The following is a 142,594-nucleotide window of genomic DNA, read 5'->3' as shown; positions in this document are numbered from 1 at the left end:
TATCCATGTTTGTTCCTCAAAGTTGGGTGACCCTCCTGCAGCAGGGTTTTCTCCGGACAGGATATCTGGACCGAGAAACACCGGACACAGTGGAGGGCAGTCGAAATATGCTGAAATTAGGAACAGTCAACGGATGCCAAGGCCCCCATCCCATCCCTCTCTCCACCCTTGCTGCCAGAATGCTGGAGGCAGGGAGACTCTTTTCTGTGCGAGCTGACCTGCCTGCCGAAAAACGACAAAGAAACTGGCACAGGAGGTTCCCCAAGTGAAAACAATCAGCCACCTGCCCTACAGGAAACAGCCCCCTCCCACACATTTACCCTCAGAGCTCCCTATCTGTTTTAACATGTGCGGGCAATCCAGGATCCCCTAACATGCAAGGAAAGCCAATCACATGGAAAAAATATTTTTTTTTGAGACAGAGTCTGGCTCTGTCACCCAGGCTGGAGTGAAGTGGTGTGATCACAACTCACTGCAGCTTCGACTCCTGAGCTCAAGTGATGCTCCCACCACAGCCTCCCAAGTAGCTGGGACCACAGGTATGCACCACATGCCTGGCTAAGTTTTTTTTTTGTTTTGCAGAAATGAAGCCTCCCTATGTTGCCCAGGCTGGTGTCAAACTCCTGGGCTCAAGCAATCGGCCTCCCAAAGTGCTAGAATTACAGGCGTGAGCCACCGTGCCCAGTTCAAAACAATTTTTTAAAGAAAACTTGGAGAAAATAAAGATTATGTATGAAAAAGGAAACTTAGAAGCTATCTCATCAATGAAACAAGAACACAGTGCCATTAGCGTGCATGTGCACGTGTGCACACACACTTTCAAAGAATCGAATACCCTTAGGAAGAAAGATAAAGCTATGAGAATATCCCAGAGGAGAAAAATTTTTAGAATAAAAAGAAAATTCAAGGACAAGTCCAAGAGGTATAATCAAAAAATGGCAGTTCCAATAAGAGAGAAGAAAGAGAACGGAGAAGAAAGAGAACGGAGAAGAAAAGTCATAAAATATCCCAATTTAAGTGTGAATACAAAAATATATAATTTTTATAAGTGAGAAAAAACAGGGTGCAAAAGGTGTATATGATGCCACTTCACATGTAGGGACAAGGGAAAATAAGACCATATATCCACAGTTGCTTGTATTTACATAAACAAATAGGATAACCACCCCCCCAAAAAAAAAACCCCTAACAAAAATTATTTGTGAGGGAAGGTGGAGATTCCACTAAATTTTTTACATACACAGTTGACCCTTGAATAGCAGGTTCTGAACTGCACAGATCCACCTATCCATGGATTTTCTCCTGCCTCTGCCACCCCTGAGATGACAAGACCAACCCCTCCTCTTCTTCCTCCTCCTTGGCCTGCTCAACGTGAAGAGAGTGACACTGAAGACTTTTGTGATGTTCCACCTCTACTTAATGACGAATAGGAAATATATTTTTTCCTCCTTCCTTGTGATTTTCTTAACAACCTTTTTTTTTCTTTTTTGAGATGGAGTCTCGTTCTGTCACCCAGGCTGGAGTGCAGTGGTGTGATCTTGGCTCACTGCAACCTCTTCCTCCCGAGTTCAAGTGATTCTATAGCCTCAGCCTCCTGAGTAGCTGGGATTACAGGAATGTGCCACCAGTGCATCTGGCTAATTTTTGTATTTTTAGTAGAGACAGGGTTTTGCCATGTAGGCCAGGTTGATCTCAAACTCCTGACTTCAAATGATCTGCCTGCCTTGGCCTTCCAAAGTGCCAGGATTACAGGCATGAGCCACTGCGCCTAGCCAACATTTTCTTTTCTTTAGCTTACTTCATGGTAAGAATACAGTATATAATACATATAACATACAAAATATGTGTTAATGCATTTTATGTTATCAATAAGGCTCCCACTCAACAATAGGCTATTAGGAGTTAAGTTCTGAGGAAGTCAAAAGTTATATGTGGATTTTCAACTGCATGGCTGGGGGTTGAAAAAACAGGGTGAAGATGGGTGTTCCTAACCTCTGTGTTGAACAACCAAACAAGAAATGATACCATGTACAACCCAAAGAAGGGAGAAAGGAGGAATAAAGAATGTATATAGTTTTTATTTTTGTGCCATGTGAATGGAATATTTATTCAAAGATAAGAAGTAAAAATAGGGCCGGGCGCGATGGCTCACACCTGTAATCTCAGCATGTTGGGAGGCCAAGGCGGGCAGATCACCTGAGATCAGGAGTTGGAGACCAGCCTGTCCAACATGGCAAAACCGCGTCTCCTAAAAATACAAAAAATTAGCCAGGCGTGATGGCGGGTGCATATACTCCCAGCCACTCAGGACCTGAGGCAGGAGAATCCCTTGAACCTGAGAGGCGGAGGTTGCAGTGAGCTGAGATCACGCCATTGCACTCCGGTCTGGACAACAGAGCAAGACTCTGTCTCAACAACAACAATAAAAGAAGTAAAAACAACAGAGAGGTTTTTTAAAGAAATAAAATTTACCAGAACTTAATGGCATGTCTTCAGTTTGAAAGGGCCCACTACGTATGTGGTACAGTTGTTGAGAACAGAACTATACCAAGGCACATTGTTGTAAAATGTGGAGTGTGGGGACCAAGACAATTTCTACAAAAGGAGCGAGGAAAGATCTGGATTCAAAGTGGTTCTAGACTTCTGCACTTCTGGAAGATAGGAGGCAACAGCACAGGCCTTTACAATTCTGAAAGAAAAGTATTTCCTGCCTAAAATTCTATACCTAACTAAACTGTCAAATTCAACTTGAGGATAAAACATCTATTTAGACATGCAAGTTCTCAAAAAGTTTACCTTCTCCACACCCTTTATTAGAAAGCTATCAGGGGATATGTTTACCCAAGAAAAAAGAAAGATCAAAAACTCAAGAGAAGCACACATAGTGGCGAAGGGAGTTCCCAGGGCAGTGGCGACAGGCCTCAGGACGACAGCTGTGTGGCAGGGTCGGGGCAGTGCTAGATCAGAGCAGGCCAGACGGCCTAACCTCCCGGCTTTCTTAGGAAGATGAATTATGAGAAAAACTCATCAAATTTCTTGAGAGTAGTTTCATGTATTTGGTTGAGAGTTTAGGGTTCAGTCACTGAGAGGAACACAGAAAACTAAGAATATGGAAAAACAAGATAATTATTAACTCCAGAGGTAAAAAGTTTTGAAAGAAAATAAAAGTAATCATAGCCAACCATGTTTCACCTGTGAATATATTAGTATCATTAGGCAAACAGCATACAAGGCTTTGACTGACCCAAATTATGATCTACCTGTATTGATGAGAAAAAAGGAAGGATGCAGGTGGAGGAAGGACAGCAAGAAAGAAAGAATGAAATATTCATTGTAGACAACAGCGCCTATGTCTAAAAAATCAAGAAACAGCAACCTAGGCTTAATTTAGAAACATGAAGGGAGATAAAGAGGTTTCCCTGGATAACAGGCTGGGGTGGGGGAAGGCTGCTTGTCAAAAATGGAGAGATCTGAGTTTTTACTCTACTTACAAGCTAACAAGTCAGCATGCCACACTTCACAGTTTCGTGGATGCTGGTAGAAGACACAGGATTCTTGAATCAACGGCAAACATGTTTATTATGCACAGAAGTAGTAGCAGAGCATGAACATTTTTGTTCCCTGAATTCCAGTTCTCCCAGGGAGACGCAGAGAGGGCGAGCTGGCACCTGCACAAATGGGTTGCTTTAGAGGAGAGGAAGCATGAGCTTAGGGCGCCTGAAGTTTTATAATGGGAAGTGCGCCTGCCTTTAGCTCCGGAGCAAGGTGCTATCTCTTCCAAGACAGTCTGCAATATAAACAACCTTTAAAAGACAGTAAGGGAAACAGCAGGGCAGTGAGTGCCTCACTCACAAGAGGAGCAGAAATGCCAGAGGCCCGTAGAGCACGGATTCCCAGTGCTGCCGCTTTACATAATGAACCTTCTTGATTTTTACAATTATCAGCATTCGTAACTTTCCTAAAAATAAAAATCTAAAAAATTAAATCGTTTCACTTACTAAAACAACTCTCTCAGACCTTACTCCTCCCGAATGGGCATGTCTTTGCCAACGGAGACCCAGAGTCCGAGGAAACCCGAAAAAGCAACCCCAGCTTTCCCAGCTTTTCCAGGGTGAGCTGGTCCGGAGGAAGGGCGGTCCCAATCCCAGCGCTTCGGGGCCAGAGCAAAGCGGGGAGGCTCCCCATGGCCATCAGCGGGCGGCCCACGCGGCGCATTGCAGGCAGGTGCGAGCCACATGCGCCAAGTGCCCGGAGCGGCCCTTTCGTAGTTAGTGTTAATTAAAATTGCCCGCACCGGAGTGGGGCTCCACTGACAATCTAGAAAGAAGCAACAGACCCTCTGATGTAGCCATCTGGGCCGCGCCTCTCCGCACGGCCCGGCACGCCTCGGTCCGCGGAGACCACCCTCGAGGGCAGGCGCTGCCGCTCGGCCGGGCCCGCAGGATCCCTCGGCCTGATACGGCCGGTGCTGGAGGGGCACGTGTGCGCCTCGGCCCCTCCGCCGCTCCCACCCTCGCCGGTGCGCTCTGGCGCTCGGGGCGCCGCGGGCCCAGGTGTCCAGCTGGCCCCTGCCCTGCCTGGCGCTCGGACCACCACGTCCACCTTTGCCGCCCCCTCGCCAGCCTCTGCAGCTTCCAGACAGGCCGGTCTGCGCGCCCACCCCTGCTTCCCGCACCGGCCACCTCCGGAGGCCGTGGAGGAGGGCCCGGCCGCGCAGATCCCGCTTATCGGGCCTATCTCCTGTTACATAAGGCCACTCCCCTATCTCCGCGGGCCATCGCCGCCGCAACCGCCGCGCCAGCGCCTTCTCCCACGCGCGGGGGCGCGCCTGCCCACCGCTCCCGGCTGGGCTTTTGGTAGCCGTGGGGGTTACGGGGGCGTTGACTCATCCGGGCGGGGCACCGGGAGTTGCACAGCCCAGGGTAGTTCCCCGCTGCTTCCCCCATCACGGAGACCCTATGGGAGATGCCATGGACTCTCTACTCCAGGTTAGGAAACAGGCCCGTAGAGGGGTCACACAGCCAAGTAGCGGCACTCCAGGCACTGGGGGCCCTCGAGGGGAAGGGGCAGACTTTTGGGAGTCAGGGCCAGTAGCTGGGCTGGGAAGCTTCGAGTGTGGACAGAGAGGGTGGGAATGATGTTCCCTGTGGGAAGAGAGGGTGAGCAAGCTTGGGATGCCTCTGGGCGGGAATCCAGCTCCCTTGTGGCACAGGTCACAAGCACACCCTTGTGAGGAGGTTGAGCCCCATTGAGGACAGGACGGAGGGAGCCTGAGCAGGCAGAGAGGGGGGCTGGGGAGGCGCTGGCTCGGGGAGGAAGTGGGTAAAGGAGAAATCTTGACATCAACACCCAACAGGCAAATGCCGTGGCCTCTGTTGTGGGGGTTTCTGGAGGACTTCTAGGAAAATGAGGGAAGAGCAGGAAAAGGCGACATGGCTGCAGGGGCCAGGCCCAGGAGCCGCCCCACCACAGCACTCATTCTGCAGAAGGGAAACTTGAGGCCCCCAGACGGCAGGGGTTGATCCTGCAGAGACTGGTGAGCAAACGGGATCACCCCAAGCTCCAGTGGCACTAGGAACACTTATAATCTCTGACCTGAACTAAGGCTGCCAGCCTGGCCCGGTTAAGAGTTTCCCAGCAGGATGGCCCGTGCACTTTAAATTAAAGGGGCCAGACACTGGTGCACACTATTCCCAGCCACTCTGGAAGCTGAGGTGGGGGGATCGCTTAAGTCCAGGAGTCGGAGGCCAACCTAGGCAGGCAACATAGTGAGATCCCATCTCCAAAAAAACAAAAAACACCAAAAAAGGTCCCAGGAAGACCTCTGAATCTGTCTGGATCACTCAGTGGAGACCTGGAAATCTGACCTTTGATAATCCCTCCCACAGTGGGGCCAAGGAGGAATTAGGCAAGCCAAAAGAAGTGAACTTTACTCTTCTATTGCCTGTTTGAATTTTGTATCCAAGCAAGTATTACTTAAGTAATTTAAGAGACTGGTTTATTAAAAAAATAAAACTCCCCGAATTCCCATAGCTGGTAGACTGTGGCCACAGCCACAGTGCACTATCTGCCCAGCACTTCCGGTGACCCAAAAGGGTCTGAGGACAGGAGCTCAGAGTTGGGTCAGCTGTCCAGGTACTCAGGGTTGTCACAGGTAGAACTGCTGGAACTCAGGGTAGCATTGCAGATGCCATGCTGCTCTCAGGGCCCCTTGCCTGCTGCTGGAATTAAACCCACCCAGATCTTGGAAACTCTGCCCTGGACCCTTCTCAATAAGTCCACGAGAAATCAGACTCTTTCCTTTATGCGACACTGGATTTTCCACAAAGTAAAATCAAGATGAGTAAAGATGTGGTTTCTAGATAGTGCCTGAAAAAGCAGAGACCATGGTGTCAGGCGTCACCACTTGGGCCTATAAAAGCTGCCACAAGACGCCAAGGCTACAAGCCACCCAGCCTATGCGTCCGCTCCTCAATCCTCTCCTGTTGGCACTGGGCCTCATGGCGCTCTTGTTGACCATGGTCATTGCTCTCACTTGCCTCAGCGGCTTTGCCTCCCCAAGCCCTGTGCCTCCCTCCACAGCCCTCAAGGAGCTCATTGAGGAGCTGGTCAACATCACCCAGAACCAGAAGGTGAGTGTCGGCTAGCCAGGGTCCTAGCTATGAGGGCTCCAGGGCGGGTGATTCCCAGGATGAGGTAATGAGCAGGCTGGGCTTGGATCCTAAGATGCCTATGGGTCAGGAAGAATCCCCATGGACCAAGGCCTGGCCCAGCCATGAGAGAGAGAGGAGCTGGGCTGGGGGGCTCAGCAGTGTGGATGGACCTATGAAGGGGTCTGGCAGAGTCCCCAGGGACTACCTGCTCTCCTGGCCTGGCCTTGTCCGCCACTGCCAGCTCCTACTCAGCCATTCCTGAACACAGAACAGCAGAGAAGGGCCAGCACCCTCCCAGAACCATGTGGCATTTGCCAGCTGGATTTTGACCATAATAATGCAGCCATTCTCCCCAGCACCATAATAGGCCTGCCCTTACAGGAGGATTTGTGAGTAGAGTCCACTCCTTGCCTCACTAGTAACAGCTCACATGTCTTGAGCGCTGCTTACACCAGGCCTGGTACACGTGCTTTATGTGTCATTTCATCACTGCCAGCCACCTCAAGAGGCAGGTACAATAAACCCATTCTGCTAAGGTTCAGTGAGGTTAAGTGACAGAGCCTGGATTCAAGCCAGGCCTGGCCAACACCAGAGTGCCCATGCTCCTAACTGCAATGTTCCCTCACAATCAGAAGGCAGGGCATTTAATACACCAGACCCCCACTGCCTCCCATCCGATTTGTCTTGGTCAACAGTGGCCCAGGCCACCACTACTTCACTCATCCCCACCCTGGCCCTTTCCACAGGCCCCTGTCCTCTTGCCCTGACTATGGCAAGCCTCGCATGCAGCTTGTCCCTTACTAGTGGTGTCACTCAATTTTTTTCTCTCAGTTCCAAGACCCTATACATGGGTCCTCACCCCCACGCTCGCTGTTCAAAGCAGAAAACGAAGCTCAGGAACGCTGAGGGGCTGCCAGGCCTGCCTCTGCGCCACACGAGGGATGCGTGTGGGGCCTGTGCTGGTGCAGACCTGGCCTGGGCTGGCAGGGCAGGCCCACAACCCCTGCCACCACTCTGCTCACTGTCACTTTGCTCCCGCAGGCCCCGCTCTGCAATGGCAGCATGGTGTGGAGCATCAACCTGACAGCTGGCGTGGTAAGGACCTTCAGGTGCGGGGAGGATGGGGCAGAGGCTCCAGGCCTTGGGCCTGTCTTCTCTGAGACTCCCTTCCATGGCTGGGGTTCCAAGCAAGCTTCAAGCGCTCTCCTCCCTCCCCCAATAATCTGGGCCCTTCCCACCACCCAGACTCATCTGCACCAGGCATCTCAGCCCCATCTTCCTGCAGACTCACAAAAGGCAGCCACCCCAGCAGGGCCTGACCCCTCAGTGTCCCCTCTCCACAGTACTGTGCAGCCCTGGAATCCCTGATCAATGTGTCAGGCTGCAGTGCCATCGAGAAGACCCAGAGGATGCTGAACGGATTCTGCCCGCACAAGGTCTCCGCTGGGGTAAGGTGCCCCCCAACCTCTCACCCCCACCCTGCACCCCCTCCTGCCAACCCTGGGCTCACTGAAGGGAAGCTGGCTGAATACCCAAGGTGTGTGTCCACCCAGGGATGGGGCCACTGTGGCAGCAGGGACATGGCCTTCGGGATTTACAGGACCTGGGCTCAAGGGCTCCTGACTCCTACCTGGGCCTCAATGTCCACATCTGTACAGTAGAGGTACTAACAGTACTCACCTCATGGGGACTTCCGTGAGGACTGAATGAGACAGTCCCTGGAAAGCCCCTGGTTTGTGCGGGCCGTTCTGCCCTCTGGCGTCCCACTCACGCGCTGCCCTCTTTGTCCTGCAGCAGTTTTCCAGCTTGCGTGTCCGAGACACCAAAATCGAGGTGGCCCAGTTCGTAAAGGACCTGCTCTTACATTTAAAGAAACTTTTTCGCGAGGGACAGTTCAACTGAAACATCGAAAGCATCATTATTTGCAGAGACAGGACCTGACTATTGAAGTTGCAGATTCATTTTTCTTTCTGTTGTCAAAAGCGTCTTGGGGAGGTGGGGAAGAGGGTTAGGGAGGGGGTAAAATTCCTTAGCTTAGACCTCAGCCTGTGCTGCCTGTCTTCAGCCTAGCCGACCCCAGCCTTCCCCTTGCCCAGGGCTCAGCCTGGTGGGCCTCCTCTGTCCAGGGCCCTGAGCTGGGTGGATCCGGGGATGACGTGTCCCTACACCCCTCCCCTGCCCTAGAGCACACTGTAGCATTACAGTGGGTGCCCCCCTTGCCAGACATGTGGTGGGAGAGGTACCCACTTTACACACAGGCAACTGAGGCAGAGAGCAGCTCAGGCACATTTCTTCTTGGCCTTATTTATTATTGTGTGTTATTTAAATGAGTGTGTTTGTCAGCGTTGGGGACTGGGGAAGACTGTGGCTGCTGGCACTTGGAGCCAAGGGTTCAGAGACTCAGGGCCCCAGCACTAAAGCAGTGGACACCAGGAGTCCCTGGTAATAAGTACTGTGTACAGAATTCTGCTACCTCACTGGGGTCCTGGGGCCTCGAAGCCTCATCCGAGGCAGGGTCAGGAGAGGAGCAGAACAGCTGCTCCTGTCTGCCAGCCAGCAGCCAGCTCTCAGCCAACGAGTAATTTATTGTTTTTCCTTGTATTTAAATATTAAATATGTTAGCAAAGAGTTAATAATATATAGAAGGGTACCTTGAACACTGGGGAGGGGACATTGAACAAGTTGTTTCATTGACTGTCAAAATGAAGCCAGAAATAAAGTTGGTGACAAATAGACCTGATTGTATTTGTCTTTCATTTTGGCCTTTGGGGACACTGGTGTGTGATCTGAAGACTCTGAGGAGCTCTTTGGGAGGCTGGCGGGTTGGAGGAGGGGACTGGGATGGATTACAGTAAGGATGGGGTACAGTGACCTGGCTAAAAGCAAGCTAGCTCCCGCGGGTGGGGACATGGCCTGAAGGAAGCCCCACCTTCTGTCTGCCATGCCAGCGAGGACGGAGAGACTTGGGCCAGGCTGTCAGGGTTCAAGGAGGGCATGAGGAGCAGACGGAGACCCAGGAAGTCTCACGATCACATCTGAGGACTGGCCAGCTGTGTCTGGCACCACCCACACATTCATGTCTCCCTCACAACCCAGGAGGCCAATGAGAACTGTGAGGCTCAGAGAGCGTGGGTGGTTTGCCTAAGGTCACATAGCTACTTCCTCACTGGGGTCCTGGGGCCTCAGAGCTCATCTGAGGTAAAGAAGCAAAGCTGGGATTGGGGCCCAAAACTCACTTTAACTCCAAAGCCCACACACTTAACCACCCTGCCTATTTCTGTCCAAATGTCACCTGTCCTGAATGGAGTTTTTCCCTCTGTAAGATTGTCATCAACCTGTTTGGGCCATCTCACTGACAGGGAGTTCCCTACTATTTTTGAGAGGCAGCCCATTGCCTTTCTGGACAGCTCTCACCATTAGGGTGCACACACGCACTGCCTCTGTGAACAGGGCTCTGGCTAGGCCACTCCTCAGCAGCTCTTGTTGCTTCTCCCTTGGCCCTGGCCAGCAGCTGGAGTGCAGAGACCAGCAGGCCTTACCAAGCCACAGCTCCAGGCCATGCCCGTCAGCAACGTTTTTCATTGTGACTCTCTGGGAGGTGCCCAGGGCAGAGGGTGACTCCAGGATGGGATGCCTTTGCAGTGGGTGATAGTCATCAAGGACTAGTCTCAAACTTGTAGTGGCAGGCAGGCGCCCTCCCTGGGGAGCCCAGAGCCCCACGGGGACACCACAGTGATGCTCAGAAGTCCCTGAAGGCAGCTGCCCTCTGCTGCTCACGGCCGTGTCATTCACGCAACAGCAGAGGACATGGCAGGGAGTTGACCAGGGGGCTGATGATGGCAGTCAGCTACTCCAGAACCACTCACTTTCCCCAGGGAGAGCCAAGGGAAGAAGGCAAACCCGACAGTGCAGGGGCAGGGGACACTTGGCCCAGAGGAGAGAAGACTGTGGGGGTGAAGAGGGTGGTGGTGCAAGAGCTGGGTCTCCAGCAGGCTGTCCCGGGCAGGGGACAGGACCAGCTCTCTGGTGCCAAGCCTATTAAGTCCTGTCACATTTGCTGAGGGAATACCTGCAGGGGACCACCACAGCAGACACCTGGGCTAGTGACAACCAAGACACCACATGCACTCCAGGTTGAGCCCCAGAAAGAACTCTGTAGAAACAACACAGGGTCTGCTGCGGGGAGCTGTATGTCCTCCCTCGGGAGGGCCTCCCCTCTGGAGGTGAGCAGCGGCTGCTTCCGCGGAGGGTGGGAGAGTCTCAGAAGCCAGAGGAGGTGGGTGGGAGTCAGGGTCTCGGCATTCTTCTCCACCCAGAGTCTAGGGTTTAAGGCTGGAAGGATATTTATGGAGGGCAATGACTTTGTAAACAGGACCTAGCAATCCATCTCCCATCTTTGACCCATGTCCTCTCTGCCAGCCAAAGTATTGCCCTGCGTATCCAGAAAGAAGATGGAAACCCTTCCAGTGAAATTCCACGTGACTCCTTCAAGAACAAAGACTGGAATCGAGACTGATGTGGGGCAGAGTTCCTCAGGATCCTCCAAGGCCCTGCTGCGAGCCACATATTCAGGACGGCCTGTGAGGCAGGTGCACAGTGCGGACGGCCAACGGCCGTCCCGGGCCCCACCACTAGGGGTCTGCAGCTTGCCACTTCCTCAGCCACTGTGGAGCTCCTGTCCCTCACACCTTCCAGGCTGCCCCCCAGGAAGGGGGCCTTTGGTCACTGGCAGTGCGCCCTGTGCTGGAGAGGGCATGGGGCTCTCCAGCGATGAGGGACGCCTTACGGAGCCACAGAACCGAGCTGCAGCTGGTGGCGACAGGGAGAGGGCCCTGTCAGGAATGAGAAAGGAAGAGAGAACAAGGTAGGTAAGTGTCAGTGGCTGCAACTGTGGCTGGGAACCTCCCTCCCTGGGGACTGATCCCTGGCAGTATTTGCTGGGAGTTTTCTCTAACCACGTGGCCTAAGTTCTTTCATAAACAAGGCAAGCCCTCAGCAGGGCTCAGAGAGAAGGGGGTTGAAAAGGGAGAAGAGTGCTTGGTGAGTGGGAGGAAGACGCTGACCATGGGGCCCAGGTCGGGGAGCCCCTTGGCACCTCGGGAACCCCAGCCCAGGAGGTTTCACTGGAAGAGGGGCTGGGCTTAAGTGAGAAGTGAGATACACGCGAGTTTCCGGTGAACCAAACACCTCAGTTTGCTGCTCAGATGAGGTGTCAGAAAACACTCCCAGTCACTTGGCGAGTTTCTCCGAGGCTGGCCCCCTGTCCTGCACAGGATGAGAAGGAGCAGGCCCCAGGGGGACTAGGCCCATATCTTATTTCCTTGTGACAGAGGCAGCAGCTTGAAGCCTGGACTTCATCTGGCCCAGCGGCTTATCACTTTTTCATTATGGTCAAAGAGAAACGGCTTCTGCTTATGACCCTCATCTAGCTGGCCCATGGTAACACACTGCAAACCTGTTCCCCGCTTCACCTGCCTCCCTTCTAAGGAGGCCCGGCTGGGGCCAGGCTGACTATGTTCCAGACAGGACTGCCTGGCCAGGGACACGCTGGTCAGCTCCTATCTGGCCTTTCTAGGGGACCAAGCTGGGGTCAGGACTGGTGCTGTCTCCTCAGCTGCCCTCCCCCACACTCATAAAGCCCCATTATCTTCATTCATTTCTCAGCTCCACCCAAAAGCAAGAGGGCAAGGGTTTGCAACAAACTTTCCCAGATCAACTGATTTCTCGGCAGCAAGGGCGGGCCCCATGACAAAGCCATTTGAAATCCCAGAAGCAATTTTCTACTTACGACCTCACTTTCTGTTGCTGTCTCTCCCTTCCCCTCCACTATACCTTTTCTTGTGGAAAGTGATTCTCTCACAGTGTCGTTCAGAAACACCCCCAGCCATGTGCTGCCTGCCCGGGTAGACGCTGCTGTGTGGTCAGAGGTGACGCAGGCACCAAAATTAAATATAGCAACTCTCGTCAGCTCTGCTCTCTGCATCACTATGGACAAGCGTGCGGGGGCCGGCACCACTTCCCCAAACCCTCAAGGGAGGAAGGCCTGAGCCACCCATGGCATCCCCTGTAGACCCACAGCCCGATGGCCACATGGTCCACGACTCCCTGCCCAGCCCAGGGCCCTGTGCCAGAGGAGCTGTGGTGATGCCACAATGGAAAAAGCAATTTTTATTTACTCTTCTTTCTTCTGATCTGTTCCCACATTTTCTATAATGAGCATGCATTCATTTTCCAATGGGAGACAAAGATAAATTTCATTTTAAAAAAGCAAAAAGAACATGAATGTGATGTCTGCATCATGGAGGGAATGTACCGAGACAGGCTGGTGAGGAGACCTGGCTGCAGCATCCCCCCGCTGGACCAGCACCAGCACCCCTCAGACCAGCCTAAGTCCTCCCTCAGGAGCCGGCCCCCTCAGGAGAGGAGGGGGGGTCTGCAGGGGCCTGCAAGGCAGCCCCTCAGCCAGGCAGGCCTGGCACTGCAACTCCCACGGGCTGGCACTCTTGGACCCATCAGATCTCGCATTGTCAAAGACAGAGGAAGGTGCTGCCTTCTTGGGGGTCTTTGCCAGGCCCTGGCCTGCCAGGGCACAGGAGCCAGTGGGAGTGGGAAGGGAAAGGGTGGGCCACCCATCTAGCTCTGAGGCTGAAGTGACATTAACACTATAGGGACAGATGGCGCATTCCTACAGCCTCCTCAGCAGCTCTGCCTCTCTTGGGAAAAGGACCTTCCACCTGCTTCTGAAAGGCAAGAGAAGCCAGTGGCCTGCAAAACTAATTCCCCACAGCTCTGCAAAGCAGTCTATGCCACTGCCTGCCTGCCTCAGCTCCCTCCTCCCCTCGGTCCCTGTGCCCTTGGATGGGGCCCTCCATGTGTCTGTGCTCTGGGTCCCATCCCCTCCCCTCTCAGGGACACAGGCAGAACATACAGCTCAGGGTGAAACCAGCCCTGGCTTCAAGCCCCAGCTGTATCCCTGACTTCTAGTGTTGTTACTTCAGCCACATCTCAGTGACTCCGCGGAAATGGAGCTCCACTCATTCATTCGACAAATATGGATTGAGGCCTGGCCTGGGTGTCACACCCTGTTCTAGGTGCTGGGGGTCCACTAAATAAAACAAGGTTGCTTCTAGCAGGGAGACAGACTAAGCCAACAAGAGAGCACTCAGTGTGTTGGGCGGTGGTAACCACTACCGAGGGAGACAGAACAGACCGGGGCTGCACGGCAGGGAGGGCGCCGTGTTACACGGGAAGGTTGGAGAAATCCTCCCCATGCGATAAAATGAGAACAGAGATTCGGATGAAACAAGGGGAGGGTACAGCCGTGCACAGATGGGAGCAAAGTCATAAAGGGAAAGCGAACTGCAGGTGCTAAGGTCTTGAGCAAGAGCAAGCTGGGGATGCCCTTCCCAGCACTCACGGGTGACCCTTGGGCTGGAGTAGAAGCTGTGGCGAGGGCAGCAGGAGCCCAGCAGGACCTCAGAGGCCAGGACTAGGCTTCACTTTAAGTGGAATGGAGTGATGTGGTCTGACACGCATTTGGTTTTTTTTTGTTTGTTTTTTTGTTTTGAGACGGAGTCTCGCTCTGTCACCCAGGCTGGAGTGCAGTGATGCAATCTTGGCTCACTGTAAGCTCCGCCTCCTGGGTTCACGCCATTCTCCTGCCTCAGTCTCCCGAGTAGCTGGGACTACAGGCGCCCGCCACCACACCCGGCTAATTTTTTGTATTTTTAGTAGAGGTGGGGTTTCACCGTGTTAGCCAGGATGGTCTCGATCTCCTGACCTCATGATCCGCCCGCCTTGGCCTCCCAAAGTGCTGGGATCACAGGCGTGAGCCACCGCGCCCGGCCAGTCTGACTCACATTTTAACAAAGTCACCGTGGCTGCAGTGTGGAGAACGCAATGTGGGGGCGTGGCCACTGTGTGGAGAACGCAGTGTGGGGCCGTGGCCGCTGTGTGGAGAACGCAGTGTGGGGCCGTGGCCGCTGTGTGGAGAACGCAGTGTGGGGCCGTGGCCGCTGTGTGGAGAACGCAGTGTGGGGCCGTGGCCGCTGTGTGGAGAACGCAGTGTGGGGCCGTGGCTGCAGTGTGGAGAACGCAGTGTGGGGCCGTGGCTGCAGTGTGGAGAACGCAGTGTGGGGCCGTGGCTGCTGTGTGGAGAACGCAGTGTGGGGCCGTGGCTGCAGTGTGGAGAACGCAGTGTGGGGCCGTGGCTGCAGTGTGGAGAACGCAGTGTGGGGCGAGTGCGAAACAGGGAGATGAGCACCAAGGCTCCCGCAGAGATGCTGGTGGGGAGCGATGGTGCGTGTGGTAGTGGAGGACTGGAGAGGGGCGTGTGTGTAAGATACATGTATACATTATACTGCTACTGTATATATTATTTAAATAGTATATTATATAATGCATAAAGTATAGATATATAATATATAAATGTGCATATATGTTAATATTATTTACATCTGCTATGCAATTACATTTTTAAAATCTTCTATTACAGAAAATTTCAAATATACACAAAAGTCACTCCCAAGCATCCATTGCCCAGCGTCAACAATGAGCAACTCATGGCCAATTTTGTCAGTTTTGTTCCATCTCTACCCCTGCCCCTTCCCCACCAACACCAATCTGAGATGTCACATCAGTGAAGGGAGAGGCTTTGGGATGACCTGGAGGTGAGTATGTGAGGTCTTCCTGTGTTGTGTGTGAATAACTGCAAGGACGGAGCTGCCGCTCACTGAGCTGGGGCAGCCTGTGCTGATTGTGTCCCATTCAGAACACAGCTGTCAACCACCGATGCAGCCTGCAGCCCAACACAGCTGCCCTCCCAGATGCCCATACCAAGTTCCACCTAATCTGGCCCCTTCCTGTGCCCCCACTGAACTCAGACATTTCATGAGGTCACTGATTATCAACTCATCACTCTGTGCAGCAACGTGTGTCTTTCCTTATCTAGCCTCACCTACGAGGAACATCGCTGCCACTGACCACTGCTCCTCCTCTCTGGGCCTCTCTCACGACAGGACTCTGCGCCCTGCATCATCACCTTCCAGCGTCATGGGAGTCCCCTGGCTCATTTCTTGTCCCCCGTCTTCTCTCACCCCCGGCCATATTGTTAGGTCAACAGGAACAGAGGAGAGCCAGGGTGACACCATTTTAAAATCGACTCCATCTTAAAACTAGCTAGGCATGTTCCTTGCCAGTCACCACCCATGGTCATGAGATGTTTATGCCAAGGAAGCAGTTCAGTCATGCCCGCAAGGACAAACTCCCACAACAGCAGAATGTCCGGGAGTCCTGATGCCTCATAACAGTATATGCTTTCAAGATAGCTACAGTAATGCTTTGATGTACTTACTCACTAAAAGGCCAAGGATAAAACGTTCTTTAAATCAACAAAGTACTACATTTTGTGACACTGTCAGCCCACCCACACACAGACATAACTTAGCTTGGCTTTTGTATAGACAAGACCCCTATATAAGAAAAACCTTTAGCAGATGAGGCACTCCTGCTCGTGCTTTCTGAGGATAACCTACTCTGAGTTGCTTTCAATAAACCATCCCTTCTTTACTGCACTCCACGCCTCGCCTTGAATTCCTTCCTGTGTGAGATCCAAGAACCCTCTCTTGGGGTCTGAACCAGGACCCCTTTTTCCAGCAACACTGTGTTCTTGCCCGCAGCTTAGTCAACCTCCATGTCTACTGCCTGCAGGCTGGACCCTCCCCGGTGCTCAGAGGATGGCCTGCAGCAGCCCCTTAGCTGGTGGCTCCCACCTGCCACCTGCCCTCCTCCCCTGCCTCCTCCCCAAGCCAGAGACCTGGGGCCACCTGCGACCTCCTGCTCTCCCTCACCCCCACATTCAGTCACTTCCAAGTGCTATTAATGATGATGGTCATGGTGATGGTGATAGATGGCATTTTCTGAGGGCTTGCAACATGTCAGTTACCACACCAAACACTTCATATTTGTCACCTTCTATAGTATTCCCTTGCCCCTGTAATCAGCCCAGTTTTACAGAGAAGCCTGGACAGGGGAACTTTTCCAAGGTAACCCAGAGCTGGGATTCAGAACCAGCCAGGTCCCGTGGGCACCAGGACACCAGGTCTTAACCTGGACACTGTGCTGGGACAAATGACTCAAGAGCCCACAGCTCTCCCTGCCACCGTCCCACCTGATTCATGCCAGCTGCCTCTGTCACGGGTGCCTGCAGTGCTCTGGCTGTTTCCCCTCAGCCCATGCTCCCCTCCTGGGAGCCCTCTCTTCAGTGCCCCCGGGGCCTTCCACTGGCTGTCCCCTGCCTGCACTCACCCCACGCTGCAGCCCCTGCTCCTGGTTAAAGCCGGCTCATCCCTAACTCTGCTTAAGTGCCCCTCCCTCAGAGAAGTCTCATGTTTTTCCATGACAAAGCCTGTGGGGGTTGGAAAGCACTCTCCTGGGCGCTGACCTGCAGGACTGACAGAAGAGGAGAGAGGTGAGATTCACCTGACTCAGGGACCACAGGAATGGCTGGGACAGCAAGCATCAATGGACGAGGCCCATGGAGACTGGGCTGCATTGCGCGACCTGCATTCCTTTCTCGGAGTTGAGTGCCGCGTTTCTGACTCCTTTGAGGCGAGCATTTGGCTTCTCCAATTAGATGAAGGCTGACAAGCTGTGGAGGGGAGGGCAGCAGACACCATGTACCTGGTCATTCAGACTGGGGGTGTCCTGGAGCAGACTCACGGTGTAGGGGGTCGGCAGAGGGAGCAACTTTGGGATCCCGGCACTACAGCCTCAGGGGTGGCTCACCGAGTGGGTCAGGTCTTTAAGGTTCCGGGCCCAGCCTGGAGCCTGCCCCTCCAGCCCTCCTGACATTCTTATAAGCACCTACTTTCCTGCATGAAATCCTTTCCTGACTAAAGCACCCACAGCCGTGTCTGTTCCCTGTAATGAATCCAGATACTAAAGTAGGTGGGCTGCAGTGTGAGGATGGCAACCCACCAGAAACAAGGACGGCAACTCAAAGACGGAGAAGGAGCACATCCAGGAGGAACCTGTGCGGAGGGCCCGTCTGGCCAGATCTCCACTGCCCTGTCCGGACTTGGGCTTGCCTAATAGATGAAGCATCATCAGTCATTTCAGCAACTCAAGATATGAGCTGTCACCATCATCATAGCACTCACTGTGTGCCAGGCACTATTCTAAATACTTGAAAACTTCAATGTATTCATTCCTCAGAGCAACTTCATGAGACAGGGACAGCTATGACCTCCATTTCACAGATGAGGCTGAGTAGCGTGCCCAATGTCACACAGCCAGGAGGCACAGCAGCCAGGCCTGACAGATCACCTGGGCCCAGCGTCCACTCTCTTAGCCACCGTGTGCTACAGCAGCCTCTGTTAACAGACCCCCTTTCTGGATGACCCATGCCAAGTACTTTCCATGGAACCGCTCACTTGCTCCTCACAAGGAAGAGTCACATTATTCCCATTTCACAGGTGAGAAAACCGAGACCCAGGGAGAGTTAATGATCTATCCATGGTCACAGAGTTGACAAGGGCTCGTTTGCTGGACTCCTAAGCCAGTGCTCATAACTGCTACGTTCCAGGGCCTGAAGGGAAAACTCTGCATCCATTGAGGAGCCAGCGCCAGTTCTCAGCTCTCACACAGAGGAGGGGAAGGGGCCTGTGAACCACACACCCAGAGACAGCACAGTCTTCAACCTCCCTCCTGAACTTTGGTGCCCGTCCCACCACACCCTACCAAGACACTGCCCATGGCCCTGCAGGCTCGGAGACTCCTTCGCAGTGGTTGTGGTGGAGGTCACTGCCCTCCTCTGTCATTGCCCTGACAATGCAGGCACCCACCTTCCCCATCTCTACGCACGTGCCGCACCTGCCATGGTGCTGTCCCTGCAGGTAAGGATGGCCCATCCCCCACTTCTGCCCTCTGGGGAGACTCCTGGTCACTCTCGAATGTTCTGGACAGTTTATCCTTTCACCTTTGGCCCCACTCCACCATTGACACAAACAAAACAAGCTGGATTCTGCTTCTGAGCTAAAGCTGCCCACCTAATATTCCCTTTTCACTCACCAGCTCTGCCCTCAGAGCCTCAAGCCCAGGTTCTGCCCATTAGTGGGTGCTTAGAAAAACACCAGCTGGACACATAAATGGCTGTTCCACTGCCCGCCAGACACTCCAGAATCCTGCCCTCCCCACCAGCTCCCCTTCTGCACCCCCGACTCTCCTTGAGAACCTATTTGGCAGAAGCCCTTCAGCAAGTCTGCAGCTTGATGAGCTCCCTCCTGTGTTAATTGGAACCGCTGCTCTACTTCATTCCACATAATAGTTCATCAGATTCAAAGTCCCCACCTGCCTTGGAAGCAACCACCTGCTCTTCTCATAACTCTCCCCCAGTGTATGCAGCGAAGAACCAACTTTACCCAAGAAGTCTGGCCTTTGTCCTAGCTCTTGGGAGGTCCCACCAGCTACAAACCCTTGGAGTAAAGAATGTGGCTAATCCTTGTCACCAGTTCCCAGGAGGCAGCCCCAAATTCCTAGGGATTTCCCAAGTGATAGGAGTATCTTATTATTCATGGTGGACCCTGAGAGTTTATGCCAGTGAAGTGACTCATGGTGGGCCCTAGGTAGTTTTTGCTGACAATATGACCATGGAGGGGCTGGCCACGCCACTGAGGTTTTGTGATATCAGCCTGGCCTACTGGAAGGAAATCTGGAAGATGAGTTCAACCCAGTGGCCAGTGATTCCATCAACCACACCTACATGATGAGACTCAAATAAAAACTCTGGACCCCAAAGCTCAAGTGAGCCTACATGCTTAAAAATACTCAGCATTTTGTCACACGTCAAAGTGCTGAGAAGGTGATGCCTCTGATGCCACAGGGGGAAGACAATGAGAGTTTTGTGTTTGGGCCCCTCCTCCATCTCACCCGTGTCTCCTCTTTTGGCTGGTTCTGATTTGAATGTTTTTGTTATGATAAAACTGTGGCCTTACGTACAGCACTCTCCTGAGTCCTGTCAGTTATCCTAGTGAATTCTGGAACCTGAGGGATAGTGGAAACTCCCAGATTTGCAGCCAGTCAGTCAGCAGTGAGGGTGAGCTGGGGACCCCTGAATGTGCAGCTGGCAACTGAAGTGAGGGCAGTGTTGTGGGGGACCATACCCCTCACCTGTGAGGTGTGGCTCATCGCAGTGCTTTGGCATCTGAAGCCACTGCATTTAGTTTGGTAACTTTGCTGCCCAGTCCCAATGGAAGGATCCTAAATATGGTCTAAGGACCTTCCTGATACAATTATCCAGATTCTCTCCTTCACAGAACTTGAGGCATTGCGATAAGATCCAAAACTATATATACAGTGGAATACTACACAGCCTTAAAAAAGAAGGAAACCCTGTCATTCACAACATGGATGAACCTGTAGGACATTATGCTAAGTGAAAAAAGTCAGGCACAGATAGACAAATACCACATGATCTCACACATATGTGAGATCCAAAAAAGTCACACTCAGGGAGGCAGAGAGTAGGATGATGGTCACCAGGGGCTGGGAGGGTGGTGACCAGGAAGATGTTGGTCAAAGGATATAAAATTTCAGTTGGGAGGAATAAGTTCATGAGAGCCACCGTACAACATGGTGATGACAGTTGATAACAATGTCTTGTATACTTAAAAATCATGAAGAGATGCCAGGCGCAGTGGCTCACCCCTATAATCCCAGCACTTTGGGAGGCCAAGGCGGGTAGATCACCTGAGGTCAGGAGTCCGAGACCAGCCTGGTCAACATGGTGAAACCCTGTCTCTATTAAAAATACAAAAATTAGCTGGGCGTGGTGGCAGGCACCTGTAATCCCAGCTACTCGGGAGGCTGAGGCAGAAGAACCGCTTGAACCCAGGAGGCGGAGGTTGCAGTGAGCCGAGATTGCACCATCACACTTCAGTCTGGGCACCAGAGTGAAACTCCATCTCAAAATAAGTAAATACATAAATCACAAAGACAGTAGATTTTAAAAGTTCTTACCAACAATAAATATGTGAAGTACTGTATAATTAGCTTGATGTAGCAATTCCATAACATATGCACATTTTAAAACATTATATCATACAGCTTAAATATATAGGCAATATTTATTTGTCAATTTAATAATAATAATGAGGGAAGAAAAGATCCCAAACAGAGGCAAAACCTTGGCCAGGCATAGTGGTTCATGCCTATAATCCCAGCACTTTGGGAGGCTGAGGTGGGTAGATCATTTTGAGGCCAGGAGTTTGACACCAGACTACCCAAGATGGTGAAACCCGGTCTCTACTTAAAAAAAAAAAAAAAATACAGATATTAGCCAGGCGTGGTGGCATATGCCTGTAATCCCAGCTACTCGGGAAGCTGAGGCTGGAGGATGCCTTGAGCCCAGGAGTTCGAGGCTGCAGTAAGCTATGATCACCGCTGCACTCCAGCCTGGGTGACAGAGTGTGGCGGCCGGGGGAGTGGGGGAGGGGGTCGGGGGGGTGGAAGAGAGGCAAAACCTTAGCAACACACATTTTTAGATGATCTTCCAGAAGAAATTCATAGGGAGGCCCAGGCACGGTGGCTCATGCCTGTAATCCCAACACTTTGGGAGACCGAGGCGGGCGGATCACGAGGTCAGGAGATCGAGACCACCCTGGCTAACACAGTGAAACCCCATCTCTACTAAAAATACAAAAAATTAGCCGGACGTGGTGGCGGGTGCCTGTAGTCCCAGCAACTCGGGAGGCTGAGGCGGGAGAACGGTGTGAACCCGGGAGGCAGAGCTTGGCGTGAGCTGAGATTGCGCCACTGCACTCCAGCCTGGGTGACAGAGCGAGACTGTCTCAAAAAAAAAAAAAAAAAAGGGAATTCATAGTGAAAAGAAGGTCAGAGACCAAGGGAAGGGAAGGTTCCAGGAGAAAAGCAGAGGGCAGGCAGGGCCCAATAATCCTGCTGCCCATGAGCCCTTACTGGGAGGCTGAGTGGGCTGTGCACAGGGCCCAGGCACCTGAGTGAATGGCGGGGTCCTTACGTTCACGGCTGGGGTGAGGCAATGAGCACCTTATTGTGTCCACATGAATTCAATAAAAAACAAGCAGGGCAGGTGGTGGGGCACTGACAAGGAGAGCTGATTTGTAAGTTGATAAGACTGTAGCTCTTTTTCCTAATTAGCTGAGGATGTGTTTAGGTTCCATTCAAAAAGTGGGCATTCCTGGCCAGGCATGGTGGCTCACACCTGTAATCTCAGAGCTTTGGGAGACTGAGGTAGGAGGATCACTTGAGCCCAGGAATTTGAGATGAGCCTAGGCAACATAGTGAGACTCTTATCTCTACCAAAAAATAAAAATAAAAATTAGCCAGGCATGGTGCGGTGGCACGCACCTGCTACTTGGGGGGAGCTGAAGTGGGAGGATCACTTGAGCCTGGGAGGTTGAGGCTGCAGTGAGCCCTGATCACAACACTGCATTCCAGCCTGGGTGACAGAGACCCTGTCTCAGAAAAAAAAAAAAAAAAAAAAGTTATTCCTGAAACCTCAGAATAGACTTACCTTGCCAAGGGCTTCCTTATGGGTAAGAACCTTATGGACCTGCTGGGACCCAAACTAGGCCCACCTGATGTGACCTGTCCTTCTCCAAACACCTAAACTTGGGAGAACATTGTCCCCCAGTGCTGGGGCAGGAGAGTCTGCCTGTTATTCTCCCTCTACGCAGAGAAAGAGCCCCAGATCAGCTTTTCCACGACAGGACAGTTTCCAAGATGCCACCTGTACTTGGAAGAAGCCAGGTTAAAATACTTTTCAAGTCAAACTTTCTTGATATTACTCTATCTTTCCCCAGGAGGACTGCATTACAACAAATTCGGACACCTGTGGCCTCTTCCTTCTATGCAAAGCAAAAAGCCAGCAGCAGCCCCAAGCTGATAAGATTAATCTAAAGAGCAAATTATGGTGTAATTTCCTATGCTGAAACTTTGTAGTTAATTTTTTTAAAAAGGTTTCATTTTCCTATTGGTCTGATTTCACAGGAACATTTTACCTGTTTGTGAGGCATTTTTTCTCCTGGAAGAGAGGTGCTGATTGGCCCCAAGTGACTGACAATCTGGTGTAACGAAAATTTCCAATGTAAACTCATTTTCCCTCGGTTTCAGCAATTTTAAATCTATATATAGAGATATCTTTGTCAGCATTGCATCGTTAGCTTCTCCTGATAAACTAATTGTCTCACATTGTCATTGCAAATTGACACCTATTAATGGGTCTCACCTCCCAACTGCTTCCCCCTCTGTTCTTCCTGCTAGCATGTGCCGGCAACTTTGTCCACGGACACAACTGCCATATCGCTTTACAGGAGATCATCGAAACTCTGAACAGCCTCACAGAGCAGAAGGTGAGTACCTATCTGGCACCATCTCTCCAGATGTTCTGGTGATGCTGTCAGTATTTCTAGGCCATGAAAACGTTAACAGTTGCTAGAGAAGTTGGAACTGGTGGTTGGTGGCAGCCCAGGGCACACAGCCAGGCTTCCCCTGTCACTCTTTTTTCTGAGGGTTTGTAGGAAGTTTCCTCAGTTGGAGGGAGTGAGAGATGCTCATCAAGGACTGCTCTGTCCAGTTAGAGGTTAACTCTGTCTCTTGCTCTCTCATTTCTGCCTGGACCAAGACTCTGTGCACCAAGTTGACCGTAACGGACATCCTTGCTGCCTCCAAGGTAAGAAGCCATCCCACGGTCTGTTTTAGCAAATGGGGAGATCCATCCCCAAGTGTCTGAATAAGAAACTTGTCTAATGGAAAACAAGCGGGCCCAAATTAACTCTAAGGTGTTACATGTTTTCAAAGAACGAGAAGTCTGATTTTTACTCTTAAGTGTGTTTTGGTCTTTCTGGTTTCACTTGATTTAGAAGATGTGTAATAGAAAGCTTACATGCTATAGTCCTGACTCAGATCCTGGTCAAAGAAAAGCCCTCTTGGGTTTTACTTAGCTTTGGCATAGTGCCTGCAACGTAGGAGGCACTCAATAAATGCCTGTTGAATGGGAGAATTTTTCTGGCCCATACATTTCTGAAAAACCAAATACTCTCACAGAAACAGATATTGAGATGACAGGTTGAGGGAGCTTTCATTTTGTCTAAGAGACTTCCTATGGCAACAGAAAAGGCATCACCAGAGCCCCTCCTCTTCCACAGCCTGGCCACCTAACAGCCCTCTGGGTCCCAGGGCTGGCGGTCCAGGACTCCTCAGCTTGCTCTGGCGGGCCAAATTCCCCTCCAGCTGGGTCTGGAACCATCCTGCTGGGCAGCGTCCAGCACATCCCTGCTTCCGGCTGCCTGGGCACCTCGCCGCTCTGCCTCCTGTGCTGCCTCACCCCCACCCCTCTATCTGTAGTGGGAGGAGATAGATTTGACAGCTGATAGTGCATTTTCTCTGACAAACACATGACTACAGCCGTATCAATAGTTTTGTGCATTTCAGTTCCTGTTTTCATGGAAACACACGGCTGAGAATGAAAGCCCCAAAGCCTCAATTTCACAGTGGTCTCCTAACTACTGCTTTCCATGCGACCTAGGGGGATGATCTGGTCAGGAGTGAAGCCCTGTGTGTCGGGCAGGGTCACGCCCTGGCACCCAGGCCATGGAACAGGGCCCATCCTGCTTCATGAGGGAAACTGCTCTTCGGGCCTTTATCTGGACTATCTCATTCATTAAACATTATCCCAGGAGTTCAATACAGGATGAGATTCCTGAAGGGCAAATCCACACTTTTTTTTTTTTCTTTTGAGATAGGGTCTTGCTCTGTCACCCAGGCTAGAGTGCAGTGGTGCGATTTCAGCTCACAGCAACCTCCACCTCCCAGGCTCAAGCTAACCTCCCACCTCAGCCTCCCAAGTAACTGGGATGACAGGTCTGCGCCACCACGCCTGGCTAATTTTTGTATTTTTGTTGTAGAGATGGGGTCTTGCCATTTCATTTTGCCCAGGCTTGTCTTGAACTTCTGAGCTCAAGTAATCCATCCACCTCGGCCTCCCAAAGTGCTGGGATTAGCCACTGCACCTGGACAACAGTTTGTGTGTGTGTGTATGTATACATATACACAAAATTTCTAAGTCCTTCCAACCGAGATGGCTCCTACTAGAAGCCAAGAGTCCACCGGGTTGAGCACTGGGTCTCTGGAGGCCTGTGGCACTGCTGAGAAGGCTCTAACAAAGCCAAGGGAAGGGCCACCTCACTAGATGCCAGGCCTGGAGGAAGGGTGAGGGTTGAGGGCCTGGAGGTGAGACTGCCTATGGTTTTAGACCCCGCTCTGCCACTGACAGCTGTGTGGCTGGCCTTCAGCACATCTTCACACCTCTCTGCACCTCAGTTTCCACGTGTGAAGATACGAAAGTGATTCTGAAGGTGATTGCAAGGCTGATTGGAATCCAGTTCTTGAGTTAGTGGAAAGTGTTATTGTGAGATGATATAACCCTGATTAAAAGCAAGGACACGTTGCAGAGAAGCGATGATTCTAAGAAGGAGGTGCCCAGGTTGGAAAGGATCAAACCCTCCAGGATGCCGAGCCTGGGGCTATCCATCTGGGCTGTTTCTGGAAGACCTCCAGGCGCAGGCGAGGACACCACTGCCCTCCCGTCCTTAACTCCCCTCTTCACTCAGTCCTCACTCACCTCCCTCTCACACACACAGACATCTCCTAGAACAATCCCCACTGCCTGCCTTTACTCTTACCTATCTCATTCGCCTTCCCCGAACTTCATCCTCCTGGAGTTCTCAATCTCACTCTTCTACTCTTTTCTTCCCCTCGAAGATTCAGCACTGCTTACTTACATGTTAAGATATTTCAGAACAGTGAAATGTTGCTATTTTCAAAAACCTACACAGGTGGTATGCAGAGGAAAAGGTACTTCTTTGTGTTCCCAAAGAAAACATCTTTCCAAAATCCAGCCTATTGATCTTATTTCTTCAGGGGGAACAAGAATTTTATTATCTCTAAGTTGGGTAGCATTCTACTCTTGGCAGTTGCTGGAAAGAAGGCACTGATCTAGGTCCTGGGCTTCACAGGTAACACCTGTTGGGGTGTCTATGAAGTCAAGGCTGTCTGAGGAACAGCAAAGTGGGAAGAAGCAAGCTGGCTGGTCGATGAAGGGTTTCTTGGGTGGACGAGTAGATGGAGCTATTTCCTACTTACCAAAGAGAGCTAAAGTTCATAATTCTACAGAGTTCCATAATGAACCTCAAATATCTCTGTTTTTTGAAGGAGTTTCTCATATAGAGCACCAGCTGACTACCCTGGGCAGGATGGGAGATAATGAATGCAGTGCCAGTCGGGCTGGATTTGTATGGTCCTCAGTGAGGCTGGTCAAGAACCAAGTTAGAACTCTCACAGAGTCACTGCCACAGAAGAAATCTCCCAAGTGGCTGTTTCCTGACATTCCTGGGAGGGACAGACCTCCTTCTCAGTCACTCCCTAAGCAGTTCTGAACGGTGAGGTCAGCCAGGCTGTCAAAGTGCACTTCCTGAGCCACTGGGAGACACACTCAGCAGCCGGAGCTAGACAGGCAGGTGGAAGGAGTCTAGGGTCACAGCAAGGATGGAGTGTCGCCCCCTCGCTGCGATACCAGAGCAACTAAAATGTAAAGGCCTTGCACTAAAGCTGCCCTTAGGATGTATTCTTTTAAAGTTTTTCCATTTAATGCAAACTCTTTTCAATTCTTATTTTATTCTTGTTTCCTTTAGAAAGTCCTTTGAAAAATATCTTTAGAGGATTTTTTCCTATACTATGTGGCCATATATGGGTCAAAATTAAGTTTAATTTCCAGGCTCCAAGCCAGCATTTCAGAAAAATCTCACCAAGGTTTGTGGGAAAAGAAGCAAAGGCTTTTTGGCCTTCTTGAATCTCACTGTTCCCTCTGCAGCAGCATGCATGTCTGCCCACCTCCAGACACTCAGGTAGCATCTGCTGCCCCCCACCAGCCCTTGTGTCCCCTCCACCTCGACTCGCCCACAAAGCCCAGAGAAGTCTGTCTCTTGGCTCCAAGAGCCCAAAAATACTGACACACTCTTATATTTCCAACTAGAATCAGGAACCAGGAGTGACTCTCAGTCAGTTCATTAAGTAAATGTCTTTCCAACCGCTCTGCCCATGGGACGTCACGCCCCACAGAGGAAAGGGGAAGCTTCCGTAGCCTGGGATTCTGGTGCCTCAATCTGGGTCTAGATCTTCCTGAAAAAAAAAACGTTAAAATATGAACTGCATTCCTAGAATGTAGCCTATATAAATAAGAGATGAACACAAAGATTTATATAGTTTACTCACTGCCACTTATTTACAGAAACAGAAAGCTGCTGTAAATAAGGCAAATTACAATTGTAAAGGGGCCTGACAAATGACAGCACCACTCTGCAATGCGTTTCTATGCAGCTCTCAAACCCATGTTCTCAAATACCACCGAAGGGCTTAGGAAATGCTTATAGTATATGCAAAGGGTAAAAAAGTTACAAAACAGTATCAACAGTTGATCCCTATTTTAAAAAGTGTTTTTTAAAGTGTGATGATATTTACCAAAATATTAACAGCAGTAGTTACCTCTGGCTGATGGGATGAGTGAATGTACTTTTGTTGAATATATAATTACCTTTATAGTAAATACACGTTACCTTGATCATCAGGAAAAAAAAATGTAACTGTAAGAACTTGAAAGTTGCTTGGACAGTGCTGCCGATAGAAATCCCTGAGGATCTTGTCACTTTTCTGATTCAGAGGGTCTGGGTGGGGCAGGGGTGGTCTGAGATTCTGTATTCTAAGAAGCTCCCAGTGATGTCCATGATTCTGGTCATGGACAACACTTTTGAGTAGCAAGGGACCAGAGCATGTCGGGGGAGACGCTGGGGATAGCTTTATCTCAACTGGATAAAGGAACTAGGCTCAAGCTAAGAACCCTCTCTAAGTTCTACATCTTTGTTCTTCAGTGAAAAATGAGAGGACAGACCAGTTCAGACCGAGAGAGAATCCCTCTCCTGGGTTCCCAATGACTTGTCTCCCTGTGTGTCTATTCCCTTCTCTAAGGTTAAGGGCCCCAGGAAGAGCCATGTGGCCAGACCCTCACAGTTGCCAGCGTTCCAGGGAGATTCTCACTCCGCACCACTTGGGGCCAAAAGGCCCCTTACAGAAACTCTGCCCAACGCTCAGCTCAATGGCACCTGCTCCCAGAGCCTCCCCTGATCTCCCAGGACACCTTTCCCCAATCTGTACACTTATCTCTTGCTGCCTGGGGTAATGTCTTAGCTCCTCACTTGGACCATGTGCTGCTCTCCTCTCCCATGGGGAGGACCAAACGGATAGTGCTGCCCAAAGCAGCAGAGTCCAGGCCAAAGGATGTGCCCTCATTTATTCAACAGGCATGCAGGATTTCCAGGGAAAGCTGGACTTTAAAACCTTTGGGAACGAGAGCAGAACCTGACTGAGAGCTCATGTGGGCACTGTCCATAGCAGAATAGCTCATGGGGTATAGAGATACGGACGCAGAACATGGGCTGTAGCGGTAGATGGTCCTGCATTCTAGTCCCCACTGTGCCCTTTCCTTGTGGGGTGGCTTTATTCAGGCACCCTTTCAGCAAAATCCTCCAAGAGAAAGGAAACGGGGGGGTTCTGGGGAGAAGGCTGCTGCGTTTACAATTGGGAGAGGTTGTTGACAGAGGTTTATGTCTGTGGCAAGCAGCCCTCCTTCAGTGGAATACTTGAAGACAGGTCTGTAGTTGAGCAAACTTACCTCCATTTGTCCCTCTGGAAAGAAGAAATCAAGAGGAAAAAATCTCTTTCCCATCCTCCAAATGGAGCTGGCACATGGCTATCTGTGGCATTTGTCTTTCCAGAACACAACTGAGAAGGAAACCTTCTGCAGGGCTGCGACCGTGCTCCGGCAGTTCTACAGCCACCATGAGAAGGACACTCGCTGCCTGGGTGCAACTGCACAGCAGTTCCACAGGCACAAGAAGCTGATCCGATTCCTGAAACGGCTCGACAGGAACCTCTGGGGCCTGGCGGGCTTGGTAAGCTGCACTGTATTCCTAGCAAGCTGGCAGCGTGGCTCCTAGTGGACAGCAGCCTCACTTCTAAACACTCCTCCTTAGGAGCTGCAGCACCCTTGGTCAACCCATTCATTCATTCACTCATTCACTAAGTATTTGCTGAAGTTCCATAAGTGCTGGGTGCAGTTCTAGGTGCTGAGGACGTGTCACTAAAGACACGCAGGCCAAGTCCCTGTTCTCGTGGAATGTTCTAGTGGGAGAGTTAGAAAAACAAACATGTAAAATGATGCCCAGTAGTGATACGTGCTACAAAGAAAAACACAGGAATAAAGAACATAAGGGTCATGGGGGAGGGGGCTGACTTAGGAGCTGGTGACATTATCTGAGCAGATATTTGAATTAAGTGAGGGAGCAGGCCACATGACTAACTGGGGAGAGACCATTCCAGGCAGAAGGAGGAGCTATGCAAAGGCCTTAGGATGGAAATGAACTTCCTGTATTCGAAGACCAGTAGGAAGGCCAGTGTGGCTGGATCACAGTGAGGGGGAGTTTCTAGGACAGCAGATCACACAAGGCCTTGAGATTCCACCACGAGTATGGCAGGGAACACCTGCAGAGCTTTGGGCAGGGGAAAGACTGTACGATCTGATTTACGTGATTTAAAAGGGTCAGTCTGGCTACTGTGTGGTAAATAGGCTGAAAGGGGGAAGCATAGAAGCAAGATGGCCTGTTGGGAGGCAGTAAACCAGGCTAGAGATGGTGGTGGCATGGACAGGATGGGAACAGTGAATAGATTTGGGATATGACTAAAAATAAAACCAGAAAGATTTGCTGACAGATCAGTTGTAAGGGGTAAGATACAGGGGAGGAAAAGATGACCTCTTCGTTCCTGCCTAAACCCCTCTGGCGATGGTTGGTACCGTTTATAGAGCGATGGAAGACTGGGGGCAACGCAGGGCTGGAGGTTAAGCAGAAGATCAAGAGTTCAATTTTGTACATTGTACATGTAAGGTGGCTGTTGGACAGCCAAGTGAAGGTGTTGAGAAGATGGTTAGAAAAGTCTGGAACTTAGGGGAGAGGTCAGAACTTGCAGTACAAAAAGGAGAGTCCTTAGACAGATGCTATTGAAAGTCTGAATGACAGAAAGGGAGAGATCAAAGGACTGAGCCTGAGATCAACACATGGAGGTCAGGAGAGGAAGATCCAGTAAAGGGGCCTGAGGAGTAGACCAGTGAGGCAGGAGAACACTGGAGAGTGGGCGGTATCCCAGGAGGCCGGTGAGGACACTCACGGAGGGAGGGTCGACTGTTTCAAATGTACTGAAAGGTCAGGTCAGGTGAGGACTGAGAAGGGCCCCTGGGTTTGACTGATGGAGGTCGTGGGTGAGGCTGATGTAAATGGAGAAGCAGGAAGGAAAGTCCAGCTGGAGTGGGCTCACCGAGGATGGGGCGGTGAGAGAAGCCAAAGAAGGAACAGTGAGGGCAGAACACTCTTTGAAGGTGTTTAGCTATAAGGCTGCAGAGAAACTGAACCATGGCTGCAGGGCAGTTATGGAGTGAGGGAAGCTCTTTTAAGGTGGGGTGTATACCCAGCATGCTAATGCACCTGGGGGAACGGTCTGGTGGAGTAGGGAGAACTGAAGAGAGGAGAAAGAGGAGGAATCATTAGAGGGCAGAAGTCCTTGTGGCCCAGAGTGGATGTTATCTAATATCGAGTGGAGGAATTAATTGGCTTTAGAAGAGAACAAGGACATGTATCCCTTCTTTGGGCCTATCACCTTGTAGACAATGGGATACGTCATGGGATAGGAACTTGGCACAACACATGTTCTCTTTTAATTCTCTCCATTATCTTATGAAGCAGGCAAGTAGGCAAACAATTGTCCTGACTTTACAAAATAAACTGAAGCTTTTATAAATTAAGTAGTACGTTCTCAGCAATACAATAAATAAATGGTAGAGCTGAGATTCAAACTGAAGCAGTGGCCTGGGGGTAGCATCTGGAATCCTTCCCACCTTTAGGGCTGCTGTGCTGCAGTGCTGCTGTTTAATGACAGGAGGGCCACATGACTGATCTCTCTCAGCAGTCCAGGCAGCCATGCAGAAGGCCCAGTAGAGCACGGGCAGGTCTGAGCCAGCACCTTCAAGTTCCACCCTCTGAGCAAGCACCTAGCTGTGACACACCTCTCCAGAGACTGCACTCCCCGCCGCCCTGCCCACCCCAAAAGCAGATAGGTAATGGTATACAGTAACCATTTCCAGAAGTGTAAGTAGTATGCACCCAAAACAGGCAACACCTGCTGGCCTAGTGATAGAGACGACTCCCAGTCAGGCTAGACTGGAGGCCTTGGTTTGGTAAGTGTTCAGGTGGCAAGTGCCAGAGTAGGCTTGATCAAGTAGACAGGCAAGACAAATGATTACCAATGCAAGCTAATTAAATGCTTCTTTTGTAGAGCTCCTGTCCTGTGAAGGAAGCCAGCCAGAGTACGTTGGAAGACTTCTTGGAAAGGCTAAAGACGATCATGAAAGAGAAATATTCAAAGTGTCGGAGCTGAATATTTTAATTTATGAGTTTTTAATAGCTTTATTTTTAAAATATTTATATATTTATAACTCATCATAAAATAAAGTATATATAGAATCTAACAGCAATGGCATTTAAGGTATTGGCTATGTTTACTTGACAAATGAAATCATGGTTTGCAACTTTTAGGGAAATCAATTTAATTTGCCAAGAGACTATAAATGCTGTGGGAGCAAAACAGGAAAGACCACTTCCCCCTCAAGGAGCTCCCTCTCGAGTTAGGGATATAACGCACAAGATAATTAAAGAATACAAGGCCACACAAGATGTAAATAAGACACTGTGGGTCCATGAGTGCTACGGATTACCATATATTTCTGAACAGAAAAGGTATCAACTGGATGTCTAAAATGTTCTTCCCCATTGGCACAAGGATTGTTACACTGAGTCTACAGAAAAAAAGAAGTAATCCTCAGTGCACCACATGGCTCTACAGTGAATGATATTTAAAGTCGTAATAATGTAAATTATCTTGACTCTCAAGTCTTAGAACCAACCAATAGACAAAGCACAAGACTTGATGATGATTAGAGAACAGACTACAAATTGCTATCCATGGAACAATATAAGAGCTATAGCTGGAAAAAGCTGGGAGGGGAAAGCAGAAGAAAAGAAAGAGAGGTGGGCACTGCTATCTCCAGCTTGCATGGAGAAGGGGGAGTTAAATAACACTGTCTACGGTGGATGGAACAAGAACACAAGGTTTAGGGATTTATCAAAATCACAAAGGTAATAGAAGAATGAAAAATAATTTACTATAAAAATTTGGAAGAGGTAGAATAAATTAGGTAAATTCTCTTTCTTCAATAGGGAAATAAATATACGATATCTAACATTGATAAAGCAAAAAACAGTTGGTAAAAGTGGTCATAGATTGACAGTTGTTGCAGCTGGGGATGTGTACAGGGGGTTGATTATACTATTCTGCTTTTATACATAATTGAAAGTTTTCATAATAAAAAGAAAAAACAATAATGAATGAATCAAGAAATCTTTGGAATTATAATGATAGTTATGGAAAAACTAAAAACAAAAAGGAAGATGGTTTGCTGGGAATGGGACTTGGACTAAGGAGGGGTGAAACAGGGCTGGAGACTTTTGGCTTTCCATTGTAAGTGTGTGTGTGTGTTACCACGTGCATAAATGAAGGTTTTTCATTAAAGAAGAAATAACATTTAAAAGACAATAAGTGTTGCTGAAGATGTAGAAAAATTGGAACCCTCCTACATTGCTGGAGTGATTGAAAAATGGTGTAGTCACTTTGGAAAACAATTGGCAGTTCCTCAAAAGGATAAAATAGTTTATGACCCAGCAATTCCAATCCTAGGTATATACCCAAGGGAACTAGGAACACATGTCCACACAAAAACCTCTCCACAAATGTTCATAGTAACATTATTCATAATAGCAAAAAAGTAGAAGTGGCTGGGCACAGTGGCTCATGCCCGTAATCCCAGCACTTTGGGAGGCCAAGGCGGGAGGATCACCTGAGGCCAGGAGTTCAAGACCAGCCTGGGCAACATGGAAAAACCCTGTCTCTACAAAAAACTAGCTTAGCATAGTGGCACATGCCTGTAGTCCCAGCTGCTGGAGAGGCTGAAGCGGGAGGATGGCTCACGCCTGGGAGGTTGAGGCTACAATGAGCTATGACTGCGCCACTATACTCCAGCCTGGGCAACAGAAGAAGACCCTGTCTCAAATTAAAAAAAAAAAAAAAAGTAGAAGCAACCAAAATGTCAATCAACTGATGGATAAACAAAATGTGGCATATCCATACGATGGAATATTATTTGTCAATAAAAAGAAATGAAGTACTGACACAGGCCACAACCCAGATGAACCTTGGAAACAGTATGTGATGGGAAAGAAAACGAATGCGGAAGACCACGGTATGGTATGATTCTACTAATATGAATTATTCAGAACAGGAAAATGAATCCACGGAGGCAAAAATAGAATATTGATTGCTACAGGCTGTGGGTGGGGGGCAGGTGTGGAGGCAAGGGGAGTGACTGATAATGGGGGTGGGGTTTCTTTCAGGGGTGATGAAAATGTTCTGATATTAGATAATGGTGATGGTTGCACAAGTCTATGAATACACTAAAAACCACGGAATTGTACACTTTAAAAGGATAAATTTGGTAGTAGGTGAATTCTCACTCAATAAAGCTGTTATTTAAAAGAAATTAAAAGGGGAAAAAAACCCAAGCGTCATCAAAACTTGCCTTTTGAAGACTTGTTCTCTGCAAGAATATGGATCTAGTAACAGTGATTGAGCACTCTCTTTTCATCCTCGCTTACAGAGATGTGACAGAATTAATACGAGTACTAAAATTACACCAAAACATGTAACATCTTTTTAACCCTTTCAAAATAAGGGAACAAATCAAAAGCTTCAAGTCTCACCCTGACCACAGCCAGTTTCACCCTGCCCACATAAAATACCAGCATGCCAAGGGCAATAAGTAGCTATGAGAGTCATGGAGGCTTCTCAGGCCAATCGGAGAAGACACATACTGTAAATTTTAATTTCCTTTCTTCTTTGATTGAGGCTCATTTGCATTCAATGGCTAATGTGAGCTGTAGTCTACCACAGGATATGGGTAGTGGGTTACAGTTTGTATGTGAGGACAGATGGTAAAGGAAAGTAGGAAGATTTAGAGCAGGCCATGGAAAGGACACATGCTGACTCTAGGCAGGTCTGTCGCCACGTAAGCTTCATTAGGCAAGATGTAACTCACATTCCCATTTACTCCCAGTCAGGCAGTCCTGGGCTCTGGATGCAAACATGCAACAACAACAATCCTTTGAATTTCCGAAGAGAATGAGAACACAAATTGAGGCGGATACTTATAAAAACAGTGGGTGAGAAAACTTCAGATTAAGCGAAAGTTGAGATGCTTGTCATCTGAGCACATTTATGCAGCAAACTCAGCCACAGCCCGTGCCTGCTTCATGGTACACGCCTTTTGTCTGCGTGTGGAATATGACATCCACAGCAAGACTGAACCTTTCCCTCCTGTCAATCAGCTACCTCCACCTTTTGCCAATGAATAAACTATCTGTAACTGGCATCTAGGGGGTAATAATTATTTACTGGATAAATGAATCAAAAAATGATTTGGCTCAAATCTATGGCTTTTATTGAAACATTGTTGGGCTACAGTTACAAAGGGTCACCTCTATTACAAATGCCACAGGGGCTCTGCTTGTTGCTGTCCATGTCATTGACCCTGCTCTTGGTTTTTCTCTGCCCTCCTCCACATAATCTCAGGGTGCCCACATCATCTAAGGATGAGAATCTCAAGGCTAAGTACAACATAGAGCTTTCTTATGGAGCTAGGCACAGACTGGCCTATGACACACAGGGCTGGCTTCTCAGTTCCTAGCAGCTTCCACTAGGAGCAAAGCAGGCACTTTCTCTAGTCTTGGCGCTGATTTCTAGATTTAATTTATTAGCTCAACTTGAAGTTCCATTCCCAGGTGGAGTACTAAAATCCCCAGTTAGCTGTCACGCCCAGCATTTCCTCAACTGGGCTTTTGCCCTAAGTACCCAGACACCCTCTCCTTGGCTCTCTAAAGTGCCTCTTTTTTTTTTTAAATGAGACAGAGTCTCGCTTTGTCACCCAGGCTGGAGTGCAGTGGGGAGATCTTGGCTCACGGCAATCTCCACCTCCCAGCTTCAAGCAATTCTTCTGCCTCCTGAGTAGCTGGGATTACAGGTGCCTGCCACCACGCCTGGCTCATTTTTTTGTATTATTAGTAGAGATGGGGTTTCACTGTGTTGACCAGGCTGGTCTTGAACTCCTGAGCTCAGGTGATCCACCTACCTCGGCCTCCCAAAGTGCTAGGATTACAGGCATGAGCCACCGCACCCAGCCTAAAGTGGCTATCTTCTAATCCAACCTGTCAACTTCTTCCTATTCCAACTTTCAGTCTCTAAGCTGTCTACTCCTTCTAGTTCTTGATTAGCCAGAGTTAAGCCAAACAAAAATATGTTTTGATGTTTTGTCTGCTCACCGCACACCCAGGCAACGTGAATAAGGGGACACATTTGCTCCCTCAGTTTATACCAATCACAAGTGCAAGCAGAACAGCTGAGAAGAGAGGGCGGTGTCCTCTGGCTGATGACCCTTTCCACCTCTGGGACACAGGTGTGTATAACATCTGTTCTCCCAACCATCATCCATGACTTGTTCCCTCTAATCCTTCACAATCTCTCCAGCAGTTGTTTCTCTCTTTTCTTTTCTTTTTTTTTTTTTTGAGATGGAATCTCACTCTGTCACCAGGCTGGAGTGCAGTGGCGTGATCTCGGCTCCCTGCAACCTCTGTCTCCCAGGTTTAAGTGATTCTCCTGTCTCAGCCTCCTGAGTAGCTGGGACTGCAAGTGCATGCCACCACGCCCAGCTACTTTTTCTGTATTTTTAGTAGAGACGGGGTTTCACCATGTTGGCCAGGATGGTCTTGATCTCTTGACCTCATGATCCGCCAGCCTCAGTCTCCCAAAGTGCCAGGATTACAGGCGTGAGCCACCGTACCTGGTCCAGCAGTTGTTTTTCTAAAACACAAATAGGCCGGGTGCATAGTTTGAGTAACCTATTATTTTGACACTACACTCCAACCTGGGTGACAGAGTGAGACCCTGTCTCTAAAATAAAAAACAAAACAGGCTACCTGGTGAGTAGCATAACTCATGGTGGGGTAGAAATCAAGGCCAACATAGTATTTCTGTAATGACTCTGCTGCTTTTAGGTTGGGTTAGGCAATATCCTCTTGCTAAGATTAGTATCGACTCTGAGAAATACTTTATTCAGTTGTAAAGTCCCAGTTAAATTCCTTTGCACAACTGGAGAAATAAAACCTTTGATTAAAAACTAAAATTTCCCCAGCCCTCTAAAAAGGGATGGGGGAGGGGAGCAGGTGGAGAGGAATGTCTGATCTGTCATATTCTTTAGTCAGAGCCATAAACGTGTTTGGGTAAGACAATCTGATGTTCTGATAACGTTGATAAAAGTCACTTGAAGATTGGGTCACAGGAAGCCCAAGATAAATGCTGAGAGGAAACAGGTTCTTTTTGAAGTAGCCTCTTCGTAATCATTTTCCCACACATTCGTTCAACTTCCGAAAAAGGACTGAATACCTGATCTGCTTTGCAAATGAAACAGTTTAAGAAAGAGAAATTGAGATAATAATTAATAAATGTGTTTGGAAGGCTCCTCCAGCTTGCTTTAAGTTCAGGCTGTGGCTTCAGAACTGTGTTAACTTCTCCTGTAAAGGCACAGGCTAATGGTGGTCTTCAGTGATTTTTACTCTACCTTGTTTTAAAAATGGATTCAAAGTGATTTATTGGAAAAGATTAAGACAGAAAATAACATTAGGACGAAAGAAGAAAGGGAGTAGGAGGAAATGATGATCCAGAGAAAAATAAGACTATAAGCAGGTCATCAGATATTACAGTCCTATCAGTGAAAGCACAGTGGAAAACGCATATTTTACCTCACTCTTTTTATACATGCAGGGAGAAAATAGTCTGATATAACAATCCGGTACTTAGCTTTAAAAGAAATTTTTCTTGGCCGGGCGCGGTAGCTCAAGCCTGTAATCCCAGCACTTTGGGAGGCCGAGATGGGCGGATCACGAGGTCAGGAGATCGAGACCATCCTGGCTAACCCGGTGACACCCCGTGTCTACTAAAAAATACAAAAAACTAGCCAGGCGAGGTGGCGGGCGCCTGTAGTCCCAGCTACTCCGGAGGCTGAGGCAGGAGAATGGCGTGAACCCGGGAGGCGGAGCTTGCAGTGAGCTGAGATCTGGCCACTGTACTCCAGCCTGGGCGACAGAGCAAGACTCTGTCTCAAAAAAAAAAAAAAAAGAAATTTTTCTTGAACGTCTTCACAAGATGATAGGATGGACAATGTCTTCAGCAGCATCCCGACAACACAGGCAGTAACAGGTTTTGTAAGGCAGTGGCTCAATGGTATTGCTTGATAAAACTGGATACCATAGCTCCAGAACTCAATTGGAGAAGAGGGGCAAAGGGGGCAAAGGCAGCACAATTTATTATCTTGTACATGCCAGGGCAGGCCTTTAATTCTGTCTTCATGTTCTACACACAGGTAAGAGTTTTACATAAGCTGGAAGTGGGGGAGAGGAAGACCCCTGGAATGGCCAGAGGAGTTTCCGCCCCTACAAAAACCACATTTTAAAAAAGTCACTTGACGCCAGGTGCAGCGGCTCACGCCTGTTATCCCAGTGCTTTGGGAAGCTGAGGCGGACAGATCACGAGGTCAGGAGTCCGAAACCAGCCTGGCCAATATGGTGAAACCCCATCTCTACTGAAAATACAAAGTAAGCCGGGTGTGGTGGTGCATCTGTTGTACCAGCTACTTGGGAGGCTGAGGCAGGAGAATCACTTGAACTCGGGAGGCGGAGGTTGCAGTGAGCTGAGATTGTGCCACTGCACTCCAGCCTGGGTGACAGAGTGAGACTCCGTCTCAAAAAATAAAAAGTAAAAATAAAAAATTAGCCAGGTGTGGGGGCATGCACCTAGTTACTCAGGGGGCTGAGGCAGAAGGATTGCTTGAGCCCAGGAGTTCAAGGGGGCAGTGATCTATGAATGCACCACTGCACTCAAGCCTGGGCAATAGGGCAAAACCCTGTCTTTAAAAACAAAGTCATTTGAGACACAAAATTACAGCTAGATAGAAGGTCTAGTGTTTTTATAGCACTGCAGAATGACTATTCAAATAGCTATAAAATACTGAGTGTTCACAACACAAGGAAATAATGTCTGAGAAGATGTACATGCTAACTACCCTGATCTGATCATCATATATTGTATCAAAACATCACAATGTACCTCATAATATAATTATGTGTCAATTAAAAAACAAAAATTTTAGGCCCGGCGAGGTGGCTCATGCCTGTAATCCCAGCACTTTGGGAGGCCGAGGCAGGCGGATCACGAGGTCAGAAGATCGAGACCATCTTGGCTAACATGGTGAAACCCCATCTCAACTAAAAATACAAAAAATTAGCCGGGCATGGTGGCGGGTGCCTATGGTCCCAGTTACTCGGGAGGCTGAGGCAGAAGAATGGCATGAACCCAGGAGGCGGAGCTTGCAGTGAGCCGAGATTGCACCACTGCACTCTAGCCTAGGTGACAGAGCAAGACTCTGTCTAAAAAAAAAAAAAAAAAAAAAAAAAATTTAAGTCCTTTGAAACTTGTTGACAAATCAAAGTTTGTTTTCTACTTTGAATTTCTTAAGCGTGCCAATCACAGTGCCTGGTAAACAATGTTTGTCAAAAGAACATGATTAACAAAAACCCAATTGTTACTGGGTTGGAGATACTTTAAGCTTCTGAATGAGATCATGGCACTGTTACCACTAAGTAATGGTACCTTTCATAGAATACTTTCTACATACACACTTCCTTAAGTTATGACCTGAGAATTGGTTTCTGTTCTCAAACACCTAATGAAAAGGATAACAAAACTCAGAAGTATTTTTGGGGTCAGGCGTGGTGGCTCACACGTAATCCCAGCACTTTGGGAGGCCGAGGTGGGTGGATCACCTGAGGTTGGGAGTTCGAGACCAGCCTGACCAACATGGAGAAACACTGTCTCCACTAAAAATAGAAAATTAGCCAGGCATGATGGCGCATGCCTATAGTCCCAAGTACTCTGAAGGCTGAGGCAGGAGAATCACTTGAACCTGGGGGGCGGAGGTTGCAGTGAGCTGAGATCGTGCCATTGCACTCCAGCCTGGGCAACAAGAGCAAAACTCCGTCTCAAAAAAAAAAAAAGTGTTTTTGGTGAAAAATACATTTTATCAATGAGAAGAAGCATATTTAAAAACGTTTGTCCAGCTGGGCACAGTGGCTCAGGCCTGTAATCCCAGCACTTTGGGAGGCTGAGGCGGGTGGATCACCTGAGGTCAGGAGTTCGAGACCAGCCTTAACAACACGGTGAAATTCCGTCTCTACTAAAAATACAAAATTAGCTGGGCGTGGTGGTGCATGCCTGTAAACCCAGCTACTCAGGAGGTTGAGGTAGGAGAATCGCTTGAATCTGGGAGGTGGAGGTTGCAATGAGCTAAGACTGTGCCATTGCACTCCAGCCTGGGCAACAAGAGTGGAACTCTGTCTCAAAAACTAAACTAAACTAAAATTAAATTAAATTAAATTAAAAAAACATATTTCTCTAAGGAATCGACCTAAATGTCCATCAATGACAGACTGGATGAAGAAAATGTGGTACATATATACCATGGAATATTATGCAGCCATAAAAAAGAATGAGATCATGTCTTTTGTGGGAACATGGATAGAGCTGGAGGCTACTATCCTTAGCAAACTAACACAGGAACAGAAAACCAAATACCGCATGTTGTCACTTATAAGTGGGAGCTAAACGATAAGATCTTATGAACACGAAGAAGGAAACAACAGACACTGGGGTCTACTTGAGGGGAGAGGATGAGAGGAGGGAGAAGAGCAGAAAAGGTAACTATTGGGTAGTGGGTTTAATACCTGGGTGATGAAACAATCTGTACAACAAACCCCATGACATGTGTTTACCTATGTAACAAACCTTCACATGTACTGCCAAACCTAAAAGTTTAAAGAAGTAAATAGCATCTCTCTCAGATTTGCTTCATGATTTCTGCTTAAAAGACCCACAACATTAAGCGTTTCTGGGTGTGAAATTACACAGGCCTCTCTTAACCACAAATTGAGATGCCAAGCACAAAGAACATGCTCATTAATATCAGGGTGGAAGTAAGCACAAAGATAGTTGAGAAAAGCAGCAGATCACTACTACAGGCATTAGGTAAAAGATTTTTATTCTTATTTAACCATGCTGCATGTATACATACAATATCAATATATACAACTTGAACAAATACAATTTATACATAAAATACAATGAAAGCGTGGCTTTTGAAATTAATGCAACAAACTGTACAATTTGTAATTCTGGCCAGTATACAGTATTATAGTAATGCTACTGAAGTTATTCATTATTTAAATTAGTCAGACTACAGTGTAAGTTCAAAGGCACTAGAAACATCTATGTTTTCTTCTAGTATTTTTAAGAACAAAAAATAATTAAAAACAAACAAATGTATACACTAGGAAATTGGGCAGACACTGGTGTACTTAAATGTAAACGTTACCCATTCCTTAATTCACAGCCTGTAGGAAAGAAGAAGACTTTCCTTAAGAGTGAAGGGGAAGGATATTAAAAACAGACTAAAAAGAAACAAACAAAACAAAAAACAACCAAAAACCATAATCATAGTTTTAAAAACATGTTACAGAGGAAGTAGCACCACCCCCTCCCCCAAAACAACCTTAAATTTTTGCTGCAAAAAGAAAACAACAACAACAACAAAAAAAACAACTCCCTTTCTCCAGAAAGGAAATGAAATGGCTTGTCAAATGGATTCTATTCATGGGGCAAACATGGAGATGCAACCCTCCCCGTGATTACTCATCTCATGCTTTATAAGAATCTAAACACAAATAGGAAACACTATGATAATTTTAACATCCTATTAGTATATGTAATTGTAAGGATTATTAAAGAAGATACTATAAACCAATAATTCTACCAATGCTCCTTTTAATAAATAAATACTACTTTTTAAATTAAAGGGAAAAGAGAATACCCATTCAATAACCTATTTATATGTATGTGCCACTCATTTTAAATCTGCATATTTATTTCAAAAAATGAGCAAGTATGTTCATCTATATTGTCTCAGGAAATTAACACTCACCATACAAAATATTTCATTTATGGACAAAGACACAGTAAATGTGAGGAAACTACAGAATTGCTATGACTGGAGCTAAATGAATAGCTCTGAAGTCAGTGTCCCATATTTGCATATAGATATTCAGACCAGGCTTGAGGCCAGGTGTGGTGGCTCACACCTGTAATCCCAGCACTTTGGGAGGCCGAGGTGGGTAGATCACAAGGTCAGGAGTTCGAGACCAGCCTGGCCAACATGGTGAAACCTGGTCTCTACTAAAAAAAATACAAAAATTAGCAGGGTGTGGTGGCGCCTGCCTATAATCCCAGCTACTCAGGAGGCTAAGGCAGGAGAATTGCTTGAACCCAGGAGGCGGAGGTTGCAATGAGCCAAGATCGCGCCACTGCACTCCAGCCTGGGTGACAGAGTAAGACTCTGTCTCAAAAAAAAAAAAAAAAAAAAAAAAAAAATTCAGGCCAGGCTTAAATATCAAATTTTTGGTTTTCTGAGATGGATATTTAATGTCCATCTGGTATAATCAGTTTTAACATAATGCTTTTTTTAAAAAACTGCTATAGTAGGTGGGGTGTGGTAGCTCAAGGCCTATAATCACACCTGTAATCCCAGCACTTTGGGAGGCTGAGGCAGGTGGATCACTTAAGCTCTAGGAGTTAGAGACCAGCCTGGGCAACATGGCAAAACCCCCTGTCTACAAAAAAATACAAAAATTAGCCAAGCATGGAGGCATACAGCTGTAGTTCCAGCAACTCAGGAGGCTGAAGAGACAGAGGTTGCAGTGAGCCGAGATCATCCCACTGCACTCCAGCCTAGGTAATAGAGCAAGACTCTGTCTCCAAACAAACAAACACCCCTGCTATAGTAGCCTGCTTTAAGAAATTCTCAATTGACTTTCCATAGATCAGCTTTTTATTTTGACTTTTTATAGATTTCTCTTTATTATCATTGTAGGGTGGGATAGAAAAAACATCTAACATACTGGCTTAAATTTCCATGTTTTAAAGCTTGATTTACAAGTTACTCCTTTCCTATTAACTGAATTGTAAAGGTTAGAAACATGAACTTTTAAAAAGAAGCATTTTTTTTTCAACTGGTAAAATTAAGATATCTTTACTGTAATTACTAACAGAGTTAAATGTGTATCATCAAAAACATTTTATAATTACCAAAATATTCTGATCACACAAAGCTTTTACAAGACACATATTTACCTCAACTCTTCACAGTATTTAAACAATGTCCCACAGAGTTAAGTAATAAACTTCTAGCTATCTTACATACCACAAATAAATGCTGCCAGTGAAATGCAATTCTAATCACCTAGAAAATGTTCACCACACACAGGACATTCAGTATTCCAATTATGGAATGGACTTGAAATTTATGGATACATTTTTATTACCACCTCACCAGTACTCCACCTTCACTCACCCCTACTCTATACACAGCTTTGTCATTAAACTAGGATTTAACAAAACTTATTAAAATAATATTAATTTAATAAATGCTAACTTATAAAGTCTCAAAATATTTTCAACCAATGTGTTTCAGGGCTGATTACATAATTTTGAAAACCACAAAACATATATTAAGTGGTTTAGGAGTAGCATAACTTTACTTTTATTTTATTTTTATTTTTTGAGGTGGAGTCTTGCCCTATCACCCAGGCTGAAGTGTAGTGATGCCATCTTGGCTCACTGCAACCTCTGCCTCCCAGGTTCAAGTCTCCCAAGTAGCTGGGATTACAGGCATGTGCCACCACACCCAGTTAATTATTGTATTTGTACTAGAGACAGGGTTTCACCATGTTGGCCAGGCTGGTCTTGAACTCCTGACCTCAAGTGATCCACCTGCCTCGGCCTCCCAAAGTGCTGGGATTACAGGCGTGAGCCCCTGTGCCCGGCCAGGAGTAGCATAACTTTAAAAAATAAAAATAAAAATTTCATAAGCAGCCAACAACAGAAAAAAATAATTCTATTACAGCTTACTTTACTATGAAATCAACATAGTTTTTATTTGTAGAGGAATATGGTCTAACTGGATTACTCAATAGAAGAAATTCAGAAAATAATATTTTATTTTTAAAACAGAAAAACAAAATAAAAAGTGTTTTAAAGGCAAAGTATTTAAAAGATATTTTTCTTGCTTAGCTGTATTTTCTGGAAAATGGAGACCCTTCTCAACTGGGAGATATAAAGTAATTCCCACCAAAATTTAGAACTCAAAGAAAAGCATCCATAAGTTACACTTCAGAGTGAATTTTTAAAAATACACATGCAGGCAAAGATAACTGAGCAGTACTTAGCTTCTTAATTTTCTGCAACAGTAGATCCTTTATATTTACATACAATTCAATATTTCAAGAGAACATGAAAACAGAACATAAGATGTATTTGATTTGAACTCAAACTGGCAAAAAAAAGTTAGGAAAGGTTCAGATGAAACATTTTCAACTTTTTAAAAAACATGTATACTCGCAAAGATTGTTAAATTATAAAATTTTCTACAGAACATCAATAAGATCAGTCATCTCATACTTAAAATGCAACAAATGTTAGACAATTAGAATGTGTTTAAACAGGCTGGGTAGGTTAGTGTTAGTACGGAATCATTTCTTAGATGTACAGTCCAAACATTCATATATAACAGCGTAACACAGGACAATCTGATCTGCTTCTTTCTATGTGCAAAACAAGACACAGTTTTTTTTTCTATTTTGAAATTCTAGTTACCTAAATATACAGTAGTTGGATAAATAGCTAATTGATTTACACATACCTCTAAACTGTAACTCTCTATAGTATGAACTGCTCCCCCAACTTCCCTGCACAGTACAATTGAATAGTAGTACGACAATTTGAACAATCACCAGTTGTACAATTTTAATGTTATATTAATATATGTAGACTAAAAGTTATTACGCAAATTATTATTTCCAGTCTTATTCATTGATCTACAGCTTCCATCAACTGAAATTATAGAGAAGTCTTCACTGTTTTAATTAAAGATTTTGTACAGGCATGAGAATACCACTAATTTTTATTGTGACTTTAAGTCTGTAACATTTACTGTAGTAAAGAGTCAATTACAGTTTCAGGCTTTGCAGAACGCTTTCTGTTTGGAGAAGAAAAAAAGCAAGCATGAATGCTTTCCTAAAAGACTGAAATGCAAACATTTTACATTATATAGAAAATATGGGGTGGCCTATATAGAGTCTGGAAACAAGCCAAAATTTGACACGTTTGACCATGGTAAGTGTTCAACTGATGCTCACCTTTTCAGGCTACAGGAAGTTGACTTAGAGTAAATGCAAGAGGATGGCAGCCCACCCCATTATGCCAGATAGTGAGGGACAGGACAGGTGATAATTTCCAAGACTGGACTAGGTCATGTGGCCAGGCCAAGTGAGCTGCATGCTTGCCAGATTTGAACCCCCTGATTATCTCTTCTGAGGTACTCGAAAAGGTACAAGTGCATTCAGAGGAAATCCGAAACAAATCATCTCAGGCAACACCTCACAGATGCGTATGTAGGGATTTACAGAAATGCTACATTAATGTATTATATTTATTGCAATTTTGACCAACCCATCTAACTATGTGTTTCTAATGAGGAACACCATATTGAACATATCATTTAATGTAATATAACATCAATAAACCATTTAATGCATGTATTCATCCATGTTTATGGCTATCATTTTCTTAGGGTTTCCATGGTTATAGCAGGCCAATTCTAGTAAACAGAGATGGTGAGTTTGGCTCATATAATATTGGGCCACACGATTTTTTTAATGTTAAACTAAAAAAATGACATATCTTAAAATGGGTGTTCTGGAAAATGTATTCAAATGTCTTATCATATTATTTATTCGTTTGCTTTAGGGTCCATACAGTTTTAAAAAAAAACAAACAGTAACTAAAACTGAGAGATCTCAAGTAAATAATTCCAATTTCTGGCTCTTCCTTAGAAGAGAGAAGATCCAGGCCAGGCACGGCGGCTCATGCCTGTAATCCTAACACTTTGGGAGGCTGAGGTGGGCAGATCACCTGAAGTCAGGGGTTCAAGACCAGCCTGGCCAACATGGCAAAACCCCATCTCTAGTAAAAATACTGAAATTAGCCGGGTGCAGTGGCAGGTGCCAGTAATCCCAGCTACTCAGGGCACTCCAGCCTGGGCAACAGAGTGAGACTCCATCTCAAAAAAAAAAAAAAGAAAAGAGAAGATCCAGAAACAATGAGCCCTCTATTTCCATAGATAACTAGGAAGAGAATAGCAGCCACTCACTTTAGACAGGACTGCTCACCACTGCCAATTTTTCTCCTACGCTGAGGACAAATGTCTTACCGATTATCATCACACTTGCATTGTCATTTTATTAAAAATGGAAAAGTAAAAGATACATCTAAAGGGACTCGTGTTTCTTAGAAATGATTTGCTTCACTCATAATATGCACGGCATGTGTTGGTATAGGAAAGTTTTTAACCCCTCACCTAAATGCTACAGAATGTAAAAATTTGTACATTTTTAATATTCAACTGTTTGCCCAACCCTGAGTTCAACCTTCCCAAATTTGTAAGTGTGAAGTCATGTCTATGAGATTATGTAACACAAAAATATCAAAACCATACAACTTCATCCCACATGTAACTTGAAAGTCCATGCACTCAAAGTAGGGAACAAAGCAGCTTATTATTTTCTACATTTCAGGAGCCCCAGAGTCTTAAAATCAGCTTAAATAAACTGAACAGTCCTTGATGTAGGAAAGGGAAAGGAAAAAATAAGCTCCAGCCCAGGACTCCCATATCCCGATTTCCCTGAGCTTATGTGATGATACATGCAGACTACCCAACAGTCAAAACCAGTGCCCAAAGGAGAGGGGAAAATGTCCAAGGAAGTTCTCCTTAGCTGGTGACTGAGGAAATCAAGGTTCTTGGGGTACTGTGACAGAAAAACTAACCAGCTGAATACAATACCTTGGGAGACCAAACAGGCAAATTAATTAGCATTTCATAAGAAGAATTAGTCTAAGAATTATGGAATTAAACCCATTATACATTTTGGAAATAACAGAGTGAATTAAAAATAAATTCTATTACTCAGGAGCCTAAGAAGTTGGAAGACCTTAATTCTTTGGCTAGATTTTATTTACTCAAATTCTAATACACAAGGAATTTGATTTTTTTTTTTTGAGACCAAGTCTTGCTCTGCCACCCAGGCTGAAATTCAGTGGCATGATCTTGGCTAACTACAACCTAGGTTCAAGTGATTCTCCTGCCTCAGCCTTCCAAGTAGCTGGGATTACAGGCACGAGCCACCATGCCTGGTTAATTTTTGTATTTTTAGTAGAGACGGGGGTTTCACCATGTTAGCCAGGCTAGTCTCAAACTCCTGATCTCAAATGATCTGCCTGCCTCGGCCTCTCAAAGTGCTGGGATTACAGGTGTGAGCCACCGCACCTGGCCAGGAATTTGATTTTTAATAAATCAGCTAAAATATGTATTATATTTTAACTAAATAAATGTTAACTTCCTGTACATGTATCTAATTAGAATACCTCAATGCCTTCATTACATCAGATTCAAGGACAGTCCTTACCTTCTCCCTGTCTTTGGCCTTGCTTTCCCCTTTGAAGTTCGTGGTCTTTCTAGTTTCATCAAAGACTGACGCAGACTCTCCTCAGTATAGGCAAGATACACATGAGAAAGGTCCACTTCAAAGGGCTAAAAGAAACAAACACAAAGCACTCTTAAGGGAAAGAGTTAAGCCAGATTTGGGGGAAGATTTAAAATACTGAATAAACTCCTCAAAAAAACCTGCAGAAACTAAAACCAAAGAAACGTCTAACGACATCATCTTCTAATCCCAGTATCTAAAACGTACTCACCAAAGGTTGGTGAGTAAGAAGCCCTGACACACTATAAATTTCCTTCCACACAAAGAAAAACTGCTGCTGTTTTTCTTAAAGCTGCTCCCTCTTCTTTTTTTTGAGACGGAGTCTCGCTCTGTCCCCCAGGCTGGAGTGCAGTGGCGCAATCTCAGCTCACTGCAAGCTCCGACTTCCAGGTTCACGCCATTCTCCTTCCTCAGCTTCCAGAGTAGCTGGGACTACAGGCGCCCGCCACCGTGCTCGGCTAATTTTTTTTGTATTTTTTTAGTAGAGATGGGGTTTCACCGTGTTAGCCAGGATGGTCTTGATCTCCTGACCTCGTGATCCACCCGCCTCCGTCTCCCAAAGTGCTGGGATTACAGGTGTGAGCCACCGCGCCCAGCCTGCTCCCTCCTCTTCTTGACCTATGACTAGAACTAGCTTTGAAGAGAAAGAAAGACACATTCTAATCTCTACCCATAAGCCTACAACCCAGAGTGGTAGTGAAAACAGGACTCTAAAGAATGACTCCATGCCATCTTACGGTGGGAATAAGCCTGACATCAAGACTGATGGTAAGCAGAACGGTCCTCCTCATCACCCCATCCTAGAGCCTTTATTCCCAAAAGATCAGCCCGTTTCTCAGCACAGCTGATTAGCAGATATCAGGTTGATAACACAATTTAATGACTCATATTCCTATAAAGAAACAACTGTAGTTTTGTGTTTTTTAAAGAAGTACTCTTACATCTTTCTCCTTTTTATCAGGTACTGGGGTTTGCTTCCTCATGTTATTTCCTGTATAGGCAACACATTTCTCAAAAAAAGAAACAGGGGAGAGAGAGAAATGTCTTAATTAGTAATCAATACTGTGAGTGAGGCAACTAACTGAGAAATCCTAATATTACACTAGTAAAACATGATTTGAATGCTGGAGCAGAAAGGGCCCCAGAGGTCACTTAGTCCCACATAGCCCCTGACCCTGACCATTTCCACCCAGACCATGATCTGTATGTTACAATTAATTACACAGAATTAGAAAAATATTTTATCTGCCCTACTGGATTCTCATCTGATTCATCCACTGGACCACGTTCCTCCCCGTTGTAGCCAGCACAATATCTAGACCACAGGAAGTACTCTCATGAAAGAATTAAGGTAATACTCACTAGCTGCCATTCTCCTATGTCTTCATTCCAATGGACATAGTTTTCAATCATTTCCTTTTAAAAGGATGAAAGAGAGTCTATTTTTAATATTTAATAACATTTAAAATATTGAAGTCATACAACTAAAATCTTAATAACATTGAGTAATAAAAGTCTCAAAACATTATATACTGACACAACCTTTTTATAAATTCTAAAATATATATTTCTTAGGAGTGGATGTAGATGCAATAAAACTAAATAAAAATGAAAAAACAACAGAATGAGAAACTCAGGAATCAAGATAATGATTACCTTGGGTTGGAAGAGGCAAAGGAATGAAATAAGGGAAGGGGAAACTGTTTGGTTAGAAGTAGGTTATTACCAGGGTCCTAGCTTTTGTTTTGGGTGATGAGTTCATTACAAAAATAACTAACTAAAAGCAGGCCATCCTAGGACCAATAAGGAGAATGTATCATGAACCCAGGATTAATTCCATGTACCTGTGGTCCAAAAAAAAAAAAAAAAAGACTAAGACTTATTTTCAGACAAATTTCTTAAAGTTGTATTGAGATTCAAAACAGATTTTTTAAAAAATTGGCCAGGCATGGTGGCTCACACCTAGTAACCCCAGCACTTTGGGAAGCCAAAACAAGCAGATCACCTGAGCTCAGGAATTCAAGACCAGCTTGGCCAACATGGCTAAACCCCAGCTCTACTAAATATACAAAAATTAGCTGGGTGTGGTGGTGCACACCTGTAATCCCAGCTACTCAGGAGGCTGAGGCATGAGAATCGCTTGAACCCTGAAGGCAAAGGTTGCAGTGAGCCAAGATCGCACCACTGTACTCCAGCCTAGGCAACAGGGTGACTCTCCCTCCCTTACAAAAAAAAAAAATCATAATGTTAAAGTTTACCAAAATGTACTGGAAAGACAAATTTTGGATTAAAAAAAAATAGAGGCTGAGATTTTAAAATTATACTAGTACTAAGAGTTAGCATCCATCTGGAGACGAATGATGGTGCAGGTTGCACAACAATGTGAATGTCCTAAATGCCATTGAACTGCACACTTAAAATAGCTAAGATGGTAAATTTCATGCTATCTACATTTTACCACATACACACACACACAAAAGAATCAGCATCCACAGCAGGGAGAAAAAGGTAGCACAGGGGTTCCATTTATTCTACTTGTACGATACTGGGCGCTGAATGTAGGAATGGGACCCACACCTTGATTCTGATTGCATATACATGAATCTGAGTTCATCTAAAAGGTTAAAAAATTCTCATTGAGGCCGGGCGCGGTGGCTCAAGCCTGTAATCCTAGCACTTTGGGAGGCCGAGACGGGCGGATCACGAGGTCAGGAGATCGAGACCATCCTGGCTAACATGGTGAAACCCCGCCTCTACTAAAAAATACAAAAAACTAGCCAGGTGAGGTGGTGGGCGCCTGTAGTCCCAGCTACTCGGGAGGCTGAGGCAGGAGAATGGCGTAAACCCGGGAGGCGGAGCTTGCAGTAAGCTGAGATCCGGCCACTGCACTCCAGCCTGGGCGACAGAGCAAGACTCCGTCTCAAAAAAAAAAAAAAAAAAAAAAAAAATCTCATTGAGATCCTCAGATACTCAAACACAGATTACGTATTAAGAAAAGTTAACAACTAAAGTGAAAAGTGATGGCATTTGTTCAAAATACTGTACATTCAATAACTGAAGTATTAAGCATTTACCATCAATTAAATTAGAAATCCTTGTTCCTTAACCCCAGTCAAGTGACTATCTGGGTCAGAGAACTTCCTTTTTACCTGATAATCCCGAGGTATAAAGTTATCAATAATAAGCATCTGAAGTCGAAGCTCCCGGCTAAGTTGCCGAATATTCTCCAGTAGGCCTTCAATTTCCCTCTGATGTTCTTGTTGAAGATCAGCCATCTACCAGAAAATCCATAAAAATATTATGAACATACAGGACTTTAACTACAAAACAGCACCATCTCACATAGGACGCTTGTCTAAGAGACCTTGTGAGAGCATACCTAGTTCTTTTATAAAAATGATAAACAGCGTGACACTATCAGTATCTATTCTACACTATTCATTAAGGTTGAAAAGAAACAACTTAGCCTAATAGATAAAATTAAAAATTGCACATAAAGGACAAATATTTTATTTCTTTTAAATTATAAGCTCACATTATGATTACTTATAAATTCTTAATCAAACAACTTCTTTTTCAAAAATTCAGAACTGCATTAGTAGGTAATTTCTAAGAGAACCAACCTCTGATTTTGCAGCCATCAGCATAGTCCAAACTTTCTTTAACTTCTTGGTCTTTCCCTGTGCTTCCTCTTGCAAGCTGGTATATTTTTCTTCAATATCCAAGCGTTCTTGCTATGACAAAAATTAGTAAACTTCAGAATTTTCTTTGTAAAATCAAATATCTAATTCTTTAACAAATGACATAAATGATCTTAGCAACTCTGATCTTCAAAGAAATCCATAAATATGCTTTAAAATTTCAATACGATTATAGATATTTAGCTTTCCACTAGAAAAGTTAAATCTCTCCGGCAAAATACCAAACTAAAAACAGAAAGTCACATTACCTCTTTTTCCTCAAGTTCTCTGCGAAGTTGCTCTGCTCTTTTCCTCCTTTCTTCCAGTTCCATGTTAGATTCTTCAAGAAGTTTCTCTTGTTCCTCAGCTTTGGCCAACAAATCAACCCCACCAACAATTACCTTCTTTTCCAGGGCAGATAATTTTTCCAGCAAAGACTGATGCTCTTGTCTGTTGATTAGAATGAGGATACTCTATATTCACTGATCATCTATTATTCTACTATCATTTCCCAAAATTTAACAAAAATTTGGATATACAATTTCAAAATACAAATATAATTATGTAACATCTCTACCAAGTTATACCACTGTGTAGTATCGATTTCTCATTTAATCTGTAACTCATTCTAATTCATTGATATGTTCTCCTATCATGCGGAAATAATCAAAACAGATCTAGTTTTTAGAAATACACTATATACAATAGACCCTTCTATCCAAAAATAGTTAAACTGGAGACAAAAATCAAGCTTTTAATTACTATTCAATTTTCCTATTTTATATATCCTATGAAAAAACAGAAATTTAAATCATGAATTCATCTCAATTCAATAATACTCACTGGGCTTTAAGAAGATCTTTTTCTCGTTTCTCTAATTCAGCTCTAGCCTTGTTTCTTTCTTCTTCTTCCATGTCGAGCTTTGTTTCAAGTGCTTTTCTCTCCTCATCAATTTTTGCTTGCATTTCAATCATCTTGTCTGGGGATACTTTCTTTTTTCCTATTTGAATCATTTAATTGCAACAATCACTAAAATGAGTCAATGTTTCAGACTTATATAAATTACCTCCTTCAATGTAGAAATGCCTACACTCCTCAATAATACAAAACCAATTATCAATATTTTAAGGAAATCAAACCAATAATACCACGCATTTCCATTTATTATGTTCCTAGAAGAACTTTATAACTCATTGCTAAATTCAAACTGTTGTCCAATTTTACAGTGATAACTAAGAACAAAAGTGAAAGAGAAGCAAAATAGATGAGCTAATAGGAAAAGAAAGATTAACAGAAAAGCCAAATTAAAAAAAAAATTTATGTCCCCAGATAACAAATACATGTTTAAAAAAAAGCAACATGATTCTTCAGTTACTTTTTCTTGATAACCAAGTACAAAATCAAGTGACTCCTTAAAATATCTTTCCCAATTTCACATAAAACAAGTGAATAAAAGTCATATATAGGTATAAAACGCACAGATAAAAATATCAAGCAGAATTTATATCAAGTAGTTTTAACATATTTTTCAGAGTTTTTCTAAAATTTTTGTTAAATAACATTAAAGTATTTAATTTCACAGCATACTTTCAAAGGAAAAAATTCTATGCTATGTAATTATGTAACAGTTACATACACAGTAATTAACCAAGCATTTCACTCCTCAGCTGAGCTGTCAAGATATATCATCATACACTAAAGGAACAACTAAAATAGCTTGCTATTATGTCAAACTCAGGACTCGAAGGCTCCCTAAGTCAGAGTAACCATGCCAAGTGTCAAATATAAGTAGAAATGCTACCAAATAATAAAGCTGGAATACGGTTTCCAACTGATTATTTTTGCTAATAATGTCTAATAAAGTATTTTACATACATGTAACAGGTGCTCAAAGAAACTTTATTAATGAATTTCAAAATCATAAAATCCAAATAAAACAAGAGAAAATAAAACTAGCTTATTAAACTGGTTATGAAACTGAATCAAAGACAATTCATTTCTGGTCATACAGTTTCTTAGAAACATACATTCCTTCAGAAAACCAGTAAAATTTTTCATAGAATTGGTCTGAGGCTCTCCTAGAACCTTTCTGTCATTCTTAACTTCCTTCCCAAAGAACTACAGAAGAAGAGTGTAAATCATAAGAGTTTATAAATTGTTAATGTCTCCACCCAAAAGCTAACCCCCCACCACCTAACAAGGTAAAAGAACTGAAAAACAATTATGATGGAGATACATAACTGAGTATATTCTTTCAGGAACTATGAAATGAAGAATCATTAATAGGCTTTAACTCTTCAGGACAAAATTATGTAAAAAACTCAAGGGTTTAAAATACATCACTTCTATAGAACTGTAAGTCCAAAGCAAACCTAAGGCACGAGACAAATGAAACAAAAGAGTAAATAAAAGCACTGATCCAAATTCATGCTTTGGTGTGGTGTGATTAATTGCATTCCAAAAGTCAGGATGTAGACTGATTCTATTTACTGGCTTGTTTGGCACAGTCATCTGTATTGAGTCTTACCAATTAGCTAGTAAAAAATAACTTTAAAATAATTTAACTACTATTCCCATAGTACTTCCCATTAGTTATACTATGTCTTAGAAATTTGAAGCTACAAAGTATCAGTTCAGGTATATAGTAAATATACACATTCAAAAAAGTGTAACTTGCTTTCCACCTCAGAATTATAAGTATTTAAAGACAAAATGGGACATATGTTAAGATAAAAATAATAAATGCATGAAGACAGTGATGCTAACAGTATAGAGGAAATGATCTAATCAACATATGAACAGTAGTATGCACAGGCTTCAAGGGTCCTAATTGTTTTAATAGTTAAAAACAGTTTCAAAATCCATTAAGAAGCAGTAAAATAAAAAGATTTTTTTAATAAAAAGATTTTATATGTAGAAATACAAAGACACATAACTGTTCATGAATTAATACATTACATTAGTAATTTAAAACTTTTCAGGTATGTTTCCAAACTGATACTTTAGTAGCAAAAGTCTTATTGTGGTCTTGTAACACTTTCATGAAGACAATCAAAGAGATATAGCCAGGGTTAGTTTCAAAAGCCTAATATTTAAGTAACATATTACTTTAGCCAGAATCACTCTGATAAATCATTATATTTCTTCACAAATAATATTTTAAGCTAAATGTAAATATGTACTAACTCTCCTAACCAGGTATTTAAAAATGTGACATCACTAAAAGTCACTTTTACATGTAATTTTTAAAAGACTTTTTTTTTTTAAAAAAAAAAAAACCTTATTAAACAAACCAAACAAAAAAGAAATCTATTTCTAACAATGCATGATAAAAATTCAGCACAAAATTTCAGGCAAATAAATATTTTTAAAAGTTAATGCCATAAACAGTATTTAATTAAACCAGACATAAGTAGCAACATTTTTTATTGCCCTTTGCCATGTGCTTTAATATTGTGAAGGTAAACTGGCCAGGGTAAGTTAAAGGGGAAGAACTTCAGGGCAGTCCTAACTGAATCATTTTTATTACATAAGCACCCACGGCATAACCAGGCATCTGATTCTTGGCTTTTTAAAAAAAGGAGAAAAATGTTTGAATGTGAAATAATTTACACTTGTATTTCCAAAATTTGGCTTAATGGGTGTTTAAGAATTTAGGGAAAAAAATGAAGTTATTTTTAAAAGCTAAAGTTGAAAGATTGTTAAAAATACAAAAGATAGACACTTACCTGGCAAAAAAAAAGGTATTAAATTTTAAAAATTTAATGTATTTAAATAACATAGTTCTTTATAGGATAAATAATTGTACCATGTGGAGTGCAAATCAATCACACCAACCTGCTTGATCTTGCAATAAGAAGAAGTAAGCAAATCGCAGACAGGAAGCATATGCACAGAGATGAGGAGGAAAAAAAGGAAAACATTATTTCTCTTGTAAAACAAAGAAAAATACATAATAGCATTCATTTAAGTGTGGAAGTAAAAATCAAATCGTTATCAAAACTGAAATAGAGCCCATGTAAAAAGAAAGCATATTCAACACAATGAGAGATGTCATTTAAGGAAGAATATTAAAGTTAACTTAGTCTTAGATTATAACTCAGGCCAATCTCAAGAGCTCACACTGATTCCCCAAGTCCTGCAAAGGTCACAGTTCAACACCATGTGGTTATGCTAACAGTAGACATGAAATTAGGAACCTGCTAAGATCTGGGAAGTAATCTAAAAGAGCAAAACAGAAAATTAAGCCAATTTTAACAACTAGTATGTTTAAAGTGACAAAATTCACACTGTCCATATCAAAAATGTCCCAATTCAATATTTCTTTTTGTATATGGATCTACTACAGGCATGCTTCACTTTAAGAAAATCTAACACAAAAACCTGAACCAAACAGATAAATTAGATTACAGTAATTTCCCGATTATTTGATCAACAGAAAGGTCTAATGAAGAATTTTTAAAGACAGCAAGTTCTCCCAATACATCCGATTTCCCAACCGGATTAAGGGCTTTTTTTTTTTTTTTCCCAGAAAATAAAATTATTACATAAAATGAAGTATACCTGTACAGTAACAAACTTACATTCCTTCTATTAGTAGACTGTTAAGGGTAATTATAAACAATGATTCTATAGGAGTCGGTGTCAATGATTCAAGCAAGAAACACCTTTTACAAAGGCCATTCAGATATTTAAAAGGGAGGGTACACACAATTTACACACAGCAACCACATGCTAGGACAACCATCTCTGCACTTTACCAACACGCCCACATTACAACAAAAAAATTCTGTGCTAGATATGCAAATAGGAATTAAAACTTCTTGAACAAAGTACAACTCATTTCATAACATACTTTCATATAACTACTCTTTAATAATTAAGTTTTAAAACAGAAAACTAAATTGCAATGCCTCCCACTCAAATATTTTCTCATATTTCACAGTTTATTATACAAAGTAATACCTCTATGTGGTTTCTAATGCAATTCCAAGTATTTTACAAATTATCCTTTGAAATGAATTGTTTTGGTAACTTGCCTACGAACTGTCAATAGAGAAAGAAATTTCTAATATTCTTGGAATTCTTCTTCTAGAAAGCTAAAAGCATAAGAACAACAAGCAATTATTTTTGTCATTCGTTTTGAAAGGGTAAGTATATAGATAATGCTTTAAAAGACAGTAAGCTGCAGGCTGGTACAAGAAAGCAACACTACTCCCCTTTCTTCTGAAAATAAAATATAAATAAATTAAGTAACACTTTTCAATTTAATTAAACTAGGTTTTAACAAAAGCCTTTAAGTTTGAAATAAGTCTAGATGGATCCTGCACAAACTTCTCGTGATTCTGCATTCGCAAATCATACCTTAGAAAATTTCTTAAAATCAGCTGGGCGCGGTGGCTCACGCCTGTAATCCCAGTACTTTGGGAGGCCGAGGCGGGCAAATCACGAGGTCAGGAGGTCGAGACCATCCTGGCTAACACGGTGAAACCCCATCTCTACTAAAAATACAAAAAGGAGCCGGGTGTGGTGGCAGGTGCCTGTGGTCCTAGCTACTTGGGAGGCTGAGGCAGGAGAATTGTGTGAACCCGGGAGGCAGAGCTTACAGTGAGCAAAGACTGCGTCACTGCACTCCAGCCTGGGCAACAGAGGGAGACTCTGTCTCAAAAAAAAAAAATTTTTCTTAAAATTTATCAGGTAATTTAGAAATATGGATAAATGTCCGTTTGAAAAAAAATGCTATTCAATTCATTTTTACTTGCTTCAAGCTTTACGTTTTTCTTTATTTGGGAGCCTTTAATCTTAAGCTACCAATAAGAATAGGACACCAAAGTGTAAAAACTTGCAACTTTACGACATGTTATAATGGGCATTGGTGTACTTCAAATATAATTTGTACTTTTAGATATATAAGATTTGATGTTACGTGTCCATTATTCTGAGCAGGATTAGAAATGTGTCATGAAACCTAAAAAAGAACCATAAGAATTATTCTTTTATACAGCTTACTAGCTCTCTTTACATTATCTCAATTGCAAAAGCATGAATCTCTCTTCCATTGTCTCAAACATAAGCTAAAGCATATGTTTTAACAATTATGATTAACTGGAAGCAATGAAAGGGGGAGGAGGAATCATCACATGCTTTGTTCTACTGAGGAATTCAACATGTATTCTTTAGGTAATGACAGGGAGTGGTGCACCAGCATTGCTCAAATGAAGCCCATGGGTTATGGAAAAGCCAAAGCTCTGTTAGAGAATGTAAGAGCTACCACTCACTAGGCAAGAACTTATCCAGAGGTTTCTCTATGACAGAACATGTGGAGTCTGAACTACTGCTGCTGCTACTGCCTGGAAAACAAAGAAATGAGCCCAACGGGAACCAAAGAAAGAGGAAACAAGAAAATGAACACATACACAGAGAAAAATTCAGTTTTGAGAAAAAAATTTTAAAGGACAATCAAGCTCTGTATTAAAGAACCAAAATTTACTTTCCTAAAAAACCAGTCTTGGTAGTTTATCTAATATTCTCTACTTTACAAAGCCATACAGAGGAATTAGAAAGTGTACTGCTTTAAGCAACTACTGTGGGCAAATTCTACTGGTCACCTAAAGCCTAACCATTCAAAGGGTTGAAATGAGAAGAATAAAAAATAAAGAGGTCATTTGGTGAGATTTTAGTCTACTGAAACTATTTAGGTTGATAAGCTAAAGGAATGGAGTTTTAAAACTTAAAGCCATATGTAATATTATAGGAGTGATATATTACCCTTCATAATAGGTTAGTCTGTCTCCACTTTCAGTCTCTCCCCACCAAAATATCAAACTATCAAATATGTTTAAGGTTGGATAGCAAAACTTTCAAAAGGCTCATTGAAAATTTTTTAATTTCTAAGCCTGGAAGGAAGATATATTACTGTTAAATATTTTAACATATTAAACAGTGGCATTTTTCTATTTAATTTTATTTTTAACAAATCTGTTATCAGCTTCTGCTGTGAAAGTAATAATCTACTCTGTGAAAAACTAGGTGTGAACAAAAAAAAATTTCTCTAAGTCAGGCAAACATTTTCTGCAAAAGGACAGATAAGCGTTTGAGACTTTACAGGCCATACAGCTTCATGTGAAAGCAGCCATAGAGCGTAGGTAAATAAATGAGCATGGCTGTTTCAATAAAATTTTATTTACAAAAACAGGTGGTCAGCTGGATTTCGCCAGCAGATAATTTGCCAATTTTTGCTATAAAACATTATTTTTCTGTCTTTTGAAGTTACAAAATCTTTACATAGTTTTTAAATTTGGGACTTCTAATTAAGCAGTGATGGGTTTATTTTCAGCACGATCATTTTAATAAGACAGACAAAATATGCACCAGCTTGAAAACAATGACCACATTAATGGAAGAGAGTTCTGAAATAAATATTTATGATAAAAAGGTTTGAAATGTAGGCCATTATAATATGTCCATTTCATTTGCATATTATCTATATTCTTATCATAATAGTCTTAATTCACACTTGGCAACAAATCCCCCAACAAGGTGAGAATGAGAATACATTTTATAAAGAAAAAGAACTAAATTTAAAAATGGAATTATTCATACAAATTTACTATTTAAAAATTCAATGACTTTTAAAGACTAATCTTGTTTGCAGAAAAACTCCACATTATCCTAATTTCCTTAAAAAACTTAGGTTCCAGCCAGGCATGGTGGCTCACGCCTGTAATCCCAGCACTTTGGGAGGCTGAGACAGACAGATCATGAGGTCAGGAGATCAAGACCAGCCTGGCTAACACGGTGAAACCCTGTCTTTACTAAAAATACAAAAAATTAGCCGGGCGTGGTGGCACGCGCCTGTAGTCCCAGCTACTCGGGAGGCTGAGGCAGGAGAATCACTTGAACCCAGGAGGTGGAGGTTGCAGTGAGCCGAGATCACACCACTGCACTCCAGCCTGGGCGACAGTATAAGACTCTGTCTCAAAACAAACAAAAAAACTTAGGTTCCTAACACAGATATAAGTCCCTACATAAAATTAAAACCCACAGGAAATTTTAAAACAGCATACCCACTATTATAGAGTCTTAAAATTCTAAATTCTAAAAAACAGAACATATATTCAAAGTCAGCTATAAACGGATCAATACAGGAGAATAAATGCAAAGTTAACCAGGTAAATGGCATACACCTTCTAATTGTTATAACAACAACTAGATAATTGTTATCTAATATATTAAACAGATAACGGCAAAATAAAAGTCATGCACTCTACCACCTTGTGAAACCACCTAATTTCTACAAATTAGAATACTAATCAGAACTTACCCCTTCTTTTTTTCCTTTTCTCTCCATCTTCTCCAACCTCACCTTCTTCTTCATCATCTTCCTCTGAGCCACTGATATCAGAGCCTGATATTTCTTCTCCTTGGACAGAAATTTAATAGGATGTTTTTTATCCTGTACCAAGTCATTAGCTATTTAGGCAATACCTATATCAACTTTCTTCCTTAGGTTTTTGTTACTGCAAACAACAAATTTAAATACTATTTAAATGCTCCTAGAGAGTATAACAGATATGCCAATCTCAGACATAGATAAGATGTACAAAAAGACTTTATTTTTAAAGTCTCTAAAGAGAAATTAAATTCTGACCCAATTAAAATTTCAAATCATTCTGGCTAGGCAAGGTGGCACACGCCTGTAATCCCAGCACTTTAGGAAGCTGAGGCAGGCAGATCACTTGAGGCCAAGAGTTTGAGACCAGCCTAGTCAACATGGCAAAACCCCATCTCTACTAAAAATACAAAAATTAGCTGGGCGTGGTGGTGCGCACCTGTAATCCCAGCTACTTGGGAGGCTGCGGCAGGAGAATCACTTGAACCTGGGAGGCAGAGGTTTCAGTGAGCCAAGATGGCGCCACTGCACTCCAGCCTCGACAACAGAGTGAGACTCTGCCTCAAAAAAAAATACATAAAAATATTCAAATCATTTAGTTATGTATAATTTTAAACACATACACAAATTATGTGATAGAGTTACTAATTCAGTCTTTAAAAATGTGATCACTTTTGAGGAACAATTTCTTCTAAAACAGCTTCCTGCTTAAGATTTCAAGAAAATCACTTAATCTGTATTTTTAAGAGACACAGAACTGTCACGTAGCAGTGATCCCACTATTAGGACTGTATCACAAGATATTTTCAAAAACAGAAATGCTTATTTGCACAAAGATAGTGCTAACTACACATTAACTTAAAGATAAAAAACAATAAAAAAGGAATGATTAAGCCAAGAGAACAGATCAGCACTGTATCATCTTCACATTAGCTATTTTTAAATGCCACTGTTTACATATGAAATGTCTAACAAAATAAAAGAGGAGAAAAAAGTAAAATATACCCTAATCACAACCAGGTAATAATTGTACCTGTAAGTACAAGATGGAAAGGAACACAGAGTATTGGGAGGAGGAATCACTGAAAAATATTTTGTTCTCTGGGCTTAGAAACAATGATATCTTGATAGTAATGAGCATAGCTAATGCCCAAAACTGGGTTTCTAAACACCACTCTCCTACCAAAGGGACCAGAGAGAAGTGAATGATTTTAAGGCTGGGCAAGGAAGACACAAGATAAACCTTTTGTAGTGCCAAAAAGTAACCAAATGCTCAAAAACACTGAAGAGCACATGCTGAAAGAATACAGGAACTACTCTGAAGGATTTCCTAATAGCCAAAGCTGGGAAAATTCAAGAAACAAAATAAATAATGATAATACTGGATTATAATCCATGATCTAAATAAATACTTGAATAAATAAATAAATGGGAATGAAGGGGCTGCTCTTCCTCACAATAGAATCCTACACATTAACCAAGAAGAAATGATGAGAATAGAAAATAACATTGAGCAAATGCCACGGGATTATTGTTGCAGGTAAGAACTACTGATGAATACTAAAAATAGTAGGAGAAAGTATGACGAGAAACAGGACCTTTGCAGTCTCAAAGTATCCCCAATGAGATATTATTAATTACAAATGGAAAAATAAAACAATAGATTTGCAGTTGAGAAACTTTGCAGGGTCATTATAAAAGTAGACAAGCCCAAATTAATGAACATTCAACAAATATATGACCAGTACTCTTCAAAAATGTCAAGATCAAGAAAGACTGGGGAATTATAAAAGACTGAAGAACAAGTGTGCTAGACATCGTCATTAAGAAGGCATGACAGGGCCGGGCGTGGTGGCTCATGCCTGTAGTCCCAGCACTTTGAGAGGCCGAGGCGGGCAGATCATAAGGTCAGAAGATAAAGAACATCCTGGCAAATATGGTGAAACCCTGTCTGTACTAAAAATACAAAAATTAGCTGGGCATGGTGGCACGTGCCTGTACTCCCAGCTACTCGGGAGGCTGAGGCAGGAGAATCACTTGAACAGGGAGGCAGAGGTTGCAGTGAGCTGAGATTGTGCCACTGCATTCCAGCCTGGCGACAGACAAGACTCTGTCTCAAAAAAAAAAGAAAGAAAGAAAGAAAGAAATCATGTCAAATAAATGCAATGTGTGATCCTGGGTTGTATCCTGGACCAGGAAAAGAAAGGCACTGGAAGGAAAACTGGCCAAATTTGAATAAAGTCCACAGATTAGTTAATAAGACTGTATCGATGTAAACTTCCTGGTTTCAATAACTGTTGTATGCTTATATAAGATGTTAACATGAGGTGAAGCTGGGTAAAGGGTAGATAGGAACTCTCCATATCATGTTTGCAAGTTGTATTTAAGCCTAAAATAATTTTTAAGTTTAAAAATTATTCTTTTAATGCTATGCTTTTTTATTGTTGTTATTATCAGCTCCATTAACCGGATTATAAAAAGAAATGTCATAAGAGCAAAAATAAAGTGCAATGTATTAAAAACAGTATTATCATAGAATCCAGCAATTCCATTGCTGGGTACATACCCAAAAAATGGTAAAACAAGAATTTGAACAGGTATTTGTATACCCACGTTCATAGCAGCATTATTCACAATAGCCAGAAGGTGGAAGGAACCAACTGTCCATTGGTGGGTGAATGGATAACAAAATGAAGTATATACACAATGGAATATTATTCAGAATTAAAAAGAAGTCCTAATACATGCTACAACACAGATGACCCTTGAAGGCATTATACTAAATGAAATAAGTCAGTCACAAAAAGACAAATGCTGTGTGATTCCACTTTCTTTTTTTTTTTTTTTTTGAGATGGGAGTCTCACTCTGCCACCCAGGTTGGAATGCAGTGGCATGATCTCGGCTCATGGCCACCTCCACCTTCCAGGTTCAAGTGATGCTCCTGCTTCAGCCTCCCAAGTAGCTGAGATTACAGGCGAGAGCCACCATGCCCAGCTAATTTTTGCATCTTCAGTACAGATGGTGTTTCACCATGTTGGCCAGTCTGGTCTCAAACTCCTGACCTCAAGTGATCCACCCGCCCCGGCCTCCCAAAGTGCTGGGATTACAGGCGTGAGCCACTGCGCCCTGCTGATTCCACTTTCATAAGATACCCAGAGCAGTCAAATTCACAGACAAAGCAGAATGGTTGTTGGCCAGGACCTAGGGAAAGGGAGGAATGGGTAGATACTGTTTAACGAGTATAAAGTTTCAATTTTGCAAGAAGAAAACTGGAGACAGATAACTGCAGAACGATGTGAACATAACACCACAGAAACGTAGACTTCAATGTGGTTAAAATGGTAAACTTTATGTTGTGCAAGTTTTGCCACAATTTTTTAAAAAGGAAAAAATTCAGGCACTTGCTATAATATGGATGAACCTTCAACGTTCTGTTAAGTGAAATAAGCCAGTCACGAGAAGACACTCTATGATTTTACTTATATGAGGTACCTAGAATAGTCAAATTTATAGAGACAGAAAGTAGAACAGTGGTTACTAGAGACTAGAGGGAGAAGAGAATAGGAAGTTACTACTTAATGGGCACAGCGTTTCTGTTTGGGATGATGAAAAAGTTCTAGAAATGAAGAGTGGTGACAGTTGCACAACAATGTGAATATACTTGATGCCACTAACTGTACACTTAATTAACAATGGTTAAAATGATAAATTTTATGTTGTGTATATTTTACCACAACAAAAAAAATGTAAAACATAAAGTCAGCAAAATAAAAGTATGCACTCACCATTAACATCGCTAAGAAATTAAAAATCTTTAAAACATACTGGCTATAAATACCACCTAGTGGTCACATTTAAAATACCAAATTTCATTATCTAACAGTTCTCTTACTGCTTTTCCTCAATAACTGTACTTGTTTACTAAATAAGTACCTTCTCTAAACATTTGTGATGCTGGTGTCTCTGAATTTCACCTCTGATGTAGTCAGTCTCCTCACAGACTACAAAGGTGCTTTGAAACCAAAGCCCTCTGTTTACCTGGTTCGCAAAGGAGCTCTATACCTATCAGAAAGGATCTGTTTCTTGCATTAAGGTGCAAGGAATCACTGAGCACTTAATGCCTGGGAAGCATCTCACTCTCATAAATAAGATCTTCAAATTTTCCAACTTTCTAGCATCATGATGTTAGAAAAGAATTTCCAAAATAGAATCTCATGTTCAAATTTAGGTATGAAAGGATATTGTAAAGGTGACCTCATGCAATGCATTTTTCCTTATAGCAAACTTGGTTTACTCACGACTGTCTAACATCTTTCTTTACCTCAAACAATAGTGAGCTCATATTGACTGCAATGCCAGAATTCTGGTCATTTTCTCCTAAATACATACATGGCAGAATTTGCTCTTATACAGAGACAAATAAACATTCATTCTTTAACAAGTGGTCATATGAAATCTATAAAACATCATGGGAATGTTTAAAAACCACATACACAAATATTATGTAATTTTACTTAAGCTTAATATGAAAATGCAAAAGTATATAAGTACCAAGTCATTTTCCAGAAATATTCATTTAACTACCAATGTTAGAGGCTCAAAAAAGGTTTAATAGAGGAGGCTTTTGTTACAACACTTAGTGGTTCAACAACATATTTTTAGCCAATATAAAGATTAATATTTTGAGAAACAGTTACCTTCTTCAAGTTTCTTTTTTAGTTCTTCTATTTCTTTCTGGAACTGACGCAGCAAAGCATCCTTTGGATCTTCATTAATTCTAGCTTTATTTTTAATATTCTTAGCACGATTGGCATACCGTAATGTACTGATCGTTTCATCATAATTGTAATCTGCTGGCCCAATATTTGCACACTATTGAATTAGAAATATCAAACAAATCATTTTACACTTGACACAGTTAAAATTAACACTACCATTACAAATACGTCAAAAACTGTTTAAAGCACATATGCACCCTTGGCCTTCTTGAAAATGAGAGTGTCAACCACATGGGTTTCCAAACGACACTATTATGGGCTAATACACATGCGTGTACCACAGAAAGGACAACCACAAGTCAAAAAAAGGGAAAATAATCAAGTTTAAAAAATGTGATACATATCAATTATTGGCATAAATTAGAATCTTAAATTTGCCTGATGTTAACTATATCACCAATTAAGTCTTACCATCATGGTTTTTGAATTTCCTCCTAAGGAATCCTGAAGAAGACGAGTCAATTTAGAGTTACGATAAGGCACATGAGTGCTTTTTCCATCAACCAAGGCAGAAATTACATTACCAAGGGTGGAAAGTGAAAGATTGATTTTTGTAGCTTCCTTTAGGCGCTGTCCAGTAGCTCCAGTTTTTGCCTGCCTTTCTGAACCCTAGCAAAAACAGAGATGAAAGTAAAGCTAAAATGTTTGAAAAAATAGAATATTCTTCCCAAGGTTTTGTTAAAAAGTAATGTAACAGTAAAAAACCTGATATGATGCCTGAATTCACTTCAAAATAATATAGGAAGGGAAGAAGTGGGTGAGAGTACATGAAACAAGATTAGCCATGAACTAATTGTTGGAGTTGGGTGATCAGTGTATGGGGGATCACTATACTATTCTATCTACTTTCATTTACATTTAAAATGTTCCATAATAAATAATAAACATACACAAGTAACAACTTAAAAATCATACGTAAATTACACCTTTTCACCTCAATTTTCATTCATTTATAAAATAAATGGATCACAAGAAAGAGTTATTCCTTAAGCAGCGTCCTGTTACTTACAGCAAGATCTACAAGATGGAGCTTCCCCATCCTGACATGCATGTTACCATCAATGCCTTTTTCACTGCATTCTATAGTAATTGTAAAGATGGCATGGGAACGGGAACTATGTTCATTCATATTAGTTGCACCAACAGAACCTTTAATAAATAAAGGAAATCCTTAAAAAGTGTGACAGAGAGTACCTTTAAAATTTATTAAACACCCCGAACAGTTTAAAATACTTAATTTTATCACAATCAAAAGCCAGAGAGCATGCCTAAACCATAAAGGCATGAGTGTGTACTTAGCCATTACATGAAATTTATCTTATACTTTGTTGATAACAAATGAATTTGTAAGGTTTCTCATACTAAAGACGTAACTTTAGCAAAAAATAATTTCAATCCCAAGTAATACTGCCTAAAAAGTAACTACTAGTTACACCCAAAAAAAACGTATTAAGTAATTGGAAAAAGTATTGCTGATTTAGCCGTCTAAAGAGAATAATGCAAGCTGGTGTACTGTAGGAAGTAAAAAATAATAATAATAAAGGGAATTTTAGCTGGGCAAGAATTTTAGCTACTTGGGAGGCTGAGGCACAAGAATCACTTGAATCCGAGAGGTGGAGGCTGCAGTAAGCTGAGATTGCGCCAATGCACTCCAGCTTGGGTGATAGAGTAAGACTTTGTCTCAAAAAAAAAAAAAGAATTATGTTCTGGGCATATAAACCACAGGAACACTTGCGTGTATATGTTAGATAATACAACAATATTCAGTGCAGCATTAAAAAAAAGGTAGATCTAGGGCCGGGCGCGGTGGCTCAAGCCTGTAATCCCAGCACTTTGGGAGGCCGAGACGGGCGGATCATGAGGTCAGGAGATCGAGACCATCCTGGCTAACACAGTGAAACCCCGTCTCTACTAAAAAATACAGAAAACTAGCCGGGCGAGGTGGCGGGCGCCTGTAGTCCCAGCTACTCGGGAGGCTGAGGCAGGAGAATGGCGTGAACCCGGGAGGCGGAGTTTGCAGTGAACTGAAATCCGGCCACTGCACTCCAGCCCGGGTGACAGAGCGAGACTCCGTCTCAAAAAAAAAAAAAAAAAAAAAAGGTAGATCTAAAGACATGGAAAAATGTCCATAACATATAAATTAAAAATAAAAGCAAGTTAGAAAAGAATACATAATCCTACTTCTGTAAAACAAAAAATACGTTCAAAATATGCAAAGTATTTGCATATGTGTAAATATATGAACACATTGTGTAAACAAAAAACATGTTTTTTTACAATAGACCTGTATTAGCTTTTTTCTTAAATTCCAAAGTATTTTAAAAGCACTGTTAATTTTACTCAGTGCCAAAATTATCTTCCTACTATACATTCATGCAGAACTTTTCTATGCAAGCTTTGATCTTAGAATTTAAACATTAAAGCGGTACTCTTCAATGAAGAGACCAAAAGTTCCCACTAACTACCTGAGAATTAAATTAATTTCATTCTATGAATGAAATATTGTGTTAACAATTTTTAATTAAATAACCAATAATTAACATATTTCTGGTATTTAAATTTTTTTAAATAAAAGCATACAGAAAGTATAAAGTGAAAACTCCTGACATTCCTTTTCCCCAATTTTATTTCTCCTTCCCTAAAGGTAACCACTACTATCTGTCCTTTCATTTTGTATTTTATATACACATATGTAGACACAAACGCACACACAGTGCCCAAATAAATATATGGTTTAACAATTTTTCACATATAAATAAATGGGGTAAGGCAGTACATACACACTGTTCTACAATTTGCTTTTTTCCCCCACTGACAAACGCACTTTGAAATTCTTCCAGGTCTGTACAGGCACATTTAACTGATTGGGTTTTTTTTGTTGTTTCGTTTGAGACAGGATTTCACTCTGTCACCTAGGTTGGAGTGCAGTGGTGCGATCTCGGCTCGCTGCAACCTCCACCTCTCAGGTTCAAGTGATCCTCCAGCCTCAACCTCTTGAGTAGCTGAGATTACAGGCGCGCACCACCACGCCCAGTTAATTTTTGCATTTTTAGGACAGGTTTTCACCAGGTTGGCCAGGCTGGTCTCAAACTCCTGGCCTCAAGTGATCCACCCACCTTGGCCACGCACAGTGCTAGGATTACAGGCATGAGCCACCATGCCCAGCCTGTTTTTTTTCTTGTTTTTTTTTTGAGACAGAGTCTTCCTCTGTTGCCCAGGCTGGAGTTCAGTGGTGCTATCTTGGCTCACTGCAACCTCTGCCTCCCAGGTTCAAGTGATTCTCCTGCCTCAGCATCCCAAGTAGCTTGGATTATAGGCATAAGCCACCACGTCTGGCTGATTTTTTTGTATTTTTAGTAGAGACAGGGTTTCTCCATGTTGCCCAGGCTGGTCTCAAACTCCTGAGCTCAGGAAATCTGCCCACCTTGGCCTCCCAGAGTGCTGGGATTACAGGCATGCGCCACTTCACTCAGCCTAACTCATTGTTTTTAACAGCTTTATTACAGTCTATGGTATTTTTGTGCCATCATTTACATAATCAGTGTTTTGTTGACGGTTATTTAGATTGTTACATCTGAAAATATCTTCCAGAATATGTCTAAAATTAGAAACACAGAGTCAAAAGGAATGTATTTTAAAATGTCAACAGATACTGTTAACATTGCCCTTCAAACAGGCTGTACCAATTTATATTTCATCCTCAGTGCCCACTTCTTCAAAGTCTCACCAACCTACATATCCTTCATCCAATCTGATGGGTGAAACATCTCTCTCTCTCTCATTTTAGCATTTTCCTGATTACTTGTGAAGTTAAAGAGCCTTTCACATACTTATTGCTGTGTTTAGTTCTTCTACAAATAAAATACATATTTTTCCCTAATTTTTCTATTAAGATTTGGTCTTTTTCTATTAATTGGTTCATAAGAATGTAATCAATTTTTGAAGTTTTTTTGTTTGATTTCCTTGGGTTTGATAGATCTATGGTCAAGTCGTAGAAACTTATAAAAATTTTTCATTTCCTATTTCTCATCTTTTACCTCTAATCTTTTTTTTTTTCTTTTTTCTTTTGGTTGCTGTGTTGCCCAAGTTGGAGTGCAGTGGCGTGATCTCGGCTCACTGCAACCTCTGCCTCCCTGGTTAAAACGATTCTCCTGCCACAGCCTCCCGAGTAACTGGGATTACAGGCACCCACCACCACTCCCAGCTAATTTTTGTATTTTTAGTAGAGATGTTTCACCATGTTGGCCAGGCTGGTCTTAAACAAGTGATCCACCCACGTCAGCCTCCCAAAGTGCTGGGGTTACAGGCGTAAGCCACGGCACCCGGCCTTTTCACCTCTAATTTCTAATTGCTATTAGCTGCATCACCAGTACTAGGTTTGAGGCATCTGTATAACATCGCTGAAGCTTCTTACTCTTTAGACTAAAAACTTGACACAATTACTAAAAAGAACGTAATTTTTTAAATTTTGTTTTGCTTGTCAACAAAAGGGAAGCATTATAGTGCCTACTTAATGCAGACTACTGGCCTAGGTTTTCTGGGTTTCTTCCAGGTGTGTTTCTTTAGGACAGAGGCTCCCTATTGCCCAGGCTGGTCTCAAACTCCTGACCTCAAATGATCCTCCCAGTTCAGCCTCCCGAGTTGCTGGAATCACAGGCATGAGCCACCACGCATGGCTATAGCTTAGGTGTGATCACTCACTCTACCACTTAGTAGTTATAGTACTTAGACAAGTTACTTAAACTAAGTCTCACTTTCTTCATTCATAAAGTAAGAATTTAATATCTTCATAGTCTCCTGTGAGGACTAAGAGAGCATTCTTATAAAGCACTTAGCACAACACTCTCCACTAAGAGCTCAATAAACATTATCAATTTTACTATTATAGCTACTAAGAGACAGCTGTGTAAGAGTTGCATAGATTGGCACTACTAAAAAGAAACAAAATTTTGCTTGGCATGGAAAATGATTTGTGCTATCTTTCATTCATATATGCTCTCTACACGGTAAATAATCAAAGTGGAATGGTTTTCAAGAAACCTAAAAATTTCAGTCTCTACAGGGCAAAATGCCATACCAAATTTGCTTCTAAACCAGCATACTCAACACACAGATGCTTAATCACAATTACATGTATACTATACTTACGATTTTTGTGGCCTAGTGTCATAATTCTATCCATATCATCAGCATTATTTACCACATAAGCTGATAAATCTTTGATATAAACTCCCACATCAGGTCTTTCTTTAACCTAAAAAAAAAAAATTAAGACTTCATACTATATCAATAACTCTCCCACAGTTATTTATTGAGGATCTCCTATGTGTTGGACACTCTACTAGACGGGGGGGATATAGCGATGAGTAAGATAGACACTGTTCCTACATGCATGGAGTGTCAGTCTATAGGAAGAACATACAAATGAAGAAGTACACACAAAAATTATTTTATTTCAATTGTGATGACACGAAGAAAAATACAGAAAAAGTACAGAACACTAAGCTAGTTAAGGAGATAGGATAAAATTCCCCAAGATGATGTTTAAGCTAAAATTTCTTTAAATAAAAAGGAGGCAGACAGTCAATTGAGGTAGGAGAAGAAGAAAATGTGCAAGAACCCTGAAATAAGAAAAAACTAGGCCGGGCGCGGTGGCTCAAGCCTGTAATCCCAGCACTTTGGGAGGCCGAGACGGGCGGATCACAAGGTCAGAAGATCGAGACCATCCTGGCTAACCCGGTGAAACCTCGTCTCTACTAAAAAATACAAAAAACTAGCCGGGCGCGGTGGTGGGCGCCTGTAGTCCCAGCTACTCGGAAGGCTGAGGCAGGAGAATGGCGTGAACCCGGGAGGCGGAGCTTGCAGTGAGCTGAGATCCGGCCACTGCACTCTAGCCTGGGCGGCAGAGCCAGACTCCGTCTCAAAAAAAAAAAAAAGGAAAAAACTAGGCACTTAACAACAAACCGAAAAAGACAATGTGGTTGGAGAGAGCAGGAAACAGGGAAAAACAGGTGAGACATCTGGTTATACAGGAAGGCAGAGACAAGTTTAGAATAGTTTTTGGTCTTTATGGTAAGAATAATTTGGAGAACTTCAAGCAACTGAGGGAAATAATCAGATCTATGGTATCAATGGTAAAATATGATCTTTCTGTGAATTACCTTATGAGAATTTTTAACCAAATTTGAAAAAGGTATTTAGGATGGATTTACCTAAAATACAAGTGGCGTTGTATAAACAAAATTCACTTTGAAGGTTCAGAGTCACCTCTACAAACCAACAGAATGAAAAGTGAAACTGAGGCAGAAGTCTGTGGCTGCCAGTGGGAAAAACCATTCCACGGGTAGGAAAACCTCATAAACATCAAAGACAAACGAAAATGTGATAAACAATTCCAGGAGAAAAAGTTATAAGCGCAGAAACTCAACATTCCAGTTGTTGATTTTCAATGTTGTATGTGTGTGTGCGTGCACCTTTTATAACAATTGATAAGATAAATTTACAAATTAGGAAAAATCCTTTATCTGTCATGGGATATAAATTAAGCCCTAATTTTATTAGTAGTGAAAAAAAAAAAGTGTGATGATCTCTATAAACCAGTGGATTTCAGACCTTGCTCTGAAAAGCCCTAGAGGGTCCATGGTGGCACTGAGGGGGCCACTGTAGGAGTTCAGGGGTCTTCAGGCCCAGAGAAGTTCTAAAGAGAAGGGCGCTTTCCTGAATTTTACACATTGAGCTTTCACATAAGGTCTAGTTTGATAAAAGTGTTTAAATGCTTTACACCTTTTAAAAGGTTTGAAAACTATTGATCTATATCAATACTTCTCAAAAAATCTGTGATAAGGGATGTATATATTTGTAATATGATAATTTTGTAAAATACAAAAATCATGCACTTGGATGCCATGGCCAATGTCAAATTGCTATGAAAGTTTTTAAGCAACTACTCTCAGTTTTTGTATTCATTCTCACTGCAGATTGAAAATGGACATTCTTCAAACCGAATCTGTCTGCAGACTCGTGGTCTTTTCCAATCACTATATGATACTAATTCAAAATTCGATTAATAAGTATATTCAACTAATAACTGATTAAATATGAAAGATGAAGAAAGAAAATATAATTCCAAATCTGTGAAAGTTAAAAAACTGGATGGAAATGCTACCAAAGAATTTTTATCATAAAAAACATAGGAATTCAATATCTATGACAAACACAGTTTATAACAATGGATCTCAATGGAAGCAGTTACCCTCTTGTCCTAGAATGTTTTAGAAATTTGCACAAGAGTTTCTGGTTCACTTGAGGACACTGTAGTATTGACAGGCAAGGACCAGGGATACTATATATCCTGAAATAAGTGGGACAGTCTCACCCAATGAAGAACTGTCCCACACAATTTTGAATGTCCTACCAGATATTCACATGGTAAAAAAAACTACTTATAATTATTTGAGTCTAGACCCAGATAATTATATCTGAGTCTGTCATATGTAACTTTATTTCACATATAAAGACAAAGTGCTTTTCCATATAGTAATAATAGGAGAACACAGAAAAACTGAGGAAAGAATTGTACTTTATTTTGTTCCAAACTCTACCAAGAGCTAGTCACTATTTTAAAAGACCATGTCATTGACAATAACACCAATCAAGGGGTTAGATCAACAATACAACATACCTGTTGACACTGCATTTGTAGCTGTTACAATTTTGATTCTATATGCCTCTATTTTATTATGTCATCAAGTGTGGTCACATCTAAGCATTTACATACCTAAATTTATTTTTAATTACTTGTATTCTCCTTTATATTACGGTAGGGTAGTATATGAATTTTTTTAAAAGTATGTGTATAGGTAGATTTTATTAATGTCACTTATGAATTTTATTTCAGGACAGTCAAAGAGCATTACAAAATATATGTTATTTAGAAAGGAGCACTGGGTCTAACAGAGTTGAGAACCATTGACAAGAATCTTCCTGAGAATAAATCTGATCTATAATTACTGGTACAAAAATGGAAATGTTCTTTCCAAATGATTTTTTCCTAGAATTTGCATAAGACAACAAATTTTTTAGGACATGAAAGCACAGAATTAATCAGAACTAAAGTTGAAAACTAGCAACAAAGAAATTTGTTTCTATATTTGCTATATAAATGGTATCAGAGAATAAGGCTTCCTGAAGGTCCAACAAGCACAAACAATCCTTAACACTGTAATACATTGCTCCAAAAACTCAGTTTATGCAGTAAACTCAAAAAGAAAAAAAAAGCTAATATTTATTATTTTATGTCAGGCATTGATTTAAACACTTTGATCTGTTAATGTTGGTAATAATCCTATGAAGTAGATACCATTATTATTTCCATTTTTACGGCCAAACCAAGGCTCACAGATATTAAGTAACTTGCTCAAGATCAGAGCCAGAATTCAAGCTAAGATGGTAGACTGCTAGAACAACCTTCTTAATCCTAGATGTTACTGCCATTCACTTGCTATGTGACCTTGAGCAAGTCAAGAAACCCCTCTAAATTTCAGTTTCCACATCACTGAAATCGAACTGCTGGGAAGATTAAATGAAATTAATTATTTACTACTACCAACAACCATCAATTACTGCACTGAATGCCTATATCACATTACAAGAGCTCAGCAACGCTGGCTGCTGTTCTACACATGCTCTATACTATTCTACAACGGCAGCTACTGCTGTTCTACATGTTACTCTACATACGTTATTCTCTTCTATTTTACCGGTGATGCAATCCAACTAAAATTCCAGGATTAACCTTTTCCTTGCTGTATGTCTCACATCTTAAAATACTAAAGTATGCAGCAATATCAAATTTACCAATTATTTACCACCTGACTCAGCAATCCTACTTCAGTAATTTATCCCCAGATATGTCTGCAGATGTATGACATTATATACGTACTAGGTTATTTAAAATATAAAAAGCAACTTCTGTTTAAAAAAAGAAGGGGGACCTTAATTTAGTAAACATTCTATTGCTTTGGAAAAAGTACTCCACCAATTTCAATTATCCTTACCTCTAACCTTTGTGTCTGATCCTTGCCCAAAAGGTCACGAACTTCTTCATTATATATTTCCAAATAAGACACTCGAACCAAAAATCTATAAATAAAACATCATTTTTAAAAAGTCGAGGAGAGTGGAATATTTGTAAGAGCCATTTTAAAACATGTTTATAAAATTTATACCTATGTGCCTTTTCTGTGTTTGTAGTTCTCAATACTAGAAAATAAAAGAATTCCCTTTTACCTTGTATCACCCTCTGCTTTTGCAATATGACCAAATATGTGAGCAAATGAATTGGGAATTATCCCTCTAAGTTCAGGAACAGCTCGAACACCTTCCATGGTAAAAGTTTTGCCTGTTCCAGTTTGTCCATATGCAAAAATAGTCCCTGAAAATGATGAAGAGAATCAGTTACTTCTTAAAGTCTAATGCTATAGAACAATAGCTCTTAAAATTAATTCCTTTGACACTGTGATGTAATTTCTTCCCTGGATTCAAAATTTATTCTCACACAAGTTTCACCTTTATTATCAACAATTACACTGTGTAGTCTGTACCACATGCACAAAGCACTGTTACAGCACCAGAGTCAATGAGAGATATCCCTAATAATTAATAAAAAGCATCCCAAGCCCTAAATGCAAAAATCTTCCAATGTATCTAATTATGAGACATTTCTTATCATGTGTATATAAAGTACTTATTGTGGACATTAAACTGGAGAAGGTATTATAAGCACAGCAAAAGAATACAGGCTCTAGAGCAGAAAGACCTGTCTCAAATCACATCTGCCACTTTTTAGCCACTGACCTTGGACAAGTTATCTACCCAGAGACTGTCTCCTCAACGGTAAAATGGGGATAAGAAAACTCGCCACTGATAGTAAGAACCAAATGAGACAATTTCCTTCAAGTAACCAACACAACATCTCATAGAAAGTATCAGTAAAATGATAGCTTTTTTTCTTAGTCCTAAAATAAGTGTATTTTTAAACAATTGTTTTAAAGTAACAACTGTAAGAAACAGAGTTAACAAAAAGATGACAATACAATTATTACAGGTAATTACAGATAAAATCTCAACTTTCTAAATACCTAAATTCATTCATTCAACAAATATTTACCACACCTGAGTTTGGCATTGTACTAGGCACTAGAGACAGAATGACAAGACAAACGCAATCCTTAATCTTATGATATGTATATTCTTGGGTTTATCATGATAATGAGTATTCAGAATGAGAAACACAGATTTCAAGATGGGAGTCAGGGACATCAACTGGCCAGAGGAATTGTAGTGGGAAAAAGGGAGAGAGGGTCAGGGAAGACTTTCCAGAAGAGGTAAGGTTTAGATCTGAAATACAAGTAAGAACCAGATAGGAACAGTGTGGACAGTAAGAGGCAAGAAAAAGAATGGAAATTTTGAGGACTGAAATGAGACCAGAATGGAAGAAACAGATAGAAAGGGAAGGTGGATACAGGCAGACCTAGAGAAACTGACAATGCCATAATCACACAGTGTAATAAGGACCATATTAAACTTTTTAGACCTTATCCTAAAAGCAACATGAAGCCACAGAATGATTTTTCAATCAAAGGAGTGACATCATGATCACTATGGCTATATTGTGGATGAAAAATTGGAGAAAAGCAAGGGTAGATGTGGGGAAACAGAGGGCTGGAGTAGTTGGCCAGGACACAGTATAGTAAGAGAAGATAGCCTTGGATGTGATGGCATATATGAAAATGGTTCCTCAACTATTACTACTCTATTCAGTTAACCTCAACTTTTCTCAGACTTTTTTTTGTGAAAATAATCATAACATACTTTTCAGACTTTTCTGTGAAAATAAATGAATCATACCAGAAGCCATTTTTCACACACAGGAATAAAAAAGTCTCAATTTTTTCAAACTGACTGAATATTTCAAACTCTGCTATTAGGAATATAACACTACACTCAAAGAAGTGGAAAATATCATGAACTCATAGACTGCATTTCAGAATAGATACATTAAATTGTTAAATAAAAAATAAGCTTTATTTTTTATTTAACAATTTAATGTGTCTATTCAGTAAGGACAACAGCTGTCACTTACTGATAATTTGCTATGTGATAGGCCATGTACTTTACTTTCTTTTTTTTTTTTAAGAGATGAGGTCTTGCCCTGTCACTCAGACTAGAGTGCAGTGGCATGATCATAGCTCACTGCAACCTCAAACTCCTGGGCTCAAGAGAATCCTCCTGCCTCAGCCTCCTGAGTAGCTGGGATTACAGCTGTACCTCCCAGTTATGTTTGCATTCTTATTTAACTTCCATCCCAATCCTAAGAGATAGGCACTATTTATTATTATTAATATTATTTAAAAATAATAAACAATGGCCAGGCAGGGTGGCTCATGCCTATAATCCCAGAATTTTGGGAGGCCAAGGAGGGCGGATCACTTGAGGTCAGGAGTTTGAGACCAGCCTGGCCAACACGGTGAATCCCCACCTCTACTAAAAATACAAAAATTAGCCGGGTGTGGTGGCGCACGCCTGTAGTCCCAGCTACTTGGGAAGGTGAAACACAAGAACTGCTTGAACCTGGGAGGCAAAGGCTGCAGTGAGCCAAGATTGCACCATTGCACTCCAGCCAGTAGCACTGCACTCTAGTCAGGGCGACAGAGTGAGACTCTGTCTCAAAAATACAATAAATAAATAAATAAAAACAATAAACTATATTCTGGGCTGGGTGCCGTGGCTCATGCTACAGTCCCAGCACTTTGAGAGGCTGAGGTGGGAGAATTACCTGAGCCCAGGAGTTCAAGACCAGCCTAGGCAACCCAGTGAGACTCCATCTCTACAAAAAATTTTAAAAATTAGCCAGGTGTGCATAAAAAGGAACGAAATAATGGCACTGGCAGCAACCCGGATGGGACTAGAAACTATTATTCTAAGTGAAGTAACTCAGGAATGGAAAACCAAACATCGTATATTCTCACTTACAAGTGGGAGCTAAGCTAGGAGGATGCAAAGGCATAAGAATGATACAATGGACTTTAGGAACTCGGGAAAGAGTGGGAGGGGGGTGAGAGATAAAAGACTACACACTGGGTACAGTGTACACTGCTTGGGTGATGGGTGCACCAAAATCTCAGAAACAACCACTAAAGAACTTATTCATGTAACTAAACACCCCCTGTTCCCAAAAACTTAATTGAAATTAAAACTAAATTTAAAAAAAAAATTAGCCAGGCACGGTAGGATGTGCCTGTAGTCTCAGCTACTGGGAAGGCTGAAGCCAGAGAATCACTTGAGCCCAGGAGGTTGAGGCTGCAATGAGACGTGACAGTGCCACTGCACTCCAGCCTGGGTGACAGGGTGAGACCTTGTCTTGAAAAAAACAAAAACAAACAAAAAACAACAACTAAAAGAAAAACTATATTCTGGGTCATAAAACAAGTCTTAATAAATTTAAAAAGATTCAAGGCACATAAAGTTGTTCTCTAACTAAACTGAGATTAAGTTAGAAATCAATAACCGAAAATCTCTAGAGAATCTAAAAATATTTGGAAACTAACACATTTCTAAGTAACCTAGGATCAAAGAAGAAATCAGGAGGTAAAATGGTATCCTGAACTACATGAAAATGAAAACACAGTATGTCAAAATCTGTAGGATGACACTAAAACAGCACTCAGTGGCAATCTATAGCATTAAACTCCCATATTAGGAAAAAAGGTCTCAAAACAATGGCCTCAGCTTCCACTTTAAGTAGAAAGAAAAGAGGAAAGTAAGCCCAAAGTAAGTAAGAGAAAAAAAAAAAATAAAGATCAGAGCAGAAATAGATGAAATAGGAAACATAAAAACAGAAAGAAAAATTAATAAAACCAAAAGCTGGTTCTCTGAGAAGACTGATAAGATTGATAAACCTCTAGTCAGACTAATCAGGAAAAAAAGAAAATAGTAAGTTACCAATATCAAGAATGAGAAAAGTTATACCAGTACGTTCAACATACCAAAAGAATAATAAGGGAATAGTATAAACAACTTTTTGCCAATGAGTTTGACAACTTAGATGAAACAGACTAATTCTGTGAAAGACAAGCTACCAACCTCACTTAAGAAAAAACTGACCAGGCACGGTGGCTCACGCCTATAATCCCAGCACTCTGGGAGGCGAAGGCAGGCGGATCACCTGAGGTCAGTAGTTTGAGACCAGCCTGACCAATATGGTGAAACCTGTCCCTACTAAAAATACAAAAATTAGCCAGGCATGGTGGCGTGTGCCTGTAATCCCAGCTACCCAGGTAGCTGAGGCAGGAGAATCGCTGGAACCCAGGGAAGGAGAGGCTGCAGTGAGGCAAGACTGCGCCACTGCACTCCAGCCTGGGCAACAGAGCAAGACTCCGTCTCAAAAAAAAAAGAAAAGAAAAAATAGATAACCTGGCCAGGCATGGTAGCTCATGCCTGTAATCTCAGTGCCTTGCGAGGCTGAGATGGGAGGACTGGTTGAGTCCAGGAGTTCAAGACCATCTTAGGAAACATAGTTTCTTATCTCTACCAAAAAAAAAAAATTAAAATTAGCTGGGCATGGTGTGGTGGCACACACATATAGTCCCACCTACTCAGGGGGCTGAAGTGGGAGAACTGCTTGAGCCCGGGGGGTAGAGGCTACAGGGAGCCACAATCACACCACTGCACTCCAGCCTGGGCGATAGAGACCCTGTTTCAAGAAAAAATAATAATAATAATAGAAAAAAATTAGCCAGGCATGGTAGCACACACCTGTAGTCTCAGTTATTGGGGAAGCTGAGGTGGGAGGATTGCTTAAGCCCAGGAAGTGGAGGTTGCAGGGAGCTGTGATTGTGCCACTGTACTCCAGCCTGGGTAACAGAGTGAGACCCTGACAAAAAAGGAAAAGAAAAAATACATAATCTGAATAGTCTTATGTCTATTAAAGAAATTGAATCAATAGTCGAAAACCTTCCCACAAAGAAAACTTCAAGCCCAGATGGCTTCACTGATGAATTCTACCAAACATTTAAGAAATAATACCACTTCTAAACAAATTCTTCTAGAAAACTGAAAAGAAGGGGATACTTTCTAACTCATTCTATGAAACTAGCATTATCACAATACCCAAACCAGAAAAAGGCATTAGAAGGAAACTACATACTTGCATCCCTCATGAACATGGATGCCAAAATTTTTTTTAATTTAGCAAATAAATCTAACAATATATGAACAGAACAATGCATCATGACCAAGTAGCAAAGCTAGTTTCACATTCAAAAATCAATCAATGTCATTTACCATATTAACAAACCTTTAAAAAAAAATTATTTCAATAGGTGCAGAAAAAAATGATATTTCACAAAATCCAATATACAATCCAAAAACTCTCAGCAAACTAAGAACAGAAGGGAACTTCCTCAAACTTACAAAGGATATCTGTTAAAATCTACAGACATCATCATACTGGTGAAAGAATGAATGCAGTTTTCCTAAGATCAGGAACAAGACCAAAATGTCCACCCTCACCATTTCGAGTCAACATTTACTGGAGGTTCTAGTCTCCAGGTGCTATCAGGTAACAAAAATAAATTTAAGGAGACTGGAAAGGACAAAGTAAAAACTGTCTTTACTTGCAAACGACATTTTTTTTTTTTTTTTTTTTTTTTTGAGACAGTCTTGCTCTGTTGCCCAGGCTTGAGTGCAGTGGCGCGATCTCGGCTCACTGCAAGCTCCGCCTCTTGGGCTCACGCCATTCTCCTGCCTCAGCCTCCCGAGTAGCTGGGACTACAGGCGCCCGCCACCACACCCGGCTAATTTTTTGTATTTTGTTTAGTAGAGATGGGGTTTTACTGTGTTCGCCAGGATGGTCTTGATATCCTGACCTCGTGATCCTCCTGCCTCGGCCTCCCAAAGTGCTGGGCTTACAGGCGTGAGCCACCGCGCCCGGCCCATTTTTGTTTGTTTGTTTTGAGAGAGTCTTGCCCTGTCGCCCAGGCTGGAGTGCAGTAGCGTGATCTTGGCTCACTGCAACCTCCGCCTCCAGGGCTCAAGTGATTTTCCTGTCCCTGCCTCCCAAGTAGCTGGGATTACAGGCATGAGCCACCATGCCTGGCTAATTTTTTTATTTTTAGTAGATACAGGGTTTCACCATATTGGTCAGGCTGGTCTTGAACTCCTGACCTCGTGATCCGCCTGACTTGGCCTCCAATGTGCTGGGATTACAGGCGTAAGCCACTGTGCCTGGCCAACATATTCTTAACATGGAGAAAATCCTACAAAATTTACAAAAAATCCAAAACATAAAAAAAGTACTAGAATTAATAAGCAAGTTTAGCAAAGTTGCAGGATAAAGGTCAATATACAAAAATCAATTGTGGGTACTAAGAGGGCAGTCATCAAAAAGGCAATAACAAGTGCTGGCAAAGATGTGAAGAAATCAGAAACCTCACACATTGCTGATGGGAAGAGAAAATGGTGTAGCTACTGTAGAAAAGTTTGGCAGCTCCTCAAAATGTTAAAGAGTTACCATGTGACCCAGTAACTCCACTCTTAGGTATATACCCAAGAGAAACTAAACATATTTTCACACAAAAATCTGTAAAAGAATGTTCAAAGTAACATTATCTGTAATAGCTAAAAAGTAGAAACAACAAATGTTCATCAACTAATAAATGGATAAACAAAATATGATATATCTATACGATATTATTCAGACATAAAAAGTAATGAATTGCTGGCCGTGTGCAGTGGCTCACACCTGTAATTCCAGCACTTTGGGAGGCCGAGGCGGGTGGATCACAAAGTCAGGAGTTTGAGACCAGCCTGGCCAATATAGTGAAACCCCCATCTCTACTAAAAATACAAAAATTAGCTGGGCATGGTGGCAGGCACCTGTAGCCCCAGCTACTCGGGAGGCTGAGGCAGGAGAATCACTTGAACCCAGGAGGCAGAGGTTGCAATGAGCCAAGATCACACCACTGCAATCCAGCTTGGGTGACACAGCAAGACTCCGTCGCAAGAAAAAAAAAAAAAAAAAAAAAAGACCAGGTGTGGTGGCTCACACCTATAATCCCAGCACTTTGGGAGGCCAAGGTGGGCAGATCACGAGGTCAGGAGATCGAGACCATTCTGGCTAACACTGTGAAACCCCGTCTCTACTAAAAACACAAAAAATTAGCCGGGTGTATTGGCGGGCGCCTGTAGTCCCAGCTACTTGGGAGGCTGAGGCAGGAGAATGGCATGAGCCCAGGAGGCGGAGCTTGCGCCACTGTACTCCAGCCTGGGTGACAGAGTGAGACTTTGTCTCAAAAAAAAAAAAAAAAAAAGAAGGAATTGCTGATATATGTTTACATGTTACAATACAGATGAAGCTTGAAAACACTGTAAGTGAAATAAGTTATTCACAAAAGGCCACATGGCATATAACTCCATTTACAGAAAATGTCTAGAACAGGCAAACTCATAGAATAGATATAGACAGCAAATTAGTAGTTGCTGGGTTGAGGGAAGGGAGGTGGTAATGGATTGGGAGTGACTGCTAATGGATACAGGGTTTCTTTTTGGAGTGATAGAAATGTTCTGGAAACAGACAGTGGTGACAGCTGCACAACATTGTAAATGAACTAAAAACCTATGAACTGTAAAATCATAAATTTGATATTTGAATTTTATCACAAAAGCTACCTAAAGAAATCAACTTCATCTCTATATATTAGGAACGTACAATCCAAAATTGAAATTATGAAAGCAATCCTATTCACAATAACATCAAAAAAATACTTAGGAATAAATTAATCAAAACAAGTACAAGACTTGTACACTAAAAGCTACAAAATACAGATGAGAGAAATTAAGACATAAATAAATGGAGAGAAGCTGGACATGGTAGCTGACATGGGAAATCACAGTGCTTTGAAAGGCCTCAGCAGGAGATTCCTTGAGCCTAGGAGTTCGAGACCTGAGTGAGCAACACAGCAAGACCTAGTTTTTACAAAAACAAAAAAATTAGCCAGGTGTGGTGGTGCACAGCTGTAGTTCTTGTTACTTAGGAGGCAGAAGGGAGAGGAGAGCTTCAGCCCAGGAGTTCAAGGCTGCAGTAAGCTATGACCGCACCACTGCACTCCAGCCTGGGCAACAGAGCAAGACCCTGTCCATAATTAATTAATGTTTCAACGTTTTAAATGGAGAGAAGTATCATGTTCATGGACTGGAAGACTCAATATTGTCAGAATGACAATTCAACACAATCCCTATGAAAATCCTAGTAGGATAAACTTCAAAAACATTATTTGATGTGAAAGAAAACAGATAAACAAGGTGACATATTATATGACATTTCAAGAAAAGGCAAAATTACAGTGACAGAAAGCAGATCAATGGTTGCTTGGGGGTGGGTCGGCAAACGGATATAAAGGAACTTTTGGGGATGACAATGGTGTTCTAAAGCTGGATTCTGATGATGGTTTCATAACTGTATACATTTACTACACTCATCAAACTGCACAGTTGCAATAGGTGAATTTATGGCACATTAATTATGTCTCAATAAGGGTGTTTTTTAAAAAGTAAATATTCACTTACCATTGTAGCCTTCAAGTACAGAATCAATAATAGGTCTTGCAGTTAAGTTATAAACATCAAGTTGTTTACTCTCTGGTCCAAAAACAGTATCAAAAGTAAATGTCTTTGGAGGTTCATTGGAAGAATCAGTCTTATGTACAGTGATAGTTCCCCTCATCTCATCCACACTGACAGCCTGTTTGTAGCACATTGATTTCTCTCTCTCATTGAGGGGCCGGCACCTAACAACAACCTTCACATTATCGCAGCTTTCTGGCTTCTCTGATTTATTGATCTGTTGGAGATAATATTTACAAATAATGAAAAGAACATTTATTTTTACCCTCAACAGATTAAATGTATAAATTTTAAAAGGCTACTTTGCCACCTCAGTGCCTCGCACACATTAAACACTTCGTAAGTATTTGTTACATGCAATTAAAGATCTTACATATAGGTGAAAAGTTTATTAAAAGATATAAAAAGGAAAATAGTTTCTTTTAAAACATAAAAGGGAGAGAAAATCTAGTTTACATTTGTGGCAAAGGCTGTACAAGCAGAAACTGAACCAGTATATTCTAGATTGTCTTTCTGCACAAAAGTCTCTGACCCAGCGTTTCCTGCCTGTAGAAAAACACATGTGACTACGGTTAACAACTTTAACTCAAGAATATAGTAGGCCCTCTGTTTCCCCCGAGACTTTAGTTTTATCCCCTATTATGCATCTGTAAAATGGTTTTTATTATGTAATACATCCATATATGCCTTCTCTACAGAAGACAACAATAAGATAAAGACAGAAATGAAAGTCTAATGGCAAAGAAAAATGCCTTATATTACCTAATCTTATGAGCATTTGTGCATGTAAAGTTTCCATTTCTGAATGTTTTTTTTCTTATTTTTTGAGACAGAGTCTCACTCTGTCACCCAGGCTGGAGTGCAGTGGCATGATCTCGGCTCACTGCAACCTCTGCCTCCCAGGCTCAAGCGATTCTGCTGCCTCAGCCTGCCCAGTAGCTGGGATTACAGGCATCCATCACCATGCCCAGCTAATTTTTGTATTTTTAGTAGAGATGAGGTTTCAATTTGTTGGCCAGGCTGGTCTCGAACTCCTGACCTCAAGTGATCCACCCACCTCGGCCTCCCAAAGTGCTGAGATTACAGGCGTGAGCCACCGCACCCAGCTATTTCTGAAATTTTATGATTAAGAAAATATAATGAAACACAATCCTATTATTGAAGTGAAAAGGACAGTTTAGTTGAATAGATACCTGTTAAATTCCAACTGTTTCAGATTCTCTTCTAAGCATTAAAGAGAAACAAATATAAGCCATTGTCATTGACTTTGACATTGTCACTGACAAGTAACAGATTATATCAGTACAATACACGTCTATCTATCTCTGCCTTCATCACACTAGTCTAAATTACCATCATCTTGGCCCTGGATTACTGCCTCCTAACTATATTCCTGAATCTAATTAGATTGCCCTACTGCCTATTCTCCAAATAGCAGTCAGTGTCAACACAAATCTAATCATGTCACTCTCCTACTTAAAAATTCTTCAGTGGTTTCCCATAGATCTCGGGACAAAAACCAGAATCCTTAAGGTGGTCTGTAAGGTCTGGCTTCCACCCATGTCTGCTTCTCTGGGCTTATTTCACAAGATATTCTGCCTGGCTCATCCATGCCACAGCCACACTGAGCTTCTTGGCCTTTTCTTGTCACCAGGCTCCTCACCACTGGCCTTTCCATGTGCTGTTTCTTCTACCTAGAACCATCTTCAGTGGCCTCTTCATTTAGCTAACATCTACTTATCCTTCAGAACTCAACAGCCACTTCACCTGGGAAGACTTCCTGACTAGGTCAAATACTCTTATAGGCTCAGAGAGCACCCTGCTCTCTCCTTCCTGGACACAAATTTTACTTTTGCTTGTTCCTTATTTGATTAATGTCTTTCTGTCTACACTGGAGGTTGCAAACAGGTAGTCAAAAGGCTGAATTCAGCCCACAAATTTCTTTTGTTTGGTTCATAGTATTTAAAGAGCTTCTGAATTAGTTGCTAAAATTAAGAAATTTCACAAAAATAATTTCTAAAGTCTCTTCTTGGGAGAAAAAAAAATCTGTTATCATCTGCAGACCATCAATCTTACATGGCAATACTTTCCAATTCACCAGAATCTACTTCTCTCTATTGTAGGACACCCACCCACTTCATTCATTAAGGTTTTGTGTCTTATTTCTGTAAATACGTATGATTTTCACCTCTGCCCAAGAAGGCAAGCCTCTCTCTTTCCAAGTTCAAGAACCTGACTGGTTTTGCTCAATGTTGTATCTTCAGGGCCTAGTGGTTGGTGTGCCCAATATTTATTGAGTTAAAAACTTGAAAGCAGTGAACAGGTACAAATATAGACCGTTTAATCTTAAATGTCAAGCACTGTCCTTCTAGTCTCCTGTGCATTATTTCACGCGGATAACCACCCCATGAGGTAAAGTTTACTTGGGAACTAAGGACCCAGACAGATTAAATAATTATGCCAGGCTTCACAACCACTAAATAAGCGGCCATGGCTCAATTTTCCTCCATGACCCCTAACAAGGGGTCTTACAAGGCCCCATTATTAAGTTCACGATAACAATCTGTGAAATCCTGGAAGATAAACATAACACCGCCACACATACAAAGACACCTACAGGTTTCATTCTGCATAAGCTAAAGCGCCACAAGAGAAATGACAGCTCCAGGCTAGGAGAGTCGGAGTCAATAGGGGCAGGCAGCCTTCGCTCCGCTGCTTTCCTGAGCTTGCTCCGAGGCGCAAAGGCCTCACGAGGTGTGGAGCATCCAAAGAGACCCTCCGTGGCCACCTCCAGACGCCCCGCTCAGCAGGCAGGGCTGCGAGCCAGAGAGCATCTTCCAGCACAGCGCCTTTTTGATAAGCGGCGCAGGCCCCACGGGACGCAGCAACGACGAGGGCGGCAGGGCCTGCCCCCAGGCCCCTCTCGAGGCCAGCCGGACGTCCGCGGCCCCGGGGCTGACTAGTCAGGCTCTCCAACCACCTCCGCCGCACCGCCGAGCCTGCCCCGCCCCACCCAGGCCGCCAGCCTGCTCCGCGCCTCCATGGCAACGGCCGCGCCCCCGGGCCAGGCCGCGAGGATGAGAAGAAACCCCAGAGGCGAAGCGACTCTCCTCACCGGCATCTTGGCTCCCTCCCGTGCCCGGCGGACGTCCCCGCCCGGGGTACAGCGCAACGACACCGGGTGCGCAGAAAGGCTGGCCAGAGACTATCGAAGCACCTCGTTAACGCTCTCGAGACTGCGGCTTCCCGGGCGAGAGCGCCCAGTGCGCAGCCGCATTCTGAGCTCGCCCCGCCCCAAGCCCAGTCTCAGACTCTCACGGCCCTTGAATTACGCCTGCGCGGAGGCTTTCCGAGTCCATCTCCTAGGACTCCAGACAGAGGCCGCGCGTGCGCAATGCTGCCATTCTGCTGCACTAGAAATGTGCCCCGCACTGAGGCGGAGATAACCTGGCAGCCCCGGGTTGGGAGGAGAAGCAGCTCTTAGGCCCCTCTGCTGGTCCTTGCAATACCCGGAATGTTAAAATCAGTAATAGCAATTGTACATTTTCTCTCATCCGAAGAGTTAAAGACCTCACCTACCTGACCTCGCTTGATTGCTAACTTCCTCATGACCCGTCTTACCATTAGAAAGCGAGCTCTTAAGGAGGTTGTTTAGTATTTTCACATTTATCTCCAGAGCCTGCACAGAGCCTGGCACAGAGTGGGATTTTTATACGTGTTGGTCAAAGAACCAATGATCCGTCCATCCTCTTTCCAGTCCACTTGAATGTGTAATGGGCATTTCAAGTTAGTCATGTCCAGAATTGAAATCTTGATCCCCCATCAGTCGCCCCACTACCCCACTCCACCCCCATTAAAAAATTAAAAAGGGCTCCCTCTCATCCTTCTCAGACTTCCTTCGTCTCAATATGTGGGAGCTTAATTCCGACAACTGCTCAGGTCAAAACTGCAAGCTCTTTCATGTGTATGAATATTCTATCTTTAAATACAGCCTGTTGTATCTGTCTTCGTAGTGGAACCATTTGGCCACTTCTCCCACCACCATCGTCTCTCACATGCATTACTACAATCGCTCAGAACTGGTTTCCTTGATTGTGTCCTTGTCCCCTTTCAGTGTGCTGGACAAGAGCCAGAGTGCTGGTGCTAAAACATGAATCAGATCTTCTCTTTTCTCTGCTCAAAACCCTCCATTGATTTCCCATCTTACAAAGCTAAAGCCACAAGCCCTACAATCCTCCCTCTTGCTTCTTTTGCACCAGCCCCACCTGGCCTCCTTGTATCACCAACATTCCCGTTGTGCTTCCATCTTAGCATGCAAGGGCTGTGAGCTTGCAGTAGGAACTGATGAAAATAATGATAAAGCATTTTACATAGTGCCAGTGTACTGTTCTGCATGCTTTCTTTTTTTAATTCATTTAATCCACACAATAACCTTTTGAAATAGATACTATTTATTATTATTTTACAGATAAAGTAATGGCGGCACAGGACCATTAAATAACTTTTCCAAGGTCGTATATACAAACAATGACAGAGCCCAGGTCCAAACCCAGGCAGCCTAGAAAGTTCTTTCCCTAAATAACCACCTGACCCCCTCACCTCCTCCAGAAAGTCTTTGTTCACATAATCCCAGTGAACCCGAATATGATTTCCTTATTTAAAATTCCAACCTTCAGCCCCAACTCTTTTTTTTTTCCCTGCCTACTTTATATTTCTCCATAGTACCTATCACCATTCAATATTTTATATATGTACACACATACAAGCTTTACTGAGATATAATTTACACACCATACCATACAATTGACCCATTTAAATTGTACAAGTCAATAGTTCCTACTATATATGGAGTTGTGCATCCATAACCTAGAACATTTTTATCATTTCAAAAAGACACCCTACACTCATAAGCCACTCCCCCTTGCTCTCTGCAACCCTCCTCCCACCCCACTGCCAACATCCCAGACCTAGACAACCCACCAATCTACTTTCTATCTCTATGGATTTGCCTATTCTGGACATTTCATATAAATGAAATTACACAATATGCAACCTTTTGTGAGTAACTTCTTTCACTTACAATGTTTTCAAACTTTATCCCTATTGTAGCATAGATCAGCAATTTGTTACTTTTTATGGCTGAATAATATTCCATTGTATGGCTATAACATGTTTTTTACCTATTTGTCATTGATGGATATTTGGTTTGTTTCTACCTTTTGCCTATCATGAATAATGCTGCTACAAGTTTTTGTATGAACCTATGTTTTCCTTCCTCTTGGTTACACATCTAGAAGTAGAATTGCTGGATCATTTGGTAATGCTAATGTTAAACATTTCGAGGAACTGCCAAGTTGTTTTCCACAGTAGTGCACCATTTTAAATTCCCACCAGTAACATGTAAGGTTTACAATTTCTCCACATCCTTGCCAACACTCACTTTTGTGTAAAGTAGTATCTTGCTGGAGTTTTTATTTATTTTCATTTCCCTGATCATAATGATGTTGAGCATTTTTTAATGTGCTTTTGCAATTTGTATAACTTCTTTGGAGAAATGTTCATTCAAATCCTTTGACCATTTTATTTGTCTTTTTCATTATTAAGTTGTAAGAGTTCTCTATATATTCTGAATGCAAAGCCCTTTTCAAGTATATGACATGCAAATATTTTCCCCCATTCTGTGGGTTTTCTTTTTACTTTATTGATATCGTCCTTTGAAGCACAAAAGTTTTAAATTTTAATCAAGTCCAATTTACGTATTTTTTCTTTTGTCACTATGCTTTTGGTACGTATGTAAGAAACCATTTCCTAACCCAAGATCATGAGGATTTACCTAGAGTATTATAGTTTTAGCTGTCACATTCAGGTCTATAATCTATTTTGTGGGGTTTTTTTGTTGTTGTTGTTTGTTTGTTTGTTTTTTGTTTATGAGACAGAGTCTCGTTCTGTCACCCGAGCTGGAGAGCAGTGGCGCGATCTCAGCTCACGGCAACCTCTGCCTCCTGGATTCAAGCGATTCTCCTGCCTCAGCCTCCTGAGTAGCTGGGACTACAGGCATGAGCCACCACAGCAGGCTAATTTTGTATTTTCGTAGAGATGGTTTCTCCATGTTGGTCAGTCTGGTCTCAAACTCCTGACCACAGGTGATCCACCCACCTCAGCCTCCCAAAGTGCTGGGATTACAGGCATAAGCCACCGTGCCTGGCCCTATTTTGAGTTACTTTTTGTATACAGTGTGATGGAGGGATTCAAATTCATTCTTCTGTATGTGAATATCCAGCTGTCCCAGAGCCATTTGCTGAAAAGACTATTCTTGTCTATAGCCATACCACCCTGAATGAGCCTGATCTTGTCTGAAAAAACTATTCTTTACCCCATTGAACTGGCACCTTTGTTAAACTGATCATTAATGCAAGCATTGGTTTCTAGACCCTCGATTCTAGTCCATTGATGTATAGTCCATCCTAATACCAATACCACACTGTCTTCACTACTTTATGTTTGTAGTAAGTTTTGAAATTAGATAGGTGGGGCCTCTAACTTTCTTCTTTTTCAAGATTGTTTTGGTCATTTTGAATCCCTTGAATTTCTTTAAGAATTTCAGGAACACTTTGTCGATATCTGCAAAAAGACAGCTGGAATTTTAACAGGGATTATGCAAAATATATAGATTAAATTGGAGAGTATTGCCATTTTAACAATTTAAGTCTTCCTACCCATGAACACAGAATGTCTTTCCATTTATTTAGGTTTTCTTTAATTTCTTTTAGTGATGTTTTGTAGTTTTCAATGTATACGTTTTATATTTTTTGATTATATTAATATTTTTCCCAAATATTTTATTTTTTGTTTGTTTGTTTTTTGAGATGGAGTCTCAATCTGTGGCCCAGGCTGGAGTGCAATGGCACAGTCTCTGCTCACTGTAACCTCCACCTCCCCGCCGAGTTCAAGCGATTCTCCTGCCTCATCCTCCTGAGTAGCTGGGATTACAGGCACGTGCCACCATATCTGGCTAATTTTTGTAACAAATATTTTATTATTTTTATGCTGTTGTAAATGAAACTGTTTTTTAAATTTCATTTTCAGATTATTCATTATAGTGTACAGAAATAAAATTGACTTTTATAGTACAGTGATCTTATACTCTGCAACTTTCCTAAACTTTTTTTTTAGTGGATTCCTTAAGATTTTCTATATATAAAATCATATCATCTGCAAATAAAGACGATATGATTTCTTTCCAACCTGGATGCTTTTTCTTTCTTTTCTCGCCTAATTGCCCTGGCTAGACTCTCCTGTACATTGTTGAACAGAACTGGTGAACACAGACATTCTTGTCTTATTGATGATTTCAGGTGGAAAGCATTTGATCATTTACTATTAAGTCTGATGTTATCTGCAGGTTTTTCATAAATGCGCTTTACACTGGAAAATTTTCTAGTTTGTGGAGTGTTTTTTATTATGAAAAAGTGTGTGATTTTGTCAGATGCTTTTTCTGATAAAATGTGTTTATGTCCTTTATCAGATACATGTTGATTTTTAGATGTTAAAACCAACCTTGTTTTCTTTTCTGTCTCTCTCTCTCTCTCTCTCTCTCTCTCTCTCTCTCTCTCTCAGTTAGAGCATCAGGGTGATACTTGCCTCACAGAATAAGCTGAGGATAGGGAGCAAGTTCTTCTTAGAAGGGCACTAATTTCATCACAAAGGTCCCACCTTCATGACATCTGAGAGCCCCAACTTCCTCCCAAAGGTCTCATCTCCAAATACCATCACATTGCAGGTTAGGGTTTCAAAATATGAATTTGCAACAGGGTGTGATAGTTCAGTACTGTAATCCCAGCACTTCGGGAGGCTAAGACAGGAGGAACACTTGAGGTTAGGAGTTCAAGACCAGCCTGGCCAACATGGCTAAACCCTGTCTCTACTAAAAATACAAAAATTAGCCGGTCGTGGCAGCACGTGCCTGTAGACCCAACTACTCGAGAGGCTGAGGCAGGAGACTCTCTTGAAGCCAAGAAGCGGAGCTTTCAGTGAGCCGAGATGGCATCACTGCACTCCAGCTTGGATGACAGAACGAGACTCCGTCTCAAAAACAAAAAACAAACAAGAAAAAAAAATACGAATTTGGGAGGGACGTAAACATTCAGTCCATTACGCAGCCCTAGTAGACTTAATACAATTGTTTAGCCCATTCACATTTAACGTTATTATTGATAATATTAGATGTAAGTATCCCATTTTTCTTTTTGTTTTCCCTTCCTTCCTCCCTGCCCTTTTCCCTCCCTCCCTCCCTCCCTCCCTCCCTTCCTTCCTTCCTTCCTTCTTTCCTCCCCTCCTTCCTTTCTTCCCACCCTCCCTCCCTCCCTCTCTCCTTTCTTCCTTCCTTTTTTGAGATGGGGTCTCACTCTGTCACCCAGGCTGGAGTGCAATGATACAAACATGGCTCACTGCAGCCTCAACTTCATGGGCTCAAGCCATCCTCCTGCCTCAGCCTCCTGAGTGGCTGGGCCCACAGGCGTGTGCCATCATGCCCTGCTTTTTTTTGTTTGTTTGTTTTTGGTAGAGACGGGATCTCTCTATGCTGCCCAGGCTGGTATCAAACACCTGGGCTCAAGCAGTTCTCCCTCCTCGGCCTCCCAAAGTGCTAGGATTGCAGGCGTGAGCCACCATGCCCAGCCTGCTTTTTGTTTTTTAATATGTCGTATTGTCTTTCTGTTCTTCTGTTCCTCCTTCACTGGTTTTTCGTTGCATGAATCTTTTATAGTTTAACATTTGAATTTCTTTAATTATTGGTTTACTATTTTTTAAAGTTATTTCCTTGGTGGGCCCAGTGGCTCATGCCTGTAATCCCAGCACTTTGGGAGGCTGAGGCAGGCGAATCACTTGAGGTCAGGAGTTCGAGACCAGCCTGACCAACATGGGAAAACCCCGTTTCTATGAATAATAGAAAAATTAGCTGGACACAGTGGCGTACACCTGTAATCCCAGCTACTCAGAGGGCTGCAGCAGGAGAATCGCTTGAACCCAGGAGGCAGAGTTTGCAGTGATCCAAGATCGCGCCATAGAACTCCAGCCTGGGCAACAGAGCAAGACTTTGTCTCAAACAAACAAACAAACAAAAAAGGCTGGGCATGGTGGATCACACCTGTAATCCCAACACTTTGGGAGGCCAAGGCAGGCGTATCATGAAGTCAGGAGTCTGAGACCAGCTTGGCCAATATGGTGAAACCCTGTCCCTATCAAAAATACAAAAATTCGCTGGGCATGGTGATGGGCACCTGTAGTCCCAGCTACTTGGGAGGCTGAGGCAGGAGAGTTGCTTGAACCCGGGAGGCAGAGGTTGCAGTGACTGCACTCCAGCCTGGGTGACAGAGCGAGACTCCGTCTCAAAAAAAAAAAAAAAAAAAAAAAAAAAAGCTCTAAGGCTTCCGATATAGATCTTATCAAAATCTATAATACTTCTGATTTATAATAATTGAATTCCAGTGACATATATAAATGTAATTCCTGGCCAGGCCCAGTGGCTCACACCTGTAATCCCAGCACTTTAGGAGGCCAAGGCGGGCAGATCACCTGAGGTCGGGAGTTCGAGACCAGCCTGACCAACATGGAGAAACCCCGTCTCTATTAAAAAATACAAAATTAGCTGGGCGTGGTGGCACATGCCTGTAATCCCAGCTACTAGGGAGACTGAGGCAGGAGAATCGCTTGAACCTGGGAGGCGGAGGTTGCGGTGAGCCAAGATCGTGCCATTGCACTCCAGCCTGGGCAACAAGAGTGAAACTCCGTCTCAAAAAAAAAAGAAAAGAAAAAAAAAATGTAACTCCCATTTATTTCTGTTCCCTCCTCCTCTTTTTGTGCTATTGTTATACAGATTATACTTACATATGTTATAAACCAAACAATACTTTGTTATAACTTTGTTATAAAATTTTAAGTATTTTAAATCTTCTAAAGTAGCCGAGAGAAGAAAATAGAGCCAAGTTTGTATTTATAGAGTTTGTAATATTAATCTTCTTATTGACTATTTCTTGTTCTTCCTTGTTTGCTGTGGATTCAAGCTACCATCTGGTGTTACTAGCATTTTATATGATTCCGTTTTCTCTCCTTTCTTAGTGCATACAAATCATACTTTTCTTAAAACTTTTTTTGCTGGTTGTCCTACAGTTTGCAATATACATTTATAACTAATTCAAGTCCACTTTCAAGTAACATTATACTGCTTTCCAGGCAGCACAGGTACCTTACAACAAAGTATTCTTAATTCTTCCCTCCCATGCCTGGTATCATTGTTGTCATTCATGTAACTTATCCATAACCTATAATCATCAAATATATTATTATGATTTTGAATAAATGATTATTAGATCAATTAGGAATAAAACAAAAGTTTTATTTTACTTTCAATTATTCCTTAACGTTCGTTCTTCATGTAGCTCGAAATTTATGACCTACATCATTTTCCTTGTCTCTGAAAAGTTTCTTTTAACATTTCTTGCAAAGCAGGTCTACTGGTGAGAAATTCCTTCAGTTTTGTTTGTGAAAGTATTTCTCTTTCACTTCTGAAGGATAATTTTGTTGAATACAGAATTCTAGGCTGGTGGAGTTTTCTCTCAAAACTTTAAATAAGTCACTCCACTCTTCTTGCTTGTGTGATTTCCGAAGACAAGTCCAATGTGATTCTTATCCTTATCCCACCTTATCTTATTCCCATCTCACCGTACCCTGCTCCTGCTCCCGGCTTTGCTCGCTCTTTCTTTCTTTCCTTCCTTCTTTTCTTTTTTTTGAGATGGAGTCTCCCTCTGTCACCCAGGCTGGAGTGCAGTAGCATGATCTCAGTTTACTGCAACCTCCACCTCTTGGATTCAAGTGATTCTTGTGCCTCAGCCTCCTGAATAGCTGGGACTACGCCACACCTGGCTAATTTTGTACTTTTAGTAGAGACGGGGTTTCACCATGTTGGCCAGGCTGGTCTTGAACTCCTGACCTCAAGTGATCCTCCTACCTCAGCCTCCCAAAGTGCTGAGATTACAGGCTAGCTTCTTTTGAGATTTTTTTTTTTTAATCTTGATTTTCTGCAGGTTTTTTTCAAATTTTATTTTAGATTCTGGCATATTGCGTGATGCTGAGATTTGAGGTATGAATGATCCTGTCACCCAGGTACTGAGCACAGTACCCCATAGTTATTCAGCCCTTGTCCCCTCCCTCCCTCCCTGCTCTGGTAGCCTCCAGTGTCTACTATTGCCATCTTTACATTCATGTGTACTCAATGCTCACTTATAAGTGAGAACATGTAGTATATGATTTTCTGTTCCTGTGTTAATTTGCTTGGGATAATAGCTTCCAGCTACATCCATGTTTGCTGCAAAGGACATGATTTCATTCTTTTTGATGGCTACATAGTATTCCATGTTGTATATGTACCACATTTTCTTTATCCAGTCCACCATTGAAGGGCACCTAGGTTGACTCCGTGTCTTTGCTACTGTGACAAGTACTGTGATGAACATGCAAATATATGTGTCTTTATGGTAGAACAATTTATTTTCCTTTTGGGTATATACCCAGTAAAGGGACTTCTGGGTTGAATAGTACTGTTTTAAGTTGTTTGAGAAATCTCCAAACTGCTTTCCACAGTGACTGAATTAATTTGCATTACCACCAGCAGTGTATGAGCATTCCCTTTTCTTCTCTGCAGCCTCACCAGCATCCGTTGTTTTTTGACTTTTTAATAGTAGCCATTCTGATTGGTGTGAGATGCATTACTCTGATTATTAGTGATGTGGAGCATTTTTTCATGTTTGTTGACCGCTTGTATATCTTCCTTTGAGAAGTCTGTTCATATCTTTTTGCCTGTTTTTTGATGGGGTTGTTTTTTTGCTTGTTTAATTAAGTTCCTTACAGATTCTGGATATTATGACCTTTGTCAAATGCATAATTTGCTAATACTTTTATCCCATTCTGTAGGTTGTCTGCTGACTCTGTTGATAGTTTCTTTTGATTTTCTACAGTTTAAATAGGAATGCCTAGGTGTAGTTCTTGGCATTTATCTTTCTTAATGTTCTCAGGGCTTCCTAGATTGCGGTTTGGTGTTTGGCATTAATTTGGGAATATTCATTCTCAGTCGTTATTGTTCCACATATTTCTTCTGTTCCTCTCTTTCTTGTCCTTCTGGTATTCCCATATATTAATATGCATTTAATGTAATTAATTTTTTAAACAAAATATAACTTAGGACCCAGGCATGGTGGTGTGCACCTGTCTCAGCTACTTGGGAGGCTGAAGTTGAGGGTAGCTTGAGCCCAGGAGTTTGAGGTTGTAGTGTGCTGTGATCACACCTGAGAATAGCCACGGCACTCCAGCCTGGGCAACATAGCAAGACCTACCCCTAAAATTTATGTGTGTATATATATACATATATGATTTGTATGATTTTCATTATACGTTTATAGCTATATATGTGTGTATAGATACATAAACAAATATTATATATATATGAATGAATGAATGAATCACCTTGTGAGGGAAGTATTATCACTTTTTTTTTTTTTGGAGAAGAGGTAGCAAGGCTCTGAGAGGTCACGACACATGCATGAGGTCACACAGCGCGTCTGGAATTCCATTTCAAGCCTGTCTTAGGAGGGCGCTCTCGCTGTTCCTTTGCCTGGTCTTGTGTCCCCAAGTGTGTAATATGAAGTAAGACCCAGGATCTGCGGCCGGGAGTCCCGGCCTAAGGCGAGCGCAGTCTCCAGCCGCCCCACCCGTGGCTGGGGGCTCTGCGCAGGGAGCACGGCCGGTAGGGGGGAAGAGGCGTGCGGTAGGCAGCAGCGGGGATGGAGGGAAGGGTGGGGGTCCGCCACCCGCCTGTGCGCGCCCAGTCCTGCCGCGTCCTGGGTGCGCGCCGCGCACCTGCGGGGCGAGTGCCCAGGAAGCGCGGCCGGGTGCGCGAGGGGTAGTTCCACCGGGAGCGTTGTGGGTGGGGCCCGCCTCCCCGCCTCCCCGCCTCCCCGCCTCCCCGCCTCCCCGCCTCCCCCGGCGTTGCCCCAGGCTGCAGTGTTCGGGGCGCTGGGTTATAAAATGCCGGGTTAAGCAGCGACTCAGACTTAGGATCCCGTTCACGACATGGCCTCGGGCGCTCGATTCCCGCCGCAGCCGTCGAGCTCAGAGGTCAGCGCAGTCCAGAGCCCAGGCGGGCGTCCAGGCGCCGGTCTGGAGGAAGCAGCCCTGGGCGTTCCTCTCCCGCCGTCTCCGGGGGAGGCCCCTCTGCCCCCGAGCACCCGGAGCAGGTGCCCTGGGACCAGCCAGCCCGGAGCGGCTTCCCTCCACGCGGCGTCCGCGACAGTCCCACTGCGGCCCTGGCGCAATACGGCGCTGGCCGGGAGAACCGCAGACCCGGTCCCCGCCGCCGCCCCAGAGCAAGCTCCGCGGCCCGCACCACAGCCCCCCAAGCCGCGCAACCTGGAAGGCGTCCTCGACGAGCGCCGGCTGCTCTGCCACTTGCAGCTGGCCCAGGACCGCGAGGCGCGCCTGTGGCGGGGCGGCAAACCCCAGGTACCCGTCCCCGCAGCGTGGCCCTCCTTGCGCGCACACGGCAGGCGGATGTGGCCTGCACCTGCACCAGCGCTCCGGTGTTCTGCACCTGGAGGCCGGGCGCTTCCCCAGGTGTGGCCCCTCACGAGAGGCACGAGGCTGGACCCACCAGCTTCTCTCTAAGAGGGCGTCTTGATAGCAGGGCCTTCGGAAGAGGGCCTGTTTGAATCAAGGAACTCGGCCTACGACGAAAAGCGGGCGCGCGGGGTGGGGGTGATGGATGAGCCGCTGCGCCAGCGGGGCGCTTACTCCCAGCGGGCCTGCAGGGGAAGGGACTTCTCACTGCCCGCCGGCACCTTAAGCAGGCCAGGAGTGGCCGCTAACGGCCTCGCCCCACCTGCTCTTCTTCCTAGCGGGATGAAGTCTGCAATGCCTTCGAGGGAGTCGTGCTGTGGCTCCTGCGGCTTCAGAACATCTTTTACCTCTCCCAGTCCACTTTTAACCTGGCCCTCACCATCTTCAGCCGCCTCCTGATTTCAGCGAAGGTAGGGAGGCCTCTGAGGGACGATGGCAGATGGTGAAAGAAGAAACTAAAATTTGCTCCCCATTCCTGCTTGAGAGGTGAGGGGTTCCAGAGGCTCAAACCAAGGTGTATAAACTAACTTGCTTCGAGTGGTAGAGCTGGTTTTGGAACTTCTCCACATCCTACACTGGCTGTCTCAGGGTCACGTGGTCATCAGGGTGGGGGCTTGGGGAGCGTGAGAGGAAGTAGCTGGGAAAGGGCTTCCTGTGTAATGAGGTAGGATGTGCTTGTCTCGACCTGTCGAGGGCAGCTTGAGGCTAGGGTGAGACTGAGTTCCCTGAGAAGGTGCCGTATTTCCCACCTCCAGTCAGTCCCGAAATGAAGGAATACTGCCCAGTCATCTGCAGTTCTGAAATCAGGAGCATCCTCATTGGTCAGATCTAAAAATGGCACTAACATTCTGTCTTGTGGATAAATGGAGCCTTTTAAAAATGGAAAAAAGCTTATTAAAACAAAAGGCTGGGCGCAATGGCTCATGCCTGTAATCCCAGCACTTTGGGAGGTCAAAGGGTTGGGGGGGAGGGTGGATCACCTGAAGTCAGGAGTTCGAGACCAGCCTGGTGAATATGGTGAAACCCTGTCTCTACTAAAGATACAAAAATTAGCCAGGCGTGGTGGCCCGTGCCTGTAGTCCTAGCTACTCAGGAGGCTGCGGCAGGAGAATCACTCAAAATCAGGAGGTGGAGGTTGCAGTGAGCCAAGATCATGCCACTGTACTCCAGTCTGAGCAACAGAGTGAGACTCTGTCTCAAAAAAGTATATTAAAAAAAACAAACACAGATGCTTTTCAGTTTGTTTCTGGCATTCATATTCTGCTCAAATGTGTTTGTTCCATACCACAGGTAAAAGAGAAATACCTACATTGCGCCGTAATTACTTCCTTGAGGCTTGCTGCGAAAGTTAATGAAGAACAGGAGGTATGCATCCCTGGAAGTCCACACTGGGCTGCACTTCAGGTATAGGGGTGTAACATTGGAGGACTCCAGTTTCATGATAGGTCTGTGCCCTTCACGTATGGTGGATGTTTTGGAAAAGTCACCAACTTGCCAGCATCTCTGCTGTCCCTTCCATCAGCTTGTCAGACTTTGAGACCCCACAAATGAACAAGTAGAACAGCTGAACTGTCCTGGTTTGGTGTTTGACCCACCAAACCTAGAGACCTGAACTCTTGACAGATACATATGGCCTCACTGGTTGATGCCAGATGCTACCTCTCTCTCAACAGGGGCATCTGCTGTTGAGCAAGGAAAAAGGCCTCCCAAACCATGTGACTTAACATCCACCCCAAGCAATTATGTCTAAGAAAGCTGCCTGAGACTTGAGGACTTGGCTATGTCAATGAAGCTGGTCTTTGGGAACTCTGGGACCCCTGAGAGGGACAGGAGGGCCATGTGCTGGGGGTAAAGTACAAGGGCCCATGAGTGCTTCAGGCATGCCTGAATGGCTGAATTTCACTGTGCCATCTGTTCAGGAGGAGATCATCTCCTAATACCCTTTCCAAACTTTCCTACCTCCCTCCAACTTTTCCCATTTTGGGGATGGTGAAATCACTGCCATTGCCACAGGGGTCACCCTTAGCTGATCTCTGGGTCTGATGAGGCAGGGAAGAAGTTGTGTGTCCAGTTCTAAACCTTCAATAAAAATGTTTTAAACTCCTGTTTATTAGAATAGAATTAATGCCCAAGTTGCTTTTGTCCAACTAAAAATCAAGTGACCCTTTTTCTGGATGTTATAGTAATACTTCTGTCTATCTAAAAACATAGGATCAAGCCTTTAATATACTTAGTACTTGAATGTTTACTCATAGACAAGTCTCATTAGTCCCTCTGTGGGAAAAGCCATAGATTTTCCAGAACTGAACCACCTTCAATCAAGGTTGAAGGAAGTTTGCAGTTGTGATGCTGAAAAACCCATAGGAGGTTTTATCAATGTGTCTGTCTGGTACAGACTAGGAAGCTCAAAAGCATAGTTTTTTCTGTATGCCCAGTACCCATGGTAGGGATCAGGAATAGGGATAGGCAGAACCCATGGCTCCTGGAAAGCTTTGGGTGAGTTCTTGCAGCTGAACAGGGGAGATGGCACAGCCCCAGCCTCCAAAGCACCGTTGGGTATGAGCTAGTATGCAGTTGGGGGATCAAGACCTGGTTTCAGAGGGGGACCATGTAATGTTCACTACATAACTACCTGAGGATTTGACAGATAGCCAAGATCTAGTTTAGTATTTCTTTCAGAACCATTTTCTGTGGCAGGCCACAGGAAGACAACTCCACTAAGGTCATGAATGCCCAGTCCCCATGGATAAGAAAACAAAAGCTACTATGACATGATGTAGGGCTTTGGCCTCTTTATTTTCTTTTTACAGTTTATTCCACAAGTAAAAGACTTCATAAAGCACTATGGCTCTGACTATTCCCCGAATGAGCTGCTAAGGATGGAGCTGGCTATTCTGGACAGACTGCACTGGGACCTCTATATTGGGACGCCGCTGGACTTCTTGACTATAGTGAGTAAGGAGGCGTTTACAGAGTCTACCCTAAACTCGTTTGTGCCTTTGGAACAGCTGTTTACAACATAGGACGGCAAAGCACAGGCGTACACACGCCCTTGCACATGCACCACAGTGAGGTGACCCACAAGGCTCATGACGTACGGGAGAGTGAAAAGGTATCTTAAATCCAACACAGTTCCACCAGACTCCCACTTCTAAAGGACATTAAATTAACTTTACAAAGATTTTTAGACGGCACTATTATGGTGAGTTTCTCTTTTAAATACACACTGCAAAAATATTTAACTTTCCATTCTATGAATACTGTACATAAATATCTGTCTGCTTTTGCTACACTTTACACACATTCACTTAGCTGTCTTTATTCACCTACACACAATCCTTATTGAGGCTTTAGACCATATTGATCTGGCACTTAAAAAAATATCATACATTAGTTTGTATTTGTTTTAGTTGGGGGAATGATGGTCATCCTTAAGGATATAATTCTGTTAGTAAGGCAAAATTATGCAATGGGAAATCTCATGGGGTTTTGGTTTGTTATGAAGCATGAAGATTAAATTACTAAGGGCTGTTTCATTATGAAAACTGGCCACTGTTGCCAAGTTGCAGAGTTTCTTAGGATAAGCAGATACAAGTAACTTTTCTGCTACCTTGGTCTTGAATAGTATGTTTCTATTTTTCAGAATGGAAACATTGTCATCTAGGTACTTTCCACTCATAATGATGATGTCACACAGCAGACTCTTCTTTTTTTTTTTTTTTTTTTTGGTCTCTGGGGTGGAAGCTCAGCTTGGCCAGAGTGGGCATTAAGCCTCAAGCCCCTTATGGAGCCATGGATAGGAATGAAAAGGGTTGGGCAACATTTGATGTTCCCTGATGGAAATTCAAATTGTTTGCACTTCTGGTCATTGATATATGAAAAGTATGGGGTTTTCTGTTCTAACATTAAAAACCATGGTCTCCAGTTCCATGCCCTGGTGGTCCTGAGCTGGCCCCATGTGTTGGAGCTGCTGCCTCAGAGGAATCCTTCCCTCCACGTCGCATCCCTGACCAGGCAGCTGCAGCACTGTATGGCGGGCCACCAGCTGCTGCAGTTCAAGGGCTCCACACTGGCCTTGGTCATCATCACCTTAGAGCTGGAGAGGCTCATGCCCGGTTGGTGTGCTCCTATATCTGATCTGCTAAAGAAAGCACAGGTAGACATCAACTTTGCCCCAGACCAGGCTCTGTGTTTTGCCCCTTTAGCTGATGCACTCTGACCCCAAAGGGGTACCCTTTCCCCTTGTGGCCTCTGGAAAATGTTCTGGCCATAACCCTGGAAAGAGTCTGCCCAAAGGCTAGGCTTTCCACACTTGGCCATGCCCTATGCACTTGAGATGGGACATGTGTTCTCTTCACTGGACCAATGGGGGTTGTCTCTGAGAGTGCGAGAATCTTTCTCTCAATGGGAGCCCCTGTAGTCAAGAGGACTGGGGGGTCAGGGGGATGTCTGGCTTAGGAGGAAGCAACCCTGAGCTTAATACTGGGGAGCATACATTTTAAACTCCTTCACCTCTCCTGTGTACCAGGTACAGGGTACCATGAGGCAAGCATTGTTGGGGCATGAGGAGGAGGGGGGTGTGTAGGAATCCCTCAGAACAGACAGGTTAGGATGGAATGCATGGTTAAACTTATGACAACTTTACTGAGGTTGGAAATGGATGTCCCTGAGATGGTAGGATTAGTGGTCCTTAGTTGGGTGGTTGGACCTTCCTGAACTTGCTTCATGCTGACATTTTGGCACTCAATTGCCAATTTCTTAGAATGTATGATGGTTCTGCTTGAAGATGGCCACTCTATTCTAATACAGGTTGGTGATATGCAGTACAGCTGCTGCAAGGAACTTGTAACGCAGCAACTGAGAAGTTTTCAGTCATCATCCTGCACAGACAACTTTATGTCACCTGCCAACCAGCCGCTCTGCCTCCACCCTGGGGCCTTCAGAGCATAATGTGAAACCTCCTTGCTTGGACTACCATGAGTTCTTTGGCTTGTTATTAATCCTGTAAAACGGGAAGGTGGCCCTGGAAGAGCAACTGAGAAAAAGTTCCCAACTAAGCCCTTGGAAAAAAAATAAAGTGGGGAGGGGAAAGGCAGGCTGGGGTCAGTAGAGATCAGGGTGGTCTGATGACCATGACCCTGCCTTCCCTTTTTCTCCTCTGGGCCTGAAGCCAGGGAGTATGAATGAATGTTCAAATGGCAGCTTGTTTTTCCTTCCTTCTCCAGCAAGGGTTGGCATTGGCCCCTGAGAGCGCTGGAATATGAGACCAAGAGGCAGGCCTGGCTCAGGGCTGAAGGGTTGGGGCTAGTTCTGACCAGTTCTTGCTGCTCTACCCGCCAGAGCTGGCCAAGTCCTTCCAACTTCCCAGGCTTATCCCAAACATATATGTGGTGCTTCCAGTCCCAACTACCCTGCCTGCAACTCCTAACATGGGACAGTCTCTGCAGACACATTTACCTGACCATGGCCATGTCTTATGTCTTCTTTTTACAAGGACTGGATTATAAAGTATGCTTTGTTTAATGTAACTTGAGCAAGCTTTAGGCATATCTTTCCTTTGTTACTCTTAAGCAAAGTGTTTTCAGTTATTAGTTTAACTAGAGGGATTTTGTGCTAATGAATGGGTATTATAGGCTAACACCTGTGATGGAAGGCACAGCTCTGAGTGCTTTGTTGGGATGAACAGGTTCTGAGGCCAAGCCTGCTCCAACCACAGTGCTGCCAGGAGGAGGAGCCAGCTGCTTCTTTCAAGCTGTGCTACCACAGAGCCATTCTCTGAGCAGGGGAGTGCAGCTGACACAGATGCCAGCTGGGCTGTGTAAGTTGTGTTGGGGACATGAATGACTGAGCTACACATTCAGAGGTGGTTTATGAAGTCTTCCACTCTGAACTATGGTGGCTTTGTGTGTGTGTGTGTGTGTGTGTGTGTGTGTGTGTAAATGTGCTAAGCCATGGTGTGGGAAGGGAATGATTTACTAGGTGCAAAGTGGTCAAGGGCTAGATATACCATAATTGTCTATATTATAGAGTTAGTATACATCTCTATTTTTTCTTGACACACTTTTGCTTGCTGGAGCTTTTGTTAAAATTAAACTTTAATTGCTTCCATTCCTGTATGAATCTTATTTTGAGCTACAATGCATTTAGGCTTGCGAGAGTCAGATATATTTGGAACACTATCTCCTAGGTCATATCAAGAACTCTCCTCTAGTCCAGAACCCATTTTACAGATGGAGATGCTGAGGCCATGCTGCTCACAGCTTCCAGTGGTGGCCGTGAGTGCCCTCTGCCTCCTTCCAGTGTAAGTGGGACCACAGTGCCTAAGGCAGGAGGACATCCCGAGGGCCCATACCAGCTTGGGAGTCCCGGGCTTTGGGGAACTGCTGGAAGACATCTGCTGCTTAACCAGGTGGCTCTGGATGTGAGCTAGATTCCGAGAGCTGATCCAACTCAACCTCTTGGAGAAAGCAGAGGGTAGACCTGTGAGTCCCAGGACTGGGATAGGAGACAACCTTCTGCTCTGGCTTTCTGTAAATGATAGAACTCTTCTATAGGGAAGCTCACTTTTGTATTGCCAAAGTCCCACTTGTGGATTTTAAAAAGTCTTATGTGCTTTTCAAGCTTGCCTTGAGGCCCCAGATCCCATCCTATTTCCCTCTAATATTCTTTTCTGACATTAGGAACTCCTATCCCACCTCAACTCAGAGATTGGGGAACACTTCTCAGGGAGAAATATGGATACAATCCATTTTCCTTTTGACCCCACCTATAGAAAGGCAGGGATTAGTGAAGAAAATGGAGATGGAAACAGCTCAGAGGCAGATGCTATGGCAGAAAGAAAGGTAGGTGGGCTCAGGGAGGAACAGGGCAGGGAGGGAGCATCATAGACCTGTCTTAAACTTGTCCAAACAGTACTTCCCTGAAATGAAGGAGCCAAGTCATTTGATGATGTTTTCACCACCTAGGAGACCCTCCTCCCCCTGGCTTCCTGGAAAGTCTCTGTCCTTCAAAAGTTGGTGAATACTTTGCCTCCCTGCTGCCTGCCTTCCCACAAGTAGAGCTGAGCTATGCCTGCATTAGGGATGTGTTCATACCACTCTTCCTGTAGGGAATCCCCATTTTCTCATTTTGGTCTTCCAAAATCTACCTAGTGCTCAATGGAGAAAGCGCCTTTAAAAAGAAACCCACGTACTTTTTACCGCCCTTCAACCACTAGTCTGCCCTTCCTCAGCCAAACTTTTGCCTGTCCTCTAGGGCTATCTACCTCTAAAAAAGAGTCTCAGGTCCACCAGCCCACATCATCAGGCTGTGTACTTTAACCTGGCCACACTTCCACTACTCTTCCATCATTCCATTGAGATGCCAAGGAGCAGCTGTAGGCTCAGGAATTAAGGGTACAGATTACCAGCGTTCAAATCTCAACTTCTCTAGTTACTTGCCGTGTAACCTTGGGTAATTACTTAAACCTCTGTGTTTCAGCTATAAAATGGGGATGAATGGTCCCTAATCATAGGATTAGGATGAGGATTAGAGGAGTTAATACATGTAATGTGGTTCCGAGCAGTTCTGACACTCAAATATTAGCAGTCCCATGGGAAGCCTTTTTGCTAAGGAGGAACGCTCCTTGAGGGCAGGAGCCCCTTTTCTCATGTCCTGCCCCCAGCTGTCCAATAAAGATTTGTGGACCACAGACTGCACCTTTACCTTTCTGTGAGTTTCCTGTGACTCTTCCCTCCATCCCCCACCTATCCAAGAGCCTTTCACAGATGCCTGTAGCAGGGTTTCCTATTAAAACAATTCCTACGGAAGTAGATCAACCTCCACAAAATTCAAAGAACAGACAAGCTGTATTTTACCACAGTTGTAGCAGATTAATGGGCTCAGGAAACTTGTTAAATTAGAAAAGCTACTGCCCAAAAAAGACACCACAAAAACTCAAAATAAATGCAAAATTTAATGGAAAAAAATGAGTACAAAGTGAATGGAAAAGAACAAAAACAGTCAATGAATGCAGGAGTAAATGAATGAACACGTGAAGCAATTTTAGAAAAGCATGTTAACATAACAGACTAGCAAGCCACATGCGGGCCTCATATCCATGAGCCCCACTTAACAGGGAGCCCACATTTAGACATACACAAACATATATGCAGTCAGTATGCACAATTACAAACCACCTAGATCAGGTTACCCACAACTAGAAAGACCATATATCCCCATTGGCCTGGGACAGGTCTGATTTATGCCTGTTGATCTGGTGTAATTAATAGCATCCCCTTTCTCTCTTAATAGTCCCAGTTTGGACAACAAATTATATAGTGATTCTTCTACCCCAAACAAACATGGTTTATGAAAGACATGATAGTAAATGCCAACATGATCCTGTAAGACAGCCCTATTAACACCAACAAATGACAATGAGGAAAAAAAGGGTAAATGAGACCCTGCAGACAGGGTCACATTCTATGAGAGCTAACTTATTAAACAGTGGCAAGTTTTAAGCTCACTTTATGCACCAAGGTTTAATTTGGTCTCAGCTAAAGATGACAAAATTCCAAACACAAACAGCAGGGGGAGAGGTACAGTGAGGCTTGCTAGAGGGACCTGTGGAGGCAGCTCAGACTTGAGAAAACGCAAGTCTGTCAAGTGTCCCTGAAGATACTGGGAAGGCTCAGACCCACAGGCAGGCAGCCAGCCACGAGTATGGCCTTTCAGTATACCCGGGGTGCAACCCGCAGGCCACAATGGACGAATAGCCAAATCTGCACACTCCAGAGTCCCTGGTTGGCCCATGAACCAGGAATTCTTTCTTATGTATCCAATGAACCTGCTGGGTCACCAGGCCTCATCTTCAGAAATATGTTAGCTGAGAGAGGCTATCTTAAAGATCATGCTCTGACCCAACTGCATACACTTTCAGACATAAAATTACCCTAGAGATGAGCCACTGGCAGCCCACACTTGCCATGGATATATGCCAGTTTACCTTTTTAGATACCCTCACTGAAGCATCAGTTTTCAGTTGCAACCAGATGTGGACTTATTGTGAAGCTAATGAACCGTAATCTTCAGGGCCCCTTCCAAGACCCTGTACCTAATTTTATATTAACATTGTTTTTCTTAAAGAAGTCTGTCTAAATAATTCAAGCTTTCAGTCCCACAAAATTTAGATCCACCCCGGTCATAGCATAAAAACTTGGAGAATTGTCACTAGAACCTGCTCTGCTGCTGGAGCATGGAGCCCCTCATAGGTAAACGCTGCCTCTTCCTGGCCGTGCCTCAGTGGACGCACACAGCTCACCCCTCCGCCTCTCCCTGAGCAGAACATCATCTCAGGAAGGCAGGAGGAAGCCAGGACTTGGTCCTGGAAATCACTAATGCAAGCCAGGCAGAAAGTGGGAAATGGTCATGAGAAAGAAGACAGGGGCATGAAAAGCAAACTACCAACTCCACAATAAATTAGCACGGCTTCCTGAGGCTTCCAGCTAGGGAGTGTGCTAGACTGTGAGCTCCTTGAGGGGAGCGTTGTGCATTCCTCTGGGTAGCTCCAGTGCCCAGCACAGTGCTTCAACATTAAAACTACCCTTCCTTTTGTCTATAGTCATTTTCCATCTCCCATTTTACCAGGCCATATTCTCAACACTGACATTCTCGGTGGCTTGTAAACCAACAGGAGCATAGAAGAATCAAAGCTGCTAGTACTTCCTTAAAATGTTCCCCTTTAGAGTGCAGCTGAAGGGGAAAGCTCTTTTGCTGCTCATTTTTCCCTCATTGTCTGTATACATTAGACACCTTCATCTCTTCACCCTGTGACCCAGCCAGGAAAGAAGCAATGACTTTGACGTAACAACCTTTTTCCCACTGAGTACTCTTTGCATTTGGAATATGCAGGATTTGCTTGGGAGTCTTAATTGGAGTCAAACACTTAACACACACACGGAGTTGGTCCCTGTTTACAGGTAGCACCTCTGGGGCACAGACAATTGCTTTAGGCTGCTGTTCCATTTACATTCACAGTAAAAACGCTGGACATGGTCTTGTTCATGTTCCAATTCCATCCACAAAGAAATGCCAAACACTGTCATTACAGGAAGTTTATTACCCACCTCTCCCTGTGTATGATAGGCATACTTTATACATAAGAAAGGTTTAGCGGTATTTTTAGTTTTTAAAAATCAGGAAATCTGTGTTACTTATGAAAATAATGGGAGAGGATATTATTTGTCTTGATGCTGGTGCCAAAATAAATATTTAGAAGTGTTTTAAAGTTATTAAAATTAAGCTCTAGGTTAGAAAAATTAAAATGAGGGGAACTGGGTGAATTTTGCAGCATGTATACCAGACCACGCAGCTGCACCTAGGGCACCACGTGAGTTGCCATCTCCACGCTGAACAATTAGGCCTAGCATCCCGGCTGGGGCCTTCGCTGGAGCGGCACATAACAGCTCCATCAGGGAATAGTGACACTGTAAATGGAAGACCAGCCACTGGCTCTGAAAAAAATAAACCTCGTCAGTTTTGGATTCCAGCATTCCTGGCTTTTATGTGTTTGCATAGAGAGGGGTGGTCCACCAGGCCTGGGGCAGCCTGGGGCCAGGGTCGGGTAGGGGAAAGCAAGGCTGTAAACACTGGAGTCTGTACCGGCTCCCAGTCCGTCCTCACACCATGTTATGGGAGAAGGGTCACAAGGTGTAACTCAAGCAACTTAACACATGAAAGTCTAAAGTCCACTCTTGACATGTAAGTCTGTGCGTGCGTTAACTGAAAAATAAAAATAAAACAAACAAAACAAAAATAGACACATTAAAAGATATGCAGACCAAATCAAACAGAAGCAAAAGACAGCAAGATGGACACTGCGAAAGTGCAGTCAGTTTGGCATTTGTGACGAGCAAAGCAGAGAATTCACTTCCGTTTGTGGCGTCCCAGGCTGAGGGTCAAGATCTGATTCAGAAGTAATTTTGCAAAAAAATTGGATTCAAATTTAAAGAGTAAGTATAACCGATCAAAACCACTCAAATAAATGGGCATGAAAAACACCCCTGCCCCCATTCCAAAAATGCACTCCCGACTCACACTAGTCCCTTGACCAGGGCGGCAGGAAGGAGTATTCCCAGTCACCCCCCCACCCCACTCTTGGCCTCCACAGGGCCGTCATGGGAAGAGAGTTTTCTCTCCCAGGGACCAAACTGACTGAAGCTTTCTAGCAGGTCCAGAAAACAGGAAAGACCTGTTTTCCAGGCCCAGGCCTAGAGAACATATCATGGAGCCCTGGCCACATGGGAAAAGCAGGGAGACCAGACACTAGTGACAAGCCCCCACCCCGAGGGCTGTGCTGGTGTCCTTTCAGCCTGCCTGCACCCACCTTCACTGGCCCTCACACCCTGAGCTGGCCACAGACCCTTGTCTGCAGTTTCTAAGTGGTTTCTCCACAGCTTATTTCCTAGGGAATCCTGGCTATCTTTTCTTTAACAAGATGGCAGGAAGCAGAGCAAAGTCACTTTGGGTACCAGCATCTGGGTCATAGACTTCCACTCAGGAAAATCCTGATTTCTGAGCTGCCAGCTTGAAATCTACACAGGTTCCAACTCGCAGAGCCCCAACGCTCACCAAGCCGAAAGATGGGTGTGGGAGCGGGGCTGGAAGCAAATGCAGAGCAGAGGGGAAATTCACAGCTGAGGGGAGTGTGGGGCTGGGGTCCTCCCTGGGGACAGGTAGGGGCACATCTGTCCCAGCACTGTCAGCTGGGGTAGGGCCACCAGGCATCGGGATGAGGAAGACTACAAAAAGGAAAAGGGTCTGTCCTGAAGCAGAGGGCAGACCTTAGGAGTGAGAATTGGCAACCAGTTCTGAAATGCCTGGTTCTGTCCCCGTTTCCTCCAGCAAGAAGTCCTTTGAGTTTTTTTTTCCTTGGTATGTGTTTGTGTGCCTCTGTGCATGTGTGTATTGTGTGCTGGTAGATATGTGCCTGAGACTGTGTATGTGAGATGGGACAGGAGAGAAAGACAGTGTGTGTGCACATGTGTATGCACATGTGGTTAGGAAATGCCATATTGGGGGTGGGGCGGGGGTGGGGCAGGGGCAGGGCTAACACCAAAAGCAACAGCCCAGGGCCACAGCTAACTATGCACTTCATGGCCCTAATGGCTAGGCTCCATTGCCACCAAGGAAGGAAGGGCCTGCGCATATACATCCCCAAATATCCCAGAAGGAAATGGATCCCAAGAATGAGGGCCACGATGGGTTCACCTGCTTAGTTCCTAGGTTGGCAAGAGAAAGATGGTACCCAAGATAGGCCAGGGCAGGGAGAAGGAGGGATGTATGGAATCCCCATAGTGTGACGTGGCATGGCTGTGAATGAGATCGGTGGGCGAGGGAGAGCCCCAGAAGCCAGAACATCTGGACTCCAGCTAAGGGTATGGAAACAGGCTATGAAGATCGCCAGGGAGAAGTGACTCAGAGTTGTCCCCACCTGGCCACTCCGTTGACTGCACTCCTGGTGCTGGGAAAGGCCTCCCTGCCATCCAGTCTCTCTTTCCTCTCTGCGCTCTGCAGGAATAACTCCAGCCTCTACTTGAGGGGCAGCTCCTCCCCGCAAAAGAAACCACAGAGGCCCTGTGGGAAGCTGCTTTCCTCCCTTTAGCGCTGCGGACCCTTCAGAACAGCAGTGTGGTGACCACAGTGTCCAGGAGGCTGGTGTTGGCTGGTGCGAGTGCCCACGGTTCTCCGTCACCACCTGCCAGCCAATATGGGCCCCACACCACTGCCCCACAGACTGAGGAGGGATGCGCCACAGCTGTCCAAGCAGAAACCACTGCGGCTTTTGGAATCTGGTCAGCTGGAGATGCTGACATTGCCAGATCCTGTCCCTCCTCTGGCCTGAAAGACCATTCCCAGCATTCCCAGAGCCCTGCAGCTCTGCCCTTTCCAGGCTGCTCCTCGCCCGTGCAGCCCCACCTTCACCACACTGCAGCAGGGCCACAGCTGCCAAGGGGGCTACAGGAAAGCGAATGGGTGAGCAAGAAATGGTGGGGGGCAGGGGGGAAAGAGGAGAAGGGGGAAGAGGAGGAGAGGAAAAGGGAGAGGGAGGGGTAGCACAAGATTGCCTGTGCAAGCAAGAGTGCATGACTATGAGAGTGATCCAGACCACGAGACACTGGATCACTAGTGAAGGAAAAAGAAAGGGAACCAAGAAAGCTAGGGAGAGAGCCACTGAAGATGAGGGAAAACGAAACAGGAAAGGGGCAAGAGAGGGCGGGAGAAGAGCGAGAAGAGAGGTGAGGGACAAGAACGAAAGCAAGAGCCGTGGCCTGCCACCTACTTCTTCTTGTCCTTGTCCTTCCTCAGGGGCTGCTGCGAGGTGGCGTGCAAGGCCTGCGACTGCAGGGCCTCCACCGCAGCCTTCCGGCGATTGAAGGCGTTGGTCTCCTCCTCCAGTTCCCGGCGTTTTTCCTCCACCTTGCGCTTCTCCTCCTGGTGGACCCGCTTCAGGTGCTCAAACTTCTCATGGAGCTGGCAGCAGAAAGGGGACAGAAGATGGGAGGAGCAAGAAGAGGAGGGCTTGAGCCTGGGCCAGAAAGGCACCCCCACCTCTACCCTCGCCAGGCCTTCCCTCCCTCAGCATCCCCACCCCAGTCCCCAGCCTGGCACATACCTCCCTTTCCTTCTCCTTCAGCTCCAGCTCTGTCTCCTTCACTTTGTTGACAAACATCTGCCTCATCTCTTCCTCCTTCCTCTGCAGCTCACTCAGGAATTCCTTCCTCTTGGCCTCATATGTCTCTTGTAGGCTGTGGAGACCCACAGAAGAGAGGCCAAGGATGGGATTATGGAGGAATGGGGTAGGGCAGAGCCAGATAAGTAGAATCACATGGGCACGAGGGATAAGAGGATGGTGGGGTCCCCCAGGGAACAGATGCCAGGATGGTGCATCTGGCCACAGCTGTGAAGACAGGCTCACTCTGGCTCAGGCTGTCACCTGAAGGGCTGGCTGTCACCATCGCTGTCCTGAAAGCCCATCTCCTCCAACTTGCAGCGCCGGTAGAGCTCGTAGTGCCGGCTGTGGGTCTGCTCGCGGAGGTCTTCCATGTTCACCCGGATTAACATTTCCCGCAGCTTCACAAAGTCGCAGTGATTCTCATTCTCCACTGAAAGCAGAGGGCCAGTGGGGTATCAGGCAGGCATGCAGGCGGGCAGACTCCAGAGTCAGGGTGGGCACACAGGTGCGCATGAGGAGGAAACAGCACAGGGTACTACAGGCAGCAGGGCAGGCCACGGGACACAGTTCTACCCCCACCTGGGGATGTACTTCCCATCCACACTCACCCTGCACCACTCCCCAGGGGTACTGCCGTGCTCGGACCAGCTTGTTCCCCACCTTCACCTCCTCGGTGCTGCCCACTACGGCGAAGGGCAGATGTGCCTGGAAAGGGGCCCAGGTATGCGTAAGCCGGGAGTTGACACAGGCTAATGGCAGACTCTCCCTCCCTGCCCTTGGGTCCTAAGGAGGGGCAGCCAGACCTGAACAAAGGCTCCAGGGCCAGATGCTTGCTTCCTGGCTCTCTTCTTGAGAAATGTCCCAGAACTCCAAACAGGGGAGTGGGCTGAACCCTCAACCCCCTCCCTGGTGCTCCTGATTCTCCAGGCTGTTCTTTCAGCCCTCAGGCCTCCCAGGGGCCATTAGAGCTCCCTGAAAGGACCTGTGAGCCTGGCTCCCTTCCAGGTTCCCAAACCCTTAAGCCTGCTCAACTCCTTCCGTTTCCAGGCTCCTCCATGAGTCCAGATCTTATGACACCCAAACTTGGGGTCCCCAGTGTAGGCCCACTATCAGATTCCTCCTGTCCCCTGCCCACAGATGTAGGACTGGCCAGCTCCAGATGCCCACCCTTCTGTCCTGGAGAAGCTAAGGCTGGAATCCTGGGGAACAAGAGTCTCCTGGGGCTGTGTCAGATTTGTGCCGGCTCCTCGCCCTCTGGCCCCAGGGCCCTGAGGCCCCGCCCAACGCTCACATTCATGACTGCGTTAATCTCTGCAACAGCCTCATCATCTGTGGGAAACTGGTAGATCTGGACCCCGTTGCTGACCAGCTCGCCCATGATCTTGATCTTGAACTTGTGGAGCTCGCTCTTAGAGATGGTGTCAGCCTTGGCGATGATGGGAATAATGTTCACCTGCCAGGATCAGGGGAGAGGACAGCAGGCTGGTTGGCTCTTTTGAGCAATGGTTCCCATGCCATGGCTAGCCATGCCCAGGCCATATCCCTGGGCAGGGGGAAGGAGGCCACAGAGATGGAGCCACTCCCACAGGCAGCCATGGTGCAAACCCAGCCACCTGTGGCCATTCTGATGGGATTCAACAATTGTCTGCAGTGCTTCTTACAGCCCTGGTTCCCCCAAATCACCATCCAGCCCCAAAACTGATCCCCCTAGGTATACCCAGCTTTGACCCAGAATCCTCTGAAGGTCCTAATTGGCCTGGGGCCTGACAGAAGGAGTGGTCGGGGGCTATGCTCCCCACTAAGCAGGTAAAAGGAGCCATCAGCAGTAGCCATAAGAAGATCCCAAAATCTCCCACATCCAGGCTATCCCGTTTTTCACAATAAAAATGAACTCCTGAGATGGGAAGGCAGTCATGTGAGAGCTGACAAGGGATGGGGGGCCACATGCCCTTCAAAATGCACAGCTCTTCTAGCCCTTCCCATAAAGCCACCTCTCTTCTCTACCCCTACAGTACCCAGCCCTCATTCACATCCCAATTCTGGGCCTTAACTCTCCTCTCCCTGATGGGCTCAGAAGGAACTAAAGGACACTTATATCAGGGAGGAAGGGGGAAGTGAAGGGAGGAGCTAGAAATTAGGAATTGAGAGATAGAAAATGAGCAGAGAAGAGGCTCAGACGGGGCAACAAACACTATTGGGAGCGTGAGAGGCAGCAGGGCTGAGAATGGCAATGATTCAGCTGCAAGCAAGGGGCTCAGGGTCAGACCCAGGGCACAGGACTCTGGAGAAAGAGCCCAGAGCAATGGGGGCCACTGGAGCAGGAGGGACAGACGCAAGACAGAGAGAGGACCAAGCCAATAGGGGCCATTCACAAGTCACCGACTAGATCCCTGAGGACCATGGTGGACAGGCATGAGGCAGCCACCACATCGCATGGCAGCAGAAGACTATGGAGCCTGTGACAGCGGGTGGGGACAGGGATACCTTGCTATCTAGTTTCTTCATGGTCACCAGATCCAGGGACTTCAGGGAGTGCCCCGTGGGCGTGATGAAGTAGAGGCAAACGTGGATCCTTGTGTCATGGTAGTCGAAGAGCGAGCGGCGGATCTTCAGCTCCTCCTGCAGATAATTTTCAAACTGCGCATCGATGTAGTCAACTATGGGCCTGTAACTACAGACAGCTCCATCACCCAGGAGGCTGCCAGCTGAGATCAGGGGCTTGGGGCTTGGGGGGCTCAGGGCTCGGGGCCAAGCCAGGCTGCCCTCTGGCCTTTTCTTTCTGGGAACAGCTTCTGCCCGAGGATCCCTAACTGGATACAGGCAGCTGACCCCTTCTCCAGACACCTAAAGGAGTAACTGGTCTGTTGGTGACCACAGAGCCTCAGATACTCCCCAAGAGGCACTCCCTGGCCCCCTGCAGTGTGAGGGCTGGGCTACTGGTATGGGGATCAATGTAGGTGGGGTGGGAAGAGGCTGGGTGGGGCCGCCCTTCCCGCCTCTTGCCTCTCATCCTTATTGATCTGATCCCCAAAGCCCACGGCATCCACAATGGTCAGCTTGAGCTGCACATTGCTCTCCTGGAGGTCGTAGGTCTGGGGCCGCAGGCGCACGCATGCCTCGTGGTGACTGGCTTCCTCAGTCTCGAAGGTCGTGTTGAAGAGCGTGTTCATCAGTGTGGATTTGCCAATGCCAGTCTCCCCTGGGCAGTGAGGACAGGAGGGGAACAAGTGGGTGTCACAGGCTGGAACTGGGGCTGTCCTTGGCTGGTGGCCAGGCCAGGCAGGGTTCAGGCATCCATGGCCCCTGGACAAGAGTAAGGGGCAGGCCGCCCACTCCCATCCCTCATCACCTCCATTCCCCAGGAACTATCTTTTCCTGTGGCTTCAGAAATAACCTGTGGAAGGAAGAGCCAAAAGGTGGACTTGGACAGAAGACATAGCTGTGTGTGATGTGTGATGTGTTCCCTCAAGGAGCAGGGAAGAGGCAGAGCCGTGCGGCTGTGTAGACACCACTGCAGACCCAGTCACCTCACACATAACCTGCTGTACACAACACCCTTCCCAGGACCAGGGTGGTCACAGGACCAGGAGGGCCAGGGTCTAAAGCCACCAGTGGCTCAACCCATGCGCCCTGGACAGCCCTAGCTCCACATGGCTTTAGCTGGGGGAACCCAGGATGGGCTGCTTCCCGAAGGGCACCTGCAGAGGGACCAGCAGAGCACTTTGTGCCCTTCTGGGACTCCCAGGGAACCTCTGAGAGCCTCTCTGCTTGGGGCTGCATTTGTTCATATGCGTGCCGGAGCACTTACCACAGGATATGGTGATGAGGGGCAGAGCTGTTTACCATAACGTCCTTGACACAGGGTAGGAAGCAGTAAATGAATACGTGTTTTTTAAATGAACAAACAAATGAATAAATGAACCTAAATCTCTGTGATAAACACCCACAGTTTACAAACCACTTTCATGTGCCCGATCCAGTTTACTCTTCCTGACAATGCTGTGCCAGGCCCTGGCTCTAACTCCATCCTTGACCTTGGCAGAGACACCAACCAAATCCTCATCCTGACACCCCCAAAGTTTCACTCTGCCTGGGAAGCCCCCTCGTAGCCCAACAAGGGGCCAGAAGCACCCCCTCTCCCAGGAGGTTCTCACCCACCCTCTGTCTAAGGCCAGGCCCTGACACTCACCCACACAGAGGATGTTGAAGCTGAAGCCCTGAGTGACCGACTTGCTGACCAGCTGGTCAGGGAGGCTGTCAAAACCCACATGGCCGCCCAGGGAGAGGCTCCGGGGCTCTGGCTCTGCATTCTGCCAAGAGAGAAATAAAACAAGACATAAGCCCACTGGAGAAGAAAGGTCAAGGCTGTGGGGGTGGGCGCTAATTCTGAGTTAAAACAGTGAAGCAGCCCCGCCCGATGTCTGAATTCTCAACAAATCTCAGTCACACCCTGAGTACACCCAAGCCAAGTTTCCCAAGCCAATTCCAGGCCAAGTTTCCCCAGAGGGAGCCCGATGCCCCCAGGGGGAAAGGCCCTTCCACTCTGTGACTTTGCTTCCCCTGGGATGGCCAGGGATGCCTGGCCTGAGGGCTCCATCTCTCCTGGCATAGGTGGCCCCAGGGGCTGTGGCTGCTACCCATAAGGGCCCACCTGTTTTCCCACTCAGCAGGAGGCCCCAGATGCTCCCAGAGGCCCAGATTACAAAGTGCATCTGCTCCTGCAGCCAGCTCTGAGGAGATGGGGGATGCTGCCCCTGCCTAGTCCTCCCAGGCCCTCCCACTGAGGCATGACTCAAGCAGGGGCAGGTCTGGTCTGACCCCCTCACACGCGTGCTCCCTCAGAGGGGCCTCCTGTATCAGCTGGGCTCGTGGCCCTCCATGCTCACCGCTGCTCCTCACATACCCACGTGTGGGACTCATGCATGGACCCTGCTAAAGGAGCCGGCCCTCACTCAGACAACCCCCCACTGGAGCTCAGGGGTGAGTTCCAAAGGGATTGAGACTCTGAGGCCTCCTCCCTTCTGCCTCAGTGGTGTTCTCTAGAGATCCCCAGCTCCTGGCTCCTGACTCCTGCCACCATCCCACACTTATCTCAGTCCTGGTTGTCTAGACAGAAGGTTCCAGGTGAGAATGTGGAGGCCTAGCCTTAGCAGAGAGCTGGGCGGCAGGCCCTGAGTGAGCTGGGGCCACTGGAGCTGGCCCAGCGCTCTATAAAAGGAAACCACAAGGACCTGAAGCAGAGGGTCATGGTCACACTCCATCTTGTGTGGCTGGTTTCTCTGACTCCCTGGAATGGGGTAAAATGCCGCCCGAGGGAAGGTTCCCAGGCTCAGCCCCTCTGGAGGGCAGACCTTAGACAGCTCCATGTTGTGCAGAATCCTGCCTCCTCCATTCCTGAGCCCCACTGCCCTGAGACAGCTAGAAAGAGGAAGGAGAGGAAAGGAAGGAGAGAAGGAGAGGAAAGGGCAGCGGACTCAGAGTTTCTCCTGCCCATAGCCACGGGGCGGGGAAGCAGGTCCAGCTGAGGACAGCCCAGGAGATAGGGCCGGTGGCAGATGTGGATACAGGCTCAGGATCAGGAATGGATGGGTGGCCCTGGCTCCTGCCCTGCAAAGGCATCTCTTCAGCACCCGAGCAGCTGACCTTCGCTGCAGCCCACTGCCTTGGCCTGAACCCCTCTGGCCATCCTTCCCTCCCAACCATAGAACCTTGGCACTCAAAGCCAACCTTCTCCACAATTGATGTCTACCTCCCCACGGCAGCCTTGTATCAGTGACTCCCAAGTGTGGGTGCTGGCAACCTAGACCCCACATGGCCCCTCTGGGCAGTTGTACCATCCCCTCAAACAAGTCAGGGCTAACCCTAAACCTGCTCTCTCCCATTCAATGGAGCCTCTTTTCTTATAGCTGACCCTTTCTCCCCATCACCTAGCCCCAAAGCATCATGTCCCAATCTCCCCACTCAAGCCCAGGTCTCCTTAAGGCTGCAAACATAATTGGACAAGGAGGTCCCAAAGGCAGCTTCTTCTCATTGGTGCCCACATAAAAGTAGTTAATGAAGCCTAGGAGGTACTGGGTCAGGTCCAAATCCCTTAGCATGGCGTTCCAGGCCTTCCTCCCTGGCCTGGTTCCAGCCTAGCTGGTAACTCTGAGCTCCCCTCTCAAACTCTACCCCTCCCCTGGGCTCTACAGCTTACTCTACCTTTTCCTTGGCACCCACTCTCACCTGGCCCCCAAGCACTTACATTCCAGACCCCTCACTTGCCAGTTATCCTGTTTCCTAGTACTACTGGTTATCCTTTTTTAATGCATCTTGATTCTCTACCTATTCTATAAGCTTCTCAATGTTGGCTGCTGGTTGGGGAGGTCAGGTTTTCTTTTCTTCCCTCCCTCCCATTATTATGCCCAACATGCTGGACAACGCTACCATTTACAAGTTACTGAACACGGCCTCCAACTGCTACGGCATTGGGGCACCTGCCCACCTTACACAGGGCTTCATTATTTAGTCTCTGTTCCACCTCCTTATGGCAGCTTGAGGATCAAATGGAAGACACAACAGTTAGTCTAGAGCTTTTTTCTTTTCAGGCAAGACTGAAAATCTCCAAAATTTAAGGCGTGCTGTGCTTGCAGAGAAGGTTATGTGTTTATTCATCCTCTTCTTCCAAGGGGTGACACAATCAGGATGCAATCCAACATCCTGTAGTCTGCCGCCAAACCCCACCAAGTCAGCTGTGTCTGGAAACCACACACACACACACACACACACACACACGGACGCAGAGCACTTACTGAGAAGCAGAGGCCATTCCATTCCTGTTTTCCCCCACTTTCTTACAGGTCTAGGCTCCAGAGGCTAAGTGTAGCACTGGGGATTGTTGGGGCGGGTCTCACATAAACCACCTGTCCACACACAGCAACTGCAGAGTGGCCTCCCCTCACACAGCTCGACTCTTTCTGTGGAAGTGTGGGGTACAGGGAGGTCATCATCCCTAAGTTGTTGCCCAGACTACACTCTGTTATTGCAGGGGCCACACATCTGGGGCAATATCTGTTTAGGAGCCCCAGGGAACAGTCAGAGGTATGAGTCTATGGAGCACGCATGTACACACACGTACACACACAGAATGGCCACTGGCCTTGATGGAGACAGTGTTGTTACCTTGTCCCAGGAGACTGATCTGACCTCCAGGCTTTACCAAGGGGTAACTCTCACTAATGCCAACTCCCTGATCATAGATTTGGCACCGACACGTGATCTAAGTTGCATTACTTGCTCCAGGGTGCCTGCCCCAGGCATCTCTACCAACCTGAGTGGGGTTACAACCTAGGAGGAACCAGCAGCCTCTGAAGGACCTCCTGCACATCTCAGCTACCATGACTCAGAAATAGTCAGGTCTTCCAGTGGCTACCAGAACTGCAATTTGGTGGGTAAGACCAGAGCTCCAACTCCTGGGGTGGGAGCCCATCAGCATGATCCCATGATTGGTGCAGGTACAGGCAAGTGACACATCTTGAAATGTGCCTTTATCACCATCTTGAAACCATTAGGGGAGCTAGCCTAAGGCTTCAGTCCACTCACAGGATGGCAGAGCCAAGAAAATCACAGAGAAGAGAGGAAGCCAGTGTCTGCCCTATCTCTGGGCTTTTCTCCTTACCCCTGGCCATATCCTCTTTATCACTGAGGCTAATTGACTGGTATTATCTATTACTTGCAACTGAAACATCTTCAGTGCCATAGGATCCAAAGTAAAACTCTTTGGATGCAGAGGAACAGGGAGAAAGCAAGGAGAGCCAGGAAAGGAGGGACAGTGTGGAAGGTAAAACAGCTCAGTGTTCACAACCAAAGGAAGGAATGGATGTCTGAGATGATACCAACACCTCACTGAGGACCACCTTATGTGAACTAAGCCGAGTGATTTACACCCAGGCTCTCATTTAGTCCTTTCTCACTGTGGATGACAGACTCCACGATTATCCCCATTTTACAGGGGAGGAAACTGAAGCACACAGAAGCTAGGGAACTAACCAGGGCAGAGCAGGGACCTAAGAGTAGACCAAGCTCTTGTCCCAAACCACTCTGCTACATTGCCTCCCCTGTTCTTAGCAGGCTCCCAATTCATTCATTCAGTCACTCAACACACACTCACTGGACATGTCTGCTGTGTGCCAGGAACTGGGATGGCTGCCAATGAAAAGATGAGGACATCAGATCCTTGACCTCAGAGGGCTAAGCCTAAGCTCAAATGCCTTTAGAAGCCAGGCAGGTAACATATATAGGTGAAGGGCAGCACCACCCTAATAACAATGGCAACAACAACAGACATAACTAACATGTATTGCATGCTTGCTATGCGCAACCCTAATTTAATCTCATTTAGTCCACACTTCGGCCCTATGACATAGGCCATAGAAGCCTCCCCATTGTCCAGCTGAGACAATAGAGGCATCAAGAGAGTGTGTAATTTGCCCAAGACCACACTGCTCAGGAGAGCAAAGCCAGGATCTGAATGGAGACAACATGACTGTGAAACCCATGGTTCTAGTCACATCACTCTCTGCCTGCTGGATGAAAGACAGCAGCTAATTCAGCCAAGTGTGGGGGCTCCCGAGGAGAGGTGAGAATGATGGAGAACTGGAGAGCCTGTGCTTATGCTCAATCCATGGTGGCCGCAGTTCCACAACTCGAGCCAACTGTGGGAAAGCAGGTCTAGTGTTGCCAAATCTTCCCATTTTTAAAGAGAACCCAAAAATCTCTCTCTATATATACATATATATATATGTATTTTTTGAGACAGAGTCTGGCTCTGTCACCCAGGCTGGAGTGGTGTGATCTCAGTTCACTGTAACCTCCGCCTCCCAGGTACAAGCAATTCTTATGCCTCAGACTCCCCAGTAGCTGGGATTATAGGCACGCAGCCACCATGCCCGGCTGATTTTTGTATTTTTAGCAGAGACGGGGTTTCACTATGTTGGCCAGGTCGGTCTTGAACTCCTGACCTCAGGTGATCCACCCGCCTTGGCCTCCCAAAGTGCTGGGATTACAGGTGTGAGCCACTATGCCTGGCCCAGAAATCTATATTTTTATGTGAAATTCTGTAATTTTTAAAGATTGACAACCAATACAAACTGAGAATACCATGAGGGCCCAATACAACACGTCAGTGGGCTAGTGTGGGCCAAAGGCCTGCCGGTCTGTAAGCCGGCTCTGGTGGGAGTGAGCTGGAAGGACCCTGCAGCCCGGCTCCATTCTCAGGTCAGGAAGCCCCATGGCAGACTGCTCTGTGGGGAGGAGTCTTCAGGCAGGACAACTTAACTTGGACCCCAGAGAGAGGTGGACCCAAAGCCTCTGGCTCATTCCACACACCTAGCTCCCTGAGGTGCTCACACAGGCGTGAGCGTTCTACATGTCTTCAAAGTCCCAGGATAGAGAGAGTTGGCTCTCCGTAGAGCTCTGAGCTCTACATATGCAATGAGAAACTCCATGGGGCCATTATCCCCTCTCTAATCACTAACAAGCTTTTGGCTCCTAAGCCAGGCCCCAGGCTTCTGTGTCATCATTTCTTTGGCACATCAAAGACGACAATCAAAATAATAACTTCTCAGGCCGGCTGCGTGCCTCCATGCCCAGCCGTCCAAGACAAAGTGGAGAACAGCATTTTGTTATGCAGCCCAGTGGATAACTAGGACGCCCTTTTCCTGATCAGGAAATGCTCTGTCTGAGCCTCCTAGAGCAGCCCTCATCACCAGCCAAGAGGAACTGCCCCTTTTACCAAGAAACAAGGTGGGATCTGGGAAGAAACTGCATCTCATGGTTGCCCACACACAAAAACAGGTTTTTATCCAGAAGGAACTGGAAATCTATTGAATGTCTAAACCAACAGAGCCGGGGAAGCTGTGGGTGAATAGAGACGCCTGTGATCCAAACCCCCAAACTAGGCTGATTGTTGCAGTGGGAGTAGAAAGAATATCCCACCATAGGTGGATTAGCTACTGAATAATGAACAAAGAGCAGCCCCTAGACCCCAGGCTTTCCAGAGTTCTCCAGTGCCTTGGACTTTGGATGCTTTTCTTCCTCTGGGTTCCCATGTCTAGCACCCACTCACCAGTGTACCCAGTCAGGCAGACAGGAAGCCCACTCCCCAGGGGAGCTCCAGCCCTGAGGATGGCCCTATTAAGTAACTGAGCAATGGCCCCAGGAGTCAATGGACCACTGGGAGCCTTCTCCACCCATGTTCCTGGCACAAACTATGCTAGCCCCGGCTCCAGCTCCTCCCAGCAGCCTGGGCCTTAAATAGCCAGAGCAGAGGCCTCTAGCCAGAACCCATGGTCGCGGTCATAAGCACAACTGTCCTTGAGCCTGAGAGGAATCCTAGGAATTTTCCCAGGAAAGGCTTCGGCTCTGGTCCCAGGATTCCACAGCAAGCCTCTAAGCCCAGGTCAGAGGTTACGGGAAATAACCAAGGAGACATATGTGGGAGGGTGGGGGTGGGATGCTGCTACCCCGGGCCAGGAAGGAAGAATACAGGCAGGATATACCTGTCCCAAATCAAGAGGACACCTGGGAGCCAAAGCATCTTTCTCCTACAGTGGCAACCGAAAACTTGAGAGAAGATTCAAGCAAGGATCACCCTCCATGGTCCCAACATGATGGCAGTCAAGGTAACAGGGAGATGGCAGCTGGGCTGCCAATCATCCTCACAAGGCCAGTCCTACTGCACCCATCCTGGGAAGAGAAGGAACTCTGGGAGCAAAACCATCCCCTGACCCTAATACTCCATTCTCTCTGCTTCTCTGTCTCACTAAGAGGCACTGTCTTCCCTTTCTGCATACAGCCAGCCAGGCTGCAGCTTATTAATTTGGGATAGTATGTTTCACACTTTTGCCATCAAAATCAGATTTCCAGGAAACTAAGAGCACAGTTACTGGTAGCTGGGCCAGTACTCGCCACCCCAACCCCCAGGCCTAGGACAGACACATTCTTGGCCTTTATTGTGCTGCCTGAGAGGGAGTGGTCTATCCCACCACAGAGATGGGGAAGGCGCTCTGGGCTGCCGAATGTACTAGAACTCCAGGCATTCATATTTTCTTACTTAGCTCAGGGACTCCAGCAGCAGCCACCACTGCCTTGTAACAGGGAAAGCTACGAGTGGTCTGGATATCAACGGCAGGAGAAGGCAGTCTCTGTTTCACAGCAAATGAAACCCCTTGGGGGGAGAAAGTGGGCAGCAAAGGTGCCCCGCCTTCCATCCAACCCCAGGATGATGCCAGTGCTGGAAAGGACGGAGGAATGCATGGGCACCAACATGGGTTGGCGGAGGTATGGGGGTGGCACTGCTATACTTCTCTGCTGCTTGTCCATTCACTCCAACACCAGGCAGAATGTCAGGTTTGTACCCAGGCCCGAGAGCCAGGTCTGACAAGTGGGCTTGGGTCCAAAACCACAGCCCCTCCTGAACCCCAGGCATCAGGCAGCCCAAGCCCTGGAGCCCCCTCAGAAAACAGCCAGCCACCTGCCAGTAGACATGGGCCCCTGTACCTTCCTCTGCTGGTTCTGTCCCTCTAATTTGACCTCTAGGATAGGGAACAACTGAAAGCCATGTGTCCTGAGGACAATATCTAATTTGCCCCAAGAACATGTAGGGCAACTGCACGCAGAGCCAAGATGCCCCCTGCCCTGTCCTCCACTGCCTCTTCCCAGGCCCAGTTCTTATAGGAGCTCTGACGGTTCAAATGGCTCCAAAAGAAGCCAACAGAGTGCCCCAGCTCTACCACGAGGGCATGGAGACCCTGGGAGGGTGTCTCTTCCCCAGTCAGATGTGTCTCCCTCCTGCCTGCATAGCTTCGCATCTGGTTGTCTGGCAAAGCTTTTGCCTTCGGGGCCATGCCTGGGGATCCTGACACTCAAGCTGGCAGCACAGAGGCAGGAAGACTGGGGAGGCTGCAAGGGACACACAGAGGCCAGCTGGCCCTCAGGCCCTTTGCTCTATCATCCTGCAGCTGCGTGCCTCTGGTAGCTGGACTTGAGCCACAGAGACATTCGTGGTAGTTACTGCCCCAAATATAATATATGCTTCCACCTAGCCCATCCGAGGGCTCAAAACGCAAAGATATCCACCCTCTCTGTCATCACTGGTGTTGGAATTTGGATCTTGTTCCCCCTACCTTTACTGGCCAATGACCAAAGTCTGCATCCTCACCCAATCTTGGGCTGTTAGCATCAACAAGATAATGCGCTCAAAGCACCCACTGCCCTCCCTGCCATCCAAGGTTTTTGACACAAGTCAGACCCTGGGTTCCCAGGCTCCATCCAGTCTCCCTCCTCCTTGGCCCTGAGCTCATCTCCTGATTGCCATCCTCTCTGTTCCTATCATGGTCAGTCTTTTAGCATGTGCTCCCTGGGCTGCCAATGCTTCCCATCAGCCCTGCAGTTGTGACCCACTGCAGTCAAGACCCCAAGCAAACCTTCCCAAGGTGGGCACACATAGCATGGTCTGATGCCCAAGACGGAGGGCGGGCAGGCAGACTCACCTCCTGGGGGAGAGGGCAGAGCTGTGGCTCTGCAGGTGGTGCTCACATGTGCCCTGAGAGCTGCACGGGCATCTCTTGCTCAGCTCCCGTTTCTCTTCGGCATGGCTCAGCAAGGAGGCTACTGGCCGTTTTTACAAGACAGGGAGATACCACTCTGACAGAGACCTTGAGCCCCACTTGGGTGAGGGCTCTCAATTCCTGCTTCAAGAGGGACTAGGTACTCCCTGGAGAGCCCGCTTCTTGGGGAAGTATCAAGATTGAGGGGGTGACAACGGAAGTGACAGATGGTGCTGGGGATAAAGCAGAGATGGGGGTAAGTGACTGGCTGGGAAGAACGCCAATGTGAGGCTGCGTGCTGCACGTTTCTTCCTCTCCCACTCAGCTTCACTTTCCCCAAGCCCTAAAGGGTTGCTCACCACGGGGCCTGAACCTATGAGATTCTGGCAGGAGAAAATACCGGAGCTGGCCCTCGGGGAAGGAAGGGCTGAGCCCCAGAGTCAAGATTCCAGTTAGGAGGAGGGGCACAGCAAGAGTAGACAGGAGTCTGGCTGCCCAAGGAGGGCAAGGGGCAACACACCCTCCCCAGAGGGCTGTTCCACACACCCACACACAGGGGATGCCCACCCTCACCCCAATACTGATCTAGGGTGGAGCAGAGCCCAGTCAGGATGCCAAGGCTGTTAGCCTGTGGTGTGTACACCATGCTATGTGAGGATATAGGAACCCAGCACACATCCATCTCAAAGTACAACTCTGTATGCTGTCTAAGCTCCAGGTCAGGAAAATTCTCAGGACTGCAGGGCTAGTCTGACCACTGAGCTGGCCAGAGGGATAGTGTAGACCTGTCACGGCTCCATCACATCCTGGGGCTTGCAAGACACCTCAGCATATTTCCAAACATGCCACGGACTGCAATTAACCCTCCATAAACTCTTTGAGGAACCAGTGTGGCTCTGCCCATTTTACAGCAAGATAAAGGCAGAAATGATTTTCCCAAGATGACAAGCCAGGAGGGGTGAATGGAGTCCGGACTTAAATTCAGGCCAAACTCCACCCAAGGTCTCCACCCAAATCCAACCCTATCCAAGTCCTCCCAGCAGGCTGACAGCCCAAAGTGCAGAGGGTGTGGAAGGAGTCCATCCCTCCAGCTGAAGCTGGCATAGCAACCAAGGCCCTGCGCTCAGGCTCTACACCCGTGCCTGAGTCAGTACCCTCTCTGTGCCCTGGCCACCCCGCAGCTAATACCCAAACTCCTCACAGGAATGGTCCAAGAGCAAACACAGGACCCCAGGGGAAGGCTTGTCCAGCCCACAGCCTGGCCTCTCAACTAACCCTCTGAGGACCATATCTGGATGAGCAGCGATGGAAGCCCTACAGAGAGTGCCATGAACAGGGCAGATGCATCCTCTGCTCCCTTCTTACATAGGGCGCCAGTCCTCACATCCACGTGGACAATAGGTAGCATATATTATTCATTGTGTCCTTATCATGTGCCAGACACAGCTCTGAGTACCTCCCCCGGATTCTCTTGTTGAATCCTCACAGTACCCCTATGAGGGAGGTAATATTTCTATCCCATTATACACATGAGAGCACCAAGGGGTTAAATAACCTGCCCAAGGTCACATGGCCAACAAGGAGTGTCTAGGATTCCTATCAGGCTGTCTGATTCTGGTTTCTCTACATACCTCTCCCACCTGCAAGATCAACTGTTAAACCTCCGGCCACGAACAAGACCCAGACATAACTTTCTGGTCAGCTGGGCACAGAAAATGCACACAGACACACAAGCAGAGACGCCTAGGCACTCACGGGTCTCTTGGCCTCCAGTTAATCAGCAGGTCTGTTAAGATTCAGGCACTGCCCTCCTCCGGTACATAAATTCCAATTTATAATACCGGGCGAAGTGAATCTCTGAGTAGCCCAGCCTCTGAATCTGTTCCTTATGTATTTAAACTTACTTAACTGACATACGGACCCCCTCCCCAATGGGAATAAAACACCCAAGTCTAGAAATTATGAAACCAAGAGCTCCTGCTTTAGTCATGCACATTTCCAAAGTAGACCAAGAAATGTATTTTCAGATTAAAGGGAAAATTTACATATATAAATTCGGATGACAGTATTTATAGCATTAATTACATAAGTTCTGGCTCCCTTATTTAGCCCCAGAACCAATTCGTTATCGTTCACATATTCAGAGTTCCCCCCTCCCTCCAACAGCCCTGGGCCTCCCTTCTCCTCCTCCTCCTTCTCCCCCTCCTCCCCCCTTCCAGCCGACCAGGGCCTCACATGCTGGCAAGAGGACACAGCTTCCTTCACTGTCACAGCCTAGCCTTCCAGACACACCCAGATCCAGCCTTAAACAGCAGGGGACGTCCAGACACAATCCCCCAAAGGCCTCCCTCCCCCAAGTGAATTATGAAATCTTGAGTAAGTTGGCTATCGGCAGGTTCGGGCCCAGTGAGACCCCTGCAGGGACCACCAGGGACGTCAACCTTCTGAGGACCTGGACTGGGGCCCAGATAAACGCCCACTGGGCTGAGTCTGGAATCCCTCCAGCTCCTGGCGAATGGCTGCCGCAGACCCGACCACTGAGGCCTGACCTGCCTGGAGTCGCACCCAGGATTCCGGCGTGGGGAGCGGGGGCAGAGGGGAGCTGGGGAGGAAGGAAAAGCAGGCCAAGGGTCTTCAGGACTCAAGTCTGCAACTGTCCTGAGCTCTTGTGGGGGGCTCCATCCTCCCCGGCTGTACCTATCCCGCAGCACCTGTGCGGCTAGGGCTCTCCCCAAGTGTGCAGAAAGAAACACCCTGGGCGATAGGGTCCGGAGTGTCTCGGACCTCCCCTGCGGGCCCCGCGGGCGCCACTCTGTCTTCGCACCTGCCCGGAGCCAGGCGGGTCTTTGCTCCTTCCCGCGAAAGGGGTTTGCCTTGCCTGCGCCCCAGGAAGCGACCCCGACCAGCCGCCCGGCAAGGCAGGCCGCCCGACGCTCCGGGACCCCCCGCTAGCGCGACCGAGAGCCCGCGCCAGAGTCCTCGAGCTGGCCCGGCGTCGAGGCCCGGCAGTGCGGCGCTGACAGCCCGCTTCGCGCCCCCCGCCAGCTGCAGGGCGGCCCCTCCTGAGCCCCGCGCCTCCCGCGCGCACCGCGTCCCAGCGGGGCCCTCACCGAGAAGCGCTCCAGGTCGGTGGCCGCCATGGCGAGCTCCGCACCGGGCGGGCGGGCTGGGACCAGCGCAGGGGCCGCGACGGGGACCAGCCGGCTGCGGGACGCGCTCCGCCCGGGCGGCTGCGGCTGAATGGATCCAATATGGCCACTTCCTGGAAACTCCCCTTGGCGGCGGCGGCGGGAGAAGCCGCGGAGCCGCCCCTGCCCCCGCCCGCGGGACCGGCCTCCCTGCCCGGCCCGGCCACGAGCGCAGCCGGAGCCCCGCCGCTTGGACGGCCGGGGGTCTCCGCGGCGAGGCGGGAGGTGCCAGCTGCGGGGACTGCTGGGACTTGTAGTCCGCGCGTTGGGGAACCGGGACGGCAGTGTCGGGGGGCTCGGGGCCGGGGCCCGGCGGGCCGCTGCGTGTCCCTGGGAGCCTAGGGCAGAGCCGGGGTGGGAGTCTCCTGGGTCTGCGCGCTGAGAAGCTTTTCCCGTGAGAGGGAAGTGGGGCACGGCGTGTGCCCTAGAGGTCTCCCCCACCAAGCCGTCTCCACCCGCTGGCGCCTGCAAATGTGCTGGGATCACCAGCCAGAGTGTGGACGAGCTGCGGGCGGCCCGTCGGATCCGGGAGAGGCCGCAGCAGCCTAGTCTGTGGGTGTCTTGGGCCCCACCTGATGCTCCGGCCGGAGCTACGGCGGGAACCCGGGCGGGACCCGCGCGTCCGGCCAGGCGGCCTTCCCGGGCAAGGCACTAGCCTTGGGCTGCTTGTGCAACCAACGAGCAGGATGCGCAGTTTAGTCTGGGATTCGTGCAATAGAAAAGCGGAGCTCGACGGTCAAGGCATCAGATTACAAATGTCCATCGCCCTGCCTGTCCCAAGGGCTTGGGACAACGTCTTAATGGAGTCCCACCATTGTGCGAAGAGGCCGACCGCTCCCAATGGGTGCACGTTCTCTCCGCTAATGTCACTGCTCAAAACGTTCAGAAAATTAACACTTAACGCCAGGGTCGGAGACCTCAGGGGGTTCTGTATCCTTCTTACTGACAATCCATACAAAAGCAGCTCCCAAATCTTCTGAAATCCGGTTTCTTTCTCTTCCCTCTGCCTTTCTCTCTGCTCTCTCTGGGAATATGGCAAGGTTTACCCCCTACCCCCCACTGGCCTAATCCCAGGTTGGTCCACCCTCCACACACACCCCTCACCCCCGTGTGCTGAGAAGCAACCTGACCTGTTTCTCCGACTCAGAAACTTATGCTGGCTGGAGGTGCCTAAAGACCACGTTTGACTTGGCACACCTGGCTTAAGAGGAGCCCCCGCTCTGCTGTTTGACCTTGTCACCCTGATTTGGCTTTCCCCTCCTCACCCTCCCAGGCAAAGTGTAGCTTGTCCCCAACGTGTACTGGCTTCCCGCTGGACCTTCCTGACAATGTTTTCATTTTGCTCCTCTCTCTATGCTGCTGTTTTCCATGCTGTATTAAAGTTAGCCACACGGAATAGGGCAGAGCAGTGGTTAGGGAAGCTGGATCTATGGCAAATCTTCCTGGTTGGAATCCTGCTAGCTTTTTAACCTTAGCTAGGCAAGTTACTTAACTATGGCTCCCTTCCCTGGTCCTAAAAAGAGAACAAGTTTAGCACCTATGTTACAGGATTAAATAACATAAGTAAAGGGCTTTAAATTGTACTTAAAATATAGTGTTAAATAAAATCTCCCTCTCTAGACTATAAGGGCCTTAATGTCAGAGCCCAGAGAGCGTGTTGTCAATACTGAATTGATCATCCTAGATGTTTCTACTGTTGCCTTTTTCTTTTCCTATAACTAACAAGAAATCACGACCAACTGCCATCTGTATGGCAGTTCTGCATTACAACACTCTGGGACTAGCCCTAAATTATCTTTAAAATGGTCTTTTATCTCTAATTGGGAATATTTCAAAACATGTACTTCTCACAGTCCTGGCCAGTGGCTATGAGAAGGAAAAGCTCAGACTACAGGTGACTTCCTTCTCTTGGAATATATTCACTGTACTCTGTAGGAGTAAACAGGAGAATTTCCTCCTATTCCACAATGCTGAAATTTCTCATTTTATGCTGCTGCTGGTCAGAACTTATAAAAGAGTGAGAATTATCTATGAGGGTTCAAAAGGTGAATATAATGATCGTTTCTCAAATGGCAAAGTGTTATTTCTTATGGCAGCATTTCTGAGTGTTTCATATACACCTAGAGGTTAGTTCATAGATTTTTACCACAAAAAGATTGGTCCCAACGCCAAATAACTGGGGAATGCTGAGTTCCACACACAGACAGAGTTCTGTAGAAGTCCTCAGAGCTTTTGATAAGCTAATATGCATTTTCTGGGCAAAAGAAAGGGGAATATACAGCTCTCCCCACACTTTGTTGCCCCCCCCCCCCCCCCGTCTCTACCTTGCATACACACCCAGCACCACACTGAACTTGAACATGACAAGACTTCGCTTCAGGAAATGCTGCCCTCCAGGCCTCTTGCTTGTCTTTTACTTTTGTTACTTTTGTTTATACTTTCTTTTGTCATGTAGAAGTTTAAATTTTTGATGTTGTCAAATGTATTTGTTATTTTATTTATTGTTTTTACTTTGGCTTCTAAAAATAAAGACCCTTCCCTAACTTCACACAGATATAATGTTTGTGAGAAGAGAATAATTTTTCTTGTAAAACTTTTTTTTTAACTCCTTCACGTCTAGGCGATTTGTGTATGTGTATGCCAAACCAGTTGTTTCATCTTTCCCCTCTGTTGTACAATGCAAATGGTATCACAGACGACATTTCTGTATGTGTGTGCAGGTCGTGCATCAGTTAGGATGACATTCAGCTGCTTCAACAAGATAGAAATGTCTTCCTTTCTGACATTGTCCAGGTAGGTAGTCTAGGGCTTATGCGACTCTCTACACACACTTTCTTCTTGTTGCTTGGCCTTATGTGGTCTTGCTCTCATGGTCCAATATGGTAATATCTGCATTTCAGGCAGCAAGAGGCAATGATAGTAATACAGTGCAAATGAGCCAACTCTCAGAGGATTCCAGAAGCTGCCATGTGGCACTTCTGCTTACATGCTATTGGCCAGAGCTGGGAAATTGACTCTTTATTCTGGCTATCATGTGCACAGCTAAAAAGTCTATAAAATGGATCGTGCCACTGCACTCCAGCCTGGGCAACAGAGCAAGACTCTGTCTCAAAAAAAAAAAAAAAAAAGGTCTATAAAATGTTAGACGAGAGCAGATGTTGGGAGGCTGCAGCCATCTCTGCCAAGTCTGTTTCTGGACTATCCGTTCCAGTGAGATGCCTGAAAATCTTTTTTTCTAATACTTTGAATTTTTTGTTTATTAGAAAATTAAAATATAAAAAACGACAAGCAGCCAGGCGCAGTGGCTCACGCCTGTAATCCCAGCACTTTGGGAGGCCGAGGCGGGCGGATCACGAGGTCAGGATATCGAGACCATCCTGGTTAACACGGTGAAACCCCATCTCTACTAAAAATACAAAATATCAGCCGGGAGTGGTGGCGGGCGCCTGTAGTCCCAGCTACTCAGGAGACTGAGGCAGGAGAATGGTGTGAACCCGGGAGGCAGAGCTTGCAGTGAGCCGAGATTGCACCACTGCATTCCAGCCTGGGCTACAGAGCGAGACTCCATCTCAAAAAAAAAAGACAAGCAAGAAAATAATCAGCCATACACCACCAGAATCAGCCACAGATAATTTCTTAGCCTTCCACCCCTTTTAAAGAAAAATTGCATGTTTTTAAGTGATATATGTACATTTTAAATAATTTGAACAATACAGAGAAGTTTAAATTATCCCAATCCCACCACCCAGAAATCACCATCATGAGCACTATATTTATATCATTCCAGAAAACTTTCTATGTATATTTACTGATAGGAGGAAAGATAATAGAGAAACTTTATAGGAATCTGGGCCATAATACAGATGCTATTTAAATTAAAAGTATTTAATTTTACTTGAATTTAAAAGAAGAAAAAGAAGTTGAAACTGAAGAAAGAGTTGAACTTCAAAGAATATTTCTTGACCACAAGAGATATTACTTCCTAAAAGATACCTCTGAGGTTAAACAAAAATTGTAAAAAACACTGAGGTTAGAGTTATTTTCTTAAAATGCACATTTCAGTGACATATGAGTGTGTGAGTGTGTGTGTGTGTTCAGTGTGTTCATTGCTTTGAAAAATTAGCTCTCATGATTCTGTCCATTTCTGACCTGCTTCCTAAGTTTAGTTACATATTATTGTTACATTATCCATGTTTATAACACTCATATTCTGTTCTATAAACATAACTTCATAGTTAGTTGATAAATATTCTTAATTAAAATGAATTCAATGGTCATCGCTAGTCTTTTTACCAAGGCTTTTTTTCCATTTGCAAGTTCTTTATGTTTGTTCATCTCTTAATGGACTAAATTTAATAGTTAAGCTGTTTTTCCAGGAAGTATTTTTGACGTTTAAGAGTATCTGTCTGTGCCTTGATACTGGAACCATATCTTGGCTGGGGGTAATATCCTTGAGTCTCATCTTTCCCACTGAATGTGGTAGGTTTTGCCTCTTTTTCTTCTTGGAAGAAGCCTGAGGCCAGCCTGAATTTTCTTTTATAGGAGACTTTTTTTTTCTGCTTGAATGCCTAAAGAAATCACTCTTCATCATTTTTTTTTTTAGTTCAATAACTTAACTAAGACGTCTTAGTAGTAAACATTTCAAATCAAACTTTTCCGGAATATAGTGTGTTCTTTCAATCTACAGCTTTAGTTTTGAAATGTACTTGTTTGTTTCTCCATTAAAAGAATTATCTCTTGGTTCTGTTTCTGGTTTTTCTTCTTCAGGGATCTTAATTAATTTTTGTATCAGATCAGCTTTATCTGTCTTTCATTTCTACTAATTCTAATTGCTTTAATCTCTTTGCCTAGTTTAGTTGCCCTAATTCAGTAATTTGAGTTTCAATAGGGTCCATTCTCTTTCTTGTTAGTTCTAATTTGTCTATAATAATATGTTTTTAGTCCTCAACTTGTGGTCTTTCCATCCCATTCTTGTGTTCTAGCATCCTATTGTTGAGCCCCCACTTTAATAAATTCATATTCTTAAGTCATTCCATAATGTGAAGCAGTTGCAAGAAATTCCTTAAGATTTTTTTAGGGGTGGGGAGGAGCCCTCATCTTTCACTCTCTGTTTTCCCCCTTATTTATCATTAATATCTTGCTGCCACGTGTTTGCATCCATTTCTTTTCTTTCTGGTTTGGTGGCTCTGTCCAGACATTCTTTACGCCACTGTAACACAGCAGCAGGAAGAAAGACTTACTGATGTCTCCCCACTGTTTAAGACCCTATTTTTCCCTCTGAGCTAAGCAAAAGGCTGGGTATTTGGGTTCTCTATACTTTGTGGTAGTCTGGAGGGGAGAGCTGAGCTGAAGCAGCCTGCGGTCTTTGTTGGAATGCCTCAGCATGCTCCTGTCCTGAGAGCCTGTTTAATGTCCTGTACAGGCTCATACCACCTAATTGGGGCTGGAAAGCAGGACGCTATACACCTTTTCCAAGGAAGGGGCAGAACTCAGGGTCAGTTTCTCCATGGGGAGTGTTGTTCTGGAGACTTTATTTCCATCAGCCGAGTCAGCTCAGTGGCTCGTGCTCTCTACTTTCCCATCTCCCCCCAGCATGCTTTTTAATACAGCTCATTCAGAAGAGGAAGAAGACAGGGCATGACTCACATCTGCTTCCTTTCAGATTCAGGAGCCATAGGAAGAATGTTAAGGTTTTGGTCCATTTCTGGGCACTCGGGAAAGGGTAGGGAGCAGAGACATGTGGTGCCATTCCTTGCCACTCCAGAATCCTCTACATCTTTCTTTAGATGTCAATTTGGAAGTTTATTGTATTGGTTGCTGATAATAGATTTTAGTCCCTTGTTTTATTTACTTTCTTTGATTTTGTTAGGAATTGAGAAAGAGAAATTCTGTGGGGAAGCATTCATCCATAATCTGTAAGCAGCAGTGTCCCTACACATTTTTATTTTTAATTTATTTACTTATGTATTTATTTATTGATACAGTCTTGCTCTGTTGCCCAGGCTGGAGTGCAGTGGCTCGAGCTCGGCTCACTGCAAACTCCGCCTCCCAGATTCAAGCAATTCTTCTGCCTCAGCCTCCCAGGTAGCTGGGATTACTGGTACCCACCACCATGACCAGCTAATTTTTGTATTTTTAGTAGAGATGGGGTTTTACCATGTTGGCCAGGCTGGTCTCGAGCTCCTGAACTCAAGTGATCTGCCTGCCTAAGCCTCCCAAAGTGCTGGGATTACAGGTGTGAGCCACCATGCCTGGCTTTCTGCACATTTTTAAAGCAGCACATGTTACCTCTGGCTTTGAGGTCTGACTTGTCCCAATGACTGGCGAAACAATACAGAACAAGAACAGGCTCGAAGAGCCTACTGAATTCCAAAGTCCCGATATGTCTCAGCTGGCAGGCAAACTCTCCCATTTTGAAAACCAGAATTCTTAAAAGCCAGATTGAGGAATGACAGTCTCATGGTAGTGTTGCCAGGTTGAGGCCTAGATCAGGAGTCCTGGCTTGATAGAAAAGTTAGCCTAGAGAGAAGGAACCATGTTCTTATGCCTGTCAGAAATATTGACGAGTTTGCACTGAGGCTGGGTACAGGGAGCCATGTGGCACGGAAGGAACAGCCAGCAGAAAGCAGCCCTTCCCCGGCCTCTTGGGTTTCTGGCTGTCCTGTGCCTCGGAATTCCATGGTGGACCCTCATGCTGCAGATGGGGACAGGATTCCTCCCTGCCTTCCACCAAAGCATTTATCATGGATGTCCTGGAGACAGAGCACCAGGGACACCTTGGAAAGCCCTGGAGATAAGAATCTCTGCCTTTTTTCATAGAAGAGGCATGCCTAGCCCATGAGTGCCTGGGTTCCCTGAGACAGTCCTGGGTCCAGCGTTCTCAGGGATGCAGCCAGGGTTTTGTGGAGCCTGAAGCTTGTGGGATTTGGAAAGCTTTCTTTTAGGAAAAGAATACACTGGCAGGGCATGGTGGCTCACATGTGTAATCCCAGCACTTTGGGATGCCATGGTGGGAGGATTGCTTGAGCCCAGGAGTTCGAGACCAGCCCGGGCAACATAGTGAGACCCCCATCTCTATGAAAAATTAAAAATTTAGCCAGGTGTGGTGGCACAGGCCTGTAGCCACAGCTACTTAGGAGGCCGAGGTGGGAGGATCACTTGAGCCCAGGAGGTCTAGGCTGCAGCAAGCTGAGATTTCACCACTGCACTCCAGCCAGGGTGGCAAAGTGAGACCCTGTCTCAAAAAAAAAATTTGTTTAATTTAAAAGAATATACTGTTATAAAGACAAAATTAGATATGGAAGTAATTACTTATTTAGAATGAGAAAAAAAACAGGACTTAGAAGGGACACAAGCAAGTGAGTGACCTGGAAATGCAAGATTCAAGTTCCATGAGGTCCACGATGCCCTCAGGGAATGGGCCACGGATACCCACATGTCTCCAGTCCCTGAGTCCACAGGGATCCCTGCAGCAATTCTATGGTCAGGAGCTGCCAGCAGAGGAGCAGACCCCACTCCAAGCCTGGACTGGAGGGCCTAAGGACAGGGCATTGACAGCACCTTTACAAGGAGCTCCATGAAACTTATTCAAAGATTCTGCCCAGGACCTCTCCTAGAACCCTGGGCCTCTCCCAGGTAGAAGCATTCTGCTCTTTTAACGTAGCTGTGGCCAAAAAGAATTCTCTGGGCCAGGTGCAGTGGCTCATACCTGTAATCCTAGCACTTTCAGAGGCCAAGGCAGAAAGATGGCTTGAGCCCAGGAGTTTTAGACCGGCCCAGAAAACATAAAGAGATCGCATCTCTACTAAAAATTTTAAAAATTAGCTGGGTGTAGTGGTGCACTCCTGTAGTCACAGCTACTCAAGAAGCTGAGGCAGGAGAATCACTTGAGCCTGAGAGGTTGAAACGGAAGTGAGTTATGATCAAGCCACTGCATTCCAGCCTGGTGACAGAGCGAGACTCCGTCTAAAAAAAAAAAAAAATTCTCTGGAAAAAATATATATCAACTGTCCAGTAACCAAACAGCTACAGTCTATAGAAGTGGAGGACTTTAAGATGCTCCCATTACAGAGAGGCCACCCAGCTCATATCAGCATGGTCTCCATCTCTGCAGCCATGAATAGGTGGGACGCAAGCAGGTGAGAGGAAGCCCCGCATGGTGACACCACTAGGCAGAGATGAGGAAGTTAAAGTGTTTTGCTTTTTAGGAAAAATGTGACCTTCAAAGGGCATGAGGGAAGTGGAGAGAGAGAAAGAATGGTTCATGCTGTTTAAGGCGCTAGAGGAAGCCATCAGGAAAGGAGACAGTTAACTAAGGACAGCCAAATCAGCAAGGCAAGACTTAAAATGAGAGGGGTCTGCAGAGCAATGCTTTTCAAACAGGGTCCAAAGGGGCCACGGGGGACAAAGACTCATCTGGTGGGGCTCTACAACCTCCCCAAACAGTGCCATTCTGCCTACTTTATATATAGGACTTTCATTTCAACAAAGGGTTTTTCTGCAGCTAAAAATAAGTCTGAAAAACCACCTCTCTGGGGGAAATGTATTCAGACAGACAAAATGGGTCTGGAAAAGGCTGCTGCTGGGAGGAATCCAGGGAAACCACTGAGTCCAAGTTCAGACAGCTGAGAGGTAGAGTTTCACCTAGAACCAAGGGGTTGGCCAGGGAGATTGGAAGAAAGGATTCAAGGGAGCTAAGAGAAATTACTCCAAGTTGAATTAGAAGTAGAAATGATGGTAAATTCACAATAAAGAAAACACACACCACAAGGCTGAGGCCATCTGACTGGGGAATGAAAATGGAGAAAGCTAAGGACCTGATTAACATACAGAATCCAGTCCAGATGAACTCATGAACAAGAGGCCAAGGCCCAGCCCTCATCTGCTTGGTTCATATCACCGGTTTACTAAATGTTCCTCACCTGCTGGGGTGGGGAGCAGTGGGGCTGGATTGTGGAGGAGTGGTAACCAGGCAGAAGCCTTTGGGGAAGTGGAAGAATGTTCAAGGGAATACTCCTCCGCTCATGGCAGAACTTCTGCTGCAGGACTTGGGACTTGTTGATCCAGGACCTAGTGTGGTATGGGTTCTGGGACCCCACAGGCAAGATGGTATGGTGGTCAGAATAGTGCCCCCGCCACAAGACATCCACTTCCTAATCCCCACAGCCTGTGAATATCTTACCTTACATGGCAAAGGGCACTTTGCAAATATGGTTGAATTAAGGATTTTAAAATGGAGAGATTATCCCTGATTATTCAGGTAGGCCCAGTGAAATCCCAAGGGCCCTTGAATAGGGCTGTGTTATAATAGAGGGAAGCAGAAGAGTCAGAGAAGGAGATGTGATGACAGAAGTAGAGATCAGAGTGATGCAGACACAAGCCAAGGAATTTGGGCAGCTTCTAGAACTGAAAATGGCAAGGAAACAGATTCTACCCTACGGCCTCTAGAAGAAGCATAGTCCCGCCAATACCCTGATCTCAGCCCAGGAAGACTGTGGGACTGCTGACCTCCAGAACTGTAAGACAATGAATTTGTGCTGTTTTAAGCCACAACGTTTGTGGCAGCAATAGAACCCTAATACAAATGGCACTGTGTCTAAGGGTGTGCTCTCTGAACTCAGCTATCTGAATTCTAATTCCAGGGCCATCACTTGCCAGCTGAGGGACCTCAGGTAAGTAAACTTACATTCTGTGCTCAGTTTCCTCATGTGCAAAATCAGGATAATAATAATTTCTATCTCATGTGGTTATTGTGAAGATTACATGTGAAGTGCTTAAAACTATTTCTGACACAAAGGAAGCTTTTCAATAAATGTTAACTGCTGCTAATATTATTTTATTATAAATTAACATCACAAGATTTATTTCCACCACCCTGCTTTCACCTTCCTAACCCTGGATTCAGAAATGAAGCTTGATCAGAAGATGAAGCACAAGTTCAACGTCACAGCTGTTAAGACTAGGCACCAGTATCCATCATTCACTCTCTCAACAAAGTATTTGTTGAGTGTCTATTATGTGCCAGCCACTGGTTCAGATGCAGAAGACATAGGAAGAGAGGAAAGGGGACAAAGGGCTTCTTCCCGGCATTGCTCTTCCTTTCATCAAGGAAGAAAATATTTCCAGATGCCCCACTAAAAACGCTCCCTGAGATCTCAGTGACCAGAACCGAGTCATTTGACCACACAGAAGATAAAGGATTACCAAAGGTTGGCCTGGACTAATGGAATGTGTGTTGGCTGTATTATTGAGAATATTTAAATTTACTGTAGCAGGCAAAAAAAAAAAAGTAGGCAAAATTCAAAACACTGTGTTAAGAATAGATAGTAGGTTGGTAACTTGAGAGACATGCTAGACACAGAATACATGAAACATAAGGGTGTCAGGCTTAGATTTAAAAGGATAGAACACACAAGAGTATTAACTGGAGATAGAAAGGGACAGAAACACCCAGTTATAAGGCAGGGATCATGCTAATTTCAGATGGACAACTGTCATCCTCAAACTGGTCCCCTTAGAGACCTCTACTTGGATCCCATTCTGTCCCTCCTGTACTCTTTCCTAGCTGCTTGGTAGGTAAATTATATGCTATGAGTCTAGCCTGATGTATTTGCTCCTAGGCTTCTTTGATAAAGTGTGTTAGCTCTAGGCACCTTGTTTGCTGAGCCCCTTTGTTCAACCTTAACTCTTGTTTTCTTTTATCTTTCTCACTTTACTTATTTATTTATTTTTTTCAGGCAGGGTCTCTATCAGTCGCCCAGGCTGGGGTGCAGTGATGTGATCACAGCTCACTACTGCAGCCCCGACCTCCTGGGCTTAATCAATCCTCCCATCTCAGCCTCCCAAGTAGCTGGGACTACAGGTGTGTGGACCAGGCCTAGCTAATTTATATCTTTTTGGTAGAGACAGAGTTTCACCATGTTGCCCAGGGTAGTCTCTAATTCCTGGGCCCAAGCAGTCCTCCCACCCGGCCTGCCAAAGTGCTGGGATAACAGGTGTGAGCCACCGTGCCCAGCTAACTCTTATTTTCTTGTTTTCATAATCACATAGTCAGTGTGGAGAGATAATGTGCCACATGGCTCCCATGGTGGGAGTCGGGGGGGGGGGGGGGAGAGAGAGAGAGAGAGAGAGAAAGAGAGTGGGTGGGGGGGGATAGAAAGGGATAGTATGTGAACCCTGGAACACAGGATTCAGGCAGTGTGCTCTCTTCACCTTGCTTACCCCATACCCTAACTGGGTTAACCTACCCCACCTCTTTCCCCTAGCTTCTCACTGTACGCTTTGAATTGGATCAATAAGCAGGGTGACTTAAGCATCTTAAATTGGTCTGTGAGTCTTTCTGTTCATGATCTCCAGACAGCTTGCCTGATAGGGTACTTGGAAGCTACATTGCATAAAGATAATTTCCCACATGACAAAACAATGATTTGCCTCTAGGGCTGGACACATTGCTATCTGAAAAAACTGGAGTCTGTTAGAAAAGAAAAAGAGAGAATGGCTGTTGGGTAGGTGCCTGAAGGCACAAGAGTTCACTTAGTCTGGCCTTGTGACTCCAGGTCAGGCACGCTGAGTTCATTTTAGATAAAGGAAAGTGTCTGTTTTTCTGATGAATTATGGATTTGGGGCCTGTAGAATTTGTTCTTATCTGTGAAGTCCCGCTTGGAGAGGAGGGGAAGGGTTGGTTCACTTCTCAGGATCCTGCTGGCCCAGGTTATGACTATAGAAGTTCCTCAACAATTGAACACTGGGGTCATTTACACAACAAAGATTTACTGAGCACTTACAGTGTGCCATGGGCATGAAGGTAAAGAAGGCATGGATGCGGCCTGCCAGAGTTCAGAGTTCAACAGGCAAGCACACATAAAAAGTGTTAATTATAAAAATACACAGACCAACTTACCACCCCTTTAAGAAATCTGCCCTCAGTCAAGCAAAATATGCTAAGAATAAGATAAAAGGGCAAAATACCAGCATTACAAAGCCCAAATCCTGAGCCACCTGGTACCAGCAACACACTCCAGTCTCTCACTGCCTACTTTTACCTAGTTCTCCCTTGTTCTCACCAAACTCACCTTGCCTGCCCAGAGTGACATTCCTTTCGTTTTCTGCTGGCCTCCAGAACCCTGTGTCCTGGCCATCCCCTTTGTTCTTGCTCTCCTTGCCTCAGCAATCCTACTGAAAGCATACTGGTGGATACCTGATGGCTCAACCTGGCTCTCACCCTCCCAATGTGTGCGCTGCCCCAGCAAATACTTCACCCCCAGCCCAGGCTGTCTTGGTGGGACCCAGACCATCACAAATCAGGAAGGACACTGGCCTGGTACCCCCTGCCAGGGATCCAGGGGAGAATGAGAGGAGGGAGATCTTCCCTGGAGATGACATTTGGGCTGAGGCTTAAATACTAATTTGGTCTGGTCAGCAGCAGTTTCAAACACAAAAGATGAGCCCACCCAAGACAAAGACAGTCTCCAGGAATGAAGCCAGGGCCCTGGGGAGCTACATGAGCTCTTCCAGGCCACCACTGAGAGAACGACAGCAGGTCACCTCACATTACACGAAACTCATCTGCTTTCTCGGCATGCTCCTGAGCTGCGCAGAGTTTCATGAGAAAAAAACGTGTCACCAGCCCTGATGCCTAACAGCACTACATCCTGATGCTTCCCTGCTCAGCAGGCCTCCTAGAGCTGCCTGGAAATCCTGCACTTGTTCCTGGCCACCATCCTGTCCCTTTTCCATGGCAGCAGCCCCAAATATTAACCACTCTCCCTGAGTCCAGCCCCCTTCACATTCAGCTGAAGCTTTGACTTTTTTCTTTTTTTTTCCTGAGACAGAGACTCATTCTGTCGCCCAAGCTGGAGGGCAGTGACACGATCTCACCTCACTGCACCCTCTGCCTCCTGGGTTGAAGCAATTTTTCTGCCTCAGCCTCCTGAGTAGCTGGGATTAAAGGCACCTGCCATCATGCCTAGCTCATTTTTAGTAGAGACGCTATTTTGCCACGTTGGCCAGACTGGTCTCGAACCCCTGACCTCAAATGATCCTCCTGCCTCAGCCTCCCCAATGCTGGGATTAGAGGTGTGAGTCACTGCACCTGGCCTTGATCTCTTTTATTACAAAGAAAACCTATTCATTGGGTCAAAAAACATTAAATAAAGACCTACTGTGTGCTAGCACCAGGGGGATAAATCGGGTGTGGTTCTTGCTCTCACAGTATGGTTGGAATTCAGAAAAGTACAGATGGTCATGATACCAGGGCAAGCTGGCTATTCTGTAACTGAAGGCGCTGGGCACTGGCCAGCCTCCGAAGCCCTTCCCCCAGCCCTCACCCAGCCAAGTGCCAGCAGCGCTGCCTGGACAACCTTTCCCTCTGGGCTCCAAGAAGTGCCCAACTCTGCCCCTGGGCATTCCCTTTAATAGTCTCAGTGATTTTTTTTTTCTTTTTTCCACATCTTAAATATCTCTCTCTCCTCCTTCAGTTACCCTCTTATCTGGCCAACACCATCAAGTATCCTCCATCTAAAAAAGTCTGGAGGCCTCCTCCCTTGACAGGCCCTCCTTATGTCTCCTTCCCTTTCCTGTCCTAATCGAAACAGTTACCTACTTTCAACTCACTCATGTAAGATGCTTGTCAGTTATCAGTTGACAGTCGTCTTTCATCTCCACAACTCCAAGGAAACTGTTTTTGTTGAGGCCACCAATGACCTCTTCATCATGACTTTTTTCTTTTCTTTTTTTCTTTTTTTTTTTTTTCTTTTTTTGAGACAGGGTCTCACTCTGTCACCCAGCCTATAGTTTAGTGGGGCAATCATAGTTCACTGCAGCCTCAGCCTCAATCTCCTGACCTCCTAGGCTCAAGCAATCCTCCTACCTCAGCCACTTGAGTAGCTGGGACCACAAGTGCACACCACCACATTCAGCTAATTTTTAAAAAGATTTTATAGGCCAGGCACAGTGGCTCACATCTATAATCCTAGCCCTTTGGATGGCCAAGGTGGGTGATCCCTTGAGCCCAGGAGTTTGAGACCCGCCTGGGCAACACAGCGAGACTCCACCTCTCTAAAAAAAAAAAAAAAAAAAAAAAAAAAAAACAGAAAAATTAGCCAGGCATGGTGGCACGTACCTGTAGTCCCAGCTACTCGGAAGGCTGAGGTAGGAGGATTGCTTGAACCCAGGAGGCTGAGGTTGCAGTGAGCTAGAATTGCACCACCGCACTCCAGCCTGGGCAACAGAGCAAGACCCTGTCTCAAAAACAAAAACAAAAGTCACCTTCTCAGTGAGGCCTTCCCTGCCACCCTATGTGAAATCTCAACCCCCCCTGCATTTCATAGCCTTTTTCTTTGCTTTATTTTTTTCTCCTTACCACTTGTCACCTCCTCCTCCCCCTCCTCCTTCTCCTCCTCCTCCTCCTCCTCCTCCTCCTCCTCCTCCTCCTTCTTCTTCTTCTTCTTCTTCTTCTCCTTCTTCTCCTTCTTCTCCTTCTTCTTCTTCTTCTTTTTTAACAGAGTCTTGCTCTGGAGTGCAATGGTACGATCTCGGCTCACTGCAGCCTCCGCCTCCCAGGTTCAAGTGATTCTCCTGCCTCAGCCTCTTGAGTAGCTGGGATTACAGGCATGCGCCACCATGCCCAGCTAATTTGGGTATTTATAGTAGAGACGGGGTTTTGCCATGTTGGCCAAGCTGGTCTCGAACTCCTGACCTCAGGTGATCTGCCTGCCTTGACCTCCCAAAGTGCTGAGATTACAGGTGTGAGCCACCGTGCCCAGCCACCACTTGTCACCTTCTAATGTACCGTGTATTTCATTTATTTATCTTATTTCTGTCTTCCCTACTATATTATCAGCTCCATGAGGACAGGGATTTTGCTGTTTTGCTCACTAATAAATCCCCAGGGCCTAGAACAGTGCCCAGCACTAGCAGGCCCTTGGTAAACATAAGGTAAATGAATGAAGTTGCTGGGTTTATTTAGAAAACCTCATGCATGGACTTTCCTCCTTGTCAGTACATACAGCTCTTCCTCATGTGTCCCATAGGGGTGGCCATAGCATAGTTTAGCCCTTCCTTAGATCTTGAAATTCTTTCCTCCCTTGGCTTTCCTGCCTCTCCAGAGGCCCATTCCTTCCTCTTCCATTTAACGGCTATTCCTTCACCTGCCTTTTTGGGACCGGGATTCCTCAGGGTTCTTCCTGTCCCTTCTTGCCCTTGCTACACCTTTCCCGTAGATGGGCCACCAACTGAAAGCTCAGGACTCCCCCTGGTTCAAGCCCAGATGTCTCTCTTGAGCTCCAGACCCTCATGGGCAGCTTCCTTTCAGGTGATCCATAAATACCTCTTACCTTAGAAACTTCAACTCGTCCAAACTCAGCTTGTACCTTCTCCTTTTATCTTTCCTATCTTGACAAACAGAAACAGTTTTCCTCTTCTCACAAGACAAAAACTATGCAGTCATCTCTGAATACTCTTTCCCTCACCCATCTGTGAAGGGTCACCAACTCCTGATTGTGCTCTTGGAAACATCTCCTGAGCCAGGCTCTCTTCTCTCCCCACCCTTCCCCGCACTGCCCTCATCCAGGGCTTTTTCATCTCCTGTGGACTCCAGCAATACTTCCTCATCGGTCTCCCTGACATGGATCTCTCCTTTTCGTCACCCACATTGCCACCAGGAGCTTCCTAGAAGCTGAGTCAGCCACACATTGACTTCTGGCTGACTACACAGAGCTCCTTCAAATCAGGAGTTTAGCCCCGCACAAGGCAGGTGAGATTCTGCCTTCAAGGCGCTGAGAGTCTGCAGAGAGGCACTGAGCAAGTAGCTGCAATAGTTGGAGACATTGTGATGTGGAAAGTAGAGAATGTGATGGAAGCACACATAAGGGGGGACTTGATCTAGTGGAGGCTCATAGGAGACCCCTTGAAGAAGGAGCACAGACTGCAGCAGGCATTAACCAGGCACAAAGTCTGTATGGAATGGGAGGTGGGAAAGGAGAACTATTTCAAGATGAAGGAACAGAATTTGAGAAGATCCCAATGTAAGAGAAAAGGAGACCCATTTCAGGAAATGAGAAGAGCTAAGGGTAGAGGATGAGTGCTGAGAGACAGGCCAGGGCCTCCCAGCTCAGGATCATCTCCTGTCTTTCCAAGATGCCATGACAGACATTGCTAGGAAAACCTCTAAAGTATATTCCTTTTTGCAATGGCGCAGAAAAGAAGAGAAGAGATCTGAAGATAAAGGATTACAACAGGTTTCTAGGAGATAGAAAGTGGAAAGGTGACTATTCATGGTTAAAGCAGATTGGATGGAGCTCAGAACCGTCACAGAGGGTCTGTATCCACCCGTTCAGACACCCCTCCCTCTGCACGCAGAGACCATAGATGCCATGGAGACCCGGCAGCAGAAGGGGACTGAACAGAAAGAGGTGAATTGACCACCCACATATTGAATATTCCCCCTCTTATCTCCCCAACTAAGAGTAGATCCGGGTTAATGTTCTTCAATTTATTTATTTGTATTTATTTTGAGACAGAGTCTCTCTCTGTCACCCAGGCTGGAGTGTAGTGGTGCAATCTCAGCTCACTGCAACCACTGCCTCCCAGGCACAAGCAATCTTCCCACCTCAGCTTCCAAAGTGCTAGGATTATAGGTATGAACCACTGCATCCAGACTGGCCTCACAGTTATTTTTAAGAAACTCACACCTAAACATGCCATGGTGAAATTTCAGAACTGCAAGATAAATAGAAGATCCAAAAAGCTTCCTCAAATGGAAATAAACAAAACAAAAAAAAGGAGGCCACATACAAGAAAAACAAAACTCGGAATGGCATTAGACTTCTCATTAGTAACATTGGTTACTTAGAAGAAAATGGAGCAACGGTTTAAAAGTTCCCAGAGAAAACTATTTTCAACACAAGCTATCAATTCATAAGGTAAAATAATGAAATGTTTGGACATTTTATTTTATTATCTTTTTTTTTTTTTTGAGACAAGGTCTCGCTCTGTCTTCCAGGTTGAGTATGCAATGGGGTGATCTTGGCTCACTGCAACCTCTGCCTCCTGGGTTCAAGCGATTCTCCCACCTCAGCCTCCCAAGTAGCTGGGACTATAGGTGCCTGCCACCACACCCAGCTAATTTTTGTGTTTTTAGTAGAGATGGGGTTTTACCATGTTGACCAGGCTGGTCTCAAACTCCTGACCTCATCCGCCCAGCTCGGCCTCCCAAAGTGCTGGGATTACAGGTGTGAGCCACCGCACCCGGCCTGCTCAGACATTTTAAAAGGTATAAAGCTTACCTCATGTTTGAGTGTGGGAGAAAAGAAAAATAAGATCCATGAGGTTAAGTAAAAATCCTTAGTTTTCAATTTGATTTAGAAGTTTTGTAGGAGTTAATGATATATCTTATCTTTAAAGAAATGCATTTCTAGCTCAATCTACTGAAAAGGCCTAGAAAAATGATCAACCCAGTAACAATGAGAAACAAATGAGAGCAATGACTATTCCAGGTCTACAGTGGAAAATATACAAAATAGAAGTGGGACATCTTAAAGTTTCACATATCAAGGAAGAGTTGAGGCAGGAGGCTTGGAGTCAACTAAAAGATGTTTCCACTGGCAAAACAAGAGATAAGTATTGAGAAAAAAAATTTAAAACTCACAGGTTACCTTTGGAAGATGCTAGGGACTTATTATTTTTTAAAATGGTAAATAAAGGGAAAGAATCAAGAATTTATCCTATCCATAGGGACTTCGGGATAACTAAATAGTAAATAAGGGGAAATTTCTCTCTAACATAGGAATCCTGCAGCTAATAAATGAGTCATAATATAACTAGAATATCACCATGTCATAATCCCTAATAAAATAATGAATCTATTAAAGGACCATCAATGGCTGCTCACATCATAAAAAAGAGAGAAGTAGACATGATGTGCCTCCTTTTGGGAGCACACAATACTACCTATGAAGGTACTCCTAAAATAATATAATGTAATCTGATCAATACTCTAGATGTCATTAACTCACAGGAACTATAGGGGATAAAGGACTATGCCACATGTCACAGCAGGAATGCAATCAGCAAAACCCAGACTCTGGGAAACTTTACAAGACGAAACAAAAAAACCCAATTTCTTTCAACAGATAAACTGCAAGGGAAAAAACAAGATGAAGAAACCATAAATTCAAAACAGACTCAAGAGATATATCGA

The 142,594-nt window shown here is 45.1% G+C and overlaps 5 protein-coding genes and 1 pseudogene across 15 annotated transcripts; 4 read left to right on the top strand and 2 right to left on the bottom strand.

Moving 5' to 3' along the window:
• The first annotated feature begins 6,444 nt into the window (after nt 1-6,444).
• On the top strand, nt 6,445-9,927 carry IL13 (interleukin 13). The gene is made up of 4 exons (XM_008014375.3): nt 6,445-6,632; nt 7,695-7,748; nt 7,997-8,101; nt 8,448-9,927. The coding sequence occupies exons 1-4, from the start codon at nt 6,459-6,461 to the stop codon at nt 8,553-8,555; spliced, it is 441 nt and encodes a 146-aa protein (XP_008012566.3). The 5' UTR covers nt 6,445-6,458; the 3' UTR covers nt 8,556-9,927.
• Nucleotides 9,928-22,686: 12,759 nt separating this feature from the next.
• IL4 (interleukin 4) lies at nt 22,687-33,418 on the top strand. Of its 2 annotated transcripts, XM_073010704.1 has the most exons (4): nt 22,687-23,041; nt 23,314-23,361; nt 28,517-28,693; nt 31,125-33,418. In XM_073010704.1, exons 1-4 carry the CDS (start codon nt 22,907-22,909, stop codon nt 31,224-31,226), a joined length of 462 nt encoding a protein of 153 aa, XP_072866805.1. In that variant the 5' UTR covers nt 22,687-22,906; the 3' UTR covers nt 31,227-33,418. The 2 variants fall into 2 exon arrangements, with proteins under 2 accessions (XP_072866805.1, XP_072866806.1); XM_073010705.1 differs by lacking the exon at nt 23,314-23,361.
• Nucleotides 33,419-34,378: 960 nt separating this feature from the next.
• On the bottom strand, nt 34,379-84,518 carry KIF3A (kinesin family member 3A). Of its 5 annotated transcripts, XM_008014379.3 has the most exons (19): nt 84,360-84,518; nt 81,188-81,461; nt 72,851-72,995; nt 72,619-72,703; nt 68,711-68,816; nt 64,572-64,711; nt 63,974-64,171; nt 63,482-63,656; nt 58,715-58,813; nt 56,670-56,741; nt 54,229-54,237; nt 51,235-51,391; nt 50,661-50,841; nt 50,335-50,445; nt 49,861-49,986; nt 48,074-48,127; nt 47,653-47,721; nt 46,634-46,758; nt 40,085-44,148 (listed from the first exon to the last, which is right to left on the bottom strand). In XM_008014379.3, the coding sequence occupies exons 1-19, from the start codon at nt 84,363-84,365 to the stop codon at nt 44,100-44,102; spliced, it is 2,181 nt and encodes a 726-aa protein (XP_008012570.1). In that variant the 5' UTR covers nt 84,366-84,518; the 3' UTR covers nt 40,085-44,099. The 5 variants fall into 5 exon arrangements, with proteins under 5 accessions (XP_072866803.1, XP_072866804.1, XP_008012570.1 ...); XM_073010702.1 differs by lacking the exons at nt 40,085-44,148; nt 54,229-54,237; nt 56,670-56,741 and adding an exon at nt 34,379-35,813; XM_073010703.1 differs by lacking the exons at nt 40,085-44,148; nt 54,229-54,237; nt 56,670-56,741 and adding an exon at nt 35,843-36,400.
• Nucleotides 84,519-94,111: 9,593 nt separating this feature from the next.
• On the top strand, nt 94,112-94,957 carry LOC140709885 (cyclin-I2 pseudogene; annotated as a pseudogene).
• A 93-nt stretch (nt 94,958-95,050) lies between these two features.
• LOC103244522 (cyclin-I2) lies at nt 95,051-98,017 on the top strand. The gene is made up of 4 exons (XM_073010348.1): nt 95,051-95,092; nt 95,188-95,319; nt 96,200-96,274; nt 97,720-98,017. The coding sequence occupies exons 1-4, from the start codon at nt 95,051-95,053 to the stop codon at nt 97,930-97,932; spliced, it is 462 nt and encodes a 153-aa protein (XP_072866449.1). The 3' UTR covers nt 97,933-98,017.
• Nucleotides 98,018-98,613: 596 nt separating this feature from the next.
• Nucleotides 98,614-124,932, bottom strand: SEPTIN8 (septin 8). Of its 6 annotated transcripts, none has more exons than XM_008014391.3 (10): nt 124,321-124,637; nt 112,813-112,933; nt 111,627-111,822; nt 111,108-111,294; nt 109,915-110,076; nt 109,232-109,328; nt 108,885-109,053; nt 108,564-108,696; nt 108,231-108,421; nt 98,614-99,047 (listed from the first exon to the last, which is right to left on the bottom strand). In XM_008014391.3, the coding sequence occupies exons 1-10, from the start codon at nt 124,348-124,350 to the stop codon at nt 98,885-98,887; spliced, it is 1,449 nt and encodes a 482-aa protein (XP_008012582.1). In that variant the 5' UTR covers nt 124,351-124,637; the 3' UTR covers nt 98,614-98,884. The 6 variants fall into 6 exon arrangements, with proteins under 6 accessions (XP_008012582.1, XP_008012581.1, XP_008012585.1 ...); XM_008014390.3 differs by having other exon boundaries at nt 98,614-99,050; nt 124,321-124,636; XM_008014394.3 differs by lacking the exon at nt 98,614-99,047 and adding an exon at nt 102,845-105,670 and having other exon boundaries at nt 111,108-111,288; nt 124,321-124,624.
• Nucleotides 124,933-142,594: the final 17,662 nt, after the last annotated feature.

Source organism: Chlorocebus sabaeus, chromosome 23 (assembly GCF_047675955.1).
Source record: "Chlorocebus sabaeus isolate Y175 chromosome 23, mChlSab1.0.hap1, whole genome shotgun sequence".
Classification (NCBI taxonomy): Eukaryota; Metazoa; Chordata; class Mammalia; order Primates; family Cercopithecidae; genus Chlorocebus; species Chlorocebus sabaeus.
Note: the sequence above shows the minus strand (reverse complement) of the source record. Positions and strands in the feature narration are given on the sequence as shown.

Coding starts and splice junctions, on each gene's coding strand:
- SEPTIN8 (XM_073010700.1), bottom strand. CDS start 124,350: ATGGCGGCCACCGACCTGGAGCGCTTCTCG. Junction 111,823..112,812: donor CTTCAACATCCTCTGTGTGG/GTGAGTGTCAGG, acceptor CTCACTGCCCAG/GGGAGACTGGCATTGGCAAA. Junction 109,054..109,231: donor CCCCTGGGGAGTGGTGCAGG/GTGAGTGTGGAT, acceptor CTCTGCTTTCAG/TGGAGAATGAGAATCACTGC.
- IL13 (XM_008014375.3), top strand. CDS start 6,459: ATGCGTCCGCTCCTCAATCCTCTCCTGTTGGCACTGGGCCTCATGGCG. Junction 6,633..7,694: donor ACATCACCCAGAACCAGAAG/GTGAGTGTCGGC, acceptor TTGCTCCCGCAG/GCCCCGCTCTGCAATGGCAG. Junction 8,102..8,447: donor CGCACAAGGTCTCCGCTGGG/GTAAGGTGCCCC, acceptor TTTGTCCTGCAG/CAGTTTTCCAGCTTGCGTGT.
- LOC103244522 (XM_073010348.1), top strand. CDS start 95,051: ATGGATGAGCCGCTGCGCCAGCGGGGCGCTTACTCCCAGCGG. Junction 95,093..95,187: donor GGGGCGCTTACTCCCAGCGG/GCCTGCAGGGGA, acceptor TCTTCTTCCTAG/CGGGATGAAGTCTGCAATGC. Junction 96,275..97,719: donor AAGTTAATGAAGAACAGGAG/GTATGCATCCCT, acceptor TTCTTTTTACAG/TTTATTCCACAAGTAAAAGA.
- KIF3A (XM_008014379.3), bottom strand. Junction 64,712..68,710: donor GACACTAGGCCACAAAAATC/GTAAGTATAGTA, acceptor TATTTATTAAAG/GTTCTGTTGGTGCAACTAAT. Junction 50,446..50,660: donor GAGAACTTGAGGAAAAAGAG/GTAATGTGACTT, acceptor TTTTTGTCATAG/CAAGAACGCTTGGATATTGA.
- IL4 (XM_073010704.1), top strand. CDS start 22,907: ATGGGTCTCACCTCCCAACTGCTTCCCCCTCTGTTCTTCCTGCTAGCA. Junction 23,362..28,516: donor ACATCCTTGCTGCCTCCAAG/GTAAGAAGCCAT, acceptor TTGTCTTTCCAG/AACACAACTGAGAAGGAAAC. Junction 28,694..31,124: donor TCTGGGGCCTGGCGGGCTTG/GTAAGCTGCACT, acceptor CTTCTTTTGTAG/AGCTCCTGTCCTGTGAAGGA.